This window comes from Tursiops truncatus, chromosome 1, assembly GCF_011762595.2.
Source record: "Tursiops truncatus isolate mTurTru1 chromosome 1, mTurTru1.mat.Y, whole genome shotgun sequence".
In the NCBI taxonomy this organism is placed as follows: Eukaryota; Metazoa; Chordata; class Mammalia; order Artiodactyla; family Delphinidae; genus Tursiops; species Tursiops truncatus.
Genome location: NC_047034.1, coordinates 37964471 through 38094670, shown reverse-complemented (window position 1 = coordinate 38094670; position 130200 = coordinate 37964471). Strand labels below are relative to the sequence as shown.

The following is a 130200-nucleotide window of genomic DNA, read 5'->3' as shown; positions in this document are numbered from 1 at the left end:
GTCTTTTCGACTTATTTTTCCTCCCAGTCGCTTCCAGTTCAGAAGACCACTAGCCCCAAGGGGTCAGGTCTAGACCCCAGTCCCGGAATTTTCTCAGCCCGGATTAGAAGCGGGGGAGGGCGGTGGGGAAGGGGCTGGGGGGGGCTGGGCTGCCCTGGAACACAGAGTATCATATTTCTCGCAACCCGCCAATCCTGAACGCATGGGGGCGTGGCCACACCTGGGAGGCGTGGCCGGACGGCAGATGGGTCCGCGGCGTCCCGAGGCGAGGCGCTGACGTGAGCTTGGCTTACCTGGGCGGGGAAGGTGAGGGCCGGTGTGGGACTGGGAGCGGAGCCTGCAGTCCCTACCTGCGCAGAGCCAGGTGTTGCTTGCCCAACCGGCCGAGGAGAGCAGTGGCGACGGGTGATCCTAACTGGGACTTGGTTCGGAGGGACGTTCGCTTCTGGCAGCCGGATTGAAGAAAGGTGGGGGCGCCAACGTCTGGAGCCTCGCTTGAGGGAGGGAGGACACGCCCGCCGGTGAAGAAGCGTCCCCTCCAGAGTTTGTGGGGGTGAGGAAAGCTTGCTTAAGGACATCTGTTTGTTTGGGGATACCCTCTAGGGCTGGGTGCCCATCGCTCTGCTTCAGGTAGCTTTCGGGCGGTCCTAGCCCGGGGGCGCTGGGCCCTTACCGACCCCCTACTTCTGTCGACTCCCTTTCCCTCCCGCCCAACTGGAGTGTGCGGCTCTCGGGCCCCTACCCACCAACCGTCGGGGAGCGCTAAGGCTCCTCCACCACGCTGGTCCTCCCAGCTCACCGCTCCGCAGGCCCCTGGATCCCGAAGAGGGGATTTCCCAGGCCGGCCGGCCGGCCCTTGATCTTGGTGGGTGTTTTGGGAAATCGCGCGTCGGGGCGGCCAGTAACTTTAGCCAAATCTCTCCTGGGATTTGTTTAGCACAGTCAGGCCCCTGCCCTGGGCCTGAGAGACACCCGTGAATTTCCAAGTAGCTAAGCTACTTGCCGGCGAGGGTGGCGCCGGGCGTGGTTGCTCGCGGGGGTGAGGCCCTCTTCGCCTGAAAGGGCTGGAGGCCTGGTATAGACAAGTGGGGAAAGTCTTCCAGGCCAGACTGGAAAGCAGGCCCAGGGTGCCACTGTTTACAGGGAGCCTGCTGTGTGGGAAAGGGGTCGTCCCTACCCCAGCCCTGCTCTCTTGGTGGATGTCACAAGTGGAAGCCAGGGAAGGGAGAGGAAGAAGGCGTCTGAGTAGGGGTTGGTGAAGGCTGGTGTTGACCCAGGAGAGTGGTTTTCGATGTTTGTATAATGCGTGACAGCAGCGCCTATACCCTGTAGCTCCCTCTCTCCAGCCCCCAACTTCAATCAAGCAGGGAGGCAGGGCGTGGGAATTATGGCTAGAGGTCCAGAATTTACCCCTAAACAGGGCTAAACTAAATGGAGGGAAGACTGGGGAACTTGGAAGATGGCATTTCAGGTCTCTCCAGGAGGAAGGGAAAAAGCAGGACCACGCCTGTGGCCTGTCTGCAAGAAATGAGGGTGTGTGTTTTACTCTGAGCCAAACCATTGACGACTGAATCTTGGCTTTGGGGTGGCCATGTTCCTGGAAACTAGTCTGGGCAGGGGCCGCAGAGGTGGCAGTACAGGTGTTTGTAGGGGACCTGTTCCCTGGAATGGGGGTGTGAGAGAGGATGGTTTATGCCTTGGGGAGGTTGATAGTGTCCCTGCTCAGTGCCCAGTATGAGGGGAGTGGATGGGTTAAATCTTTGTTCTTTGGCTAGTTGAATACCTGTTGGAGACACAGGCCTTGAATTTTGCTGTGATGGCAGCTAGAGATACCAGAGCTGAGTTAAACTAGGCTAAGCTTGTTCTGTGGGCATTGGGATTTGGGTGGTGAGAGTGTTCTGAAAGAGAACTCTGGTTTAGGTGTGTTTAAGGGTGGGTGTCATGCAGTCTCCTCCCTAACCACTTCGTTGGCCCTCCATGCTGCTTGGATCTTTGTTGATGTTTTTCATTTACTTTCTTGGTGTATAGAAGAAGGGAGGGACTTAGAAACCTGGGTGCAGTGGCAGGATATGGTACAGCAGACTCTGACTGAGAAGTGTTGGGTCCAGGCCCCAGATAAAACACTTTGCTGTGCCTCAGTTAACCCAGCTGTAAAATGGGGATGATAACAATGGGGATGATAATTTCATTATGAGGATGAAATCAGACACGTTAAATAAAAGCGCATGTAAAAACTGTTAAGCCTATGTAGATAGAGGATTGCTGTTACCGTGGTTTCATTAGTTGAAGGCCATCATCTTTTATATCTCCCAGTGGCCAAGAAATGTCTTAGCTTCCTGTGGTTAAAAAAAAATACTACGTAGTGTTTTGTTTTTAAGTTGTGAATCGAAACACGTCATTGTAGGAAAATGTGAATCGTATATAAAAGTACTTAGGCACGTATAAAATTCACCCACAGTCCTGTCACCAGGTAACCACTAAGAACTTCTTGTTGCATTGATGTATTATTTCTTTCCCTTTTCAACAATTCTCAGTGCTTATGTACACAAGTGCATGTTATGGTACAAGATGGAGACACTACTATACAGTCAATATTGTATGATGCCTTTTCCCCCCTTAAGTACATATTTAAACATTTTCCCAAATCCAGTAAACATTCTTCAGATGCCTCGATGTTAATGGCTACTTGATATTGCAGCCTATGAATGTCTAATTAGATATTTTTCTCTGTGATTTTGGTTGGTTCCAAAGTTTCCCTCTCTGCCTGTTCTTATAGTCTTAGGTGCTGGGTGGCTGGTGGAGGAGATCTCGGTGGACTTTCAGAAGGTGGAGAGGGTTAGCTGTGATGGAGGTGGGGCATAGAGGAGGAGGAAGCTGGGGCAGCGTTGCTCCTGTGTACTGCCATCTTGGGAGAACGCTGAGAACGCAGGGCTCTAGATCTTAGTCATCGACCTCTAAGGGCGGCTGCCTCTCCCTCCCCGTCACTCTGTGCAGTTCCTTGCGTTGGCCTGGTTGCCTTAATTTTTTTTTTGATGTGCTGTGGATCAACTAGGATAAGCCCTTTTCTTCAAAGCCCATGATCTGTCAAGAGGTGGATTTCACGTGTCTGCCGGGCCTCGACACAAGACTGACCAATATTGCAACAGAAATTCTCGAAAGTCCCTCACTAGGTGGACCAGTTTGCTGCCCACTTCCCTGTTCTCTTTGTTCTTCCCTTACCCCATCCCCCTTCCCGCAGGCCAGGACTGAGGAAGAGAAGGCTAGAACTTGCCCTGGGGAGAATATGCATTCCCTCCTCCTTATAAGGTAAATGTTCTCTGTGGTTTGATAGCTTGACTTTGCTGTCCTACAGAGCAATCTACATCAAGGCCAAGAACATGGGGGTGGGGGGGCCCTTGAATACCGGGTACTACCTCACCTGCCCACTGTGAGCTGCTCCCAGGGGGGAAGGTTTCAGTTGCAGAATTTGGTAATTGGGTCAGAAGGCTCAGGTGAGAGCAGGTCCTGCCGTGTTCTTAAAGTGCCAGTGACCGAGCTGGGTTTGAGTTTTCCCGTTTGCTGGGAGCCTGGCTGGGGAGAGAAGTGGCCTTAGGACCCACCCCTTAAGCTAAGTTCCTCGGAGGGGGAAGCCTTCGGCTGACTCAGCTGGTTTGGTTTCTGAACCGCGATCCAGGTGGGAATCTTTCTGGGTGGGAAGGTGACTTATTTATCTTCCTTTTCTCAGGTCAGTGGATGTTTGAGCAATTCCAATGTGGATTTCTTCAGGGAGTCTGATGAGGACATTGTGTTTAGTAACTAATGTCGCTCTTGTCACACAGTAGCTGACGGACAAATATTTGTTGAATGAACGTTCTTTTGCAGGCCTGTCTTTCTCACCTGAAGTAAAAACAAAGAGAAATGAGAACGCCAAAAAATCTAAACACAACACCCCAGGCAAACACTTCTCCGGTAACTGCTTTTTCCTTTAGGCACCCAATCTGGGCAGGCCTTTGTTTCCCGCTGTGAGTGCTGGCTGCCACCGAATGTTATCTGCTACGCTATGCCCTTTATGAGAATCAATTGCAGACTTTACCCAGGCTGGCTCCAGCAACCAATCAGTTCAATTCAGCCTCTGTGGGGAGGTAAACAGACCCAGGCGAGGAGGCTGTCCTAGCAGTACAGAGCTTGTCTTATGACTGGTTTTAGTATTCTATAGGGTTAGGAACTGTGGTATTTGATCATTCTAGGGCATCTTAGCTTTACCAGACTCAGATACAGGGCAGGGTTCTTACACTTTGTCTCCAGTGCTCCCAAGCCTTCTCCTAGACACTGGATTGTCATGGGGATAACCAGCTCAGACCCCCCCCCCCCACCCCGCATTTGGGTGGCCCAGAGAAAGGAAAACTGACTTGAGGCTCTCAGATCCCTGTGGATACACTGCCTGCTCATCTATGTAAGTGAGGACTTTGGAACCAGGGACCATCCCTCGCCTACTTCTCTCTTATCACGATGCTGTCATTTCTTACTAAAATATTCCCATTCACCATAGTTGTCTAAGAAGAGAGCATGCTTCAAGTTCTTGCCTATATACCTGCTGTTTCCATAACTTTTTTCTTCCTTCTCCCGAGATGAGATTGAAAAGAGCAGTTTCTCTTCTCTTCCCTTGGTACTTGCGGAAGGACTGTTTTCCAGCAGGGATGACATCATCTCTTTATTTTTCTGCCTCAGGATTTAAATAGAAGAAATGTGATCTACTTACGTGATAAGTCTGATTTGGCTAGAGCATGAAAAATAAATGGCTTTGGAATAAGAATCAAAAGAACCTTTTAACCTGTTTTCTTTTCTTCCCCACCTGGCACAGTTTATTCCCATATTTAGTTTCTTTGCTGTAATCTAGTGAAACTGTAGCTCTATCATATGGGAACAGTGGCTGGGAACTTTTCCCAGGGGCTGGCCTAATTCTCCTCTCCCCATTTCTTCCCCCTCCCGCCAACCCAGATCATGGCTCTCCACCCCCGCAGAGTTCGGCTGAAGCCCTGGTTGGTGGCCCAAGTGGATAGTGGCCTGTACCCTGGGCTCATCTGGCTACATAGGGACTCCAAACGCTTCCAGATTCCCTGGAAACATGCCACCCGGCATAGCCCCCAACAGGAGGAGGAAAATACCATTTTCAAGGTAAAGGTATTCTTTTACCATCTGACTTGAAGTGTTTTCCAGTTCTCTCAGACCTTTCTGGTTTTTTGTTCTTCTGTTTTCAATTTTGGCTTGAGGAAGTTACTAGACCCAAAATGCTCATGCAACAAAGAGAATGTTTATGATGTGGGGCGGGGGCAAACTTAGCAGGCATAGTAATTTCTCTTGTTGGGGCATGTCTGTTATGGTTGAGGCCATTCATTCTTTCCCATTGGTCAAAGCTACTCAACTCACATCCCAAGGGATCCCAGGTGTGATTGGCTAAACTCCTGTAAGTGCGTGTATGCTGTGGTTGTTCTAGAGCTCCCAAGGGTCAGCCAGCAATCAACCCTTCATTCGCTCAGGGCTCTTGCACTGGCCCGGGAATGGCTGTCCAGATCAGGGCACAGCAACTGAGTGTTAGCAGGCTCCTAACAGCCTGTAGCACGGGTGTCGAGGGCCCTTTGCAAGTTTTTCTTTTGATGTTAAAACATTTTGCCCCATCCATAACCTCCACTTAAAAATGAAAGGCGATTTAATTACAGGTTTTTATTCTACAAATATGTTTTCTTAACCGGAGAGTAGCTCTGATGTGAGAGTTATTTTGCTTCACTGAAAATAAGATTGAATCACATGGCATTTCATAAAATGTAAGTGAAACCAAAGTCTAAGACAGAAGTAGGTGGGAAGCTAGTTGTGGGAAGGGGTATTATGTGGTTTGTAACTCCGCAGCCCATGCCTCTGCTCCAGACCAGCTTCTCTGTGCCGGTCAGTCTTCCATCTCATGAGTAGCTTTAGTTCCTGCACTCCCAAGACACGGAGAAATGAGTTTCCCCATTTCTTCCCTGACTATAAGCTGGAAGTCAGAAGTGAAATCCAGTCCCCACCCTGAGCCCCTCAAGACTGATGCTCCAGGTTCTTGCTGAGACTGGGCCAGGAAAGGTGGGCTCATACCTCAAAGGAGAGCCAACTTAGAGTTGTTTCCCACCCAACTCAATTATATTGGGTGTAGAGATGAGAGGTAGAGAAAAAATTGGCCTGTGAATACTTAGAAAGTAAATGAATGCTTTTAATGTAAAAATTAAATAATGACATGAAAGTGGTAAGGAAAACACCTGTAAATCAGCACCAATTATTGGAGCTGGCATCAGAGGGGGATGGGCCTGCCCTGGCCCCGCTGGCCTCTCGCTGTGGCCTTGGTCTGAAACTGGACTTGCTGTTGAAGTGCCTGGTGGTGGCTGGCCGTTGGGGAGGAGGCTGGTTCCTGAAAGCTCCACTCGTGAGAATGTTCTGTATGCTTAGGGCTTGAGGAAAAATTGGCTGTGGGAAGCTGCTTTGTCTTACTTATATCTGTGTATCTGTTTGCAGAATGCTAAGGGAGGGCCTGGGTGTCAGGAGAAGAGTGAGGGTGCTTTCACAGATCCCAAGCTCTGACAGGCCTTTGGCAGGATATGGGGTGTGGGCAGTTCTGACTAGCATTAAGTGGGTGCCCGCTGCCTACCCTAGGTCCGTTATCTCATTTGCTTCTCGACAACACTGTAAGGGGGGGCGGCACCCTCATGTTATAGATGCAGAAGCTGAGTCTCAGAGGGGCTATGTAACTTGCCCAAGTCACACAGCCAATAAGTGGTGGGGTTAGGGTTTGAACCCAGGCCTATCAGCTCCCCCATTATCAGACGGCCCCTCCTGACCAGGAGCTGGAAGACCTGGCTTCAGATCCTACTACCATCACTTGCATGTGTGGTCTTGAACAAGTCACATAATCTCTTGGGGCTTTAGCTTCCCCTTCAGTAAAATGGGGCTAAAACCAGTCTTGCCTACCTCACAGGATTGTTGTGAGAATTGAGTGAACTCAGTGTATGGGAAGGGACTCATACATTGCCATAAAAATGCAGAGACTTGTGTCCATTTTAGGAAGAGAAATAGGGACCTGCCCAGTGACCAGACTCTCAGAAGCAAGACTCAGAATGGGTTTGAATAAGGGATGTTTATAAAGCACAGCGATTGCCACGTGGTGTGTACCACCCTCTGCTGCCTCAGCCTCAGGTTCTCTGCATCATCTGAGTGGGCCCTGGGGAATGGCTGTGTCGTGAGCAGGATGTTAGTCTGGCTGCTCTCTGTGGAGGGGCAGGGATTCAGGGAGCCACAGAAAGCTTGCAGACCTGGGCCAAAGTCAGCACAGCCCAAGCCAGCTGGATGGGGCCAGAGGGGGAGCGGGCACGGAGGATCCAACAAAGAGAGGGGAAAACGTGAGGAGGCAGCAGCCAGGTACTGCCAGGTGCAACTGGAGATGTGCCTCTCCGACACTAGGGACTGGTGAGGCTGAAATCCCCTACGGGGATTGGATGGAATGGAGCCTGCTGAGTGCCCAAGGGCAGCAGCTTTGTCAGACTGCTTCATTCCATACTGCGCATCAAGTGGAGGAGCCCCCAGGTCTGAGAAGATGATAAGAAGAAATGAGTGAATTGGAGGAGAAGAATTTAGCTCGGCTATTGGGAGAAGCTTCCTCGTGATTGTGAGGCTCTGCAGGGATTGACTGAGGGAGACCAGAGAGCTCAAAGGATGGGGCCAGAAAAATTCCATTTCGGCTTGAGGAAGCGGTCTACGTTCAGGAGCGGAGGCGGGGAGTTGGGACTGGACAAGCGATATGCCCTGTCCACTTGAACAAGCTGCCGTGTACTTCCAGATCTTGAGTCCTCTGCAAAAGACATCCCCCTTTTCTGCACCAGCACATACGTCACAAGCCCTGAAGAAAGTGTAGACATCTGAGATATGTTCACAATGGGGGAGGGCTGATATCCCGTGAACAGACACATAAATGCCTGTTAGACCTGGAAATTGAAAACCAGAGAGGCGGGGCCACACTGGTTTTGGCCCAGGCCACCAGCCACTGGTGTTCCCAGCAAAATGTTCCCAATGTGGGAGTTTGAGGAAGCAGGGAAAGGCAGGTGGTGTGAGTTTATTAGGACTTGACGCCCTCAGCCTCCCACTGAGGCAGGCTGAACCCCCAGAGCGTGCTTCCTGCCCTCCTATGGTCTGCTACTCCTAAAGGTACTTGGTTTCAACAGTTTTTGTGCATCAGATGGAAGACTGAAGGGAGAGGGAACAGCAAGCCTAAATTCTTCATATCATACGGCATCTCCCTTTCTCTTCTTATTATATAAGCAATTCATGTGAAAAATAAGTCAAAACAAAACAAAATTACCTGAAATCTTGCTATCCAAAAGTTACCATTAGTATTTTGGTGTATATTTGTTCCAGATTTCTCTTTATTTTCAACCCTTCATTATGGCCATTGTAGCCTTGACAGATGATGCTGGCACAAGCACTTGAGACGAGGCTCCTCTTTTTAAAATATTGTATTTGCATTTGGCTTAATTTCTCTCAGGCCCTGCCTTGCCTGGTCCCCAGTGTGGTGTTTCCTGCTGCAGTCTCTGTAAATTGGAGTTGGGGTGATGGGGCGGTCAGGCAGGGCTGTGTGTATCTGTGTCTGTATGAGGGAGGGCGGGCACACTTTCCAGTGTTTCTGGGCAACAAGCAGGCACTCACTGCAGTTTCCTATCCCTCAGGCCTGGGCTGTGGAGACAGGGAAGTACCAGGAAGGGGTGGATGACCCCGACCCAGCTAAATGGAAGGCCCAGCTCCGCTGTGCGCTCAACAAGAGCAGGGAATTCAACCTGATGTACGACGGCACCAAGGAGGTGCCCATGAACCCAGTGAAGATATATCAAGTGTGTGACATCCCCCAGCCCCAGGGCTCTATCATTAACCCAGGTGAGACCCCAGCTGCTGGGGAGAAGGTGGACAGTGTGCCGGGTTCCGGGCTGGACCCTTAAAGCGATAGTCGACTTGAAAGTCGCCTCGCTTACAAAGTTGAAGACTGGTAAAGCAAGAAATCCTGTCCCTAGAAAGAACCCAGAGAACAAAAGATATAAACTCAGCAAAGTCTTCCTGCCCACCCAGTGGAACAGTAAAGCATTAGAAAGAAGAGGGGGTATTGAGTTCTGTAAAAAAATAACTTCTCTTGGGACTCAACACTGAGAAGAGAGGCCAGATAGTTTAGAAGAAGGAGGGATTAAAACTTAGAAGGTCTGAGTTATAAACCTCGTTCTTTCCATTTCACTACTTGTGGGACATTGAATCAAGTCATTCAACCTTTTGAGCCTCAGCTTCTTCCACTATAAAATCTGGGTTCTCATCTTTCCTGTGTATTTCAAAGGCTGTTCTAAGAATCAATTGACATGACATTATGAAGGCTATTAAGTTCTCTTTATAAATGATGGGTAAGTGATCATTTAATTTGTATGGTATTTTTCCTAGGAGAATACCACCTGATCCCTATGTTTACTCTATGTTTAGCAAGTTCCGACTAAGAGCCAGATTATTTAGACTTGACCTCCAGTGAATCTAGTGAGGCTCTGCCATGAGGGAAGGGTCTGTCTTCACATTAAGCTTACAAAGGAGAGAAGCTGTGCTCCTTGGGTCCTTAGAAGGGATGCTAATGTGTAGAAAGGGGTTTAGAGTAGGAATTAAAAGATTTCTAGGAGAAGGGAGTAGGGTCTGCAGCTCCTGGATAGGGGAGGGGATGAGAGCTTGCACTGGGGCTCCGTAGGAGGAGCTGGGAGTGGGGTGAACACCCTTGGTTCCCACTCTTTGGCATTGAGGGTGCACACTGAACCCAAGGAGCCTCTGTGCTGGCAGTGCCTAGCTTGAACAGTGGGTCAGCTGCAGGGATGACAGTGCAAGGTGAGCGGCTCACCTGTGACCTTTGTGTGTGTCTGTTTCTCGGGTAGGATCCACTGGATCTGCTCCTTGGGATGAGAAAGATAATGATGTGGATGAAGAAGATGAGGAAGATGAGCTGGACCAGTCACAGCACCACGTTCCCATCCAGGACACCTTCCCCTTCCTGAACATCAATGGTGAGTGGGGTGGGGGGTGGGACAGAGGCATGGAGAAGATGTAAGGGGCTTTGATTTTGCAACCGTTGACACCATATCCACCGTTGCACTGGGAGCAGCGACCAGGCCCTGTGGCCAGGCTGCCAGTCTGTTAGCAAGTAGGAGTCATAGGCAAAGGAACTCCGTAGGCATAGTTATCCCAGTGGGGTGGCTTCTAGGCAGAGAGAGCATCTTCTGAATCTTATGTGATAATTCAGAGAAATTAAAAAATTAAATTCATTCTCAATCCCGCATACAAATACACAAGCTGTTATAAATTTTGCTGATTTCCTTCAGGCCAAGTGCAGAGATCATTTTCGTGAATTGTAGGCAAACTCTTCTGCTATTTCCCTCGGTATAAATTTTCTGTCACTGCCTTAACAGCGTCTGCTAAGGCTGTATCATGGGAAACTTGTGGCTCTACAGCTCTTAATACTAGGCTCTGATAAAATTTATCTACTAGAGACTTTTATCTTTTTTTTGAATTGACTTTTTGAATTCACCTTCCCAGGAAAGATGAGTTTAGAGGTTGCAGGGTCACTGTGAGACAGAGCAGGTACTGCATCTCCCATTGCACATTCTGAGGGTGCTCAAACACAAGGTGAATTGCTCTTCCACAGCATCTTCACTTGAACTTTTCACTGACATGCTCCTAGTCATATGACTTGCATTCAGTTGAGTAGCTTTTCACTACTTTTCTAAGTTCCATCTGGCTGCTAGGGTCAAATGAGATACTTTTGCCACCTAGGAACTTTAGTATATCAAGATGATTCCTGTAGGATTTTGGAGTACCCTGCTCTAGGTGATGCCCCTTCTCTTGAGAATCAGGAAATGACTCGTATCTGTCTACTTGCCCTCCTTCACTTACCCTGTCATTTATAACTTTGCAACCAAGTGATGAGTAAAGACAACGATCATAGAGCTCTCTCAGGTTAATACTGCTACAGCTACATTCCCACTTGGTGCAATTTTAAGATTTGGACATTTGGAAATGTGAGATCCTTTCCCAAATCTTTGGCTGACTCATTCTGCTATTCTCACCCCTTAAAAGGATGCAACCCATTTCCAGAATCCTGATTTCCCCCCCCTTTTTTTTTTTTTTTTTTTTTTTGCGGTACGCGGGCCTCTCACTGTTGTGGCCTCTACCATTGTGGAGCACAGGCTCCGGACGCACAGGCTCAGCGGCCATGGCTCAGGGGCCCAGCCGCTCCGCGGCATGTGGGATCTTCCCGGACCGGGGCACGAACCCGTGTCCCCTGCATCGGCAGGCGGACTCTGAACCACTGTGCCACCAGGGGATCCCCTCATGTCTTTTTTCGGTACGCGGGCTTCTCACTGCTGTGGCCTCTCCCGCTGAGGAGCACAGCCTCCGGATGCGCAGGCTCAGCGGCCATGGCTCACGGGCCCAGCCGCTCCGCGGCATGTGGACCGGGGCACGAACCCGTGTCCCCCGCATCGGCAGGAGGACTCTCAACCACTGTGCCACCGGGGAAGCCCCCCCTCATGTTTTTTTAAAGCTAATGTTGTGTGGCCTTATGTTATGGGCCACCTTGGATCCTTTATGGAAACATGTGAACATATATTAAAAATAAAAAAGTAAAATACATAGATATAACCAGACTCGTACACAAAGGGTCAAAGAAACCTTAACCTCTGTGATTTCAGAGCTGTTGGGCAGAGGAAGAAGAATTGTTGAAGAATAGATGCTTAAAAGGTGAGGCTAGGAGGAAAAATCTGTAAACTTTGGAGTGAGCCAACTTTGACAATAGCAGGGATATAGGATGTGTTTTTCATTCTCTCTTTTAAAAGCTTTAACTGGATACTTTTGAATAAATAATACTCTTACATGGTTTAAAATTCATAATGGTACAAAAAGGAAATCAGCTGAAAGGTTTTCCTTCTAACTTGTCTGAACGAACAGCTCCTTCCCTGGAGGAGACAGATCTTTCCAGGTTCTTGAGTATCCTTCCAGATGTTTCATGCATGTAAAAACGTATGTGTTTGTTTTTAAAGGAATTTCTATACATTAACACTTATTCGAAGCTAATCAATCAATTTAGTTGAGTTCATTTTATGGAAGACAACCAGTTTCTGTTTAATCGCTGGGTTCAAATTTTGTAACAGGGAGTCTCTCATTCATGCCTGCTCTAATTTAACCCCAGAGAGTACCCACTTGTCTGTTAATCATCAGCAAATGCATGTTTTCAGAATTATGAGTTTATGAGAGAACTAATAAGATTAGGAAGCAGAAGCAGGGGAACCTTATTTCTTTTGGTGTTTGTTGGGGGAATTACTGATGGGCTGCCACACTGAGTCGTGGTCCAGTGTTGGACCTTTTAGATTTGAGAGCTTCGGACCCAGGTGATATGCACGTGTGGTGCTCCTGCCTGCTCACCCACATCCTTCTTTTCTAGGTTCTCCCATAGCACCAGCCAGTGTGGGCAACTGCAGTGTGGGCAACTGCAGCCCCGAAGCAGTGTGGCCCAAAACGGAACCTCTGGAGATGGAAGTACCCCAGGCACCTATACAGCCTTTCTATAGCTCTCCAGAGCTGTGGATCAGCTCTCTCCCAAGTAAGTGAGCCTTGATATTCTAGGTGGATCTTCAGCTCCTATTACAGTCCATTTCCTGCCCCACCTTCTGCCTCCATTTCTTTGCCATGTATAGAATAGTCCCCCAGGCAGCCTCTGTGTCTGGTTCCTGGCTGGCTGATGAGTCACCAGCCCATACCTACTTGCCCATGGGGGTTCTCTGATTGGTGCTGTGCAGCTCTAGGTTACTCACCTATTAGGTGGGTGGAAGGCCTGGGTTTATCAGTTTGCCCAGGGGATTTGAGGACAAGGTCAGTTGTGGGTTGGGGAAGTTAATGACTGGATTTGATCAAGGAGGCTCTTGGGTTTTGAGGGACTTTAGGACCCAGAGAAAATCTCTTTCTGAATGGGGTACAAATTGATCTCAGTGAAGAATCATTGTCATTGCACCTCCCTTTCACACTACATATGGTAGGGGAGGTGCCAGGGGAGTACTAGCATTTTGTCCAAGAGGCTGATAGCTTTGATAAGACCTATAGGGTTCAATGGACACTTGCTGAGTGAAAATTTACTTTGTTGTGCACTGTGTCCTTCTGTGATATATTATTAGAACATATCAACAGTGTGTGCTCATCTGTGTAATTTTCAGAAATATGCCTTGGTATTTCTTATTGTTCCTCTGGTTTCTTTAAACAGTGAGTCAAAAATGATACACAAACCAGATGCTGCCTTAGTTTTCAGCTCCTTCCAATGCCTTTTGATGTAAAGACTCAGTCAGTACAAAATGGGGAGACCAGGACCCAGAACTTTGGTTGGAGAAATTCTAGCTGTTAGGGTGTGGTGACTGAACAGTGATAGTATAGATGGAATTTGAGCTATTTGCTTCAAGGCAGCCTCTTGAGTGAATATTCCAGGGATATGTTGATGTCTCCCTTTGTTGCAGGAAGGATAACTATGGCAATGGCCTTCCTGAATGCTGGTTGAAAGGTGGCTTGATCTTGATGGACTTGCATGAGTCCTAGGGATGGATGGGCAGAGCAGCAGAGCAGGACTCTCACTGTCCCCCCTCACCTTGCAGTGACTGACCTGGACATCAAATTTCAGTACCGTGGGAAGGAGTATGCACAGACCATGACGGTGAGCAACCCCCAGGGCTGCAGGCTCTTCTATGGAGACTTGGGTCCCATGCCTGACCAGGAGGAGCTCTTTGGTCCCGTCAGCCTGGAGCAGGTCAAGTTCCCAGGTCCGGAGCACATCACCAATGAGAAGCAGAAGCTGTTCACCAGCAAACTGCTAGACGTCATGGACAGAGGACTGATCCTGGAGGTCAGCGGTCATGCCATCTATGCTATCAGGCTGTGCCAGTGCAAGGTGTACTGGTCTGGGCCATGTGCCCCATCGCTTGTTGCCCCCAACCTGATCGAGAGACAAAAGAAGGTCAAACTGTTTTGTCTGGAAACGTTCCTTAGTGGTGAGTCTTTTTTCAGACCATTGATGGTGGGAACTGCTCCCTGCAAGTATGTCTTCCTCCTTCCTGCCCCCCTTTCCTATCTCTGCAAAGATCTTAACCAAACAGTTTCTTCTGGAGGAAGTCACAGTAGAAGGGGACCTTGATTCTGAAAAAGAAAAGTGACGGGCAACAAAGAAGCGTGTTCCACTCCAAAGCTGTGCATTTGAAGCCAGTTTTAGGTGGTTATGGCTCCTTTATTGGCAGAAGAAGACAGCCTTGTTATTGCTCCCCACATTCTACCAGCTTATCCTTAACTTTGGAAGGTGACCCTGTTCATCATAATCAGCAAAACATATACTCTTCTCATTTGGGACACATTTGCATGGCAAATTTAAGCAGACATATTTAGGGAGAGCACTGAGATGTGAATTTTCCAATGTGATTTGAACCCTAAGTCTGGTTTAAGCGGTGTCCAATAGAACTCTCTGAAATGATGAAAATGTTCTATATTTATGTTGTTCAATATGGTAGCCACTACCCACATGTGGCTATTGAGTATGTAGATGTAACTAATGTGACTAAGGAACTATTTAATTTTTTTTTTTTTTTTTTTTTAGGAACTATTTAATTTTAATGAATTTAAATTCAATACCCACATGTTGTGGCCAGTGGCTACTATTCTGGACAGTATAAAAGAAAGTGTTTACTGAGTAGGTGTGGAATGACCCAGTACCCCAAACTCCATGCTCTTCCATGTTCTGCAGATCTCATTGCCCACCAGAAAGGACAGATAGAGAAACAGCCACCATTTGAGATCTACTTATGCTTTGGGGAAGAATGGCCAGATGGGAAACCTCAGGAAAGGAAACTCATCTTGGTTCAGGTGAGGAGATAATAATGTGTCAACAACTCTTTGCCTTTTTATCAATGCTTTAGCCCCTAGGTCTGGGCTTGAGCCCTGAGTGAGGATCCATCAGACTCTGTGGGTTTTAATCCCGTCAGATGTAGCAACTTGAGCTTTGTACGTTGTACAAAGTAGGACCAGGCTGGAGAATACAGTGTCCTAAAAGCGAGTGACTGATTCAGGGGAGACCTTATTCTCTTACTGACGTTAGAGTCTTGCTGAAACCTAACAGGCTATGACTCTTTCTAGCTCTTTTAGTAAAACCTTTTGAGGTACTTTTAAGAACGTGTTCTCATTCTGGAAAATGGCAGCAAGACCACTTGGGTCTGGCTGTGGATTTGTGCATCAAGACAGTCAGCAGATGAAATTCGGGTAAAAGTCTTGCTAAATAGGCAGTTATTTATTTAGGCATGTGATGTGATGCTACTTCTAGGTTCTTTACCTTCATTTGAACCACATTCTAAAGTGAACCTTGGCAGGATGGTCCAGAGAGATGAAGGCATAGTCTGTATCTAGACATTAAAGTGGTGGGTTCCCCACAGCCTCACTGGTCCTTCCGTCAATCTTGGGCCCCTCCTGCTGTTTAAAAATACCCTTTCCTCAGTGGATAGCTGTGTGCTCTGTGTCCTGAACAGGTCATTCCAGTGGTGGCTCGGATGATCTATGAGATGTTTTCTGGTGATTTCACACGATCCTTTGACAGTGGCAGTGTCCGCCTGCAGATCTCAACTCCAGACATCAAGGATAACATTGTTGCTCAGCTGAAGCAGCTGTACCGCATCCTGCAAACCCAGGAAAGCTGGCAGCCCATGCAGCCCACCCCCAGCATGCAACTGTCCCCTGCCCTGCCAGCCCAGTAATCATGAACGCCATCTTCCTTCTCTTTTTTACAATATTGTACATATGGATATTTTTTATTAGATTTAACCAGCTTTTAAACCTTTCTTCTTTCTAACAATATTAGTACTCTCTGACTCTCCAAATATGCCTAGCTTTTAAAGTTGATTTAATTTATGGAAAAATCACCCTTCATACTTTCCCTTTCTTTTTTAAACCTTCCCATGGTAGTGTAATGTAGTAGAAGGAGATTTGGCCTGGGAGTTTGGACACCAGGGTTCTAGCTGCAGCTTTGCTTCCAGTGGTGTGACCTTGAACCAAGTCATTTAGCCTCTGGGCTTCAGATTCATTACTGTAAAATGAAGGAGTTGGAATGATGCCTGAAATAATGCCAGCTTTAAAACTCTGACTCAGTGACTTCCTTCTACTTGTACAAGGCAAAACTGCCTGGAACAGAACATTTCTGCCTTGTTCTTGCACCACATTTTTTTTTTTTTTTTTTTGCTTTCATTAAAGTTCCCTCAAGCACTGATTTGTCCAGGATTGATCTCCGTTTGACCTGTTCTGCTAGTATAGTAAGCTGGCTCCCTGATGGGGGAAGAGGGAGGGAGGGGCGCCGGCTGGTTGCTTGGGAACCAAGCTAGATATCTAAATAGAAATAGGTGCCAAAGTCTGAAAGTCACCCAGCCTGTGGAGTAAAAACTCACACACTGAGCTTCTAAGGGGAAGGTGTTGATGTAGAGGCTTAGGGATTCTGTAGAAGAATTGGCTGTCAGGTTTTCAACTTATCACCACTGAAATACGGGCATACCTCGGAGATATTGCAGGGCTAGTCCCAAACCACTGCAATAAAGTGAATATTGCAATAAAGCAAGTCACAAATTTTTTGGTTTCCCAGTGCATATAAAAGTTATGTTTACATTATACTGTAGTCTTTTAAGTGTGCAATAGCATTATGTCTAAAAGTACAAATGTGCATACCTTAATTAAAAATACTTGGGGACTTCCCTGGTGGTGCAGTGGTTAAGAATCTGCCTGCCAATGCAAGGGACATGGGTTCGAGCCCTGGTCTGGGAAGATCCCACATGCCACGGAGCAACTAAGCCTGTGCGCCACAACTACTGAGACTGCGCCCTAGAGCCCGCGAGCCACAACTACTGAAGCCTGCACGCCTAGAGCCCGTGTTCCACAACAAGAGAAGCCACCGCAATGAGAAGCCTGTGCACTGTAATGAAGAGTAGCCCCCGCTCGCTGCAACTAGAGAAAGCCCGCGCACAGCAACAAAGACCAAACGCAGCCAAAAATAAATAAATAAATAAATAATTAAAAATAAATAAAGATACTTGATTGCTAAAAAATGGTAACCATCATCTGAGCCTTCAGCAAGTCATAATCTTTTTGCAATAGTTACATCAAAGATCACTGATCACAGATCACTATAACAAACATAACAATAAAAAAGTTTAAGTATTGTGAGAACTACCAAAACATCACACACAGACATGAAGTGAAAAAATGCTATTGGAAAAATGGCGCCAATAGGCTTGCTTGACGCAGGGTTGCCACAGATCTTCAGTTTGTAAAAAACACAGTATTTGCAAAGTGCCATAAAGCAAAACGATAAAATGAGGTATGTCTGTACCACTGTGTGTGTGTGGTAGACAACAGTATGTAACTCAGTGATAACCTTTGGAGAGGATAGAGCTCTCTTGTTCTTTTTTCCCTTCTTTGAGGAAGACCTGAGAGTGAGCTGGGCATCCAGGACCAGCTCCTGTGACCACAGAGGAGACAGGGACAGTTCCTCCTTGTATGGAGATGTTTACAGTCTTCCTGTCATTTGGAGTTTTTGTGGATGGGAAAAATGGGGTGTTGAATGTGTCAAGGTCAAGGTGAAGAAGGGCTGGGCAGTGCTTTTCTGGAAATGGCTCACCTAGCACAAACCTGCTTGCCTCCCTTCCTGGTGGAGGTAGCTGGGTGTGAACATTTAAGGTGAAGAGTGTAGATTAAGGTGTAGAACATTGCAGCTATGGCTACAATTAAGGTGTAGAACATTGCAGCTGTGGCTGCCACAGACTGGTCTGATCTATTAACTTTTGCTCTGTCCCTGACCCTTTGACTCTGTTTTGTTTTTGTTTTGTGTTTTAGGATGAAATTATACATAATTTAAACTCCAGGACCTAAATGGAAAACAAGATGCTTATCTCTGGTTGCAGGTTCCAACCCTCCTGAATACTGATACCTATGTGTGCCATGCCATATTAAGAAAGTCCATGTCTGGTCTGCTACCCTTAAAGCAGGCCACCTCCTACTTGCTACTGTAGTTGAGCTAGCTGTAAAGTTGGGCTAGCTTTATTTCAAAAACCCCTCAATCACAAGTGGCAATGGACTTATTTATTTTGAAAGCTTAAGCTGTGGTTTTAGGGTCTCTAAGGGACCTAGTAGTATCTGCTGTTACTAAAGCATGATCAAGAGAAATCTGGGTGCTCAGGTGCTCAGCTGTGAGCAGAAGTTGGGCTTCTAGAGACCAGGAAATGTGCAAGGTATAGGAACTTGATATTTTGGGGGCATTCTGTTGAGTGGGTGAAGTGAGGGATTTGGTCTTGATGTCTGGCTCCCTCTGTCTCTTATCTGCAAAGCTCAAAGTTAAAAAGAACCCACAGAAAATACATTGGGAGGGCAACTGCTGGATCTGGGCTGGGCCCTTCCCCTTCTTCTGTGAGATGCTAACAGCCAGGCTGTACACCTGGGTGGGGGCCCAGAAAATGTGAGCTGGCAAAGGGTGTAGAGAACAGTGTTCTTAAGTGCCAAGAAGGATTGAACTTTTAGTATGTGACTGTAATGAAAAGCTGATGAATATGGTAGAGGAATGGATGAGTGGTTTTACGTAGTCTTAACCCAGTAGTGTAGTTTCTTCCTTGTTCTTTATCCTTTTCAGAACACTGGGAGAGTGCATGCAGGGCTCTCCACTGATCTCCCTCAGTGCTCCTTCTGTGGTCCTGATGCCAGGTGTCCTTTCTTGGAGACTCAGCCTGCTATCTTCTTTGGTGGCTACACCGCTCATTCCCTTGGTGTTTTCTACTTCCTTGCCTTCAGCTTGCTTAAGACTGGGAAGGGAGTTAGGTGGTGTCCCCAGCTTTTCATTTTCTCACGTCCACCCCGCTAAACTAGATTAGCTGTAGGTGTAAATTGGGAGGGCAAATGTTGGATCTGGACTGGTCCCTTGCTCACATAATTAGGTCCCTGGCTATATGTTCCCATAGCACCCTATAGTTCCTCTTTCAGAGTAATCAATTCCCTTGTAATTACTCAGTTTGTGTCCTGCATGACTACAGACTTGCTGGAGGTAGGGACTGTTTGTCTTGGACTTTGCTGTCAGCCCTTAGCACAATGTCTGGTACATAGCATGTTCTCAAATATTTATTGTTAGAATAAATGCATTAACTCAATACGTCCTTCATTTCAGAAACTGATTGCTAACTACCATGGGAAAATAAAGTAAATATGGGGATGGAAAAAATTCTAAAATTAGTTTCTGCTCTGCTTCTGGCTCCACGTTAGTGTGGGAGCCCCTACAAGCTGGACCTCCTTCCAGGCTGGCCCCACCTTTACTCTACAGTGGTCTCTTCACAGTCTGAAGATGCCACCAAGGTACACCCAGGAGTGAAACTTCCAGTGTAGGTGACTGCAGTTCCCTTAGCCTCTGCCCTGCCCACGTATCAATAAATTTGGGCTACTTCTTCAGATACGAATTTTCTCAAGAAATTCTTTCCCTTCGTGGTATGGGTCATATCACTGGTAGTTAACCTTTCAGTGAAATAACTTTTTCTTCCTAATGACCTGAAAAGCTTCTGCACCTCTGCCTCTCATTTCTCATGTGAAGTCAGCAAACTGAATTCCTCAATTTGAGCTCCAAGAAGGTGGGGTTTTTGTCTGTTTTCTACGCTGTAATACTTCCAGCGCCCAGAAGCATACCTAGCACACATTTGTTCGGAGTGAATACTCATGCACTTCACACCCTGCTTAGAGATGACAAACTTTGGCCAGGACACCTGTCCACCCACTTCTCGGAATTCAGCCTCTCAGGATTTAGGTAGGTCAAAGTAAAAAACAAAAAACTTTCCAGCACCCACAGGTGAGGATATTATGCAAAACACGTTGCTTGTCTTGAGATAAGTTTCGTTTGGAGGGGAAAGTACATTTCTCCAGAGACGAATCAAAGCGTGCTTTTGCGTCGAGTGCCCTGCTTCCGCCTTCCAGGTCAAACGGGACACCGGACTTAACACAGAAGGAGGGCAAGCGGCGGAGCCGAGGGCGGGCGGCGGCGGGATACTAGCTTCACCCGCCTCTTTCCATTCCTACGCAGACGGGTGGGGCCCACATCTGCGTAAGAATGGGAAGGGGCCGGAAGGGGCCGGGCCGCAGGCGCCCAGACTTCCGGCACTCAGCCGGGCTGCCCTGCGGGTAGTTCTAACGCGAGGCGCGCGAGTGGACTGGGTGACGTCAAGGAGGGCGGGGGACGTGTTGGGCATGCGCAATAGATCGACTTCGCCCACCCTGGCCCCGCCGGCAGTAAAGGACCTGACCACGCGGGTGGGATTTCCAGTTTTGTGGCAGAGGGCGGGCGCCTAGCGGCTTTCTTGGCAGCGGGCAGGAAACTGGCAGGAGTTCCTGAGCCTGAACGTGCAGCGGAAGTAGAAGAACGTATGTATGTGTGAGAGAGACCTCTGCCTCATTTAACAAATTACGATACTATGCTCAGGAAACGGTGTAGGGGTTGAGGTGAGCCCATCGTCCGAGGGTCCGTGGATGTCCACTAGTAGGGGAAGGCGGGACCAGCAGAAGTTAAAGTACAACCCTCTTGCAATTCTACCCGATTTCATTTATTTACTTTTCTGTCTCAGGGTGAGATGGTTGGTAGTCCACATTCTAGTGTATATTAGTTTAATCAGATTGCTATTCTTACAACTATTGGCGGGAAGCGAAGGGGGAGTTGGCAGTGAAGAGAGTGCATTTGGAACCTAGAACTCCATCTCAGAGGGCAGTTTTAGGTGAAATGCTCAGAATTTTGCCAAAAACTCCCCTGCTTCCTTTCTGCCCCAAACTCCTTAACGTTTGAATCAGAGAAAATAAATTACAACAGGTAAAATTCAGCCAGAGAAAATATAAATCTAGGCGTAGGCTAGAAAGACACATGAATTTGGGACTAATGGAGGCCAAGTCAACCAAAAAATCAGATAGCATTGTTGACCCCATCTTGTCTGGGCTGGGTTAGCATTCCAAAGCAGAGGGAGGGGAAAATGGCCTCTGGAAGATGCTGTAAGACTTAAGGGAAAGTTGTTGGCAGGTTTCCTGGTATGTCACTAGCTGGTGTTAATAATCCACTGCTACTGCTTTGATTTTAGGCCCTTCTTCAAGTGTCTGGAGCTCAGAGATGCAGCCCAGGGGAGGGAAATGTGACTAGTTGAGGAGGCCATGCTTACTGTTGCTGCCAGGTCCCATGTCAGCACCAAGTCCTCAGCTGCTGGTGGCAGCTGCTCAGCAGACCCTGGGCATGGGAAAGAGACGAGGCCCACCCCGAGCTGTCTGCCTTCATCTAGCCGGAGAGGTGCTGGCTGTGGCCAGGGGACTGAAGCCAGCTCTGCTCTATGATTGCAACTGTGCAGGGGCAGTGGAGCTCCAGAGCTATCTGGAGGAGCTGCAGGGCCTGGGCTTCCCGGCCCAGGGACTTCACATCCTTGAGATTGGAGAAAACAGCCTGATTGTCCTTCCGGAGCAGGTGTGTCGGCACTTGGAGCAGGTGCTGCTTGGTACCATAGTCTTTGTGGATGTTTCCAGCTCTCAACTTCACCCTTCCATCTGCTCCCTGGACCAGCTTCAGGACTTAAAGGCCCTCGTGGCTGAGATCATCACACATTTGCAGGGGCCACGGAGGAACCAATCCCTGGCAGTCTCCTGCAGCAGGCTCCGTTCCTCAGACTGGAATCTCTGTACTGTGTTTGGGATCCTCCTGGGCTATCCTGTCCCCTATACTTTTCACATGAACCAGGGAGGTGACAACTGCTTAGCCCAGACTCCACTACGGGTGTTCACCGCCCGGATCTCATGGCTACGTGGTCAACCACCAGTCTTGCTCTATTCCTTTAGTGTCCCAGAGAGCTTGTTCCCATCCTTGAGGAACATTCTAAACACTTGGGAGAAGGACCTTAGAACTCGATGTAGGACTCAGAATGACTTCGCTGACCTCAGCATCTCCTCTGAGATAGTCACACTGCCGGCTGTGGCCCTCTGACTTTAACTCTTTTCCTGTGTAGAAGGAGCTCGGTAAATGATCAGCTCTAGGTCAGAGATGGCACATAGGAATCATCTCAAGTGCCAATTCCAAGCATCTCGGGGACCTAGGGAAGAATGCTGTAATAAATTTGCCGTTTTTATGCTGAACTGGACTAGGGAGAGTAGACCAGGATGCTTCAGGAATAAACAGAGTTCTTTGGAACAGAGGCCATCAGGTGAAGTTTGTTTATTTTTACAGCAGGTTAAAAAAATGAGAGTCAGAAATCTCAGTTGAGTTGGAAAAACCCACACATTAAAGTACCCAGACCTGAGTTTTTTTTTTTTTTTTTTTTTTCGGTGTGCGGGCCTCTCACTGTTGTGGCCTCTCCCGTTGCGGAGCACAGGCTCCGGACGCGCAGGCTCAGCAGCCATGGCTCACGGGCCCAGCCACTCCGCGGCATGTGGGATCTTCCCGGAGCGGGACACGAACCCGTGTCCCCTGCATCAGCAGGCGGACTCTCAACCACTGCGCCACCAGGGAAGCCCCAGACCTGAGTTTTTTACTGAATTTCTTGCTTCTGATTTTCACCCAAGGCAGCTGTCACCAGTTATTCAGAGCTTCAGGCTGTCCTTATTGGCCAGGAACACTGCCACTGCTATAGCAATCAGTGCCATCAGCATCAGAAGCCATCGGCCACATTGCCTTTGTGAGGAGGGAGGGGGAGAGAAGAGAAAGAGGCCATGGGTTGGTCAGAGAAGATGCAGGCAAAAATAATCTTCCTTCTTCCCATTCTAGCCCAGTGGAAAATCTTGGGTTGGTGGAGGAGAAAAAGCTTTTTATATCTCTGTCTCTCTCACTTTGCCACCTCCCTCGGGATAAAACCACTTTCCAGTGGTCACTGGCCCAGCGAACCACAGCCAGCGGGGGCCAGGTACTTCAATACTGATATGAATAATCAAAAGTGGAAAATAACTCAGCGAAATTGTATTCTGTTTATATTCCTTTTCTCGTCACTCTGTCCTTGCCACAATACTCATAATAGACTAAAAGAACACCGTTTCATACTTCAGCTAGTAGTAAGTTTTTCCCTTCAGGCTCAGGCTTTCCATGAAAATTGGGCTTGGAGGCATGAGCCAGTGTTTCTTTACATGGTTGCTATACTCTCAGTACAGTATAAACCAAGCTGAACGGGGCCGGCTGGTCAGATGTTGGCAGGGGCTGAACAATTTTATGGGCAAGATTTGGCTAAAGGAGGAATCGTCCCACGATCACCTAGGGCTGTATGGGAGGATAGACCCTCTTACTCTGGGAGGCAGCTGCTGGCTCTGGTTCAGCTCTTCTTGACAATGCTGCAGCTTACGCAGGCAGGAGAGATACTCATCACTGAGGTTGTCTAATTCTGAATGCAGTTCTTTGCACTGTGTGGGGGCAGGGGGGGGCGTTGCGGGAGAACACCACCAAGGTCATCAAGACAGTTCTGTCAGGGACAGAGCCCAGGTAGGGGAGAGGGCCCTGTGTAAGTTGCCCTGTCATTCATTTGGAATTTTTACCTCCATCCTCCCTTCCCAGCTTTTCTCAGAGCTTTCAGTTTGCCTTCTGACTGTCTCACCTAGTTTGTTTGTAATGTATTTATTTAAATGATTGATTATAATGCATATTATTATATATTACACATGTGTGACAGTTGTATGTGCCAGTGCTTTGTAAATGGAGACACACAAAAATGAAGTTCCTATAGCACACACAACCTGGAAGAGATCTTAGTGCAAGTCTCTTTGCTGGGAACTAGTTGCATGTGAACACTTCAGGAGCTACGTATTTCTGTGAGTATGGAAGATAGGAAGAGATAGGAAGAGTTTTGTTATTTAAAAGACACTGTATAAAGTTTTAAGATGCTCAATGTAGGACAAAGTTTGAGGAGTTAATGTGTTTGTTAAATGTGTTTGAATTTAGGTTGACTTTCTGAAAAGTAACTCTTTAGTAAAACCTTGAATAAGGGTTGGTATAAACAAGAGAAAAGATTGACAAGTTAACCCGAAAGCAAAGATGTTTTATTCAGGCCTAAATGAATACCTGCAGGCACCCAATCACAACTTAAGCTCAGAAATGCCTGTTGTCTGGCTGCCTCCCAGCAGTTTCCCTGTCACTGTAGGATGAGCCCCTTACTATCGGAGGTCACCATCTCACCTCCTTTTCCTTGGCCAGGAGCTGCAAAGTTTTCTTTTGGAGCTGGTCTCTGAAATCCCAGTCCTTCTCCTTCCCTGGACCACTTCGTTATGGGAGGGCTTTGGACTCCACCCAGGCAAAGCCTGATCTAAAAAATCAGCCAGATTCGCAGTGAAAGTGAGGCCCATACCTCTGAGGAATGGTCCCTACACACTGAGAGAAGCCCTAAGCGGGAGGGAATAAGGAAGGGCCTGTCCCTGGCCAGACCGTGTGGATTGCAATTCTCTGATTTTTAAAGAACATCCATTGGGATCCTGCCCAGACTGGACAGAGAGTGGGAATTTGAGCCCCTTGAGGGCAAGGTTGGCATTTTACTTTTGTCTGTATCTCTAGTCCTGTCTAAAGCCAGATACTTTTAGAAAATACTCATTACTTTAGTTTCTTCGGTTGCATGGCACATCTTTTAGACTGGGAGGTTTGCTGGATGCTTCAGTGTAACTCCATTTTCCTTCTGTCCTTGTTTCAAAATGAGGAGATGAGAATGGCAGTCATATAAGTCATCTTCCTGTAGTTAAAGATGGTTTTTCAGCCACCTGGCAGTCTGCATCGTGGTGAAGAGAGCCCTGGCCTGGGAGTCAGAAATTCTGGATTGTGGTCATAGCTGTGTCCTTAATTTGTATGACCACAGACCTTCATTTACCTTCATTTTCTTATCCATCCTATGTGGGCATAATAATTCCTTCTTTATATTCTACCCAGTGATTGTGATGACAAAACAGAGGGCCATGTGCAGTGGATAAATGAGGAGCTTTTGCCCCTCCAGATGTATGATGAATTCTTCTCAGGAAGCTAAGGCAGCAGACTTGAGGACTGAGAGTGAGGTGACTGTTCCATGTGACGTGGTTTCTACGTGGGGAGCTGGATGTGGTTTGGAAAGTTAAGGGTAAAAATTAACATAAAATCCTGAGCTCAAAATCAATTTATTGAAATATTCAATGCAGACATATGTTTTCAGAGGGAGTAGGAATCCTTTTCACAGTTTATATACCTCTCAGGATAGGAGGCTAACTAAACTATTCTCAGAGCCAGTGATGAGTCCTTAAAATGGCCCTCTAGCTCCCTGACCTAATAGACTCCCAGAACTGGGTGGGACTCCAAGAGGTCATGTAGTCCATCCCTCTGTCTCTAGGCGGACAGGGAAAGGGCAATATCTTAGAATTTGTGGAAATAAATTTGCTGACCTTTCTTGGTTAAGAGTTTCTCCTGTTCTTGAAGCTGTAAGGATTGATTCTGAAGCAGACCTGTTGGAAAACACAAGGAACTTTTCTGTGCCAGCATATTTACTGCGAAGAGTATCTTTTCAGAACTTTGCTTAGAACCTTAATGATTGTGTTCCCATCTGTGGTTGGTTGAATTGTGTCTCCCCCACCTGCCCCCCACAAATTCATATGTCAAAGCCCTAACCCCCAGTACTTCAGAAATGTGACCCTATTTGGAGATAGGTTCTTTGCAGAGGTAATCAAGTTAAAATAGGACATTAGAATGGGCCCTAACCTAATATGACTGACGTCCTTATAAGAAGGGGAAATTTGGACACAGACGTGGATGGATGGAAGACGTGTGAAGAGATGGACAAGACAGCCATCTCCAAAACAAGGAAAGCGGTCTAGAACAGATCCTTCCCCCAGAGCCCTCAGAAGAACCAACCCTGCCTGACACCTTGATTTTGGACTTCCAGCCTCTAGCACTATGAGAATGTAAATGTCTGTTCTTTAAGTCACCCAGTTTGTGGTGCTGTGTTTTGAACACACCATCCTTATGTCTTTTCCTACTATGTACATTTAAGTCTCTGCTTAAATGTTACCCTAGAAGAAAGACTTCCCCAGATGACCCTGTGTAAAATAGCAACTATTTTCTCTTTAACCTGCTTTATTTTTTTCTCTGTAGCCGTTATTAATACCTGACACATATTTGTTCACAGAAACTCCATAGTCCACTGTAGTGTTTCCTTAGAATGTAAGCTTTGTTAGGGAAGAAACTGTGCCAGCTCTGTTCATTACTGTATCCCCAGTGAGTATCTAGGGTGTCTGGCACTTGGTAGGGGCTCAATAAATATGTATTGAATAAATAAAGGCATGATTTTGAAGTGACTTGCCCATTCAGCTCCCGCTGTGTAGGAGCCCGGCTTCTGCTGGTGTTCTTTTCCCCTTAGCCCTGTGGCTGCCTTGCTGTTTTCATATTCATTGCTGTTTGCATGAAACTTCTCTGTCAGAGTGTCAGAGGTTAAGGTGTGAGCTATTAATTGAATCAGGTTCTCCAGCTTTTCAGAAATTGCCTGCTTTTCTTCTGAGACGTCCCTTTTCTTCTTTGGCCTCAACATGTAATTTTGAAGTGGACTGAGGCATATGTGGTGTGAGCTTATTTTCTGAACCATTCCTAGTGACAGGTCTATGTGACATATGTACATAATAAATTAGAATATATAAAATAAGAAATACCTTAGAAAACTCAACACGTTTTGAAATCTGCAGTTCTGGGGGAAATGCAGGTGGTTGTCAGAGAACATGGCGGAGAAAAGTAGAAACAAAAAAACCCAGAGGCTAATGTGGAACTTGTGAAGAGCTGTAAATGACCTCACTGCAGAAGAAGAGGGTCTGAAAATGCAGAGGTAGAGGATATGCCAAGGACCAGGCTCCCCATCCCTCCTTTGGGTGCCTATCGTGGGGCAGGAGCCCCAAGAATACCAAAAAGCCACCTGTGCTACTTTCAGAATCTGGAAAAGGGACTTACTCTGCAACTGCTGTACTTTGGTCACCAGGGCAAGTTTCTCCTCCTCTGACCTCTTTAGTTGATCTGAAAATGAAATAATGCAAACCAAAATAGACGAACCTAAGACTTAATGAGCTCACCCCTGAGGCTGGAAATTAGTAACAGATGCTGTCTTGCCCATGGCATCTGACAAGTGTCCAGTGGAAGTTGCTCTTTCTTCTGCTTGTCCCAGTTTGGAAGAGGTGAACCAGAACCCGACTACCTGGGATTTCATCTGCATCAACAGTGGGCTGAATTAAGGGTTATATGTGCACATAATTTGGTCCTCTCTCAGCTGACAGAGGCTGTGACTGGGAAACCTTCACTATGCCTTGTGTTTCAACTGATCTTTCCCTTTAAATTAGGAATGCGCCCTTGACACGTGACTGCTGTGTTCTGGCTTAGAGGAATGGGCTGGATACTTTCAGTCTTGGATGATTAAAACAGCCTTGACTTTTTCTCAAAGTCAAATGAAATCGCCAAGTCAACCAAAAGAACAAGTGAAAGACTGAAGCCTTTCCACCCAGCTTCCTTTCTCTGGGCTCCTTCAGCCAGAGGCCTCCAAGGAGAAGGGTACCTTGTAGGTGCTGGGTATCCGAGCTGCACAGGTCTCTGTCCCGCTGCAGGCGTTCAGTCTTGGTCTGCAGCTCCTGGCGCTCGTTCTCCAGAAGCCTTAGGGCCTGGTTCATCTGTAAGTCTCTACTGTCTGCTCCCTGGAAGGAGGAGGAGGGGTGGACACAAGCAGGTCAGTGCTAGGGTGGAGGTGGGGGGCAGATCCCAAGGAAGAGGAAAACTGTAGAAAACTGTGGAATTTTAGAGCTGGAAGGAGGCTTAGGGAAATGGAAAAATAGGAAAAGTTTTTAAATTCTTTGCTTTGCTCTATTCCTGACGCTTACAGCAAACAGTGCATTAGATTTTTGATGTTCACAAGGGATACATTTGGGTAAATGCCCAAATTAAGGAATACTGAATCATCACTTTTCTAGATGTCTTCACTTTGTCTTTACTTCTCATTCTCACGTCCGGGGTGGCGGGGCGAGGCGGGGTGGGCGGGGAGGAGGCGGGTAGGATCATTTTTCACAACGGATTAAGGTTAAAAAGAAAAGGGCCTTCAGGAGGGTTGCCTTGTAGGTGATTCGAGGAAGAGAACAGTGGGTGAGATGTGGCTGCGGTGCAGCGCCCAGCGAGGTTCCCTCCTGTGATACGACGACTCACTTGCTGTTTCTTATCAAATGGGCTTTTTTAAAAAATAAAAAAAAAAAAAAGAATTTTAATGTCCTTTGAGAAATTCTTTGCTTTTTAAAATAAAAAATTAAAGAACAATATAAGAATAATTTGTACATAAGAATATAAAAAGTGAGAAGCAAAAAAAGCGAGAAGCAAATTCTAAGGTTTCTGTTTTTTAGTAGATTTGAAAGGAAATCTATAGATAAATCTTTTTTGCGGTACGCGGGCCTCTCCTGTCGCGGAGCACAGGCTCGGGACGCGCAGGCTCAGCGGCCATGGCTCATGGGCCTAGCCGCTCCGCGGCATGTGGGATCTTCCCAGACCGGGGCACGAACCTGTGTCCCCTGCATCGGCAGGCGGACTCTCAACCACTGCGCCACCAGGGAAGCTCAACCTTAAATGTTTTTAACCTCCATTCCTCTGTCTGATCGGTTCTTCCTTTTTCTACATTTGGAACATTAATTCTTCAAAAACAAATATGATGTCTATGAGTACAAACTGCTCGAGGTAATAAGGGAATTACAAATGTCTTTTTAATGACTTTGAACTAGAGTTGCACTCTTCTTCATTGCTAATAGGATATTGTATATAAAACTCAAACACATTGATATCTGGACCACCATCCCCCCAACAAATTCTTTACAATCACTCAAAATGTTCCCCTTTCTCCCTGCTCACCTTAGAGCCACACATTAAGGTTTAGGTTGTTAAAAAACATAACAAATCAAACAAAAACAACTTTCACACTTAATTGATCTTATTTCTAGAACTGGCACACACTAGGATTCTCAGATCCCAGCTTCAGTAAAAGTATAAAGAGACACTTTTGAGGTGGGTCCTCAACATTCCAAACCAAGTAAGTAAAATCTGCGAAAAACAATAGCTAATATCTATTGAGAGCTTATATGTGCGAGGCATTGTGCTAAGTGCTTTGCATGGATTTCCTCACCTAATCCTCACAACAATCCTATGGTAGAGGTACCATTATTATCCTCATTTTACCGATGTGGAAACTGAGGCTTAGGAGGTTAGCTAACTTCTGCAAGGTAAACACGGATTGGAAATGATGGAACCCTTGAGAATGCCAAGGGTCTACTGTAATGGCTTAAAAACACATTGGCAAGATGTGTTAGTTGATACTCAAACTGTAAGTAAACTGGTGACGTTTATTCTGCCCCAATAGTGGGCATTTCTGAACTGGATGCCCTGCTGGGATGGGGTGCAGAGAGTGGGTTGGGGCATGACAGTAGGCTGATGACTATTCCAGCCCAGCCCTTTGCATTCGGATGATGTCATTTCAATGAACACTTAGGTCATTTGCATGAGCAGTGCAGACATCCTTGCTAAACTCAAAATTAGCTTTGGGTCCCCCTGCCCAGCGGCAGCTTCTCTCATCACTGCTGTCAACACCTCCCTCCCCTAAACCCTGCCTTCCCTCCCCACCTCCCTACTCCCAGGGCCTGGTACCTGCAGTTTGGACTGAAGCACGTGGAGCTGGCTCTCCAGCTCCCTGTGCTGGGTCCCCAGGGTCCTCCAGTCCTCCTTCAGAGCCTCGTACTGGCTCTTCCACTCTTCACACTTCTGCTCGGCCAGAGCCAGGGACCGCTGAGGGAGATCAGAGGAGAGGGTGGTGCCTTGGGGGTTCCAGGAGGTCGTGCAGCTGGCTCCCTTGCCACCCAGACTGCCCCAGGGTTCCCAGCCCCAAGGATTACGGAGCGTCCCCACACCTGTGTGCTCTGCAGCTGCTGTTCTGCACTCATTTTCTCCTCCAGCACTTTCTGCAGTGACTCCTTGGCCTTCTGCTCATAGCTGTTTTTCTGGTCTTCCATCTCTAATAGCACCTTATTCATTCCCCAAGGAGTGTATTTCTGTAAATTTGAGGCAATTCAACAAATACACATTGAGCTGCTGTGTGCTAAAGCCTGAGCAGGGATACAGAAATGAAAAGAAATTGGTCCTTGCCCACAGGGCAGAGATGTCAGTAATCTGGTGGACCTTCTTCCAGGCTGGAGGCAGGCAGGGAGAGTCCCTCAGGTGATGTTGAGAGGTGAGTGGGGATAAAAAACTGCCCTGGGCATGCTGGGCATTCTCCCTTAGGCCTTCCACAGGCACTTGAAATCCAACATTTCCAAAGGGAAATCATCTTTCTAAACCTGCTCCTATCTCAGTGACCAGCATCACCACCCACCAAGTCTCCCAGACCCTAAACCAGGGAATCACCCTTGATTTCTCTCTCACCTTCTTCAAGGAATCAGTTCAACATCAAGCTTTGTCAAGTCAATGTCTTTAACAGCTCGTACCTGTATCCTCTATCCCTACTGCCACCTCCTTAGTTCAGACCCCAGTAATACTATTATATGGATTATATCGAGACTATATATTATCTTCATGCCTTGCCTCCCTTCAAACCCTTTTCAGTCCTGCAGCTAGAGGGTTCTTTCTAAAACTTAAATCTGATCACGTCACAACCTGCTTAAATCTCTCAGTGGTTCTCAGTGTTCTAAGAATCAGGTCCAAACTCCTTGGCATGGTTTCTACTTACAAGCCCAGACTTTCATCTCATGCTGCCTCCACGCAAGCTGAACTGCTTGTAGGTCCCCTAAGCACTGTGCTTTTCAGCCTCTGCCTTTGCCCATAAAGCTTCTTCTACTTAGAGTATCGTGACCCACACTTCTCACCTGGTTAACTTCTACCCATGTTCAAGATTCAGCCCTAGAATCATAAATTCTGATAAACTTGGCCAACCATACCTACCCCCCGACTCTTTATGGATTAGGTAGTTTTACTGGTGTTCACATAGTATCTATATTTCTAATCTATTGACTCATCTGTCTCCTTTAAGGGACTGTAAGCTCCTTTGAGGCAGGGAGCATTTTTAAAAAAATAAAATTATTTTTGTAGGCTTGGGGATCTGAACAATATTCAGTAAAGTCAAGTTTTAAAAATTAATACATTTGTATTTTTAGAATTTCTCCTGGCTTCAAGATCAAAAAGAAAAAGACACGAGCAGCTTTGCAAATTCACTGGGGGTCTTGCCCTTCCAGTGCTTTTCATTTTTATGCCCTGTGATTTTTGGGAAAGCAGGAGTCTTTTACTATCAATTCTGGGTTACCCAACTGGGTAAGAGATAGTCTAGATAATGCAAATTTAGAGTTCAATATCAAATCATTTCCATTTAGCTTTGGAGTCATCTGAAAGTTTGGATTTAAATGTTGAGTGGGTCTTATGTTCTTGGAATTGTCATTAGAAACCAGATACAGGAGTTACTGGTTGAGATCATACATGGTTATGTCCAGATTATTGGACTTAACCATGCTGGTCACTGACCAGCTTTATCCCCCATTGAAAACGAGTAGATTGGCATTCTGGATTATATGTCAGTCTCTTATGAGCTTGGTTGGCATTACTGAAAAAATAAAAGTTGTGGATCCGCAAACCCATAGACTATATAGACTATGTTCCCCTGCAAAATTCTAACTACATGGCCACCTTATCTTCCTAACATCAAGTGGGAGCAGTCTGGCCGGTTCATCTCGTTCTCTTGACTTATCTCCCCGCCTGTCAGAAATCTATCACTTCTCGAGTGTGAAAACTGACTTTTTTCTATCTCATATAATCCAAGATCAGGCCAATCAAGAGATTACCGGAGCTGGATAACAATGCCACAGAAAGCCAGGAGTCACAGTCTTTTACTTTCTCCCAGGGATTGCTGCTAGATAAAAGTTGCCCATGGCATGAAAATCATTTTGCGAGACTTCATTGTAATATCCAACTCATCTGTTCAAATATTCGGGCCTGTGAAGTTCTATCCAGGTGAGCTGAATCTTTACCAAGGGCCTCTCCCTACGTTTCCAGGTATTCTCAAGGTTCCCCTGGAGCTGGCAAAGCGCTTAGTGCTGGGCTTCCTTTCCTAGGGTACAAAGTGAAGGACACCAGGAGAAAGGGAGAGGGGGATGGAGATAGTGTTTTGGTGAATTGGAGACCAAAGTGAAAATGGTAAAGGCCAGAACCGGGTGAGTAGGGATGGGTGCATTAACCTCTAGCAGGTGATGTTTCTAGAGAGTAAGCTTGACGTTCAAGCATTCTCTCCCTTAATTCTAGATTCCTGGGCTAGAAGTGTCCTCCGGAATGCTTACCTGGGTACAGGTGTACAGCTGGTTTTCCAAAGATCTCAGTTTGCCCTTCAATTTGTCTTCATTAAGCTGGCCCTGGAGCAAAGGGGATGAGTTAGCCAGAACACAGCTTGGGCCAGAATACAGCATGCAAAGAGTTTTGTTCCGCATTTCCAGCCTACTGCCTAGAATAAACAGTGTTTGTGGAATTGAGCTCTTTCAGGAGGTAGAGAGAGGGAGAGATGACAGATGTTTGGAAAGAAAAGGATCTTTTCCTCTTTCTCTGTAATAGGAGAAGGAAGAATCAGACTGGTCCCCAAAGTCTTCTGTGTACCTTGAGGTTTTGTATCAAATGGCTCAGGGTATCGTAGCAGGGGCCCATTTGAAGGAAAGCTTCTAAGCTCTCCTTTTCTTCTTTCATTACCTCTCTCCCCTGTCTGTCCAGGCACTTATATACTCCGCACCTCCTCCCAGTCTAGTACATGGCCCTTTACCTCTAAAGGCCAATAGGACTAAAGGGGTCTCCCCTCCCAGGGGGAACATACATCCCTCCCTTACCCCCTGTTATGGGCTGAATTATGTCCCCCTAACCTCCCCACAACGTTCATACGTTGACCTCCTAATCCCCAGTACCTCAGAAGGTGACCGTATTTGGAGATAAGTTCTTTAAAGAGATAATTGAGGTCCTTAGGGTGGGCCCTAATCCAATATGACTGGTGTGCTCATAAGAAGAGGAGATTTGAACATCAGGATATGCAGAGGGAAGACCATATGAGGACACAGGGAGGAGAAAGCCATCTGCAAGCCAAGGAGAGAGGCCTCAGAAGAAACCAACCGTGTCAACACCTTGTTCTCACACTTCTAGCCTTCAGAACTGTGAGAAAATACATTTTTATTGGTGAAGCCACCCAGTCTGTGGTACTTTGTTATAGCAGCCCTAGCAAACGAATACAGTCCCCTCCCTGCCCTACACACACACACACACACACACACACACACACACACACACACACACAAACACACGACTCAAGATGAGAAATTCTTTAAGAAAGCAGGAAAGGGAGGAGGGATATTAGAGCAGGGTGTGTATGCATGCGTGGTAGTGACGGTGGTGGTGAGAGGACCTCCCAGAGAGCCACACGCTATTTATTCACGATCTGGGTCTGTCTAGTGGCATTTTGGACATTCCAAGAGGGACGTAAATCTCAAGGGCGGGGGTGGCGAAAGGCAGGCAGGAAGGCCCGTTATCTGTTTCTCAGTTTTGCAGTATTTCTGCTGAGCAGCCGACAGCTTCCTTGCTGCCTTATTCTTTCCTCCACGTGTAGACATCTTCCTTTTTCCCAGGTAGGGGTTTTGTCCCTCCAGTCCTGAGTCTGATTTAAGGTCGTGTGTGTGAGGGGGTGAGGGTGGGGAGGTACCATGGATGAGAGCCAGTTTCCCAGAGAAAAGGCCATGAGTCTCTTTAGCAGTAACCGGTTCTCATATCCTTTCGCTGGCTTTTCCAACCAGGCCCCGTGGGACGCTTGTGAGGTCTAGAAATTACATTTCTCCTCAGGCCTGAGACGCCACCGTCCCTCTCCGTCGGGAGACGGCTTGGACAAGGCTTGGACGTTTCCAACCCTTACAACGTTTCTGGTCTGTAATGGCCAGAGGGCAGAGGAGCCTCTGTTTTTTTTGTTTTTATTTTTTTCGGTACGCGGGCCTCTCACTGTTGTGGCCTCTCCCGTTGCGGAGCACAGGCTCCGGACGCGCAGGCTCAGCGGCCATGGCTCACGGGCCCAGCCGCTCCGCGGCACGAACCTGTGTCCCCTGCACCGGCAGGCGGACTCTCGACCACTGCGCCACCAGGGAAGCCCGAGCCTCTGTTCTGAGGTCTGTCCCCCTCACTGAGTTTCAGGGCACCTGGGAGAGGCAGGAAGTGGTATCTCACAGCTTCTGTTTTGATCTTGTTTGGCCGATTCTTCTAACCCTGGGAGCCGGGGTGCACCTCCACCCTTTTTCCTTCCTGTATTCCTCAGCGGGGCCTTGCAAAAGCAAAAGGCTTTGCCAAAAATAATTTTTCAAAGTGCCTCCTGCTATTAACGTTTTTCATAATGTCTGGTGTGAGAGCCGAGAGTCAGGATTTGGCATCTACAATAACCACAGGGCTTTGGGACAGATAGAACAGATGGAAAAGACTTCCACTGTTCTGGGCTCCGGAGTAACTGGGAAAAGTTACTCCCCTGCATGGCCTGTTCATTCTTAATCCACAGGTCCTGAAATCAACTCCCTCCACCTGTATCGCAGCTCCGGGTTCAGAGAGTCTGACTGTGTATTTTCCTTTGCCTAAACTCTTACTTTGCAGGATGCAATGAAACCCACTAAGTTTGACAGTTTATCTTGTGGTAGTTTCAGAAGAAAACAAACAAGCCCAAGGCAATGTTCTTACAGTTCCCTCAGTCTCCTACCCTTTCTGGGTAGCTCCCTTCTCCTTCCTTAGTATGGTTTCTATCCAGTATTTTTGCCTCTTCCAACTGTTTTTGTGTTTTAGCCACTCCCCAGATTACTTTTCCATTCATGTTGTAATAGAAGACAATTCAGTTAGCCCCTTCAGTGGAGACGAAGGGCCACCCAAGTCTGGGGCTTGAAAACATCTCTGATCCACAGCTCCGCCTGCCCAGACTCCCTAAGGCAGGCAGGGAAGTTACGGCCAAGTTGTTGCAAATGGGGCATGTGGTTTCCTGGTCTGAGCCCCAGCTCTCCCCACATGAAGCCCAGTGGTACAGTATGAGGAAAGGAGCACTTTTTACAGGCCAATTGTGGAACTTTTTTGGCAGTAGCATCCCAGGAACCCAGGGTTCAGAGAGCATAGTACCCCCGCTTGTAAAAGGGAGCAAGGTGGAGGCCATACACACCCGGTCTGAGGGCTTCAGCTCCTGCCTCTGCTTGGCTTTCCCCTGCCTCTGATCTGCTCTCCAGAAACACCACCGCCTCACTGCAGAAGCACCAGCCCACTTATCTCTCTGCTCTACTAGAGGTTGCTTAGGGCCTGCAGCCAATCCCCCACTGCGCTGTCATCTTAAGATCTCATTTCCACTTTGCAGAACTTAAAACCCACGTGTGCCCTGCTCTGGGTTTGTATTGCCCCATACTGAGGGCTTGCTTTCTCTACTGCCCGAACTGTTTCTGCTCTGAAGCTTGCAGCCAGTCAGGAGTCTCTGCTGTGCCCCAGGGCCTGTCACATGCAAAAGGCCCAAAGTCAGCTTGAAGGTGGAGGCAACAGAGGGAGCTGATCTCTGGTGTTCTAATAGAGTTTGTGGTGAGCTTCTCTGCATGTGCAGTTGGAGATTCAAATTATGGAGGCCAAATGGAAAAAAAATAAAGGCCTCAACTTGGCTGAATATCGGAGTCCCTGTTCTGGCCACATTCTTCCACTTACTTTTCCCAAGTACGGCAGTCTGGGACTGTCTTTTCATTGAAGTTGAGCTTTCCAAGGAAGGGGTAGGGGGTTGAATTGTCTTGTTTTGGGGGAAGCAAGAGCTGTTAACTGAAAAAACCTGAGACTATTTTTCTTAAAAACAGGAAGCTGAGGGGTTTGTGGGGAGGAAGAAGACAAAAAGGGTGAATATTAGGGGGTGGGGGGAGAAGGGAGGGAGAAAACCACAGCTGGAGGAACTCCTGCCCCCCGCAGGAGCACGGAGCTAAACCACCCTCAGAGTCTACCTTGGAAATGTCTCTTAATAAATCCTCCCCATTCCCACCACTCTGGCTGTAATTCAAGTTCTGATTGTGTCTTACCTGCAGTATTGCAAGAACTTTCACCACCCCTACACCCACTGGTAGCCAGGGTCCTCATTGTTGTCAGAGAACCTTTTATAAGGTTTATAAAACACAGATCTGATCAATCGCTTTCAACTCAGTTCTACAGCTATCTTTTTCATTTCATTTAATTAATTAATTTATTTCTTGGCCATGCCGCACAGCACGTGGGATCTTTCTTCCCCGACTAGGGATCGAACCCGCACCCCCGGCATTGGAAGCGTGGAGTCTTAACCGCTGGACTGCCAAGGAAGTCCCACCACAGCTATCTTAGTACACGTGCTGCCAAGCGAGTGCAACTCCACGGCTACTGGACAAGCTCCTTCTCAGGATGGGCTGGACACTGCTAAGCGTAGGGCTTTAAACCTGAGGAAAATGTGGTCCCACTGCTCCCCTGCTTATTGCCTGCGGCAGTGTTTCTCAAACTGGGGTGGCATGCATTCTCATGAGATATATATATATATATATATATATATATACTTTTCCTTTAAGAGGGAATCTATAACTATTAAGTTTGAGATACCCTATTCAACAGAAAAAGTTTAAGCGCCATAATTCTAGAGACCTATCGGAGGCCCTTTCGGTCTTATCTTTGGAGCTACTCTGACACAGTCCCTTCATTTCCATCACACTCTGCTATACCCTACGCTTTGTTACACCTAGGCCTGTAATCATTCTGATTCCTTTACCGTAAGCACCCTTTTCCTTTTTCCTTCTTCTTACCCTTCATCATTCCTGCTTCTGTACTGGTAAACTCCTATTCAATCCTTCCAGACCCCGCTAAAGTGGTCCGTTTCCTTTGGAGTCTACCCTATACCACCTCAGGCAGAAGAATTGCTCCCTTCTCTTTTCTCTGTGTCGCTTTGTAGAAAGTGCTGTTACAGCTTTAGCACACTGCAGTAGAGTTATTTATGACCTGTCTGTCTCTTCCTGGCTGCTACTGGAACTCCTAAAGACAAAGGACCCTACCTCTGTCCCTGTAGCACCCAAGCCAGCACATAGTTGGAACTTATCAGATGTCTGTTGAATAAACGAATGAGACAATCTCAGTTTAGTTCAGCACCGGAAACCACCTGGCAGGCGCAGCTGTCTGTCTCAGGCTCCTACTCAGCTATGAAAACAACTTCCTTAACCAGCAGGAGCCCTGAACATAAACACCTAAATCCGGATACAGTGACCGACGCGAAGAGGGAGGGCTGAGCCTAGGAGTCTCTTCGACATCACTGCAAACTTCTTAGTTTTGTCCCACGTCCTCCCATCCCATCTCTCTGTCTAAGCACAGCCATCTACGTGGTAAGGTCAGATGTTCACGGAGGCTGGGAGGTTGTGTGTTCTCTCTGTGCACCCGGGGCTTTCTGCTCCAGTCGCATCAAACTGCTTATGCTCTCTGAACATTAAAGTCTAGGGGTTTCGATGTGGGGTCCAAGGACCCCTGGGAATCCAGGATCTGCAAGGTCTTCCCTTTTCCAACTACATATCTGTGTGAGGCTGGATTTTCCTCATATGCTTCAACCAAAACAATGTATTGACAACAGACTGAATGCAGACGCAAATACGAGAATCTAGCTGTCTTCCGTTCAGACGTTAAAAAGATTTGCCAGCTCGGTGCTTTGCGACCACCTAGAGGGGTGGGATAAGGAGGGAGGGAGGAGGACGCAAGAGGGAGGGGATATGGGGATATATATATGCATATAGCTGATTCACTTTGTTATACAGCAGAAAATAACACAACACTGTAATTATACTCCAATAAAGATGTTTAAAAAACCCAAAAAACAAAACCAAACAAAAATTTGAAAAAGCATAGAACAATGCCACTCCTCTCACTATTTTTTTAAAAAAATATATACTTATTTTTCACAAAAATATATAATTTAGGTTCACATGTAATCTATTTACTATTGTTATTTTAAAATTACTACATATTTTAAGATTCCTTTTTTCATTTCAAAGTGGTAAATATAAAAAGTTCTTTGGATTTTAATAATTTTTTTTAAAGAGTATAAAGGGGTCCTGAGATTAAAAAGCTGGAGACCCATTGCATTAGCCTATATCATGCCTCTGGTTCTTTGCCTATGCTGTATCCCCTGCCCAGAATATAGTTCTTGTTTCCACATTTGCCTGGAAAATACTAATATAACTATAAATATTTCCCTGGTTCTCCCCTTCTGTGGAGTCGTTCATTCCTCCTTGTATTCTACTATATCCTCAAAACATTTATTTCTCACATCTCTGCATTGTTTAGGCTTCTGTCTCCCTGACCCGCAGCCTCTCTAAAAGCAGGAACCCTGTCTAATTAATCTCATTTCCACTGCTCAGTGTAGAGAACATGACTTATGAATATTTGTTGAATGAATGGACTAAAATCAGGAGGTCTGAATTTTAGTTCCAATTCTGCCTCTAACTAGAAGTGTGAATGTGGACTAGTCACCTGACCTCTCTGACACTCAGTTTCCTCATTGGCAAAATGAGAAAATTAGCTAATCTCCAAGGTCCCTTCCCGCTTTGACATTCACGTCTGGGCTGACTAGTAGGTGTAGGATGACTTGGAATTAATATTGGTGTGAATCCCATATGAAAATAGTTGCATTTATCACAGTCAGTAATATTAACTGAATTGGGACCGTCCTTTCTTTCTTCCAACAAATTAAAAACTGGAAACTCTTGCCTCTCTTGGTTCTGGGTCTTCCCTGGGGGTGTCCTCAGCTGACCACCCTGGACTGAGCCAAGCTCAATACTGTGACATGTTTGACCTTTAGGTCTTAGCACCATCCCCCACCTTCAGCCTCTTCAGTAGCAAAAAAGCCCCTTCTCTTGCTGGGATGGTATGGAAAGAAGAATGAGATAGGCACACATAGAAATCCATGAGCTTTGTTCAAGCAAAGGTTTCCCTTACCTTCCAAGAGCTGTCAGAGGCCCGAATCAGGGCAGACAGTAGGTCTTGGAGAATCACCATTTTCTGTTTTAGAACCAGCTCCCTCTGTAGGGCCTCCTGAGGGGCAAAATGCAAGAGGGTAAGATTAAGTTGGAGGAGAAGGGAGCAGATGGATGGAGGAGCTGCAGGGAGAATTCACATGTTACTTACTTTGAGGTACTCAGAAAGCTGGATGATTTCCTAGAGAGAAAGAAAAAGGTATTTAAGAAGATTGTAGGTTCCCTGAAATCCTAGAACATGGAACCCGAGCCAGGATTGGCTTGTGCTGAGTAAACTTTCTTCCTTGACTCAGGGTCCCTCCAGGCCCCCATGTCTATGCTCATCTAGGAAGAGGGTACCCCTCCATCCCAGCTGAGTTTACCATGGAATTCCAGAATGTCAGAGCTTGGAGGAGATTAGATGCCACCTGATTCAACACCTTCACCATGAGGATTTTCTTACCTTATCTAGAACTGCAACTCCATAACTGGAAGAGAAGAAAAAAACAAAAAAATAAAAAACAAAAATGACAATGGATCAAAGAAATAAGAGTGTCAGGAGGCAGTTGTATTGATTCCTTCTCTGATCTCTTCTGAAGAGCCAATGGGGAAGGGGGGGGAAGGCCTTCCTTTTTCTTAATTAAGGTGGACGTGGAAGTTCCTTGTGCTCCTCTCCACATTCTGGGGGAGGGTTCAGGTAAAAGCTTAGGAGAGAGGAATGGATGGGCTGTGAAGGAGTTGAGGTCAGGAACATGAAAGGTACTCACTTGGTTTGCTGACTGGCATCATGCTTAATTGTTGGCTGTGTTTCTTCTGCCTTTGTCTGAGTGCCTGAGGGATAGGGATAAGGTGATTCAGAACCCATGGGAGAGGCAGTGAGGGAAGTGGGGAGGGATAGGGACCCTCCACTGCCAGCGAGTGGAAATGCCTCGGCCCAGTGAGTGAGGAAGGCCCTGCTCTTACCATGGTGGTGTTTGAGTGGCTTCTTGATGGGAGGGTCCTGTGGTGGAAGGCCCCCAGCCTGGGAGGGGAGGTGGTCAGCCGGATCCCTCCAGGAGCCTGAGGGAGGCTGGTGTTGGGTTGCAAAGACCTCGGAGCTGGTCCCTGACACCTGGAAAGCAAATGCGGGATGCTGAGAGCATCTTAGAACAGGATTCTCCAGCTGACTGCAGAAAGATGAGCCAGTGATCAAGTTTCAGGTCCAGAAAACCAAAGGAACCCATTCAAGCCTTCAAAGCTACAAGGTTATCCCTGCTCCTGCCCTTTCTTGTCCTGGCTGGTGGGATCGGTCCTCCTCAGTTCAGGCAAATGGGGAGCTGGGCTTGTCTCCAATTACTCTCTCTAGAGTCCCTGATCCCGGAAAGAGAACCGGTCTGAGGTGGGAGTGAGGGGATCTGGGATCAGATCCTGCCTTTTCTTGGTCTCAGTCTCCTGGCTGTATAATGAGGAGCTTGGAGTAGATGGTGTCCAAGGTGCCTTCCTATTCTAGAGGTGGTTTCCTTCCTCTTAGTAACAGCTGGACTATTGTTGAGGTTTTGTGTGAAGAGAAGGTAAATTAGGCAGCTGTAGGGAGGAACGTAGCAGCAGTTGTCACAATTTTGCTTGCTATTTTTATATTTTCTTCTTACAAACTAAAAAAATTTATGTTTGTAACATAACACTAAAAGGCTAAGAAATGCATGTGGCAGCTAATCCTGCAGACTAACTCTATCTCAAGAAACCTTAAATAACTGATAGGCTCAGGAAGAGTTCTTTAGGTAACTGTGTTTTCTGTTCTATTTCTCCTTAAAATTATTTTTTCAAACGAAAGCACGTAGAAACCTTCTTGCCTTAGAAAGTACACAGTTGGTTTTATTTTACAGCTGGGCTCGAGGATCATTTTTCTGAACAGCACCTCCTGTTGTGGATAACACATGCACTGGTTAAGAAGGCCCAACAGAGCACCTACTCTGGGGACAGTACAATACCAGTTACTTCCAGGGAATCCGGAGGACCCATCCCTGCTGTCCACATGCTCACAATGTGGATAGGAAGACACAGATGGTTTGCTGGCTGAGCTCATTTCAACGTACCCTGGCTTTTGCCAGCACTGCTCCTTCCCAGGGCGGACTAATGGGCCCTCTAAAAGTTATACAATCTTAGAGGATTTATAACCTCATAAAAACCACAGAGAGCAGAGGTGGCCTGGAGAAGCTAGGGAAGCTAGGGCTTCCTGGGCCAGATGCGGCCTTAGGTGAACGATATTGGAATTGGGATGGCCCAAGAGAAAGAGAGAAGTTGGGTGATGCAGCAGCCTTACAGAAGAATAGAGATGAGAAATGTGTGTGTGTGTGTGTGTGTGTGTGTGTGTGTGTGTGTGTGTGTGTTTGTGATTTGAGGGAGACATTAAGAAGATTGGTCTGTGTCCCTGGCCTACAGTAAGCATTCATTGAATGTTGAATGACGGATGAATGAATGCTGTAGGAGATATGTCTAGATAGACTGAATTTGAACTAATACTAGGAATTAGCTATGGAATTGTTTTTAAATTATTCTTTTCTCTCCTAAAAGGCAAGTGCAAAGTAAAAAAATAGCTAAACAAGAAACACCCCCAAAACACAACAACAAAGATATCTGTTGAGTAAGTGGCTAAGGGAGACTTTATGATGACTGAGGAAGGACGGACTTCATTTAAATCACTTCTTAGTGACCTTGAGCCCACCCACCTGTCTTGGTGCTGCACCCCATCCCCTCCAGAGCACTGTGTCCCTCAACATGGCCCACCTGCTGTCTGGGGGAAGAAATCCTTTTGGCCCAAGACAAGGGCTCCTTGAGGTCGGTCGCCTGGCCTTGCCTCCTGGAGGGACCTGGCTCCCCGGCCTGCGGGCTCTGTGCCTCGCCTTTCTCTTCCACCTTCAGGTTCCTCCGTCTGAAAAACTGCTGTTGTCGTGCCCTCTGGAGATGTTCCCTCTGCTGGGTCCTCAGCACCTTCCCCACCTGGCGGCAAGTGGTCACATTGGGGCGGCAGCGGCGGCTCTCACGGGTCTCTTGCCAGCGCTCGTACTTGGTCTTGTAGCTCTCAGCCCACCGGGCCAAGCCAGAGGCAGGCCTAGGGTCTGGGCTGATCATGATGGCCTCCCGAGCACCTGTTGTGCTTGGCTTCCAGTTCCTGGAATAGCTGCCCGGATCTGCCAAGTGCCAACAGGGAGGCGAAGAGGAGGGGTCAGGAGATGGGCCGAAAAATGGCCATCTTCCTGGACGAGGGGGCAGAAATAGCACAGCGTCCCATATGCGTGGGTTGACAACTGAAGAGGGGATGATGTCACACGGGAACTCAGGACATCTGGATTCAGCCTCTAGACTAATTTCTGCTCTTCTCTGGCCTGCGTCTCCCCTTCTGCAAAGTGGCGAGATTCCTCTGCTGCCACTTCTTCCTTGACCAAACGTCTCACCCTGCCTCCAAGTTAGGGGAACGTGAGAAATAATTGATAAAAATCACTAAAAGCGTCTAGCCTTCTGGAGGGCAGATGGGGCTGTGTTCCTCTTCCAGGGACTTCTAAAGAACCAGTTAAATTGGCTCCCTGATCCCCAATCTAAAAGGAAAGCCAGAATCTTCACTGCTCTCTTGGCCCAGTTGTTACTCACATAGGTGAGCAACTTTTCTCAAGGCCTGGAGGGATAGCCAAACCCCTCGACGTGCTACCAGTCCTATGACCAGCACTCACTGTCCTCTGTTTAGCCTTTAGCAGCTATCTTGCCAGCCTGGTCCAGGGCATGGTTCGGGAGGGACACCCCACGCTATTGCCTACAGTCATGGAGCCCTGACCTCGGTCCCTTGGCACTCCACTCCTGGCCCAGGACTGGGCTCTGACTCTGAGGTACAGGACAACCCAGATCCGTACTGGCTGATTACTTGCCACTTGCCCATCACGGGCCAAAACTCATTTCATACTGAGCTTTCAGCTCGGTATCTCTTCAAGTGGCAGGTTCCATTTTTTTAGCATCACCTCCCTGTTAGGGCTAAGTATGGTGCCGAGTCTGCTTTCCTCAGCCCAGACACAGATTGTGCCATTGAAACCAGCAACGATGTGGATTATACGTAAATAAGGCTATTGCCAAGAAAAAGGAAACCAAAGCGAACGAACAAAAACAGTAACGAAAAGTCCCCAGGGAACCAGGCTTGGAGTAGAGACCACACTTGCTGCCCCTCTACATGGCCTCACCTGCTACTCACATAACCCCACCCTCACCCCTTCTGCCTTCTCCGTGCCCTTCTCTCTTTCCTACTCTCCCTCACCTACCTTCTGCAAATTTGTTCATTCTCCCAGAACCCTCTGGTAGCTTGGCTGAGTTGGGGCTGGACATGGCTAAGCTGGATTCTGAGCACTGGAAATTCTGGTCCCTGGGGTCAGCCCAGAGACTGAAGAAGGGAGGGGGACTTCCCCTTACAGTTGCCGCCTCTCTCTGTCCCACAGCCTCACTACCCACTGCCCTGGGAATCTAGTTCCCGGGGAGGTCAGTGAAGGGATTTCTCAGCTTCACCAACCAGGAGGCATTTGCTGGCACTGGCCCTTCGGGTTTATTTATAGTCAAACAGACTCGACAGGTAGCAGCCTCTCCGCTCTTTCATTGGAGTTCCTTGCTCCTCCTGGATCAGTCTGGAATTCTCTGCAGGATTCTTGCTCTCTCTTTCTCTCTCTGGTCATACGACTCCTTCCGGGGGCTCATGGGTGGGGTCGTATCACACCCTGAGAGGGGGTCTTACACAGTCAGACCCTGTTCGCTCTCCAATGCCTGACTCTCCAGGCTTGGAGGGGCATCTCCTGGCCTTGGGCAGTGCTGACCCCAAGCAGAACTGTTAGGTTGTCAATGCTTGTCCGCTCGTCTCATCCCTGGGTGCCTCTCCCCTTTCTTTAGGCTTTTCTCCTCACTCCTACTCTGTAGGGTCCCCTCACTTCTCACCTGCCACTTTCTTTGTTTAAAAACTTAGGAAAGGATCTGAGAGGCCCATTCATATTAAATTATGAAGGACTGGGTGTGCAGGTAAACTCCACTTTCAGAATCTTTACTTGTGGTGTCCTAAGCCATAGGCCCTAGTGATTCTGCCGTAAATGGGGGAGGCGGGGTGTCCCGACCCTGGACTCAGACTGTGTGGACTCCTGTCCTGGCCCTGTCATCTACTACCCACGTGCTTTTGAACAAGCTATTAACTGTCTCTATGTCTCTGTCTCCTCATTTATAAAGTGGGAACCTACCTCCTAAGGTTATGAGGATTAAAGAGAAAATGCACGTCAAGCATCTGGGACATAGCACACAATAAATGTTAGCTTTTTATAATAATATGATTATTATCACTCCTGTCCTACTGATCTTGGATATTGAAGACTCAGTGCGATAAGACAAACGCCCCGAGCTAACCTAGCACTCCAGGACCAAGAATGCCTCATCCTCCAACTCCCTTGGCCCCTTTCTCTTTGAAGGGGCACTGTCTACCCCACGGAGGCGATGCTGGTCCCTAGTTGAAATCATATTTACTGTTGCTCTGTTCCTCTGACTTCTGGGTGTAGGCTACAGGGAGAAAGGACTACTCTGTGGTCTGGATACAACCGCCATTTCAGTTAGGCCTGGCAGAAAGGCAAAGAAGAGAGGACTGCCTCTTTCCCACCTTTAAAATGTGGGGCGCTAGGTCCCCTCCCTGTTTGGTTCCAGGTAATCCCTCAGGCTTCGTAGACGAGGCAGATCCCTTGATTGTGGAGAATCCTCCTGCCTCCTGCTGTGAAGAAGAGAGGGCTGTCTGGGAGAGATAAGTGTGTGGGCTCTGTCTACACTAGTTCACTGAAACGCATGGCTGCCCTGCTCTGTTTCCGGGGTGGGGGGGCGCAGACGTTAGCCCTTGCTACCCAAGCTGGGAGTTGCAGTGGGAAAGTCTCCTCAGAGATGTGAGCGTTCTCAGGCCCCCAGGCTCTCACACTGGGTAGGATTTGGTGTGGCACACCTGGGTAGAATCATACCCAGCTCTCCGGGAGGTCTTGGCTATTCTGATTTGCTTAAACACAAGAAGTCATGTGGACGGCTGACTGACAGAGATGGGCTGTAGAAGAAAATGGAACGGGTCCCCGTGTGCTTCAAAGAAAGGTCACTGGGCCACTGCCCAGGCCGCACTTGGTGGCATGACAGGGCCCAGCTGGAGCTCTGGGAAAGGGTGGTATTGGCTGGGGGAGACTGTCCTCACTGCTCCAGGGGGAGATCAGGGCGCTGCCCTCACCTGACAGTGCTTTGTTGCTGCCTTTCCCAGTCTTTGCTCCTAATTCCCTGCTGTGTGTGTGATAAATGGCCTCCCGCATGAATGAACGGTCTGGCCTTCCTAGCCAAGAGCTCTCAGAGTGAGGTAGGAGAGAAGGGCCTGCACGCAAGCTGCTGGGCAGGCAGCTTGGTGCTATGGGGTCCCTGCTGTGAAGGGAGCTGTAAAATGTACCTCCCGTCACTGGGGAGCCTGAACCCTTAGTCATCTGACTCGCTGCTAATCTGACCTTATGGAAGCAGCAGAGAGGGATGGAAGCTGTGCCTCTGGAGACCAACGCGGGACACTTTCCTGTTTACCCAACCCCCAACACTCAAACTACAACATCCACTCCAGTGTCTCCCCCTTCAGACCAGGGAAGCTGGCAGACAGAGCCTCTTTTGCCCTCCCCAGAATCGGAGGTCCCCAACCTGGACACAAAAGCCTCCTCCTAAGTTACCTTGGGTCCCAGGCTCCAACCCAAGCAGCTCAGGAAAGCATCCCAGCTCCTGGGCAGATCTCGGCTCTGGTCTCTGATGGGGCAAGCTCTCGATCCATGGCTCTGGGCCCCCTTAGCATTTCCCTTCTTGGTACTGTCTTTCTTTTTGCACAGCAGCCTTGCTGAAACAGGAAACCACAATACTTGCTCACCCCAGTTCCTCTCTCTTCCTCTCTGGTGCGATCTGAGGGGCGCCTGAACCCTTGAGGCCTTCAGGGCTGGGCTCAGGAGCTCCTCCCACCAGCGGGCATCCCAGCCACCCTTTCTCTTGCTCTTCGATTGGTCTGAGCTCTCGGTCAGTTTCAAGTCAAAATTCCCTTTCTAGCTTAGACAAGGATGGGTCTCTGGGTCAGATTCAAACCTTGCAGTTTCTATGAAGGGGAAGAAAAGGCCTTTTTGACCTAGAAGAGAGGTTCCAATGTAGGTTTTCATGTGTATCAGGTAGTTCCCTGTGTAAGGATTTTCTCTTTTCTTACTTTACTTCTTCCCAATCCTGGTGTTGTAAAGGCTTTCTGCTCTTCTAAAGTACTGGTATTTTTTTTCAGAATTCTGGAATGAGGTCAGCTCTGAACTTCCTCTTTCTGAAGCAATGGGACGGGACACAGGGGGTAGGGGAAGGTGAAAAGATGGTGGTTGGGTGGCTGGGAAATCAGGGATCAACAGCAGGCAGAATCTTATGAAAATATTTCCTAGTCCACTGAACTAGGACATTTGGGGAAAAACTAAAAGGAACTTATCTGTGTGCATTAAAAAGAAACTATTACAAATGCGATAGGAAATTTCCAAGAAGTTCAGTATAAGACGGTGGGGAGGGAACCGGATTGGGACAAGTCGACTGAGTAGCTTTGTAACCTTTGTGCAATTCATCTTGTCTGAATGGCCCATTCAGTGTCTGAATGGAGGATTTATGTGTCTCCCATGAAGTCTAAGACTTCACATGTGAGGCACGTAATGAGACTTTTAAATAGCTGTGATAAGATAACAATTATTAAGAGGTTGGGAGTATGTCACAATCTTCTCGGTTGCCTGCTACTGCCTCCATTCTCTGAGGAGAGAGAGAACAGGAGAAGGCAGGGGAAAATGAAGAGGATGAATTCTCAAGCACTGGGACTGAAGGGAAATGACATTCCCTCAGGATGAGAGACAATAGCCCAAGGTCCTGTGCCTGAAGCTTGGCACATGGAGATGGGAATGAGGACAGAGGGGCTGGGGAGCCCAAGATGGCAGAGCAAGAGAATGTTATGGGCATAGAATTATGAGAGGGTTCTGGGAGTTTAGGGCGCTAGAGCATAAGAGAGGACAGGTGACGGTAATAGGAGTTCCTGTGGGCCAGCTATTTGGGTTCCATTGAAAGTCAGAAAGAAATGTGTATGAAGATTGAAATCCCTTTTAGGGCTATGCATTCAATGGGATACCACCTGTACTTTAACTGGGGTTTGGAGAGGTTACAAGTGTGAGTTCAAGGTCACACAGGTTTGCCTGGCATCAGAGCCTGAGCTCTTAACACTATGTTCTGAGAATAATACAATTAATAAGGTTGTCATACCTATCTAATTATACGGACAGAAAGAAAGATAGACACACACACACACACACAGAACTCTGAAAACAGAGAATGTACCTTATTTTCAAATGCCCATGAAGCATCAAAAAACTCACTGTATTGATCATAAAGCAAACTTCATTTAAAAAAAGCAAACATTAGTGTAATGCATTGAAAATAGACAGGATTTGACTTTTAGTCTGCTGCTGCCGTCAATCTGTTGTGTGAGCTTGGCTTATTATTTTATTTCTATCCCAATTTCTTCATTCATAAATGGGGAGGACCCCTTCTGGAGCTAATATTTTCTGATTCTTTGCTTTCTGTTTAAAAATGTGTTACCCTCAAAAGAATGATGTTGGACCCTTATCACATAAATAAAAATGAACTCAAAACGGATCAAAGACCTAACTGTAACGGCTAAAACTATAAAACTCTTAGAAGAAAACTTAAGGCAAAATCTTCAGGACATTGGATTTGGCAATGATTTCTTGAATGGGACACCAAAAGCACAGTTTGGGATGATGAAAAAGTTCTGGAAATGGATAATGGTGGATGGTTGCATAACAATGTGAATTACGTAAGTAGTTCCACTAAACTGTACAGTTAAAAATGGTTAAAATTCTAAACTTTATGTTGTATATTTCACCACAATAAAAATTATTATATTTCATGCATACAAAAGAATATAGAAAAAAAGACAACGTTAAAACAAGTTTATCTCTTACAGCAGGATTTTCTAACCATAGTACAGTAAAATTAGAAATAAATAGCAAAAGTTGGAAGAAATAAACATTTCAACCTCTTGGAAAAAGAATCCTCCTGGTTTACTCTTGAAATCTAGAGGAGACCAAATCTGTAACTAAGAATGACTTGAAAACAATGCTAATGAGAATATTAAGAACAAAATCTATGAGATGTGGCCAAGGCATAGTCTTAAATATTTTTGTATTCGTAGTCTTAAATATTTTCATTACTTAGATAAGGGGGATTAAAAACAAATTAGCCATTTATTTATTTTCAAATAAATTTCTAAAAAAAGAAAGGAGGTAAGAATAAAAGGGAGATAAAAGGGGAAAGCAATAGAATAAATTGGAATTTAGAGTAGAATTCATTTATTTATTCATAAATAAATTCAGGAACTGGTCCTCGTGTGTGTTTGTGGAGAGAGGTATAAATACCAATAGAAAGAAAAAAGCAATAAAATAAACTACTAGCAAGCCAAATCAATTTAAAAAAGCAAAAGCACATCTGTAAAAATGTATTAACGATACATGGAAAGTAAACATAATTCAATGGAAACTAAAGTAAATTTAGAGTTATTTGTGTAACTATGCTAGTGTTTTGAAAATCTGGATAAGATGGATTTAAGAAACTCTGCTTTACCAAATTAGACTCCAGTAGAGGTAGATGGTCTAATCATCTGCCTGCCTCTGCCTGAGGGTTCCCTTCCTCTAGTGTGGGTTCGTAAAGAGAAGGATTTAGATCAGGCCCCGGTTGAACTGACCACCTGGCATTTACTGGCCAGCATTCTGTGCTTCTCCTCACTATTTCCAGGTCCCTTTGTTGATGGTCATATTCTGAACTTTGGGATATGGTCTCCTTGATAGATGCTGAGCCCTCTATGAGCTCCCATGAACGGGTAAACATAGGATAAGAAACGCTATGCTTTAGAACCCTGTTGCTTTACCCTTCACAACATCACACAAGGAGGTATAGGATTATCAGATTTTATGGTAGGGTTGGGGTAATGACCGGGAATCTCAATCATGAAAGAAAAAATTTTAAACTGTATGCTAATATGACTTTTCCTATACTCCAAGAAATAACACTATGAAGTTAACCCCTAGTTAACCCATGGAGGGCCCCCTATGGGTGCTACTAGTTCTAATCTTGTTCTGCCTTTCCACTCTACTGGATGACTCCTTATTCATTTTTTGGGAAATGGCAACCTTGCTCAAAAGAAGTTGTCCGTCCAATATTTTCTCAGCAATGCCTTCCTGAAGTCTAAGTTATCCACTTTAGAATAAGTTCACAGACATTCAACAGAATAGTACCTGGTGGCCTTGGCAACCCACATTCTGCAGAAGGTACCAGGGGTGTGTGGTGAGGGGAGCTTGGAACTCCAAGTCCTGCAGAGCAGCTCAGGGTGGGCATACTTAAGTCTGTTCCCATTCAAGTTTTCCCCAGTGCAGACTTGCGGACTTTCCTCTTTAGTCTTCCAAGTGTCTAGCTGGTAACTGTTTAATCAGATGTCCATACAAACATCCCTAGGACAAATATTCATTCTCAGAGGTGATACAGTCTAAACTCATCAGGAGAAGATGAATATCTTCTTAACTTGTCCATTTGCAAGTCTGCTTCTCTAACAGTGGAGTTACAACTTCACATTCATGGCAGGACAGAATTCTCAGTCCTCTTCTCTTTTGTTGCTTTGTGTCATCATTGTTGAAAGAGGACCTTTTACTGTACTAACACCTCCAGGTTACGCTGTGAGAGATGATCAACATTGGAATGAGATTCATCTATTGTATAGATGCTAAGAATCTGAAAGGCTTAACCCCAACGCACAACTAACTGTGGATCCATTCTTGTGGGTCTCAGCACTGAGCAAGGAACAAGTTACTTTTCATTCGAGGCTCCTGAGAAGGACCATCTCACTGGCTTTGACCTGGAAGGGCCCAGACAGGATGCAACTTTAAGCCTGGGGGTGGGGTGGAAGGTGTGTGCGTGTGTGCGTGTGTGTGTGTTAGAATGGACAGATAGAAAAGTGAAGAAGAAGGTAGGCCAGAAAAGGAGGGCCTCCCAGACACCAATCTGTTTGGACTAAAAGGAAAAACTGGGTGTTAGTCTTCAGAGCAACTTAGTTTCTCCCTTTAGACTTTGTTTCGGATTGTGTCCCCTTGGGCCTGTCAGAATACAAAATAAGGCTTATCTCCGAATCAGATATCATCGTGAGTTAACCCCTAGGTATGCCATACCCCTTTCTGAACTTTAAAAACTACTGCTTTTTCGGGTTCAATTGAAGCACTGCCCTCCTCTCCCCAGGGTGAGTTGTCCGATAACAGGACTCTGAGAACTTCTAGTTTATCACTAAAAAGCCACCTTATTTATTAAAAACAATATACTTACACAAATTACTCAGCTACCAAAAGCCATTTAAGAAAAAATTAAAAATATGAAGCTTCTATTCTTTAAAACATGCTTTCACTTACTTTACTTCACTTGCATATTGTTTTTTCAGGGTAGCCTGGGTCGTCGGAACCAGTACCTTTGTCTTAAGCCAAGAATTCTAAGAGCCTCAACAATAGTAACTGTGCTCACTAACAATGTAATTCCAGAGACGTTTGCTCTCCGGTAAAATTAGGTTATTTGATAGTGTTATCCTCTTTCTGAAACTGACAATTCTCCTTCCTAGTTTAAATTGCCATTTTTTGGCCACAGCTTCAGTTAAACAATACCAATTATTTCACAGATGGCCTCACATTCCCAAACTGTAATATCCTCCAGAGCCTTTTCAATACATCTTACCTCTACATTTATACCCTTACCTTTCAGATCTGTTTTAGACTCAGCGCGATCTATTATCCATAACAGAGAATATTTGAATTGATGCAGTAAAATGAACCCAGACTGACCTCACCAGAGGGCTGACATGTTAGACGGCTGTCAGCCTGCTCTGCAGAGAGCATTCCAGGGCTCTGAAGACTAATAATGAAAGCAGCTTGGTGGAGAAATGGGTCAGAAAGCCTTCAGATTTTCTTTCATTTTCTTTTTTTCAGTTCTAAAAAGGGGTAATCTGATACCCTTAAAAGAATTTTTAAAATAGAAAAAGAAAGACTTCATCTTACCACCCAAACACAAATTAGTTTCATATTTTTTACATTCCCTTCTAGTTTTTGCCTGTATGCACACATCTTTTTTTTTAACAATATAGATTTTGTGTTGTGAATCTACAATTGTTTTCTTTCCACTTGATACTGTATTATAAATAGTTTTCATGTTTTTACCTTTTTTCATATTTTTACTTTTTAGTGTTGTCACAATCTTTTATAATGTGAGTGTGCCACGATCTGTTTAATAATTTCCTTATTATTGAATGACAGCCATGGCTCCCTAGCATTGCTCAGGATAATGATTAACCACTGGTTAATACCATTTAATAGACATAAAAATAACTATGAGTTATAATATTATAATTTTCTGTGATTGCAATGATAAATTCAGAGCTGGGATAACTTTCAACTCTGGAACAAGATTACTTTATGTATCATATCTGATACGTCCTTTTGCTCACTCTGAAGGGTTTTGCCCTGAGTGGCAGCCCAGGGCAATAGAGCAGCAAGGGTGCTCCGAAGTAGGACTGCCTGTGTTGGAAGCCTGGCTTCACCTTTACTGCCTGTTTCAGTTTAGTAAATTATTTAACCTCTTTATTTCTCAGTTTCTTCCTCTGTAAAATGCCTATAATGATAATCCCTACCCTATGGGATTATTTAAAAGATTACATGAGGGCTTCCCTGGTGGTGCGGTGGTTGAGAGTCCGCCTGCCGATGCAGGGGACACGGGTTCGTGCCCCAGTCCGGGAAGATCCCACATGTGGGGGAGCGGCTGGGCTCGTGAGCCATGGCCGCTGAGCCTGCGCGTCCGGAGCCTGTGCTCCGCAACGGGAGAGGCCACAGCAGTGAGAGGCCCGCGTACCACAAAATAAATAAATAAATAAATAAAGATTACATGAGCTAACACTTATGTAGTACTCAGTACATGTTAGCTCTCACTATTATTTTAGCCCTTGTGACCTATCAGTGGTGGAGGTAATGGATCCTCACTTGGATCTGCAGTTGTATGAATATGAAGGAGTGGTTTCAGTGAGTTTTTGTCTGGTATAATTTCACAAGTATATCTATAGGATAAAAATGTTTAAAGTTATCACTTCAAAAGACCAATAAACACGTGGAAACTCTCCATCCATGAGATGATGGCAAAAGTTAAAATATGTAATTTTTTGACAATCTAAATATCTTTATTATTATTCTATTTTTTGTGTTTAATAAAATATGTAACTTTTAAAACTCACTGAACAGACCAGGTTCTTTTAAGAGTACGTGTTACACTACTCTGTGGAAGAAAAATATTTGACGTGCCTCACAGAGCTCCCCCCACATAAGTGTCTGGTAGGTCACTTAACTTCTATTTTTTATTGGACCAAATCAAATGTGTTCTGACATAAATAATGGGAATCAGAATAGCAACTACCTCATTTTGAGCATTCAATGAGTTAATATTCATACAGTAGAATAATGTCTGAACATAGTGAGTATATGGAAATGTTGGCTAATAAATGAAGTTAAACAATCATCCCAGTGTGTCGATACTCTTTAGCTTTTGCATTATGTGACTGATAATTTGATTTATACGGAGGAGGTTAATTTTATTTATATGGAGATTTTGGTCATTTCTAATTTTTAGATTTTACTACGGTGCTGCCAGTGAGCACCTGCGTGCACACAGTTACGCGTCTTCTTCTTTTAAAATATATCCTTGAGGATGAAGATCTCAGCAGTGGGTTTGCTGGAGCGGTTTCAGGAAGACGTGGTTTCCTTCTGATGAGAAAGTTTTGCAGGAAGTGGGCCGGAAGGAGTAGAGCTAAGGTATAGGGCACTGCTGGAGATGGCAAAGTCAGGAGAGCTGCAGAGAGGGGAGGGCCCTCCTACCAGCATGATAGCTCAGTGCTGCTGGGTGTTGGCAAGGAGGCAAAACCAGGGTGGTGTGGTGAAAAGAGTAATGGTCTGGAATCTGGAGAAATGACTTTTACATCCATCTACGCCTCTCTCCTGAAATGCAAAGTTGTTTTGTCCCTGTGGGTCTCAGTTTCCCCTAAAGCCTTTCCCAGTATTAGGGTCTAAGAGTCCTCTATTTCTGATATATTAATTAAATACTTTATACATGCCAAGATCTGTGTTTGGTACTAGGGATGCAACAGTGAGTAAAATACAGCAAGTCCCTGGATGTAGTCATGTAAGACAATTTAAAAGGTAAATTTAGAGTTGGTAAACTCAAGTGATAGGCAAATACAGAAATTTATAGAGGCATGGGAGAGGGGTGGGAGAGCACCCATCCCAGCCTTGAGGGTTGGGCCCTGGCAGAAGGGGGCAAGTTTTCCTAGAGGGGGTAGTGGTTGAGCTGAGTCTTAAAGGATGAGCAGGATTTAAGCAGACTACGGGGAGAGTGAAGAGTGTCTGGGCAGAAGCGGTGGCCTGGGTAGAGGTACAGCGGGAATAGCAGGGCGCCTTCAGAGGGCCAGCGGTTCTGTGTCCTCAGGGAATCCAGAGCATGGCAGGTGACCTGAGGTGTGTCTGGGGAGGTGGCCGGGGTCCTTGCACATCACTGTAAAGAGTTTAGGTTTTCTATGTACCATTTTACCCAAGGATGGCTTTGGGTATATGCTAGCCTCCACTCGCAGCCAAGACTCTGTCTTGATTTCCCTATACCTTGACATTTCTTTCCCCTGGAGGCTCAGATCACCTTGTTTTTGAGGTTGACCACTAGCTGTCGCTATTGAACAGATCTGGCTGCCCACAGCTAAAGGCCAATGGTGGTGTCCTAGGCTGCGAGCTCCCGGCGGCCCTACCAGATGCTTGAGTGTGCCCCGCCTCCTCTGGGTCTGTTCATCCGTCCTGAGAGGTGACTCCCCGTAGACACGCAGTGAGGAGGTGGTGGTAGCCCTTGAGCAGAACCTGGGCAAGCTGGGGGAAGGAATTGTGGTGAAGTGCGGTCCACCACACCACCGCAGTCAGCCACTGGGTGGCGCTGCCACCACTGACCGCAGAAAGGGAGGCCTGTGAAAAGGGTAAGTCTCTGGATAGGACTGCTTTGCTGCTTTCGGATGCGAACCTTTGCGTCCACTCTGTTACCTGGAGTTCGGGGGCCACAGGACTGGTCAAGGACAGTGTGAGGGAGGTCTGGAAGCACACCGACCCAACAGTCCCAGGTCAGCCGACACTGCCATTTTTCGGGTCCTTCAGGCCTCACCCCTGGCCGGTGTGTGTTTTTTGACTTGTCCCCAGTTTCCACCCTTTTGTTCCAGGTCATGCAATGAGCCAATACACCCTTCCCTTTGGCTTCTCTTTCCTTATTTTCCTTCCCAGCAACTCCCATCTCCAAAGCCTCCCCATTCAACGGGTGTTCATCTGGGACTTTTCTTTTTTAGGAATCCATTTCCCCCTCTCCTTTTTCCTGTGGCATTGCTGTTCGCTGTGTCTGTGTCCTCACCCTGTGTGTTCGGGATCTGTGCAGACTTAATTCTGCTTCTCCTGGCTTTTCTGCCTCTGGGCGTTGTAGTTCTAAATACTATTTTACCTTTTTAAAAATTCTCTCTTTTCTTGTCTGCCTTTCGTTTTCACATTTGCCCTGTCTTCGTCCCTGTCTCCCATTCCCCCACCTTTAAAAACCAGAGAATGTAGACATATTCTAAGTCTAACTAGAAAACTTGTGAGTCTAACAACTAGAGAAGTTAAAGTCTAACAACTAGCGGGGGAGGATATAGCAAGTAAGGGGTATCCTGACTTTTCTTGGCATCCTTCATGAACTGGCGACCCTCTGGGATGGGCTGGTGATCTAGGGGCGCTGCGAGGCTGACACTGAGGCAGACTTGCTGGAGACATTGTGAGACAGCATGGGTACTTATGTGTTTTTCTTTTCCCTCAATGCTCCAAGTTAGTTTGGTTCTCATACCTCCCTTGAGAAATTAAGGGATGCTTCTGGGACTTCATTAGCATATGTGTCCCCGTGCTCTGGGACGGGCACTAATGAAAAAGAATGTGGGTTCTTGGCAAATTCCCTGGACAGCAGGCAATGCCAGAAGGGGTAAGGGTTCTACCCAACATGTAGCATCCTCAGAGGGGAACAGGAGTACACTCTGAGCCAAGGGAAGGTTAGGCCTGTAACTAAGGTCCCAAAGGACTGGTTAGTAGCATAACATATGCTGACTGCTTCCTCTCACACAACTTTAGAGGCTTAGTCTCCAAAGGGGATGTGTTGCAGGGACTACTGGGGTGTAGGGAGAAAAATATTAGAATTTCTCTTTATTTTTTTATCTTGTCTTTTTAAGATTTCTATTTTTGCATATGTTTTGTGCTAGTAAACATTACGTGGATATATTATATAAATAGTAGCTATATATCTATCAGAAATACATGTGCCTAATCATTTTTTAATGATGAAGTTTTCGATCCAAAGTTTCAGAGATCCCTGCTCTGGAGAATCTTTGGAGCTTGCCATGAACTCTAGCGGAGGCCTGTGTTGCTGGCCCAGAGCAGCACAGCTGAGGAGAAAGGTCCAGCCTGTGTGGACAGACTTGGCGGCGAGGTGGGACTTAGCTGTCCTTGAGAGGGAGCTCTCCAGAAACAGCAGCTGGATGACTGTCCCCCATGCCCACAGCCTCCGAGATCAACCTCAGGGTCCCCTGCTACCTGATATCTTAGGGCCTTTTATTATATTCTTTGCTGAGGAGAGGTTTCATAGTTTCTCAAAGGGAAATTTGAAGAGGTGGGAGGCCTAGGATATTCTGCAGCATGGGGGCAGCTGTGACTGATTAGGACTTTGTAGATGGTCAGGTGGGAGGGGATCCTGTCACCATGGTTAGGAGCCTGGCATCTTAGGGACTGTGTTCTTCTGCTCTGACTGTATCTCAGACTTGTTTCCGAGGTGATTTACATTTGTGACAAATACTTGTGGTTGCCTAACGGAACCCCATTTTTGTTTGGGGTGGAAATGTGCTCAGCTGAAAATTCCATTTCTCAACCTGTCTTGAAGGGAGAGGTGGTCCCAAGATGTGACCCTAGCCCAGGGGATGTAAGCTGAAGTCCTCGCTGGGGCTTTCCTGTTGGCGGCTTATTAGGGCTCAGAATCAGCCGGTGCACACATTTGACCCTTCACATTCCTCTTCTTTTTTTGGCATGATGCTGAAGGTGGGGCAGCTGTCTTGTGACCCCACCGTGACAAGGAGGAAGATGGATAATTGGAAATATAGAAGGAGCCTGGCTGCCGGAGGTGCTGGTCTGCTCTTCCCAGACTTTTTGTTATGGAAGGAAAAGAAATCTCTATTTGATTCAGCCATTGCAGGGGTTTTTCTGTTGCTCCCAGGGGAATGCAGTGCTAGCGAACACGAAGGTGGACTCAGGGCTCGCAGACACCTGGGTTAAGGCCATGGCTTCATGCAAGATGCTGACGTCCTTAGAGTTGAAGAGCGTGAGCGTCCCCTGTCTCAGGGAGCCCTTGTTCCCTCTTCTTCTCTAGCAAGGATGGAAACAAGCTGTCCTGTTACTTGCAAGTCCTTGGAAGAGGAGAGAGGCATTGAGCTGGCCCTTTAAGAATAACTAATTCTGTTAAGAATGTGGAAAGTGAAAGTCAGGGCGAGTGCTGGAGCCGGCTGTGCAGGTTTGAGCGAACTGATGGTGCTTAGCTCTGCTAATACAGATTCAGTGGTGGCAGCTGGTGGCTTCAGGTTGGCCATGGTGAGAGTACTTGTATCATGGAAGTAGGCAAATATTACACATCAGGGCTTTTCTCTTTTTTTTCCTTTTCGGGAGAGCCACTTGTTAAGCATTTACCAACACACCCTTGGAAAGACCACAAGTTTAGTTTACTAACTACCTTAATATCGTTTCATAGCTTCTCTGCTTTCCCCATGCTGTCTAATAAGTTATAAGTGAGCAGAATCAAGAAGCAGCTGATTTCTACTGAACTCAGGCTGGAGTCTTTTATGTATTTATTTTTAAAGATCCTTGAATTTTATTTACTTATTTATTTATTTGGCTGTGTCGGGTCTCAGTTGTGGCATGCAGGGTCTTTTGTTGTGCACGGCTCTAGGCGTGGGCTTAGTGGCCCCGAGGCATGTGGGATCTTAGTTCCCCAACGAGGGATCCAACCCACATCCTCTGCATTGGAAAGCCGATTCTGAACCACTGGATCACCAGGGAAGTCCCAGGCTGAAGTCTTATTATGTCTTTGGGCCTAAGGTGAGCCCTAAAAGTTCAGCCTGAAGGCAAAACTAATTTTAATCTGACTTTGGCTGTAAATTTGTCATCCGGTCAAGCCCCTGTCTCGGCATTCGTCTCCTTTCCACGTCATCAGCCTCCTGCCCCCATCCTGTCGACAATCTACTGGGCCTCAGCTCTTGCAAACCCAGCTTCTTGCCCCAGTTGTGCCACCCACAGAAGCCCCCGATTCTGGGTCCGGAACAGCAGTTTCTCACTTGCATCCACACATCTTTTGATCTTCCTTAGGAGCACACCACGTGCTCTTTTTACGATGTGACATGACACTCCTCTATCAAGAGGTGGGGTCTGTATGTCCTGTCCTTGAAATGGGGTGGATCTTCATAAAACTGCTTCACTAATAGCATATGGTTGGTCGTAATGGGCAATACAGCTTCTGCCTGGCTCTGTCTCTCAGGACACATGCCTTTGGAGCCCGGAGCCACCATGTAAGAAGTCTGGCAGCCCTGAAGCTGCTGTTCTGAGAGACCACGCGGAGAGGCCACAGAAAGCTAGAGAGGCCCAAGGAACCCTCAGCTGTTCCAGGCTCCAGCTAGCCAAGTCTTTCCAGTTCAGGCACAGGCTGCATGTGCGACGGGGCCTGCAGATGATTTAATGCCTGGCCTTTGAGCCAGCCCAGCTGTGCTGAGTGGAGCAGAAGTGAGCTGTCCCTCTCTGAGCCCTGCCCAGACTGCAGACTCATGAGTGAAGGAAATGTTTCTCTGAGGTACTGGAGATGAAGCCTTCACCATATATTTAGTGGGGACACACTTCAACCCACAACACTGCCATTGCAAGAAACACAGGTCTGCTCTTCAGAGGGAAACCGGTCCTAATTCTGTCAGGTCTGAGAAGAGTGTTTCATGCAAGTTAGCCTCCCCATTCCATACACTCACACTGACACTCACCCTCACACACACGTGTGCACAAGCCTCCCATTATGTGTGTGTATATATATATAATATAAATATTATATATATAATTTTAACATAAATGGGATTATGTTATACACATATGTAAACAACTTGCCTTATACACTTAACAGTATGTCCTGAAGGTCCTTCCATGTGAGTACGTTTCAATCTACCTCATCCCTTGTTATCATGATATAGTGATTTCATAGTATTGATAGGCTGTGGGTAGATAGTAAAGTTGTTTTCAATGTTTTGGTTAGGGTTAGCCCTAACCACAAATGTAATGTTTGGTGACATTAAAATTTTCCTAACAGTTAGGACAGTAATTCCTTATGGTAAGAGAATATTTTTGTTAAAAAAGTATTGCTGAGTGACCTCCAGGTGGAGTCATAATCCACTTTGCATGATAAATGAGGGAGCAGAAGGAGAGTCAGGGCTGAGCACACTGGGGTCTGAGTCAGGGAAGACGTGGAGCTGGGAGGACGCACTTTGAAAGAGACCTGGCCCAGGGGGCCCTTTTGAGTTAAATGATGCCCAGCCATGGATGTAAAACCAGTCTTCCTTCCCCTCTCTGAAATATTAGGAAAAGGTGACATTGCTCACTAATACGTTCAGTGAGAGTGGAATTGGTTTTAGAATCCACAAAGGAATGCTGAATTTTTGTGTCACTGTGGGTGAAAACAGACATCCTTGCACATCTGTTTTTGAGCTCATTATGAAGTGAGCTAGGCAGGCCAGATTCTCTTACATGGAACTCATCCAATGACAAAAACCTTTAGGCTGCTGGTATCACTGAAATTGGACCTTGCCTCTGGAGACAGTGGGCAGATATCTAGGGGTAGGGAGCCAGGTAAGGAGCTGGGTTAGGGACCGTGAGAGGGCATCTTGGGAAGGGCTCCCTGAAAAGATCGCTACAACCACCTGTGGGTGAGAGAAAGCGCTGAGTTTATTGCTCACTCAGGTAAGGGGAAGTACTACCTTGGATGGAGACTTAGCAGCCTTTCAGAATGGGGAGGGCAAAGTCAGGGTATTTATGAAGTGTTGGAGTCTAGTTTAAGGTGGGCTTTCAGTGTGGTGGCTTGATTAGGATTGGGGAAGGATCGTGATGCAAACATTTCAGATTGGTGACGACAGGGTTTTGACATCAGGTTCCAAAGAGCCTTGAAGAGAATAGCCATTTGATGCTGTCTATTGAAAAGCTGAGCATTTTTAAATGCGTTTGCAACATTTATCTTCCTGGACAGAAATTGCTTGGAAGAGTAAGGTCATGCTGCTGAAGACAAGGGAATTGTAATGTCGAGGTTAGTGAAGACAGCAAATGATGAGGGTGTCAATGGTATCGGTTCTCAGACCTAATTTCTGAGATCATCGCCTTCGGATTCTGGGGAAAACCTCATGTAGTAAGATGTTTAACCTGTACCCAAGCAAATGCTAAGTCGCTTTTAATATTGTCCCCACCCTTCAGTTAAGGAATTATTGCACTCTATGTCATCAACAAAGTCTGTGAAGAGGGAGCCTCATTTCTACAGGAGACTGAAGAGTGTTAATCTGACTGGTCAGAAACCAAGACATCTACTAGACCTCATTTTACATGTGTATGTGTGTGTGTGTGTGTGTATTATGCTATATAGTCAGAAACCAGACTTCACGTTTCTGGTCCATTTTCTCACACACAGGTTCAGTCAGGTCTCTCCTGCTCCCTTTGCCCTGGACATAACCTGGGAAGGTCCATGTTATGGACTGAGAAAGGTCCAGCCATATTCACACTCCCAGATCCAACTCCTTGTATATGCAGCTGGCAGCTCAATGGACTCCAATCTGTTCTGCTGACCAGCCATTTCAATTAAGAAGTGAGAAAAGGAAATTTACCCTACACTTCCAGACCCACGTCTTGTGTCCCAGCATTACTTCCCGTGGAAACTCTCCATTTGGGAGTGTTGGGTTTGTGCTGGATATGCACCATCTATCCCTCCTCTCCATCCTTTTCCACCCCGCTCTGTGTATGGGTATGCTGACCTGTATGGTTTATATCAATCTACACTTTGCCCCTTTGTTCACCTAATAGAAAATACCAGGCAGAAATCAGAGGGAGGGAAGTGAATGAGGCTGGTATATTTATTTCCCCAGATCCCTCCCCTGTGGTCCTTGATGGGCTGATGGTATCCTTTAACTGAATGTCATAGCTCCTGTCATGTGGCGCTCTGCAAACACTTCTTTCTATCTGGGCTTTTATAACAGTTCTCACCTCTTTTCCCAATGGTGGGCCTAGGGTTGGAAATAGCTGCAACTAACCCTGAGATGCTACATTACCTCTGTGATTTCCCTATAACCTTGCCCACACTTTTGTAAAAAATCTCCTTTTCATTAGCCTCTACTAAAATTAGCCAGTTTGCCACTCTTACCTGTTGGGGGACCTGGCCAATATAGGGCTTTGTTGAGTTGTTAATGTTTTGTTTCCTCTTTGGTTGTAGTCACGTGATGCCTGGCAAGTGTTTGATAGATATTTGTTGAATGAATGAATGACTAAATGTGTGAGTTGAATGAATGAATGACTAAATGTGTGAGTGACAGGATTTGAACTCCAACCCCTCCTCTACAAACGTCTAATATACTACTGAGCGTTCACATGTAGAGTACAGTTGCTTGATGCACTCTGAGTACAAGTGCAGGTGCTGTGGCTCCAGTTTCCAGGAACCTCCACTTCTTTGGATTTGCCCTGGTTGTTCATACCCAGATGTCCTCCTTCCCAGAGGAGCAGTATGAAATAATATAAAGAGTATCTGAAATATACAAAATGGTAAAGACACGATCTTCACTAAATGAAGAGTAGGATGATTTCTTCGACTCAAAAAGAGATAAAAGGTTCATATCACAAAATAAGAAATGTACACTGAAAAGTTTCACATGTATAGGTTATGGTTTTAATGGAGCCGTACTGAATGAACTGAAGTTACAGCCATGAGGTATGAATTTATAAAGTTTATGTGACCTTTATTATAACTGATATTGACTAAGCATTATAACATTATTACATATGAGATAAATTTGATATAACTATCTTGTAATTATATCTATTGTTACTATCAGGTTCACAATTGCTGGTTCATGACATTCGTACACTTTCTACTGCATAAGTGTTAGAGGAGCTTCTTTAAATTTTGAGATGTGATATGTGACTTGCAACCCCCTGGGAACACTCATATCTCTCTGGGGAGATACCTTCAGGATGGAGCTCATGTAAATATCAGGCAGAATTGTTCCAAGCCCCCTTATCATGCCTAGCCCTAAGGAAGTACCTAGTTGTTTATAAATATTTCCATATTATAATTTCGTAAGGAGAGAAATTCCATGATCTTCCTCCCTGGATTTCCCAGCAGGAAAGGAGTCAAGACCGAACTGTCATAATATACTTCCTTTTGGCGCAGAGCTCCCCCTTTGATAATCTCCAGGGCACATTCTTCCTTTGGAGATGCTTCTGCATTGTATATCCCAGCAGTTCCTGTCATGGCTGTTTCTGTAGAACGACAAGAGAAGAGTGGGGTTATCTAAGACTAGCAGAGTCTACACGATAGAAGGCCTGCAGACACCAACAGCTTAGCTTTTAGGGGCTGTTGGCCAGTGCTTGCTCGGCAAGGTCCATGGGCCCTGGCAGGAATACGTGGAGAAGACTGGGTATGTTTAGGGCCTATTGGGCAAAGAGAGGCTTAGTGTTCATATGGGCCTCGTCTAACTGGATGAAGATTTGTGGAGGCAGCTGGAGGTTACTTGTTGGGAGATTTGAATCATACTCCTCTCGGGTGTTTTGGCTGGAGTGAGGGAGTAATATGGGGGAGCAGAATGAGGATAGAGGTCATATGATGGGAAGTGTCAGTGGGCAAAACCAGAGTGAGGTATGATAACGACTACTGATTTGTAAAAGGAAATGACGGGAGAGAATCCAGACCTTTGCTCCCTTGTCAACACCAATCACTTTCACTTAGAAGGAAACTCTTGTTACCTGCTCTCTTCCTCCAGGTATTCGTGTCCTTCTTGCCCAGCTTCTGTCTCTCTCTCCATCCTTGTTTCATTGTGTTTCCTTGTCTCTCTCTCGTTCTGTAACTACTACTCAATTTACTCAATTACTCTTAAATAAAGTTTTCTTTTAAAAAAATTTTAATTTTTATTTATTTATTTGGCTACGCAGCATGTGGGATCTTAGTTCCCCAGCCAGGGACAGAAACCATGCCCCCTGCAGTGGAAGTGCGGAGTCTTAACCACTGGACCACAGGGAAGTCCCTTAAATAAAGTTTTCTTATCATACTTGCCACATGTTTTAGATAAACTTGCATTTGGACTTAAAGAAAAGTTGTAAAAATTGTGCAAAGTTTTTCCTTATATCCTTCAATCACAACATAACCATTGTACAATTATCAACAATAGATATGATAGAATTGGAACAACCTTACTAATTAAACTGCAGGCTTTATTTTTTCACTAATATCCTTTATATATTCCAGGATCTTATCCAGGATTTCACTTAGTAGTAATTTCTTCTTATTTTCCCTCTTATCTCTGACAGTTCCTCAGTCTTTCCTTGTCTCTCATGGCCTTGATGCTGTTGAAGAGTACTGTTCAACTGATTTGTGTAATGCCCCTCAATTTGGGTTTGTCCACTGTTCTTATAATTAGAATGAAGTTATGAATTTTGGGTAAGAATACCCCCAAAATGATACTGTGTCCTTCTCAGTGCATCATATCAAAGGGTTCATGATATCTATGTCTTATTACTGGTGTATTATTAAGGAAAACAAACTCACATTTGATAAGTCTCACATAGGAAAGTAATGGCCATTGAGTTTTCATGAGGACATAAGGTGTTTAGAATAGGGTCATATGATGAGTGTGGTGTCACTCAGCTCACTTGGTGGTCAGAATGGAAAGAAGGGTCAAAGAGCAGTCAGAGGCTCCACTAATGACAGTGGAGCCCCTTCATTAAAGGGAGAATAGCGCTGTCACTGGTTTTCAGTGCATGACACATGACGATATCAGGGAGTTCAGCACCCTCTTTACCCACAATGGTAAGAAAGGCAATCCATCTACAGGCCATTTATTCCAATCTCTTGACCTTACCTGTGTCTATGAGGCCAAGGATACAGAGGGTGATCGACACATTGACATTGGTCACTGCATATTCCACCCTGATAGAGGAGAAGAACCCATCCAGAGCAAACTTGCTTGCAGAATAGGCAGCAATAAGTGGATTAGCTGTTTTCCCTAAATGATATAGAGATGGGTTAACACGGGGACCTATTTCAACTCTGACAGAGCTGATCTGTGTTTTATCAGTAGCAGGCTTTGTAACCCCTGTGAAGTCCTTTTACCCTTTGACTCTTAGTTTTTCTCTACTCCCCAAAGAGATTATTATGCTGTGTTGAATTTCTGAAAGAGAAAAAACATTAAGGTACCAGAGAAACTCCCCTTGATGAGACTGGGATGCAGTGTGGAGTGGGCTGCAGGAAAGCCTTCATTGAAGAGGGATTAGTTAGATTTTTAGTAAAGATAGTAAATATGTGGATTATGAAAGACCCATGTAATTCCACAGCTGCTAACTTTTCCACCTCTGACCCAAGAGCGCTGGAAGGGTTTGGCAAGGGCTGTCTACACAGAAACCTATCACTGATCTACTTTCTATGCAAGGGGAATGAAAACTCCTGTCTTTGTTTTCTACTCCATATCACTTTTCTTACTTTCATCAGCCTGGTTAATTCTCACTCAGTTTTTTGGAGGATATGTGGACATATGCCTGATAGCATAACCTATTCGTTATACCCTTTCCAAGATGAGAGAGTAGTGGTGTCCTGAGACCTTAGACTCTTTGCTCAGCATTATTATAACAGCTACTTTAAAATCCTTGTCTGCTAATTCTAAAATCTGGGTCATTTGAGGACTGATACCCATTGATTGCCTTTCCCTCCTGAGTATGGGTCACATATTCCTATTCTTGTATGTGCAGTAATTTTTCATTGTATCCTTGATATTGTAAGAGTCTCTGGATTCTATCATATTCCTCCAAAGAGTATTCATTTTTATTTTTTAGTTTTTGGTAGGCAGTTAACTTGGCTGAAACTCTGTGTCTCTTGCAGTAAGTACCAGATGAAATCTCTGTTTAATATTTGAATCTTAACTGGGCTTCTTGGTATCTACACTGCCCTGTGAGTATTTCAGGGGACAAATAGAGATTAGAGAAGGGTTTACAGACAGAATTTGGTGCTCTTGCACTGTGGCTCTTTCCTTTCTGGGCTGTCTCCCTTCACTTTCCAGCTGCTACAGAAACCCCAAACTCTTCCTTCTGCTTTTACAAGGTAGTAAGATGGCAGATTTCAATCCTAAAAATGACACTGATTGGGGTCTGCCCTTGAGCACGAGCTACAAAATTGGGAAACTCATCTAGTGTCATTTCCCTCTTTCAAGTGCCAACAACTCTCCAGTTTCTTCTTTTGATTCTTCTCTTCAGTGCTTTCAATGGTTGTTTTCTGTATTTTGTCTAAGTTTGTTATCTGGAGAAGGTTGGTCTATTAGGTATTACCCTGCCATTATTGGAATTGGAACCTCTGTGAGTTTTTAAAATATAATGATGTTTCCAATTCCAATTCCATTCTTCCAATGAAGGAAGAATGATTTATTCAGTAAAGATGCTGGGAAAGTTGGTTAACTAATTGGAACAAATTGTTAGCTCTTTGTTTTATGTCATATATCAGAAAATGATACATGGAAAATTATGGCAGGTGGTATTGTCTACCCAATATCCATTTCCCTTTCTTTAATAAAAGAATCTAATTTTGTTCAGGATAGCAATGTATTCAGATAAAAATATTTACTTCTTCAAGATTCCCTTGCTCTTTTGGGTAGTCATGTGATCTAAATCTGGCCAATGAGAAATCTAGTAGTTGGGGTCTCCAGGAAAGATATTGATTACCTGATAAACTAGACGGATTCAGGTGACATGCAGCTTTTACATTTTGCCCTTTCTCTTTTTTTCTAAGTAGACTACAGATGTGATGCCTAAAATTGCAGTAGTCATTTATGAACTTGAGGAAAAGCTGTATATTAATTATATAATTAAGGATTATAGAACAAAAATGCAGAATGAGCTTAGATTCTTGAAGATATAGTAAGTCCATCAAACCAGCCCTGAACTTATTACCTGAGAAAAGGAAATCCTATTTAGTGTTAAGCCATTTTAAGTGGAGTTTTTGTTACATGTGGAGCAGAATGAATCTCCTGACTGATGAAAACATTCAATCATAGAAAGATAATATAGGCAAACACTTACCAGATTCTCGTTTATGAAAAATCATTCTAACATAAAAGTAAAAAAACATGTAAAGGCAAAGAATATTTTATTAAACACAATGTAAAATTTCTATATGCCAAAACGGTAACTATACTAATTTCACTATAAAGATAAAGGGTAAATGATAAACTAGAAAATAATTTTCAACATATTAGTCAGACAAAAGCTTAATATCATCAATCTTTAGTATATAAAGAACTCTTAAAAATTCAAAAAATACAAACAAATCTCTGTAGGGAAACACTCCATCCTCAATCCTCAATCATGAGTTTTGGCTTGAGATAACTCTACAGTCAAGTTCCAGGAATGGGTGTGTAACACAGGATGGCCAATCAGAGTTTCTGATACCACTGGGTTACTGACTAGTCTAAGGCTGGACCAAAGACCCAAGCAGGGCATCAAGATACATTGTTGTTGCTTAACAAGAAATCAGTTCCCTTTTCTTCCTCTGTATCAGAACCCCAACTGAATTCATGTTTCCACCTGTTGCAGAGACTGCAGTATTCTCTCCAAATATCTTCTGCCCCTCTTCCTTAGCAGTAGAATCCCGGATTTGTAGCTGGGCTCCGTTATCTGGAATAAAGTCCACACTTCTCAGCTTCTTTCAGCCAGATGGTGCCAAATGACTAAGTACCATCCAATAAGTTGTACACAAAAGTGTGTCACGTGATTTCTGGGATATGTCCTTAAAGGAAGAAATCAGTCTCTCCCTTCTCAATCCTTCCTCCTTCTTGGTTCCTGAAGGTTGACCCCAGAACTCTCATGGACCTTGAAGTAGAAGCCATATGTTGAGAATGGCAGAGCATTTAGAGAAAAGGAAGGAACCTGGGTGACCATGGAGCTGCCATCCTAGCCCTATACTGCTTACCTCCAGACTTGATTTGCCTTTTAACTTATTACATCCACTGTTACTTTAGGTTTTCTGTGTCAGAGAGCTGCACCTAATCCGTGTTGGGAGTCTCCCTCACTTTTATGTAGCCCATGTGCCAAAGGAAAGCTGATACCATCTCTAACTCTAGGGGTGGCTTGTATGATTTATTTAATACCATCCTCCTTGCCCATGATTGTTACTGGAATGGGCATGGGGCCCAGTTTGGACCAATGAGACTTGAGCGGAATCTTGTTGGAGTGTCTGGGAAAGTGCTTCTCCTTGTGGGAGAGTTTCTTAAAGTAGAAATCCTGTTTCTCTTCTGCTGGACATTTCCGTGTATGGATATGAGGGCTGAAATTGCTACATCTATCTCACTGTCAGCCTGAGGATGAAGCCACACATGGAGGAGAGCAGAGCCAAGAGAGTCACGGGGACCCTGAGCTTGAGCCAAGTCAGTTGCCTGCCCTGCATCTGGACTTCCACTTATGTCAATAATTTTCCTGTTGTTTAAGTCAAAAATAGATCCAAATTGTTTATAAGAATAGCACAATTGTCAAAACTATGAGTTCTCGAGTTAGATGACCTGGGTGTGAAATCCCAAGTATGCCATTTCTTAGCTGTAATATGTGGATAATAATATTACTAAGCTGAAGTAATCCATGTAGTAGACTTAGGACAAACTGACACTTAGTAAATGCTATTATTAGTAGTATTAGTATTTCAAATTGGTGAGAAAAGCATGAGCTGTTCCAAAAATCACGTTGGAACAAATAGCTAGCTATTTGGAGAAAAAAATGCCATTCTAATAAATAAATTCAAATTATATTAGAGAATATATGTGGAAAATAAGATAATAAAGTATGTGTGAATATATAACCTCAAGGTAAAAGATATTCTTTTTGTGGTATGCGGGCCTCTCAGTGCTGTGGCCTCTCCCGTTGCGGAGCACAGGCTCCGGACGCGCAGGCTCAACGGCCATGGCTCGCAGGCCCAGTCGCTTCGCGGCACGTGGGATCCCCCGGACTGGATCCGGGGCACGAACCCGCGTCCCCTGCATCGGCCTCTCTCAACCACTGCGCCACCAGGGAAGCCCCCGTTTTGTATTCTTGATTACGACCTAGGTAACGATCAAAATAATAAAAAGGATTCTAAGTTGTTTTGCAGGAGAAAAGGGACAGATTTTTTTTTTTATTGTTGTTGTTCCTGAGAGGAAGGTGAGAAAAGAGAGAAAGGGAAAGAGGAAGAAAGGAGAGGGGTACGGAAGGAGCCATGGCAGAAGAGTTTTTGAAAAATTCATCAGATAGCTGTATGGTTTCAAAAAATGTTTTAAATGGTGAAGAGAAATACTGAATTGACATAGAGATGGCCAACAGGCACATGAAAAAATGCTCAACATTGCTAATCATTAGAGAAATGCAAATCAAAACTACAATGAGGCACCACCTCACACTGGTCAGAATGGCCATCATTAAAAAGTCTACAAATAATAAATGCTGGAGAGGGTGTGGAGGAAAGGGAACCCTCCTACCCTATTGGTGGAAATGTAAATTGGTACAGCCACTATGGAGAACAGTATGGAGGTTCCATAAAAACTAAAAATAGAGCTACCATGTGATCCTGCAATCCCACTCCTGGGCATATATCCAGAAAAAACTCTAATTTGAAAAGATACACACATGCCAATGTTCATTGCAGCACTATTTACAATAGCCAAGACATGGAATCACCTTAAATGTCCATCGAGAGATGAATGGATAAAGATGTGGTACGTGTGTGTGTGTGTGTGTGTATATAAAATGAAATATATATACATATAATGAAATGTTACTCAGCTATAAAAAGAATGAAATAATGTGATTTGCAACAATACGCATGGACCTTGAGATTATCATACTAAGTGAAGTAAGTCAGACAAAGATAAATATCATATGATATTGCCTATATGTGGAATCTAAAAAAAAAAATTCAGATGAACTAATTTACAAAGCAGAAATAGACACACAGACATAGAAAACTTATGGTTACCAAAGGGGAAATGTGGGGAGGGATAAATTAGGAGTTTGGGATTAACATATACACACTACTATATATAAAACAGATAACCAACAAGGACCTACTATAATACAGGGAACAATACTCGCTATTTTGTAATAACTTATAATGGAAAAGAATCCGAAAAAGAATAGGTATATTATGTATAATTGAATCACTTTGCTGTACACCTGAAACTAACACACACACACACACACACACACACACACACACACACACACACAAAATACTGAACTATTAGACAAGGGTCAAGATTGAACAGACTACTGAAAGTTTTTCATCTTTATTATGAAAATTATGCATGAGGTACACTTTAACCTACCTACCTATGGGCACTGTCAGTTTTTCAGCTGAAGGCTGCAGCTGTCATTGACATTCATTATAACCATATTTCATTTCTTAAATTTTGTGACCTGCCACTGATCTGCAAACCTTTAAACCAGTAGTTCTCATATTTAATTCCCGTAAGCACCATGTGTCAAGAACATGCAGTTTTGAGCCCACCTCTTCCTCAGAGTCTTCTAGTTGGTGTTTTGGGGTAGAGGCTGTGCTGAAGGGTTCAGTAGGAAAGAGGGTCACAAACCATATCTAGGGTAGTTTTAAAGGTGGATATGGGAGCAGGAAAGGTATGGCGACATAAGCTTATTGAACTTGATCTAGGAACTTACAGGAGAAATGGAGGGGGAAGGTCTTTGGAAGGGGCTGAAGTGTCTCACAATGATAAGTGGATGAGCCGTCAGTAAATTATGAGTTGTTGGATCTCTTTAAAGCTCATACTAGTATGATCAGGGAAAACATCTGTCCCAAATCTAAAGTGGATATTCAGGTGAAGAAACATATTGGACTAACCAGGAAACTTCACCTGCAGGAGGTAAGTTCTGAGCTCTGCTTTGATGAAAGAAAGTGCAGGAAGGGCCAGGTTGGTGGGGGAATGGTTTGTACAAAGACTAGGGGTGGGAATGAGTTAGTTACAATGAAAAGCCAAAGGAACAAGAAAAATAGCAACAAATTTTATTATATTTTCTCCTCTGTAGAAGTAAAGGCTTGTAAGCACTTATCCAAAGCCCTTAGGGCCTGATGTGTTATGGAATTATTTTTGGAATTTAGTAGATGGTGTGAGGCTTACACAGTGTATTCCATAACACTCCCAGTAGGGCCTGGGGAGGCATCCTGTAAGCAAACACATTATTATTTCTGCACTAAGATATTTGAAAGTTCACACAGAGATAAAGGCTTTAAGTAGCCTCACTTTAGTTCAAGTTAAATTAATTACAGTAAGTCCCTTACATACAAACGAGTTCTGTTCCGAGAGCGCGTTCCTAAGTCCACTTTGTTCGTAAGTCCAGCAAAATTAGCCTATGTACCCAACTAACACAATCGGCTATATAGTACTGTACTGTAATAGGTTTATAATACTTTTCACACAAATAATACATAAAAAACAAACAAACACAAAAAAACAACGAAAACATTTTTAATCTTATAGTACAGTACCTTGAAAGGTACAGTAGTACAATACAACAGCTGGCATACAAGGGCTGGCATCGAGTGAACAGGCAAGAAGAGTTACTGACTGGAGGAGGGAGAGGAGGTGGGAGGTGGTAGAGCTGAAGGATCGTCAGCGATAGGAGACGGGCGGCGAGCTGCCATTTCACTCACGCCTGACATTGATGGCACAGGTTCTGGCTCCTTGGTGGATTCAGTTCTATCTACCTTCTTGAAAAAACGATCCAGTGATGTCTGGGTAGTAGCTCTTTTTTTTTCTCGTCATAGATGACACGGTGGCACTGGATTGCATTCTGAATGGCTGCTGCAACCTTCATGTACCGTTCTACATTCGGGTCCTGTGCCTCAAAAACTAACAGTGCCTCCTCAGATAAAGAAAATCCCCTTGCCATTTCCTGCGTCGTGAATCTCTTTGGTTCTTCAGTTACTTCTCCCTCTTGTCTCTCTTTGTCCTTTTTCTGGACCTTCAATACCATCAGGTCCTCATTAGTAAGCTCCTCATGTGGCACATAAACAGTACTGTACAGTAAAGTACACAAAAGCACAACCACTTGTAGAGGATGCACGTACGTAACAATGTACACCAGACACGTGAACTAACTTACATGCCTGGACATTCGAATGCATGTTCGCATCTTTGAAAGTTTGCAACTTGAAGGTTCGTATGTAGGGGATTTACTTGCATATAGAATTAATTTAAAAATCCTTGGTTTTCAGAGTGTTTTTTTTTTCTTTTACCCCACACAGCTTTTTGGATTTTTGGAAATTGCAGATAAAGGATTGTAAACCAGTCTAGGCTCGCTAAAGGAAAGCTGAAACATATCAAAAAATAGAAAAAAGAGGAAAGAGGAAAAAACCTCCTAGGTTCTCACGATTCCAAACAATCTTGGTGCATTTCGTTAAAGTCTTGTTTTCTCTTCACAGCACTATTAATCATCTCCCCACATAATGCTAATTAGCTTGTGTGAGGAAACCTTTGCATTCTGCTCTAGGTGAGATACATTTTGAAGTTTCAGAGAGCTGAAAAGGGCAAAAGCCCTCTAAAAACACAAACTTTTATTTTTCAGAAAGGATCTTTGAGCTAAGGGGCCCTGGTCAAAATGGAATAAATAATATGTAACCGGATGTTAAAATACGACTTTTCCTGCTCTAATTTCAGCTGAGGTTCAAAGACTGAGAACATAGTAAATGGCGAAAGCCTCCGTATTCTGAAGGGAGGTTCCAGACTACCTGTGCACCTTATGTAGGATGTGGCAACACAAACAAACCCCCCCCCAAAACCCTAAACATAAAATCTAGTTTGCAACACGTAAACCCTTAACCATCCCAAGGGAATAAAAAGGACTGAAGGTGAAGAGGTTGGAAAGGACAGGCGTTAGGGAGAGGAAAAGAACAGTGTCTCAATGAGCTTCCAAGAAGAAGGAGTTAATCCTTGTGAGAGGAGCTTCAAGGGCACCTCGTGGAGAACTTGTCCCCAGGAATTTGAGGGCCACTAAGGGCTGGGGTTTGACCCAACCTGAGAGGCGCTGGTTACGGGCAAGGCCACTGCAGAGCTAGTGCAAATTGTGTCGTACGTAAGGGAACTCTCCCTGTGGGGGGCCTGAATTCCAGCCCACACTCTGCTTGCCAACCTGCGGGTCTTGTCCCAGGGCTCATCCTTTCTCCCCTAGAGTCATTTCCAGTCCTGCCCAAAAGGACAGCCCTATGTGATAAGTGTATTCGCCTGTACTCCCACTGTATTCTCAGAGTCTGAGGGAAATAACGTAAGCAAGTGCTGCCCAGCTCAAAGGAAGAACTCTCAATATCCCAGCAAGGACCTCCAGAGAACCCATGAAAGCACCCAGTGGAAGAGTCAGGTGTGGTCATCCTCCCAGTCCAGAGAACATGAGCTTTCAACATGCACTGTGTCCAGAGGAGACTGATGCTGTAATAGCTGGGTACCAGCCAAGGAAGATCTTTCCTACCCTGAACTTTTCTTCCCTGCATCCTCCCTTTCCTTTTATAGAAGAGGCTAGAGGGAGCCTGATGAGTAGGGAGATGCGGAACAGGAGGAAAAGTTGAACACATGTCTCTTTCCTATCCCAGGTCTCCTATGACAACAGGTTCAAGCTTGATGAGGGGAGAAGCTTTACTTAAATTACAAATGAATGGACATTTTAATTACTGAAGTGAGACCTTTCCTGAGACTGGAAGCAGCTGGAGGATCTTTTATTATCCTAGAGTGTTGCCATCTGCCCTCAATCACAGCCAGGTTCAGAGAAGAACTCACCCATAGAACAGGTCTGAAGGAAAGAATAAATTTGTTTTCTGATTGCACCTTACGAGATCCACCGTTCAACCATTGCTCATAAAAAATATGCCAGAATATGAACCTAATTAAATCAAATGAATAACTGAATGAATGAATAAATAAAACAAACAAATAAATAAACTGTTCTAATATGCATGACTCAGTCATGAAAGTGAAGGGATTAGAAGCCTGAGTGCTTTTGGTCAGGATTAAGTTTTGGTTTACGTCGGGAGAATGGAGCCTGCAGTGAGTTTTATCTTCCGGGAAGTTTTAGACCACAAAGAACCAAAGCTATGGTGACCGTATTTCCTGAAGCAAAATATGGGACATGGAATCTGACAAATAAGAGTGCAGACTTGGTGATAAATGGGACAGACTGCAATTAGCTCTGTCCCAGAAACGCAGGGACTTAGCCACTGTAGAAACAGCAAGAGCCAGAGAGCTGGCAGATCAGCTGCGCGCTGGAGCTTGTTAGCTGAGCAGAAGAGGTCGAAAGCAGGCCTCGGTGCTTTTGTTCATCCACTCCACACCCTCCATCCCCAACTGCTTTGCTGAGATTTTGAAATGATTTCCATTTCAAAGGCAGATTTTAAACTACTTTAATTGAGAACTCGGAAGAAAGTGCACAGGATTGAAAAGCTTCATTCCTGCATGCCCTTAGACTTTCAGAGTGACCCCAGGAAAATGTGCCACATCCTCTGTTGAGCAAGCCCCAGCTTGAGGTTCATCATGCCTCAAAGCCTGGGTCCTGCCCATTTTTTCTAGCTCTTCCTAGAATATTTTTTCTCAGCTAGGACCCTCATGGTCTAAACTCTTTAGTTGTTTGGGTTGAGTTGGGTGCTAAAGATAAATCCATCTCTTTACTCCAAGCTTTGGTAACCTGAGGTGTCGTCATAGGTATTGAGACAACCCACCGTTATCCAATAATAATTGAAATAATGGGAATGGATGGGATTGTCCAGGGAGAGTATGTCGGGTGAAAAGAGACACAAGGGCTTACAATGGAAAGAATCCTGAGGAAATCAACAAGACAGAACTGAGACAGGCAGTCAGAGCAGCTAGAGGAAACCCAGGGAAGGATTTTGGCTGAAGACAAGAGAGTGTATGGTGTAGAATCAGCACAAAATCCTGCAGAGATGAGATAAAACCTATAAAATTTCACAAGGCAACTTTGGCAAGAGCATATCTGTGCAGGTACAGGACCTGGGAAATGTAGCTCCTCCTTAGATCCTTAGCACATCTCCCAAGGCAAGAATAAAAGAATAGATTTTAAGAACCCCCATAGTTGAAAGGTGGACCCAAACCAGTTCCACCAGCATCACCACCTCTCCCACATGCAGCCTAAATAGTTGTACTTGGAGAGAGGAGAGTTGTCAGTGTCCTATGTGTTCATCCACCAGAGGTCAGTTCATCCACTAAGGGTCAGGTTCATCCACCAAGGGTCAGGGGAGGCATTTGCATTGCCTTCATCTTAATCAGCATGAGAGGGACATCAAGAGGATTTTTTGGAGACCTTTACAAGTATCCTGGATACTTGGGGATTGGTATTTGACACACACCTGGAAGTCTAAAGGCAAGAGGCAGGGCTGGAACTGCTCTAGCTTGAGAGTGGATCTGAGTGCATTGTGGGATCAAATATATCCACACACAGCAGGCTTCCCAGAGACCTGGGAAGGGTGAAGGGGGACTGGCTTGGTGTCACCTACTCAGGGATGGTGGGTGGACTGGGTCAAGAAGGCTGGATTTATTGAAGCCCTGGAGCTGAGGAGGACACTTAAAGGAGTGAGCTAGAGGGACCACTGTTCAGGCCAAGGGGGTCTCCTGCAGGGGATCTCTGAGGAACCCACAATAAAGCCCCACAGAATCCACCCTCACTTCCCCCAAGTCAATAGAGCCCTAAGGTGGGGATTTTTTTTTCTTTTGAAATAATTTCAGATCTATGGAGGAGTTGCAAGAATAGTACAAATGACCCACCCCTCTTCCTGAACTATTTGAGAGTAATTGCTATAATTTAGGTAGTTGCTGACCTGATACCCCATCACTCCTGGATATGTTAGCATGCATTTCCTACATGTAGGGACATTCTCCTACATAACCATCCAAACGAAGAAAGTAATTTATTAGTTTCTTAGAACTGCTGTAATACATTACAATAAGCTGGATGACTTAAGACAACAGAAATGTATTTTCTCACGGTTCTGAAGACCAGAAGTCTGAAATCAAGGTGTTGGCAAGGCTGCACTCTTTCCAAAGGCTCTAGGGGAGGGAGAATCTTCCTTTGCCTCTTCCAGCTTCTAATGGCTGTCAGCATTCCTTACAGCTGCAAACTCTGCCTCTATCTTCACGTGGACCTCTCCTTGTTTCCTTCTGTCCTTGTCTTCTCTTCTGTCTCTTACAAGGACACTTGTCATTGGTTTTAGGGTCCACCCAGATAATCTTGGATGATATATTGCAAGATCCTTAACTTAATCACACCTGAAAAGGCCTTTTTTCCCCAAATAAGGTCATCTACACAAGTTCAGGGAGTTTGGATGTAGACATATCTTCTGAAGGCCACCATTCAACCTACTCCATCAACATTGATGTATCCATTTCATCTACTCCAAAGATCCCATTCAAGTTTGTCACATGTCCCAATGATATTCTTTATAGCAAAGAATTCAATCAAGGATCACATGTTGCGTATAGTTGTCATGACTCTTTAGCTTCCTTCAAGCTGGAACATTCTCTAGTCTTTCCTTGACTTTCATGAGTTTGACACTGTCAAAGAGTATGCCAGTCATTTTGTACTGGAGTTGGTTTATCCTGGATCATGAGAGCTGGTTGTGCAATTTTCATGAGTTTTGCAAGCAAGTTGATCTTGATATGGCTATCAAGAGATTATTTACACCATGGAAATGCTACCAAGCAGAGTTCTTAATGTTCCCCTTCTGAAGAGCTAGTTGGTAAACATTTACCAGCTCACTGCAGATGAATGTCCCTCAGTTTGGATTTCTCTGTTTCCTATGATCTGATTCAGGCATATATTTTTGGCAGAATCATACAAATAATTATCTTCTTTTCACACTGTATCCCATAAAATTATACACGATTTCGATTTATTCCATTACTGGCGATGTTAAGTAACTTTGATCATTTGATTCAGGTGGTGTCTGTCCGGTCTCTCCACTGTAAAATTACTCTTTTTTTCTTCTGTAATCAATAAGTATTTTGTAGGATGATATTTTTTTTGTTTTTTAAAAAAATATTTTAACCATTTTTAATTCTACAGTTCAGTGGCATTAAGTACATTCACATTGTTGGGCAACTATCACCACTTTTTATCTTCAGAACTCTTTTCGTCTTGCAAAATGGAAACTCTGTACCTATTAAACAATAACTCCCCACTCCCCCGTCCTCTGAGTCTCTGGCAACCACCATTTTACTTTCTCTCTATGGCCTTGACTACTCTCGGTACTCATAAGTTTAATCATGCAGTATTTGTCTTTTTGTGACTGAGTTACTTCACTTAGAGTAATGTTCTCAGGGTTTATCCATGTTGTAGCATATATCAAAATTTCCTTTCTTTTTAAGACTGAATTGTATATATGTACCACAATTCAAGTTGCTTATCTATTATCTGTTGATGGACAATTGGGTTGCTTCCATGTTTTAGCTATTGTGAATAATGCTGCCATGAATGTGAGGGTACAAATATCTCTTTAAGACTCTGCTTTCCAAACATATTGATTCACTGTGTTGTACACCTGAAACTAATATAACATTGTAAAGCAACTATACTTCAACTTAAAAAAGGAAGGAAAAAAAGAAGAAAAGACTCTGCTTTCAATTCTTTTGAGTATATACCCAGGAGTGGAATTTCTGGATCATATGGCAATTCTATTTTTAATTTTTGGAGGAACCTCCATCTATTTTCCACAGCAGCTGCAACATTCTACATTCCCACCAACAACAGTGCACAAGAGTTCCAATTTCTTCACATCCTTGTCAACAGTTGTTATTTTTTGTTTGTTTTTGATATAGGCCATCCTAACAGTTGTGAGGTGATATCTTCTTGTGGTTTCAATTTGCATTTCTCTGATAATTAGTGATGTTGAGCATTTTTCATATACCTGTTGTCCATTTGTATGTCTTCTCTGGAGAAGTGCCTATTCAAGTCCTTTGCCCATTTTTCAATCAGGTTGTTGGGTAGGGTGGTACTTTGAGACTATGTAAATACTATGTTTCTTATTAAACTTTTACCCACTAGGTTTAGCATCGATTTATGCTTCCTGGATAAATTATTACTATGATAGTTGCCAAATGGTGATTTTACTAATTTCATTATTCCATCTATATTTATCACTTGGCTTTTTATTGTATGGGAAAACCTTCTTCTCTCCCCATTTATTTATTCATGTATTTATTTATATGATTTTGAATTCTTATTGTATGTAAAGGTTTATAATCTGTTATTATCTTTACTATTTATTTGAATGTCCAAGTGGTCCCAGATTTGGCTAGTGGGAGCCCATGAGAAGTTTCTGTGTTCTAGTAATGTGTCCCTATTTTTCTTTGAGCAGTTCTTTACTTACAGACACAACGAGATTTTCGGGTTCATCTTTCTGGCCATTGTCCTGGAATCAACCTTTTCTCCAGAAAGTCTTGGTTTCTTTTAGTGGAGAATGATATTTAGAAACTAAGATCTGGGTGCTAAGTGTGCTCCCAGGGCCTCTCAGATGACAGAGGTAGGGAATATATGCACTCATATATAGACACATATATCTATATTTCCATATCTATCCATGTATATTAAAAACTATTGATTCATACCAACACCTCCAATTCCAATTCAACATCACTGGATTCATTCTAATTTTCTTATTTTCATATTTATAACTCCAAAAGTGAGAGCCTAGCTTCTGTTATCCTCAATAGATACTACTTATTTGATTAGTGATCCTGTATGTGTGTATTCTTCAGTGGCTTCTGTGCCCTCTACGTGGATGTCCTCTCCAGTGTATCTGGGCTCTGACACCCCCATGCCAGGCTACACAGATGCCCTCTTCACTCCACATTGGCCTGCTCCATTGCAGCCCCCTTGCACATATCCTCTTTGCCTTTCTTAGTTCTGACACCCCGTGCCAGATTATCCAAAGGCTATGCAAGCAACTCAGACATGTCTACCATTGCCTACCTTGCTTCTAGCCTCACTCTGCCTTCTCTCAGCATGGCTTTGCTGATTAGACCTGAGTCAATGTCTGTACCTCTCTAGGCTGGTCTTCATAAATAATTTGGGGGGTTGACTTATAAAATTCAGCTGAGCCAGTTAGACACCCCTTCTTTGGGGGGAAGTTTAGAGTTGGAAAATCGAGAGACCAAGAATGTTGGCAATGGGGTTGAAGTCAAGAGTGCACTGAGAACTGTCATGCTGAGAAAGGACTGTAACAGCCAGATTGAACTCTGTCTCAAATGAAGCAGAGCTTAATAGGGAGAGAAGGAAGAGGAGCAGATGTGCTGAGGGAAGCTGGTATGACCTGACCATGCTACCTCTGGGATATCCCAGCTGCAGTTCCCCCAAGGCCAGTTGTCTCCCTAGGGATGGACTGAGACAGATGTGTGCCCAGTGTGGGCCAGTAATTTGGCAGCCCTTCAAATAATACTCTTTAAATATTGTTCACATTTAATTATTTAGTGAGTACAGGGAAAGACTAATTTTCTAATGCTATAAGTAAAGGATTTATTATATACACTTATTACATGGAAGTTCCTGAACCAGACAACTTCATGGAAAAACGTTAAATAATTTAAAACCCATGTAATCAACTCAACTCTGCCATACGTTAATCGGAATCTGACTTCAGGCACATGTCCATTGCCTATTTTCAGCATTGGTAGCTTTGCTTGTAGGTGCATAGACACATTGAAAAAAATCCTACAACAAATGTTTTTGTGCATACATCTATGACTGGATTGATGATTATTCCTTGACAGATCCTTAACATTATATTTGCTGGGTGAAGTTGGAACCGAGCAGAACCCTGCAGACTCCACACTACCCCAAGTACAAGAGCCCCTCTATGTCCCCTGCCTCTTGTTTGTAGGAAACCTGAAGTCTCCCAGGCCTCCTACAGTCACAAAAGAGCGGGCTCGAGAAGTCAAAGATTAGGACAATAGAGTCACAGACTCAGTGTCTCATGCACACTCCTGAGCTGTTTTTCAGATACTATAACTGCCGCCAGAGGACATGACATAAGCTGCTCCATCTTGATCAGTACTAAGTATATGACTAATGCAATTCCAAGAACTGGCCTCAAGAGAATGGGATTAACATTATTGCTCATAATGATCTATATCTTTGTGGTCATCAAAATAATTATAGCTTGCTCTGCCTGTATATGTAAGTGGGCAATTAAACTTGTCAGCAAAGAGATGCTACAGACCCATGCTGATATCTTCAACTCTGAAAATACGGCACCCTATGCGAGCATGAAGAAGTTACGGAAGATGGACCTTTGCTCCTAATCCCATAGAAATGGAATGATGCTGGACAGTGGGGAACTGAAAGCAGCTCTTTTGCCTCTTTCCTGTTTGCCCATTTCTGTTCCCGTCTAACCTTGAAAGAACCTAATTATAAGAATGAGATCACTAGACAATTTAAACTAACTTCTGACTTATGTGTTCCTGAATGCACACCACGCCTTGCCTAAGCTGTTGATTCTTTTCCTAGATGAAAAGAATTAAGAATGGAGAATTAAGTGGTTAAAGAGTGACTAGCTCTCTCCCCCCAATAACCCTCTTAGCAATCCTGCAGGCAGAACACAAGGGCAAGATAACATCTGAAGAGTCAGCCAGCCTGCACGAACGCAATGGAGAATGATGCAGAACCCAACTTCCTGCCTCGATGATTCACTGGGATTCTTCCCCCGCTTTTTCCCTTTAAAAACTGTCATGGCTGAGCAGATTCTTTGGAGTTGGTCTCCGGACATGAGTCCACCTTCTCCTTAGATTGCTGGCTTTTCTGATTAAAGTGACTTTCCTTTCTACTGACACTTGCCTCTTGAATTATTGGCTTTTGAGTGGCGAGCAGCCGAACCTGAGTTCAGTAACAAAATCATGGGAACACTTGAGGCTACATATTGAATATAGAATATTCATATTCTACATATAGAATGCATATGGCTAGATTGCTTTAGGTAAGATGAAAAATGAAGGACTAGACTTTTAAAAATCAATAGTGAAATCAGTTAAAATGAATAAAAGAACTATACCCTTTCCCATCATCTCACACCTATTTTGTGGAGTTAACAAAGTTTGCAACAATTTACAATGTTGTAGGCAAACAAAAGACCAAAACAAACAAGAAAAAACAATACCTCCACCCGCTCCATGGTATTTAATAGTTTGAATTTTGTGTTTTAGTACTTTCAGTCATTTCAATTTATTTGTTTACTTGTGAGATGGAGTACAATCTCTGTCGTCCTGAAGTCAGTCATCCTGAGAGGTGAAATATTTTGCTTTTGGTTACCATACAGAACCTCATCCCTTACTTTTCTTTTTCTTTTTCTTTTTTTTTTTTGCGGTACGCGGGCCTCTCACTGTTGTGGCCTCTCCCATTGCGGAGCACAGGCTCCGGACGCGCAGGCTCAGCGGCCATGGCTCACGGGCCCAGCTGCTCCGCGGCATGTGGGATCTTCCCGGACCGGGGCACAAACCCATGTCCCCTGCATCGGCAGGCGGACTCTCAACCACTGCGCCACCAGGGAAGCCCCCTTACTTTTCTTTAACAAAGTTATTCTAACAAAATTCATACCAAGCTTGTTGTACAATAAGCAGTTCCAAAGTGTATAAAATGAAAGGTAAAAGGCCCTTTCTTTAGACACAGTTGAGCTAATACGATATATACTGTTCTCTAAATTATTTTTCCTTGAATTTATGATTTTTATAGTCAGTATGCATAAAAATTTATGTAGTATTTCACCACCATTTAGAAATCTGTCCCTAGTGGTGGATATGTAGGTTGTTTTTAGTTTTTTTATGACCATGAACAATTCAGTGGCAATCAGTTTGCACTGGAATGTGGGCTCCAAGGTGACAGGGGCTTGCCTTGTCACAGGGCTGGCATCTGGAACTGTGCCTGGCTCAGAGTGGACCCTCCATTCACATCTTTTGAATAAATGAATGAACGTATTTGGGGAACATTTGTGCAAGTTTATCTGTAGAATACATTTCTCAGGTGTAAAGTGGTGTTCTCTCTCTCCAGCCTGTCCTCATTTTTTTTTTAAAGATTTTTAAAAATTTTAGATGGTTTTACTTTTTAATGTTTATTATTATTATTATTATTTTTTTTGGCTGTGCTGTGCAGCATGTGGGATCTTAGTTCCCCAGCCAGGGATCGAACCCACACCCCCTGCAGTGGAAGCGCGGAGTCTTAACCACTGGACCGCCGGGGAAATCCCCTGTCCTCATTTTGAAGTAGCTTAAGTGGATTTCTCCTCATTGAAATCAATGCTTATTTCAAGAGGAATCCTCCTTGGGTCAAGCTCAACCATCTAAAGCTATATAGTCACACCATGTCAAATTCACTTTTCACTTTATTAACTTTAAATTTAGCTGTGTCTCAACAATATACCTTTGTCAAAGTTTGCAACAAGAAGCTGCATATGACATTGATTTGCTATACATATTGTTAGAAAAGTTTTGCTAACATCTCAATGGGCAAGGACATAGAAAAACAACTCACAGAATAGAAAATATAAATAACCTATAAACACATGAAAATTCATTCATTCATTAATTACCTGACTTTTATGAAATATCCACCACGTGCCAGGTGCTGTTGTAGGAAATAAGGAAATAAGTATAACCAAAAATAGAGTACTACTAAGACAAGAGACAGATGGGCCCCCAGGGCAAACGGTTTGAGTTTGTTCCTTGTGGACAAATACTCCGAGACGGGAATAACAGGGCAATTGAGAGAGGAGGCTGGCACCTGCCCAGAGAGAAGATGAGACCACATATTCCTCATTCTCGAAGTCAGAAGACCTCCCTGACTACATACGTGCAGAAAGGCTCCTTGGAGGTCAAAAAGGGAGTGATGCCAACTAATGCTCACTACCCATAGGCCTCTTCGGTAGAATCCATCTTGGCTAAGAGATGTGCGTGCACACATGGGAAATCCTGAGCTATACCAAATACGGACTTTGAACCAGGCAAATCAGAATGATTGGCCAAAGGAAATCTGGAAGGAATGCACCATAAAAGTGATTCAAACTGACACGAGGGCGTGACTCTGTCTCTGAGCCTGCCCGTGTGTCTATCCACACGTACTCTTTTTTCCTCTTAATAAATACTTTACTTGTTTCACTACTTTCTGTCTTTGTGGGAATTCTTTTTCTGCAAAGCTGTAGGGCTAGGGCCTTGTCACTGATCACGGGTCTAGTGGCTAGGAATCAGTGCTCTCACCGCTGAGATCCAACCTCAATCACTGGCCGGGAACCGAAACCCTGCTTCAAGCTGCTGCAGGACGAGGCCACCCGAGATCACTACTGCTCTCAAGGGGACAGAGACCTAACATTCCATTTCATAAGTTAACAAAGAAATTCAAATTATAACCACTAAACACCTTTCTCCTTTACTTACAAAATTGTCAATGGCTGAAAACTTTGTTAACTCTGCAAAGCAGGTGTGAGATGAACACTCATATGTATACTCAGGGTGGGAATGGGACATGATGTTCATGTTCATTTAAACTGGATTTTATTTTTATATATTTAAAAAGTCAGGTCCTTTATTTTTCATTTTATATAAAGCGATTTGGAAATATGTACCAACAACCTTAGAATTGGTTCCATCATTTCACCCAATAAATCTAGTACTAAGAATTTATCAAGGAAATAATCATCAACCAGGCCACAGATGTACATGCAAGACACTTGTTTAGAATTTTTAAAATACATTGAGAGTAACTGAAACCAAGTCCCCCTTAAACTGAGTTAACAATCTTTCTATCCAAAACTTTATTCCCTTTCTTGTCCCACCCTTGTTCCCCTCAAGATTGAGAAGCATCAAAGAAAAGGGGGGACTGAAACCAAGCACGACCCTGAGGGGCATTCCTGGGGCCTTCCGTGCTCCCCATTTCTTGTTTATAGAAAAAAGGTTTTCACCTCCTAGGCCTTCCCCAAGTTCCAAAGTGCAGACTCAAGCCATTAATGATTAGGACAAGAGTCGTAGGACTCCTATTTCCTCCTGAAGGGATATAAGTAACAATCTGATGTATATCTTTGAGTTGTTCTGCAGGAACTAAGCCCCTCACTCCGGTGGAGGATGATGACTACATGCTGACCACAAGCTTGTGGACCCCAGACTGTTGGAACCAGAAGGCTGATGATTGAGATCTCAGAAACATCACCCTGTTACCTCACAATCAACTAATCAGAAGAAGGTCCTCAAGCTGATCCTATGACCCTCTCCCCAACACTGTCTTTAAAAACCCTTGTCTAAAAGCCAGTGAAGAACACGTTCGATCCCTGGTCGGGAAACTAAGATGCTGCATGCTGGCCAAAAAAAAAAAAAAAAAAAAAGCCAACAAAGAGTTTGAGTCTTTTGAGCATGCACTGCCTATTCTCCTTGCATGGGTGACTTGCAGTAAATGCTGTACATTCCTTCACCACAACCTGGTGTCAGTAGATTGGCTTTGCTGTGAGACAGGTGAGCAGACCTGAGTTTGGTTCAGTAACATAACCTAAATATCTGGCAGTAGGAAAATAATTGTTCTGCACCTATATGTACCTGGAAGGAAATTCTCCAAAATATTGTCATGAATACGGATGATCTTTATTTTCAGCTTTGTGCTTCTCTTCATTTTTCCAATTTTCATAATGTGTGTGTATGTGTAGCTTTTATAATCACAGAAACATTTAAAAAAAGTTGTTGGGGCCTTGCTAGTTCCATTATTTTGTGCCTTCAACATTTATAATCTTTTATGAGAGGTTTATTTCAGAAATTATTGGCTTCCTGCAGGGCTTCCTTCTTTTGAATATAATCTTGTGTATATACTGATACTATTTTTTTTCTTTTTTTTCCTTTTTGTTAAGAAACTCAAGAGCCAAATTAGAAACTTAAGCACAGCTTCTATGTTGAGTTTAATTTTGGTGTTTTTATATTCTTCTTTTCTTAAGACCTAGTTTTTTATTTGGGTGTTTCCAAATAGAGTGTATTTGTTGTAAGCCTTTTGAAACTCCTTGGTGAGTGAACGTAAAGGCATGGATGATGGTAGAACCCTGCTATTTTTGTCAAGAACAGTACTTGAACAAAAATAATGGTCCAGCAGGGTTAAGGAGCCATGACTACTTAAGCTCTTCCCACCCACCCCTTTCAAGGGAGTAAATGGAGTAATGGTCACATGGATAGCATTACAGTGTTCTCAGCCTGCACTAAATTGTCACTGTCATCAGCAGGGAGTCTTCTCTTCCCCTTTAAAATCTCCAGTCACCCCTCCTGGGGGGACAGATACAACACTGAACTCCAATGTCGAGTGCATCAAGTTGTTTCAATCCTCCAGATTCTGCCTGAGCCCAGTCTCTTGAATTTAGGTAACAACGACTCCTGAAATTTTTATGTCCAGGCTGTTGATTCTTACTCTGAACTCCTTTTTTTTTTTAATGCTTTAACATTTTTTATTAGATTTGTTTCTGATTGCATACTTAGTACAGACAACTTGGAAAATATTTTTAAGAAAGAAAAATTTGTATAATTCCATCACACAATATACATTTAACTCCAGTTGCCTTCCAGTTTTTCTATATACATAAATATTTTGTTTATAAAAGTATGCACACTGTTTTGTAGCATGATTTTTCTATTACAAATATTTTCCCATAGCAATGAGTGTTTTTATACAGCAATACATATAATAACATCCATTAATGAATGTACCAGAACATAGTAATCTCAATCCAAATCTATACGCACACCGGCCTCACCTCCCTGTGTTTCTCCCCACGCCCCTCCACGCAGTCCAAATCTGCAGCACTCCCCCATCACGTAAATACCTGTATCCACATGCATGCACTCCCACTTACCTTGGAAATTGCGGTCCCTGAACATTATTTCTGAGGTAATCAGGTTTAAGGGTAAAGATTCATCTTTCTTAGGAAAATTAGGACAATTGGGTGAGGGATAAACTACCCCATTCTACTATATTTCTTAGTCTCCTTTGCATCCTAGACCTTGGTTGCCACCCTCTCCCCCCCATTCAAGTTATATCCATACACTAAGCATTGATCTATCTCTTAGGAAAAAGTGTGTGCCAGAGGTGAAGGTGGGGCATGAGATTAACACCTGTACATTCTTGTCTTTATGCAGAGCAGCAGTTTGCATATTCCAAATCCTGTTAGTTGGTCTGTGTAGTTGAGAAATCTGTTTCTTTTTTCCTCTTTGTAATGTAGAATTCTTGAAATAGGTTTGGACTGCACAGCCAACCCTCAACCGACAAAGTTTAAGGTCCAACAAGTGACTTCATGTCTTGGTTTGAGTTTTCCCACAAAAGCATTGTCTTACAAGGTATTTGCCTCTGGCTAGTCAGCTTATAATGAGCCTGAAATACTACACATTTGTCTAAAAAATAGTATGAAACAGTGCTGGGAATGAGTAAACCAGGAAAGGAATAAATTTGAATAAGACTTAAACTTAAACTTTATATATATATATATAAAGTTGATCTTTTTAAAAGAAGATTTACTTGGAGAAAAATGAATAGGTAACTGGAGACATTTAATGGAGCTTCCAAAGAGAGATCTGAGCATTCAGAGGTTATTGGCAAGGCTCTTTTACTCCTTTTGATGTGTTTTTCACTTTGAATATTTAAAGAAACCCAGTGTTTTATTATGTCTAGTTTCACTTCAAAATAGGCGTTGGATTTTTCTTGATACAGACGAATCACCATCCTTACACTTGTACCGGCCCAGTGTGGTTGGCATTTGTACTATAATTGCTGTTGCTAGTATTTGTATCACCAGTGAAGCCAGAAAAGAGAAATAGAGAGGAAGTAGGGTTTCCAAAGGTAACTTAGGAAAATGTAGTAGGTAAGAGGAAACGTTTAAAGGAAGCTGGTGAGGACTGAAAAAGTCTTCATAGAAGGTGAGGTTAAATGGATCCTTAGAGGAAAAAAGGTGGGGCTGTTGGTGGGGGTGACAGGTTTGTCCATGATCCCCCTGAGGGGGAGTAAAGAAGGGGCAGAGAAGCAGTATTAGATGCTGGGTCCAGCTGTCATGTGTGTAACTACCATAGTTATGGGGTTCACAGAACCAGGGAATTCAAAAATGGAATGACTTTTCCTTTTCTAAAATTGAACCTAAGACAACCTTTTTGACTCAGGGCAAATAAACTTTTTCCAGATGTTTTCAAATGTTCTGTGCCCAATCCAGTGATTTTTCTCAGGCAAATTGGAGTGTTAATCTCTCTGTCTCAGTTTGTTTCACAAATACCATCTAGGTATTTTCTTCCCATTCTTTCTCCTGCCCCACTGTCTCCTGCATCAGTGGAAGGGGTTTTGCTTTCGTGATGGACCTGAATGTGAGAGAGATTGGGTCTGGGGTGTGTGTGTATGGTGTGAGGTACACATGTGGGGTGGCCTAGAGGGAATACTGCCTCTGGTCTTATATGCATGGGTGATATGGGGGAGACTGTTAATTGTCAACATCAGTGTCTTTTATAGAAATAGAACCCCTGATTTTCAGCTGGACACAAGTTCACCTTGAATAAAGTCCACAACTGCAATCAGCTGTAGCAGAAGTATATGACATTCAAGTTGTATTCTTCTTTCTCCATTTTCTCTAGCTAGAATTCTGACATGATAATGAGCCACCTTGGACATACAGGTGAGGATAACACCCAGGGATGGTGGTTTTGTGATAGAAGGTTCCTAGACGATTCCATGGGGCAGAACTCCCATTGCAGCTCTAAACTGCTTACCCCAGGCTGTTTCATGAGAGAAAAATTAATTTCTATTTGTTCAAGCCATTGTAAATTTAGGTTTTTGTGATAGTAGCTCAAAATATATCCAAACTAGCATGTGGAGGAAGGAGGGGAGACTAATCGATGCCACATATACATAGAAAGTTGAGCAGTAGCTGCCAGAAACAGTGTTGAGTGGTGGATGGATGTGGACTGTAAGGAAATTCCCAGAGGCAGCCATACTGTCTTTGATGATGCTAAAGAAATAGCTGAGGCTTTAAAGAACGTATTAAAAGTATGGGATTTCCATGTAACACAATACCTAGAAATGCACTGGGGATACAAACAATTGCTGATTACTGCAATTCAATAAACCACTTAAGGCAGTCCCTGGAAAGAATTATTAAAAAGCCAACCCAACACTCTTTGGCTGACCTTAGGACCAATCTGCGGTTTAGCGTCCCATGTTTGTGGAATTCAGATTTTACGGAGGAAGGATTAAGGAACATATTTGCTGACTGTCTGAAAGAACATAGTTTATGTAAATCAACTATGCTTCGATTTTAAAAAAGAATATAGCCTAGAGCAGAGAAATTCTTCAGTTAGGGCGAGAAAGCAAAGTGTTTGTACTTTGCCAATTCACAGACATGCTTCAAAGCGAACAGGCTGAACTTTTGGCTATACAAACAATAGACATGAAGGTTAGTAGTCCAGCTAGATTTCTACCTCCCAGAGTCCATAGAAATTACGAGGTGACATTTGGTAGGTGGAGAAGATGTGTGGAAGCAGAGGTTATCAGAATTTCATCACACCCTTGGACTTCTACAGTAACTCTGTTCCTTCTGAGGACATTTAGGCTGTAGTGTTGTAAGGCTAAAGTGGATATATTACTTATTCAACTGAGATCATTAAAGCCACCTACACCATGACTGATGCGAGGGTTTGGGCCAATGCCCTAGGATGGTTTGGGGATGTGCCCAGCACCCTCTCACTCAGTATGCATCCAGGAGCTCTCCCTTCCTTTCAGCCCAAAGAGAGGCTGTGTCTGGGGAGGGGCAGGGGAGTCTGTGTTGTCCAGGAAGCACAGGGTTGCATATCAATCACCCTGTTTGGCGGGTAGAACAGACACACTGCCCTTTTATCTGATCACTGATCACTATGCAGGCCTTTTCCGTCCTGGAAGTAGAACTCTTTACAACATAGATGGTGTTCTGAGTCACAGTAATAACTAATGTTTGTGAAGTACTTAAGAAATTACAAAGTCTAGGTTATTTGTTTTTACATTGCTAGGAATCACATGTAGATGGCTAATTTTGATCCTGGTGTTTGCATCTTCCATGCACATCCTTCTAACGGACTGATCGACAAATACGTGTGGAACTTCTCTACTGGACCCATAATGAAATGGGCCTAGGAATCCTCCAAGCTGGAAACTCTCTGTCTTTTCACTGGTGATAACTTCGAATGCTGTCACCCTCCGAAGCATAGGGCACTCCTCTTGATCACGCAGAGTTCTCTTTATATTTCTCTGTACACACTCTCTCCCTACCCTCTTGGTGGATTAAAATGGACTTTTGATGTAGCAAGTTCGGATTTTGGAGAACACCCCAATACAGGCAGGTCTGTTATAATACGGTGCATTTGTTTTTGTTGTTCATTTCATTTGGTCTTGGCTCAACCCACTTATCAGACAACTGTATGTTGTTCAAACACTTCACCTCTCAGTTCTACCTTTGTATCAACTAACTTTACCAACCTAGAGCTCTTGGTCATGGAAGAAGCAAAATCTTGTTTATCTATGATGACCAGGTCTCGCCCTGAAACTCAGGACAGGCTGTCCCTCCAGCAGCCTCTCGATGACCCTTTGGACTCCCATTTGTTGATCACAAACTACCAGGCGAGTTCAGGGAAGCACTCCGAACTGCTGCTCTTCCTCTGTTACTTCCAGGAATCTTGTAGTCTATCCACCCTGAACAAGCCCTCATTTTCATGGTCTCACTTGTTCCTAACACTGTGTCTTTTACTCAGCGTGCACGCATCTCGGTGAGTTTCCATACCCAAGGCTCTTATTCGTACATCTGCCTGTCCACGCATTTGGGCAAGCTGTTTAATATCACTGTGAGCATTTCAGCTTCCAGTTTCTATTGTGTTACTTCTCGGAATGGAAACTGATAACATGCATGTTCACTGCAGAGCCCCCAACACCATCCCCGGCACTTCTGCCACTCCTGCCTTCCACACTGGCCCCTGCCCCACTCACCGGCTATCGAGGAGACAACCACAATGCTCCCGTTGCTCTGCTTCAGCATGGGCATGGCGGCCCCGCTCAGGACCACATAACTCAGGAAGTTGACCTCCATGCTTTTGCGCACGTGGTCAATGTCATCGATAAATACAGTCATAGGATTGTTGGTGTTGGTGATGTGGTTGAGAATGAGCATGTCTAGTCCCCCTGTAAGAGACGGCTGTGTTGAGAGAAACCATCTGAGGTTGATACCTTCTCCCCCTCCTCCCCGTCTCCAAAGCTCCCTGGTGATCCCTAGGGCAAAGTCCAGAAGAGGAGAGAGGAGAAGCTGTCTCACCCATGAGTTTTCCAGCTTTGGCCACAAATTGCTCTGCGAAGGTCATGTTCTCCATGGTGCCAGCAACGTAGTGCGCGGAGGATGCGCCGAGCTCCAGGCAGTGGGATACCACCTGCAGAGGCACAGCGGCCATGGCGTCAATCTCGGCTGCAGACTTTTGGGGGGCAGTCTCTGACATAATGGGCGTTTAAATGAGAGGTTGCTCACAGCCCTGTTTTGGTAGGGGTGTGTGTGTGTGTGTGTGTGTGTGTGTGTGTGTGTGTGTGTGTGTGTTGCTAAATGCAACTGACACAATATTAGTCCCCTCTTTGAAATACTGTCTGGAATAAGATAGGGTATAAATGGATAAATCACTGTGCTGGAGTTTAAGTCTGTGCTCATGAGTTTCTGTAAACAGATGTTTCTGAACACATTATTGGTAGGGATGCTAGTTCCTGTGTGGGTAGCCCTAAGTTTGTGAATATTTGTGTATCCTTGGGTTTCTGAGTCTGAGTATATAAGAGAGCATGTGTCTGCATGGGTACCAGAGTATGAATTCCTGAGTACGTCCTGGAATGTTGGTATCTGAGCACATATATGTATGTCTGTGACTCCATGTGTCAATGTGTGTGAATAGGCATGCCTATCTCATAGATAGAGATAAAGCCCAAGAACTTTGTGTCTAGATGTGTATGCATGAGAATGAATATTTAAATGCATATTTTTATATTCGTTTGGGTGTTTGAACCCTCTGTGTGTGTGTGTGTGAGTATGCATCTATGTCTGAGTGTGCCAGTTCTGTGTGTTGGCATGTATATGTGAGCATACATAGGAATACATCTGGGCACGTGAGGGTACCTATGGCTGTGGGCACAGGACCCTCACCTTCTTTAGAGCTTCTTCTGACCTCGCTGTCACTACCACATGGGCTCCCATTCTCGCCAGATGATAGGCCATCTCTCTTCCAATCCCCTTGCTGGCCCCTGTGACAATCACTCTTTTTCCTCGAAGCATCTCTGGGAAACCCCAAAAGAAAATAAGGACCATAGCTGTCAGCAACATACCTCCTCCCACTTTAGAGGTGGACAGCCTTATCTCAGTGTCTAAAGGTTATGAGCCCAGATCAACTCATCTCAAATTGCATAAATCAATGAAGGAACAGATCAACTCTTCCGTAAACATTCTCTGAAATGGGAGTTTGCTTTGGTTGCTCAAAACCAAGCCTTCCTGCTATCCTTTTCTGAAAACCCCTATGGAAAGAGAACAGCTAAAACACTGGAGTTCCAGACATTTCTGGATTCATCCAGTTGCTCAATTGAAATAAAATTCAAAGAGTCATCAAAACACATGTGCTCAGAGAGATTCCAGATATTTTCTCTCACTTCTGTTTAGTCATCAACTCCAGAATTCTTTCTTGTTTGCCACTTATCCATCTCTCCACAGAGCCCAATTATCTGGCTAAGTTGTGAATTTTGGAATAGCCCTATTTTTTTGGTAAGAGATCTGAAATTGCTTTTGATCAAAGGTGCCAAATAAAACAGGGACTATTTGGTAATCTTCTAACGCGATGATTACCCCTCCCTACACCCCTATTACCCAGACTGTGGCTGGAAGACATAGAAACACAGTCTCACCTCAGGGTCCCCTCTTGTCCAGCAACTTTGGGGATCAAGAACTCCTTTTTATCCTCAGAAACACTCTAGCCATCCCTGGGTTTTTAAATCTATTCCTCCAAAATTAGACACATTGGTACTTACCTGGTCTGAACTCCTCCTTCGCAGAATAGTAGTAGTAGGCCAAGAAGATCCCCAGAATGGGGAGGAGATATTTCTTCATAAAAGCCATCAGACAGGGACCTGGCCTGAGGAGCCCTGGAGGACACACAGAGAGAACCTACAGAGCTTTCTACAACCTCCTAGGCAGGCAGCGGCCTCTGAATTGTGACATCAGGGATGGGGGAGGCTGGTTTAGTCTCAGGCAGTCCTAGCCAATTTCCCTGTCAGAGCAGCGATTGGCTTTGGGTGGGATCCCATTCGTCCCTGGCAGCCTGTGTGGTGGATTTCATAATGGACAATGTTTACTCCATTTCATTGAGCAAGAAGAGACTTCCAGATGGCCAGGCTCATGATTGTACAGGACCGGATTCCAGAGCATCCCTACCCTGAGCCCGTCTTCCTCTTAATGCCGTTTACTCCAGGAATCAACGGCCTTTCAAAAGTGGTATATCAAAGGCAGAGAGAAAGTGTGCACAGGGCTTCTGGGGAAGTGTGAGTAATAGCAAAGAGAGCCAAAGTCAAGCAAGTCTCATTCTCAGCCCCACCTCCTAGTCGGAAGCAATTAAAAATAACAGCACAAAACAGAAAAATAAGCTTAGTTAAAAAAAAAAAAAGTGCACATTTTGGAGGAAAAAAAAAAAGCAAAGAATCCCTATAAATCCCACACTTAAGTTCAATGAACAATATTACAACATCAAAGGGGAATGCAAGCCAGCCAGAACCCAGATGGCGGGAAACCCATGACCGGGTCAAGACTCTCAGGCAAGTGCAATGGAATGTACACTTATTAATTTAGCAGCAAATACAGAAGAAATAATGAGTGCCAAGAAAAAAAGGCATTAAGCTGTTAAAGTAGGTCTTATAAATGCGACAGAGGACCAAGAACGTGAACAGGATGGTAGGAAGAGGGGACCTGACGTAGAAGAAAAAAGAATGAGCATCGTTGAAGCAAAGCTAGCCTGAAAAGCCCACATCCAGCTAAAAATTGATCTAGTAACAGTAAAAGGACCAGGGGGGAGAAACCCCTACTAATTTAGAATTTATCACAGAAATATAGAAATAACCACCTTGGTATGTCTGTAGCAAGAATTCATTAAGGCTCAATCTTCAAAGAAAGAATTTAAGATATAGTATTGTTAAGTTTTTCAACTTAAAAACAACTAACCAAACCATACACATTACCCTATCACAGAGCAAATCCAGAATTCTGCAAGTTACCAGCGTAGCCAAGAAAATCATTTAAATATGGCAATAAGAATAGGTACCTGTGCTTTGGAGGAGGAATGTGGGTTGAGGGCGGGGGTTGGAGGATTCACACAAGATTAAGAGAAATTGAATTATGACACCAAGCACAGTATCTGGAAACACTCACTGAATTTTCACTTCAGAGCAAGGGAAAATAAGTTAAGACCCAGAGGAGATGAAATAATTTGTCAACAAAGGCCCACAGCTGTGAAGCTCACATCCAGAAAACAATGCAGATTTGAGAACAGTTGAGGGCTACATAGAGCTCAAGGTTCATGGAGGACAAAATAGAAAACATGTTTTTTAAATACTTTTTTTTTTTTTTTTTTTTTTTGCGGTACGTGGGCCTCTCACTGCTGTGGCCCCTCCCGCTGCGGAGCACAGGCTCCGGACGCGCAGGCTCAGCGGCCGTGGCCCACGGACCCAGCCGCTCTGCGGCACGTGGGATTCTCCCAGACTGGGGCACGAACCTTCGTCCCCTGAATCGGCAGGCGGTCTCTCAACCACTGCGCCACCAGGGAAGCCCAGGAAACATGTTGTTTAAAAATCAAGTGGAAAATTACATTACATAGTGTCAGAACTACAAGACCTATAGGCATAGTTTTATAAAGGACTTTATGCCACCAAGATATGTTACACACTAGACTCCATTTTCATCTCTACAGGAAAAGGAATTTAAGTTTTATTTTCTTAATACTATACTATTAATAGCAAAAATAAAGGAAACAATGAAAAATGACTTTCAAATCTGATGATGCTAAAATGATAGAAAGATGAACAGATTAGGGAAGTTTATTGCCTGACACACACAAAAAAAGAATTTTAAAGTGCACTACAGAAAATATAAATTTAAAGAAAGCAAAAATAGCAACGAGCAGGAGGAACTGTAGGTGACAACATAAAACAAACAAGTCAACTATTGCTTATTGTTGGCTGAATTAAAAAATGAAGTCCAGGGCTTCCTTGGTGGCGCAGTGGTTGAGAGCCCGCCTGCCGATGCAGGGGACGCGGGTTCGTGCCCCTGTCCAGGAAGATCCCACATGCCGTGGAGCGGCTGGGCCTGTGAGCCATGGCCACTGAGCCTGCGCGTCCGGAGCCTGTGCTCCGCAACGGGAGAGGCCGCAGCAGTGAGAGGCCGCGTACCGCAAAAAAAAAAAAAAAAAAAATGAAGTCCAATGTTGTGCTGCCCCCAAAGACACATTTAAATGCAGACACATAAAAAACGCTGCAAAGAGATTAATAATTAGATGGCCAAAGAGCTATCACGTTGGAAAATAGGGATACAGAGAGAGCATCCAAGAAAATAATTTTCATGGACTTTGATGAAATAATTATTTTTATATCTTTTTTTTTTGTGGTTGCGTGGCATGCGGGATCTTAGTTCCCCGACTAGGGATCGAACCCGAATCGGTGCCCCCTGCAGTGGAAGTGCGGAGTCTTAAACCCTGGACCACCAGGGAAGTCCCTGATGACATAATTTTTAATCAATAAAATGCATCAGTGAGAATGAGGACACTGCGTAATGGTTGATGACATTCAATCTTAGAGGCTCTCAGAAGTTTTGGTCTCAGGATCCCTTTAACAATGTTAAAAATCATTGAGGATCTCAAGGAATTTTTGCGTATGTGGTTTTACCTATTGACATGGATGTATTAGAAATTGACTGAGAATTTCTTTTAGCTCAAGAATACATGAGCATCCACGTATTAAGCTTTGTGTTATTACACATCCTGTAGGCTGGGGAAACTCATGAGAGAAGGAGAAGGAAAAAGGACAAATAATGTTTTAGTATGATTATGAAAGCAGTTTTGACTTTTCAAACTCCCAAGAGGGTCTCAGGGACCCGGGGAACCACACTTGGACCACATTATGTAATACACATGGATCCACTGTATGTCTAGAGTTACATGCCTGGCTCTCTCATTAGCTTGTCAACTCGGACATGGACTATGTCTTTTTCATCTTTACCTCTCTCCATCTCCTTCTAGCTTTGCTCCAAAATAGGCATTCAGTGAACTTTTGCTGTTTTAGTGTTTCCGAGGCACTGCAGCGATGAGAAAATGGCTGTCTTTCCGGAGCCTGATTTAATCCAGGGAAGTCACTGAGATTTAGCATTCTGGCCAGAGCTGATCAACCCCCGCCCCCCTAATCCTCTTCTGGCGGTGCTCAACAAATTGAAAAAAAAAAAAAAAAAAAGAAAGAAAAAAAGACAAAGGAAATATGAACACTTCACCTAGCGTTTGTTTGGACAAATTTTCACCAATCAAGTAAAGTTTCTTTCACTGCCATAGCAACGAACTGAGCTGTTCATTCCTTCACGCTGCTCCTCCTTTGTAAGGCATTGACCACCTACATTTTAGAGCAGGGTTTCAGTGAAATGCCCTCAACATGACCTGGTCATTTTCAAAAACCCACGTAGCATGGGTCACTCTCAGCTGGAGGTACATGGCTGAGCCCAGCCAGGAATTCTCTCCGACTTGATCAGCCCCACCTAAATAAATGGGGTCAAGAAAAGCGAGATGGTGAGAAGATGTGCAGTGCTGTTGAATGGGAAAGGGCCTCGGAGGGATGGGCCAGATCTGGGAGGACTCACAGGAAGTGGCAAACACGTGAGGGGGGGAGGCCACAGGGGAATTCCTGTGCATTTGGCATAAAATGTAGATCATGCAAGGAGCACCTGTCATTTCTGAAGCAGCAGCATCTGGAGGGCTTTCTGGGGGCTGTTTGGTAGTTTTGTTAAGAAAGTGGTCTCTTCCTTGTGAAAACTAATCCTGCCAGTGGAACAGTGGGCAGACCTTGGAGTAAAAGGTGGGTGAACCCTCTCTGTTCCGAGGTTCTGCCTTCTCTGGGAAAGTAGCACCAACAGGTTGAGACAGGAGAGGATCTTAGCATAATGTTAGAACGCATAAAATTCTCCCCTTTCCTCCATCCTCCCACCCTGTTCCCCACCCCAATCCAGTTCCTCTGGTCCGATGGTTTTAAGGACTCCTCAGTCTGTGCCATGGCTGCCAAAATCTGTTTCTAGCCATGGAAACAGCTGTAAAATGAAATTCATTAAATTCATTTTATGGCAAGACAAGAAAAATTTAAACAAAAAATCTTCGCTGCCCTTTGGCCTCCTTTCTCCTCCCACTGTGCATTGTATGTCTGTATTATGCATGGCCCAAACCTTCCCCATCGACAGAAATACCTGCTCAACCGTAAGAGCGATGTTCTCCTAGCACCAATAAGACAATTCCTTAAAGATAACAGTCCTTCATGGTGCTTAGATGTGGATTACGTAAATTGTCAATAATCCGTCATTATACGTCAATAGTACAGCCCTCTGTCTCAGAAAACTTATATAACTGTGGCTTGACTTCTAACGGGCAGAACAATTCTCAGAACTTTCTGAGATGATTTTCCTGGGTTGTAACCCTCAAATCTGACTCAAATAAAAATTTCCTTTTCTTTCTTAGATCCACTGATTCATTTTTTGTCGACACAACTATCATTTTACGTCATTTTGTCTAATAACATTGATTCCCTTCCTCCCCTACCCCGTCCCCTTCTTCTCCCTCCCCTGTATACCTAACAAGAGGGGAAGTTCTATTTGTCAACCCTTTTGTAGGACCCTACTCCTAATGCACAGATTTACTCATTTTTTCCAACTAATGGAAGCTCAGATGCAGGAAAATGATGGGATAACCTGCCCTGTGTCTGCCATCCTGTCCCTACCAGTCACATGTAGTCCATGGCAGGGGGACTGATGAGGCAGACTACCTGGAATGTGTTTGCCTGGGAGAGCCGAGAGCCTCCTGGGAAAGAGCAAGTACCCTAATGAGGCCCAGAGTTTGGCCTGATCCCTGCCCCCTCAGTGTGGGTAGGGCAGAGACAATTCTAAATATGTACTTGCATGCAGTTTTTCAAGACTTTCCTCTGGTCTATGGCACGTGAACTTACCCTGGAGCTCCGAGTAGCCATGCACAGTAACTGTAAAGTTACTCCCCAGAAAGTTTGGTGAAACAGGGGCAGCACCAGGGCTCCATGGGAGAGGCCCACACAGCGGGGAGGAGAGGACTGACTCCGGCAAAGCTACCGCATGGCTTCGGCCACCCGGTGCTTTTTCTTGGTTGTTCAGCCCAGCTTTCAGGAAGCACATCAGGTTGGCATAGCAGCCTCCGCCAGGTGGGATTCTTAGGGTGCCAGTGACTACAGCATTAGAGGGAGGCCACTTCCCTTAGGGGCGAAGTAGGGTTGCCACATTCAGCAAATAGAAAGACAGGACACCCAGTTAAATTTGAATTGCAGATAAACCACAAATGCTTTTTGAGGATTTATATAATCTCAACTATTGCACGGGATTATACGAATACTAAAACATTATTCATTGTTTACCTGCAATTCAGATTTAACTGGGTGCCCTGAGTTTTCTCTGGCAATCCTGGAATTGGCACAGAACTTTGGGAACGCTGGGAGAAACTGTACCTTAGGTGTGGACAAAGCATCCTTGACCATGGCTAGTGATAGCAGAGGTGAGAACACCTTGTGTACCTTCCCCACAGTGGAATCCAGCTGCCCGGCCACAGGCAGCTCCCAAAGGGCTATAAGTAGCAAAGGAGGAAAAGGGTACATGCCGCATGTTGGCTGAGTGACTTCATTTATTTAGGTTGTACGACCGATCAGATCCTATGACCTACGAAAGAACAAAAGCCTTCCAAGTCCTAGAAGGCACTAGACATGGCAATAAATGAAACGTGTAAAGTATTGTCAGTGCTGTGATGGAAGTCTACGGTGGGGAGTAAAGAAGGAAATGGCTCTCTCAAAGTGGGGGATGGGCAAGTAGGGCAGGCTTCAGAGGAGAGGTCAACCCTGATCCGTATTGAAGCAGGAGCAGGAATACTCCAGGCAAGTGAGGAAGGGTAGGAGGGAGCATTGCTAGGGTTCCAGAGTGTGTGGGAGAGAGAGGAGGGTTGGTCCGTAGCACATTCCATGCAGAGGAAGCTGTGTGAGAAAATAGAAGGAGGTGAGGAAGAGAATGGAGTGTTTGGGAAACTGCAAACAATTCCACGTGGCAGGATCACTGAATTTCAAGGGGTGGGGTTACGTGGGGCGAAATCAGCCGGGAGAAGTAAGCAGAACCGCATCCTTGAGGGCCATACACATTTACTGCTGGAATCTGTTGTTCTGGCGTTTACGGCCAGACGTGAAGCCTCGGCACCCTACTCCCTTCCCAGCACTCTGCCTGTTCACTGGCCTTTTGCAGCCCTCACAGCCTTATGCTGAAAATTCAGGATCCCCTGCCCACCTCGGGCTCATCAATCCAGCCCCCCTCCCTCCATCAACACTTCGCTCTCCCAGGGCCACGCTGGGCCTGGCCTCGTCCTCTGGCTTACAGCTCTGGAGCTCTGCTGAGCGATGTTCCTGGGCTCCCCAACCCACACGCAGGTAGATTTTCCTACCACGTCTTCCGCTTTTTGGTTCTGTTTACTTATCTGATGTCTCAGGAGCCCTTTCTGCTCTTGCCTCTCTCCCCTGCTCCCAAGCATCTTCTTCCCTTGGATTCTGTCCATATATAGCCTCTGGGCTTTCTTCTTACTCCTCAGACTACTTCCCCTTGGTGTTCTTTAGATTCTGTCCTCACTCTTTCCTCCTTTCTATCTTTGGGCGATTTCTCTCATTCTCATGGTTCCAATTGCTATCTTTCAGTTGATGAGTATTAAAAAATCTCTATTTCCTGTGCCGCATTATATCCTAAATTTCAGGCAGCATAACCACCTGTTTACTCCACCTCTCCCTCTTAATGCCTTCTAAACACCTCAAACTCAACATGCTGAAACTGCCCTGATTACTTTTTTAACAGCTTTTGTGAAGTACCGTTTTTCTTGTTGGTTTTTTTATTTTTTTATTTTTTTTGCGGTACGCGGGCCTCTCACTGCTGTGGCCTCTCCCGTTGCGGAGCACAGGCTCCAGACGCGCAGGCCCAGCGGCCATAGCTCACGGGCCCAGCCGCTCCGCGGCACGTGGGATCTTCCCGGACCAGGGCACGAACCCGTGTCCCCCGCATCGGCAGGCGGACTCTCAACCACTGCGCCACCAGGGAAGCCCAGTACTGTTTTTATACCAGAAAAGTATCTCGTGGTAAGTGTACAGTTCAATGGTTTTTAATAAATTTGCGACGTTGGGAAACCATCACCACCATCCAATTTTACATTTCCGTCACCCCCCAGAGGTTCATCTTTACCCATTGACAAGTCCCCATCCCCAGGCTTGGGCAACCAATAATCTAAGTTTCTGTCTCTCATTTTAGTGGAATCACATAACATGTGATCTTCTGAGCCTGATTTCTTTGACTTATCCTGTTTTTGAGGTTCATCCACATTGTAGCATGTATCAGTACTTTGTTCCTTTTTATGGCCAAATCCTAGTCCGCTGTACGGATATACTACGTTTTGTTTATCCATTCACTAATTCACAGACATTTAGAATTTCCCACTCTTTGGCTATTACAAATAGTGCTTGTATGAACATTGGTGTGAAAGTCTTTATGTGGTCTTGCTGGGTTGTGAGGTAAATCTATATTTAACTTTTAAAGAAACTGCTAAACTGTTCTCCAATGACTTTGTGATTTATTTCAATCAAGGGCTTTAGCATCCATCCAGTTAATGCTCCAGAACCTTGGAAGTCCTTCCTTACTCCTGCTTCCCCATCTCCCCACATCCCATTACTTACCAAGCCCAGGCAATTCTACCTCCTGGATATCTCTAGACCCATGTCATTCCATCCTCACCCTCGCTGTGACTATCCTCACTCTTCTCTCTGCCTATCCCACCTTCGCCAATCCATTGATTTATTTTTTAAAAAGTTTGTGAAACATTTGATATGCACAAAACAAGAGGTGAAGACATGAACAATTTAGGGGGCATGATAATAAGGCAAAAGGCTTGCTGGCCTACCAACCACCTTAAGACCTGACTGTTGCCAACACTGTGGAAGTGCCCTGTGGGCTTCAGTGCACCCAGTTCTTCTTCAATGACTCCTTATTGTTCTTAGAATACAGTCCAAACACGTTATTTTAGCTTTAACAAGCTCTTTGTAAGCTTTGAAATACTTTCCCAGGAACCTCTCACCACTCTACCCCCATTCCTTCTTATCCTTCAGGTTCTACCCATTGAAGTCACCCTCCCTGCCCTCCCTTGGACATGTAACGTATCACCAAACACTGGGTATTTCTCTTATCATAGCTCCCATCCCTTTGTCCTCACAGTTGCTCATTTGTCTGTTTTTCCCATTACACACAGGTCTGAGAGGGCAGAGGCTTGATCTGTCTCACCAGTGTATCTCCCGTGCTTAGCACGGTGCTTGCACATGGTGCAAGTGCTAGAAAGCATTTTCTGAGTGCTTAATGGAAACAGACTCTTATGCATTCAAATAAATACGTCTGCTAGGTATTTGAAGGTCAGGAGAAATCTCTAGGCTAGAGATATTGATTTGGGAGAATGAAATCATATAAGTTAAAGTTAAAAGCAGACAGATGACACCCCCAGGGAGAGGGTGAAGGGCGCAGTGGGATATCACAGAAGACGAGAACTGGTGGAGCGGAGCAAAGGAGGAACAGGCAGCGGGAGGACCTGAGGCAACAGGTAACCTGGGGGAGGGGTGGGGATGGACGGAGGGTGGTCTCTACGAGATGCGAGAGGTCACAGCTTCTGAGAGGTCAAGGAGGATGAGAAGCGACCAAAATACATCGGGTCTGGGAATGGGAATCGCTGGAGACCTGTCAGAGTCGTGAAGGCACTAAAGCCAGGATGCTAAGGGTTGAGGAGTGATGTATAGAAGGAAAGGACATGTTTCGTGTGAGTGTGGAGAAGGGGGACATTCGAGGAGCTTGGGAGGCACGCAGATCTGAAGGAGGGTTCTGATTTTTAGGATAGCGGTGAGTTAAGGTTTCATTCAAATGTTTCGGAGCATTTTCTCTGTGCCAGACACTGTGCTGGGCTGAGCAGATTTTCAGCGTATGGGAAAGATCCAACAGCGTCCATAGACGGAATCGCTGGATTTACAGGGTCCGACGATCTGGCACGTGGCTCCAGAAAAGGAGACTCAAGGAAGGAAGGTGAGGGTGGCTGTTGAACTCCTGCGGTCTGCTTCTAAATTCCGTGAGCTTTTTAGCCTAGCGTGTGTCCTTCCTTCGATTTTTGAGAGGCAGATGGCTAAGGCTTCCCCATGTGTCCATCTCTCTTGGAGGAGGGCGAGGAAGCAGGCGGGGAGTTGAACTCCTTAAGGTCTCCTTTTCCTCGGATTTGGCCACAGTAGGTAACTTCTATTCTCATACCTGCCTCATCCCGCGCCGTTCCTGATCTTCGTGCATTCACACCTGTAAGGCAGGAAAGTCTTTCCCAGGGTGGTTGAATTTTTCCTTTTCTGTCTGATGGGAGGTTCACGAAGTTTGAGGGCTTGGAAATCACCCAGGAAAATGGCCTTACAGGAACGGAGGGAGAATTTCTAGGTTTAGGATGCTACGAGTTTTAACAGGTTTCTGCCAGAAGAGGGAGCCCCAGGGCTGAGAGAGAAAGCACAGACTGCTGGGGTTTAAAATCTTGGGGATGGGGTCTTTGTTTCTGGTATTGTTTTCAGCAGTCCACAGGGGTTTATGCGTTAAGATAAAAGAAGATGAAAGAGGGAAGGAGGGAGGAAGACAGACTCGCAATACACCGACATATACACAGAAACAGTTACACACACACAAATCACATAATCCCCCCTCCCTCACTCCTCCCTACACGCACTCACAATTTCTGCTTTAGTCCAGTGATTCCTAAAATTTGCTGTGCAATTGAATAATCTGGGGGAACTAAGGGCAGATCCTTAAGCCCCACCAAGGCCTGTTGAATCAGAACCATCCAGGGTGGGACCCAGCAATCTGTCTTTTTGCACAGCTCCCCAGGTGATTCTGAAGTAACCTTTAGGTAGACAGACTGGGAAACTCTTCTGGGTAATTAGGTAAATACTTTAAATATAGCTTGTTTGAGACTGAATTTAATGGCTCCAGCCATCAACATGTTGAGTGGTAAGTAGAATGTAATCCATGAATGTTGTTATAACTGAGCCATTTCCTCTCTTTCTTCTTTTCTTTCTTTCTTCTTCCCTCCCTCCTTTCTTTTTCTTTCTTTCCTTTCTTTCTTTCTCTCCTTCCTTCCTTCCTTCCTTTTTCTTTCTTCCTTCCTTCCTTCCTTCCTTTCTTTCTTTCTTTCTTTTTTGTATTTATTAATATAATACATGAGAGGCGTTACAAAGTCACATGATATCAAAAAGCTTATGATGATAACAGCAATCCTTGTTTCTCCCTTCCCCATGCCCTAGTCCCATTCAGAGGCAACCACGTTTTAAAATCTTCTTTCTTTCCTCTGGGAATTAACTGCATATTTAAAAACATTTACTGCTATTTCTTGATTTTGCAGTTTTAGGGATTGTGTACTGATTTTCCACTACGGAATATTAGGACTTTTCCTTTTTTTTTTTAACAGCACACACAGATACTCATTCCCTTCCTTCTAGATTCCTAACACTATTAAATTACAATTTTAATTAAATCAATAGTCAGTGTTCATATTATTATGACGGATTTTTTGCAGCTCAGCAATATAATGTACTATGATTGCATTTCTTTTCTTCTATTCCCCACCCCCGACCCGGGAGTCAATAATCACCTCATTTTTGTTTGTTTGCTTACTCAGTTGGCATGTTCTCCAAATCCTCCAGTAAGGGCAATACAACTCAAATAAAGTGGTCAAATTAATCGGATAAGCTCTCTATTTTTTCCCTTGGAGACATCCATTTGGGAGCCCCATTCTTCCTGTTCCAATCTGGACTAGGAGCCTGATAGGCTGGTAGATGGGACCTCCCTTTGCCATCCACCTGGCAACCCTGACTTTTTCTTGGTTTATTTCTTCATGATGGTAGGGAACTTTTTTTGAGACCTTGGATGCAGGAGTGCTATTTTACATTGAACATCTTTACAGGGGCTTTAGTCCATCAGACCCTGGCCACATACAGCCCAGTGTGTCAGCCCTGCCTGCTTGTCCTTACTTTACCCTCTCCCTGATTCATTGTTTGGCTGGGTAAGGATTTCAAGATTGCAGATTATCTTCTCCTGGAATTGGAAGACATTGCTGCATTGCCTTTCGGTTTCTAGCTTCCAGTATTGATACTGAGAAGTTCAATTTCTGTCTGGACTCCTGATCCTTGTTTTTTTGTTTTTTTTTTTTTTGCGGTACGCGGGCCTCTCACTGCTGTGGCCTCTCCCATTGCGGAGCACAGGCTCCGGACGCGCAGGCTCAGCGTCCATGGCTCACGGGCCCAGCCGCTCCGCGGCATGCGGGATCCTCCCAGACCCGGGCACGAACCCGTGTCCCCTGCATCGGCAGGCGGACTCTCAACCACTGCGCCACCAGGGAAGCCCTGGAATTCTTATTAGAAGATGTCAGAGCTCCTGAATGGATCCTGTAAGTTTCTTATTGTTTTTGTCCTATTTTTCATCTCTTAACCTATCTGTCCTACTTTCTGGGAGATTTTGTCAATTTTATCTTCCAGTATTTCTTTTTAATTTTTAAATTTCTAGCTGTATTTTTATTTTAAAAAGCTCCTTTCTGTTCTCCACTATTTTTAGAAACACTGACTTCCTGATCTTCATTGATGTATACACTGCCTTCCTTTATCTCTGGGGGGGATATTGACGTTGCCAGGGCTGTTGTTAATGATTTCTTCTGCTCCCTGGATTACCTACGTTGGGGTCTCCATCGGCAATGTCAGGGGCTTTCATTTTATGCTTGGTGATCTTTGGAGTCAATTCCTTGGCTGTTGGAAGCTTTGTGTGTAAGGGCAGGGCTTGTCAACTATGGGAATGCACTGCAGGATAACCCAGAGGGAAGTCGGCAGTATCATTGAGGGACCCCCAAATATCAGTGTCTGTAATCATTTTTTCTTTAGTTGTATACTTTCTACAAGGAGGAATGCTTCATTCTTCTGCCTGGGGTGGGCTGGAATAAGGAGAATGCAGAGGGCTGTGCGTGTTCTGGGATCCGAGTCAGGATAGGGGCTGAAGAGTCTCATCTTTCAGGATGGCGTCTTCCTCTAATCCTCTGTTTCTAGCTCCCTGCCTAAGCCCACCCTTTGCTGTGCCTGATGTCCCTGAGCCTGGCATCTCTTTGGCCGATTTCTCCAGAAAATAAACTTTCCTTCTTCTTGGAGGGAAAGAAGGGGGATTTGGAGCATCTCTTCCTATTTTTGCTCCCATCTCTCCCTCTGAATTGAGGTTTCTGGTGGCCTGATCCCTGGGACTCTCCTGGGCTCTGTGGCTTCTTGTTGGCCTCCATGGGCTGTTGGGCTTCAGCAGTCTCCAGTTTGCTAAGTCCCTTATCCCTCGTCCATCCACTTTCCATCTTCTGAAAGGGTATTGACATTTCTCATCTGTTGTTGTCTCCATCCTGGTCCTCTGTCCTTGTGATTTGTAGCATGCACATTCTTCTGCTGTCCTGTGATCAGTGCATTTTGTAAGGGAGCAGAAATGAATGTTTGTTCAACTGGCACGTATAACCCTAGAGAGTGCTTTTGAGCAGGCTGTCAGGTTTGAAGGGAGAAGAAGCCTATAGTAGTGCCGTTTTCTATTCCTCCCAAGATACCCAAAATTCAAGAGTGTGGGAGTGAGACTTTTTATTAAATCATTTACGTGGAAGAAAAGGAGGGGAAATCTTTCATTTGCTCATTCATCCATTTCCCCCAAATGTTTATGGAGCACTAATAAATGTCCAAAACTGTGCCTGGTGCCAGGAATGTATTGTAAAAGCTGATCGATATCTGATGCTTTCCTTCAAGGAGATTCTAGTTAACTATAAGGAGGGTAGGGAAGTAAGTCAAAGCTCACAGTAGTGTAATACTAACGTGCATAGGGTGCTAACGGAGTACAGAGTAGGGCAGCCAAGTCATCCCAGGGCAGTGGGAAAGCCTTCAGGGAGGAGGTGACCCTGGGGCTAAGTTTTGAAGAAATAAGTACAAGTTATGGAGATGAAGAAATTGGGGGAAGGCCATACCAAGCAGAGGGAGCTATTTGTGTTTAGGTAAGGAGTCTAGAAATAGCTGGATACCTCAGAGCGACCTCAAGTAGTTTGAAGTGGCTGGAGCAGGGGTCCATGTTGGGGAATGGCCTGAGTAAGAATGCAACAGTCACTGAACTGTAAATATTCACGTTAGTCCATGGCATGATGCTGGGCCTACTAATGAAAGATGCAGAAATAATAATATCTTATTCTCTCTGTGAATTTGAGCAAATTAAAAAAATATTACTTGTAAAAGGAGGATACTATGCGATTATATAAAGAGGTAAGATATGTAAAATGCTGGATCAATGGTAGGAATGTAAAATATTCTGGCTCTTTCATGACAAATCTGTCTTGAATCCTTCTACTCTCCAGTTTCCTAACAGTTACAAAACAGATCTAGAAAAGCTTAACTATTAGGAAAATCTTTTCCCATTTTCCATTTCTGCCAAGTAAGGATTAGTTGAGCATCTTTAACTGAATATTTTATTTTATTTAATCAGGAGTTGCCGTGTTTATGTGTCCTTGGGTATCTGGGGCTCTTTTGTATAAAGTTTCTTGCAAGGCGCCTGGGTGGGACCCAGATAATTGAGTTCCAGTCTCCCTTCCTCCACTGACATATATGTGGCCTTGGGCAAGACCCTGCCCCTGTCTTGGCTTCAATTCCCTCACCTGGCAAACAAGGGGAATTAGATTACCTTTAAGATTTGTTCCAGCTCAGAAATTGGATGCATGGAGCTTTTTAGCTGTACTGAAATCAGCATCAAGAAAGAGCTAGGATTTTTGGATTTTATTTTCATATCATACATAAGAGGGAAAGGCAATTCCTTCCAAATTTTGGCAAGCAAGCAGAAGTGAGATTCTTCCATCTCTCCTTACCTCTCCCGCCTTCCTTTCAGCTTCCGTCTGTGATGCACTCACAGAAAACCCGAAGGAAAATACTGGCACTAAAAGAAAAATAAACACTTCAAGTGTGTCCCTTTGAATTGGTAAGCTCTGTTGGAAAAGTTGCGGGAGCAGGACTCTTCAAAGCCAAGTGTTGTGAAAGCACACCATCATGGTCTACAGGCATTTTCCAAAGTGTGAGTTTAACTATTCTAATTCCCCCAAGTGACTGGATCAGTAAACTGCAACCTTCTGGATGGTACTAGCTATCGATGGCAAGGGAACGTTTGGGCAAATGGGGGTGTAGAGCGTGGCGAATGCTATTTCTTGCTCCTGTTAGGTTTCCTCTAATGGACCTGAAACCAGGGGCTTTGAAATCTGATTAGACCCTTCTAAGGCTCAGAATGTCAGTATCCTAAGCAGCAGTCTGGGCTGGGATTAAGGAATAGATGAACAGCACAGGAAGAATTTTGAATGACAACTACAGGCCTCCCTTGGTCCTTTGAATAAGACTCCTTGAGATAAAACATGCCTTCTTCAAAGCTCTAGATCTCAATATTAAAAATATGAAACTAGCTGATGATTGGATGCAAAAGGCAGATATCTGCACTCTTAGCAGTTCCCAAGATACAGCATAGTGTTTGTGCTCTGTCATTACTTTAAAGCCGCTTTATAAAAATGCTTAAGACCTGCAATCTTTGTATGATTTCAAAAGAACATGCAGACATTTTTGAAACTATTTTTGCAATTTTTGGTTTCAACTTAACTTTCTGTCCCAAAATGATCAGAATGTACTCAGTGCCAGTAACAGACATCTGGTTCCATCTGTGTTTTATCACATCTTCCCTCCTACAGAATGCAAAGCTCCAAATAAAAAAAAAAAAAGAATGCAAAGCTCATCGGGCATTTCTTTTTGTTTCTTGTTTTGACCAGCATTTGACATTGAAATCTCTTTCAGCCCAGCCCTCCGGTTTATTCCAAATAGATGCATTATTTCAATAGCGGTTTTTTGAGGACCTACGATGGACTAGGCCCTGACACAAATGGTGATGCTATTACATATTATTGTGATTTAAAAAAGTCTTACCTTGGGGTTTCAACCAGATTTGACTTCTTTTTATTGATCTCCTTTTTTCTCTTGCTTCTTTTCTCCCTCCTCCTCTGCCTTCCCTTCTGTTTCATCTCTCTCTTCCTCTGCGGTTTCCCACTCTTTGGGGAGGGGCAGGGTTTCCTGCTCAGAAGGTGGTTGGTTTCTGGGAGGAGTCAGAAGATCTGATTCGGGACTGGAACCAGCTGGTTTGCCACCTGATACAAGAAGGTGAAGGAAGGGCCAAGGAAGAAAGCCCTCATGCTAGGACTGAGCTTGCAGCCAGGAGGCACTGGGAGATGAGCCCAGTTCAGGGCTCCCCAAAGAATAGAGGGCCCCTGCCGCGGCCCACGGTGGGAATGCTTGGAAGTGGTCCTGGTTGCCCTGGAGACTTGTCCATTACTATTGCTAGCTCTGAACATGCCAGAGGCACACCAGGCAGAACCCCTGTTCCACCCTTAGCAAGCGCTCACTCTCAGATTCCTGGCTTTGCCTCAAAGGAAATAATTAAAACAAGAACTGGGTTTGGGCAGATTTTCCTTTCCCACCCAGAGAGACCAGCAACCTAATGTACTCTGTGAGGCTGCGTGTCTACGCGTTTCTTAGTTATAAACTGCTTAGGAATCATCGAGATGACTTATAGACCATTACGGTGATCACATCAGCGGGAGTGTGGAGTGGACGGCAGTGGGGAGACGGATCCACATGGGGTAGGGTCTCCACAGGTAGGGACAGTAATGCCAGCCTGATTCACACCAACTAATGATGGAGGGTCACATCCCAATTCAGAGGTTTCCATTCTTTTGGACTAAAGGCACGGATAACAATAGGTCATCAAAAAGTTTACTTTCTTCATCCATTTACTTATTCTATATTCAACAAATATTTAATGAACACCTGCTCCTTGCCAGGTCCTGGGTTAATACTTCAACTGCTGGGTTTACTCCAGAATGCTCTTTGAAAGTTTCCCAAAGTCTGTTTTCATTTTTAACTTATAATTTTGAATTTTTGTCCACTGTATCTTTAAAAGAAAGGCTTCTAGAATTGTCTTTTTTTTTTTTTTTTTTTTGGGGTACGTGGGCCTCTCACTGTTGTGGCCTCTCCCGTTGCGGAGCACAGGCTCCGGACGCGCAGGCTCAGCGGCCATGGCTCACGGGCCCAGCCGCTCCGCGGCATGTGGGATCTTCCCGGACCGGGGCACGAACCCGTGTCCCCTGCATCGGCAGGCGGACTCTCAACCACTGCACCACCAGGGAAGCCCTAGAATTGTCTTTTGTACTGTGTTTTCTGTTTTTTTTTCTTGCCCCCCTTAAAACACTTTTTTTTTCATTTTATACAGCTGAGTTATTTAAAATTTTCCTTGCTAACTCTGTTGCTTTTAAATATTTTTCTCCAGCTGAAGGATTAACAATTCACTGAACTAGTTGGTAAAGATCTAGTCCAGAAGAATAAGTACCAAATAGAATCCTAAATTATGTCAAAATTTTTTACCTGGCTTCCTGAGATTTAGGAAGATGCTTAATTTTAACTCTTAATATGGCTCCAGATCAGGGTTTAAATTTCACTTCTTTAGGGATGCCTTCTGGTTTAGCAGATTTACAATGTAATTGCATCTTTTCTAAAGAAAACTCTGAAAAAAAGGGTGTTTCATATAGAAGGTCGGAGAAAGGTAAGTGGAAGAGAGAGAAATGAAATTAGGGTGGACCTCAGAAGGTACTAGAGTCTTTGCGGGAGACCATGTTGGAATTAGAATTTTGTTTTTTAGACCTCAGCATACCAATCAAAGAAGCTAACTACTGACTCTTTAGATTTCTGGGGTTCCTCTTAAATGTATTAATTTATTTGGGGGTTCCTCAAATGAATTAATTTATTGATTTTGATATGTCAAAAGTTCCCCCATGTTGACGATTGTTATTCTAAACTCAGTTTTTGCACTTTATCGAAGTAAGTGCAAGAACTGGGATTATAGTGCAACAGGAAGCAGGAGTTCTTCCAAGAGGAGTTTGCAGATTAGAAGAACCCAAGATAGACAAGAAAGGCTACTTAGTAAGAATGTGTGCCTGTGAATGGTATCTTGGGTTCCCTTTCTATGCAAAAGTTAGGAAGGGGCCATGTAATCAATGACCTGACAATCTTTGGCCTCAGAATACAGACTAAAAGTGACCTTCTTTTACACCTTGGTGAGATAGATAGAGAGCGGCTCTCAACAAAGTTTTAAGGAGACCCAAAGCCAAGTTTGATCATTTACCTTTTCCTGAATTGGTCACAATCTAATGGAGCTCCAACTGTTGTCCCCTAGGACCAGCTTGGATTGGATTGTTGACTTATTGGGCCATTCCATATGGAACACTTCTTTATCTGTGTATCAGAAATAAGGCTTTTCAGTACAAAACAGAAACACATAAAATAAAACTTTACAATATAGATAAACAAAAGCAAAAGCAAAGTGAGCAGCAGGGGATTAGCAGTTTAATGGCTAATGCAGTTATCAAATGGTATGCCTCCAATAAAAGAGTCTAATGAACTTATACAAGACCTATGTCTAATTACTCAATAGTATACCTCCCAGACAAAATGTCTAATGGCCATATACAAAGGCCTAGCTATAATTATTTACCAGAATGTACATCTGTAAACTAAAATTTCTATTTACTTTACACAAAGACTGAGATCTAATGATTTTATACAAAGACGTACTTGGTTAGAAATTTTAGAAGCCGTGAGAACTCAGTGAAACTCATCAGATTCAGACTATAGTTGAGACTGACTTATCTGGCAGCAGATCTGAAGGACAAATAGAGTCTGAACACAAGGAACCCGGTAAGTATATCTTTTGGTTTTGGGAAAGCAGGAAGTTCAGAGTTTGGTGTACTTTCCTGGTCATAGGTGGGCTGATATCTGTAGAAGCATATTTATTTGTTGATTAGTTGGCACTCTGAAATATATTTATGGGGTTGAGTCACTTCATGGTTAAATGACCCTTAGAAGTGAGGGAATGTTACTGATTGGTTGGCTTGTAAAAGTGTGTTACCTGAGGAGAGTTGTGATTGATTGAGCCAATGGGTTTAAAACTGGTTCTGGTTACCACGATTACACAACAATCAAACTTTTCCTAAGAAAGTGTGAAACTTTTAAATGTTCTCACAGTTGATACCTAGTATCTGTTTTCACTAGAAAGTAGTACAAGTTCACATCTGATCACCTCCATAAAACAACTGGGACAAAAATGTCCATTACTGCGTGATCCAGTATGAGACCCAGACTGAATGTCCTGTAGGAATTCAGAGAAGTGAAAAGATCAGTGAGGACAGAAAAGATTTCTATAGCTTGGATTTGATTGGGTTGGGTAGTTTGTACATGTATAGGTAAGAGGCATACCCTTCGAAACTAAAAATACACAGGCATTTCCTATATATTTAGGCAAATATGTAAAATATATGTAGTTTTACATATAGGCAAACCAAAAAATATAGGCATTACCTTCTAAACCAAAAATTGGAGTACATGATTTGATATACAGTTTGACAAGAGGCAGAATATATGAAATTATCCCTCTCTTGGAGAATCTGAAGTCTATGGCTTCAGAAGGTGTGGCGATTGTGGATGGACGGGCATTCAGGTGGGAAGAGTAATGTGAAAAAAGGTGCGAAAGACCAGAAGGGACTAGGAAGGTCCTGGGTTCATGCGGAACATCAGGTGGGAGGGCTGAGATGCAAGCAGATCATGGAGACACTGGAAAATCTGGACAGGGGTCTTAGGCGCTGACATTTTTGAGGGAGGAGCAGCAGGATGAAAGAAGGTCACAGTCCCCAGTCTGGCAGGGATGTTTTGGGGTGAATGTGCTAGAGAGTGCAGGAGGCGGTTTGAGATGCTGACAGCTGGATCAGAGGGTGGCTGCATAGGTGGAAGAATAATAGACATAATAGGAGAGGCACTTGGGAAGGACAACTGAAGAATAAGATGGGGTGGATTCCTGAGAAGTTTTTTGGTCATTTAAGGTGAGGTTATGTCACCTTAATATAGGGTCGAGTTTCCCATTTTGGAAACTGCGAGATCAGTGGTTCCACTGATATTCTTCTTTTCCTTTAAATACGTGTCTTTTCCCTTGATTAATCTCACCCCATTCCGACGGCTCTCTTGTCTGGAGTGATAAGGATAGATATCAGACAGAGATGGCACTAGATCAGGGCCAGGAACACTGGGTAGGATTTGAGTTGGCAGAAATAAAATGGAAGGGCGTGTGTGAGGGAAGAGGGTGGTGGTGGAGAGCGAGTCTGGTCAGAGGCGATGGCACGAGCCTTGCTATGTTTGGCAAAAATGCATAGCCATGGATGGAGAGAGGGAAATGTCTGTACCCGGTTAGGGCAGGAGACGTATTAAAATCACTAGGGGAGTGGCATCAGGCCTATGCCCCTAACTACTTCTTTAAGAGCCATTGTTTAAAATTCCCTATGCTGAGCCCCATAGAGCCACTGGACTAGCTATTACCACAGAGCAAGTTCTGTCCCTGGAGGAAGATGACTCAGGACTGTGACAACCGGTCTTTTCCCCTCCTAACCTAGAACTTCTTACTGTGATTCAGTTTGTGAGGAGAAGGGCTTGGTAGAGCTAGACATCCAATTAAATGTTCTTGGGAGATTGCCTTCCCTCTTTTCCTACCAGCTAGCTAGTTTCCTCCCTCCCTCCACCCCTCCTTCCCCCTCACTGTCCCCACCCCCGTCCACTAAAATACAGTTAGGAAGAAAGAGGTATCAACCACGAGACCCTCTGGTGCACAGGTCTGAGATGGCAAATAGGCTTTGCGCCCTGGAATTAATCAGTATCGCTCATTCACTTACTCTAGCCCAGAAGTTGATTTATCGTCTGATCTTAAAATGCTGAGTCTGGTGGGACTTAGAAAAGTTTCTCTCTTGCCACTCCTCACAAAAAGCAAAAACAAAGCCTTAACAGACTTATAAGCATGTAACATCAATATGAGTCCAGAGCCCTGAAGCAAGTGTTGCCTGACCTTCAGGAAACTGCTCTCTCCACTGGGCTCACGTTAAGAAGACCCCCTCCGCCAAAATGCCCGCCCTCCCTGCTGCCCACCCCAGAAAACCGTGCCCCTCAGGAATCAGATGCTGAGATATAATTACAAAACGTTTTTTATTTCAAAATGCAAAATGGTGGTCACTGTAATAATAATAACAATAACAACAATAATAATATAAAAAGCATTTCTCCTCCGTTCACCCTAGTGCAAAATGCTGGATGCAGTCAGATAGCTGGAAGGTTTTGGACATGTCATCTTTCTGCAGTGCTGCACAGCAGCAAAACTCAATCCCAAACGCCTTTTGGTGGATCCACGTGGTAGTTCAGTTCTAAAATCAGTAGCTTCTCGTCAGTCCAAACAGCACGAGACGCCCACTCGAGCCCGACCCTCGCGCTCTGCCTCACTCTCCTCTCCCTGTGTGTCTCTCTCCCCCTCCCTCCGCCGGCCCCCAAGGTTCCTACGAGGCGTGCAGCCGGTTGGTCGTGGCCCGGCAGCCCTGGACGGCCTCCAGCTGCTTGCTTTTCTCCAGCAGGGCCCGCGCCCGGAGGGCCTTTCGCTCCCGGGCGGCCTGCAGCTCGGCCACCGCTGCCTCCCGCTCCCGCTCCCGCTCGGCGGCCGTGAAGGGGCTGCACAAGGTCTCCATCAGGCCGAGCACGGCGCCGAAGAGAGCCAGCACGCCGCCCAGCACGTACAGCCTCACTAGACTCCGTCTGGGCTTCTGCGCCATCAGCTCCTTGGCCAGAGGAATCAGCTCCTGGACAGTTTCCATCTCGGCTCCGGGCTCTCGGGGTGGGAGTGATCTGCGGGAGAAGCGGAGCAGAAAAGGGGGCTTTTAAGCCACCGAAAGACGGATGCATCCTCCCGAGCAGCCCTCACTCGGCTCTCTCGGGGTAGGCCTGCAGAGAGGGGAGCCAACCCGGGACTCCGCGCCCCGCCGCGCTCTTCCCCGCCGGACTCACCTAGGGGCGTCGAGCGAGCAGCAGGCAGCGCAAGCCGGGTGGGCGGTCACGGTGTGCGTGGGTCCCGCGGCTCTGCGTTCTCCTCCTCCTCCTCCGCCTCCTTCTCCCCTTCCTCGGTAGCCGCGAGTCTTCCGGATGGAGATTCCGCAACTGACACCTGGTCAGCGCCCCGGGGCCACTTATATGTTTTTCTCCGAGCCCCGCCTCCTGGGCTCTTTGGGCTGGTGCCAGTGCTGCACCGGCCAGAGAGTGGAGGGGGCGGGAAGAGGAGGGTGGAGGAGGAGCGGGGCGAGGACCCTGGGGGAGTCAGCCACGAGTTGTGCACGTCGCGCCGGCTGTGTGAGCCCGGGGTGCGGGGGAGGGCGGGCCTGGATGTACAAGGGTGAGGACCCAGAGCCCAGGGAGGTATCCACGTCCATTTCTGACCTCTTTCTTTCTTTTTCTTTTTTTTTTGGTACGCTGGCCTCTCACTGTTGTGGCCTCTCCCGTTGCGGAGCACAGGCTCCGGACGCGCAGGCTCAGCGGCCATGGCTCACGCGCCCAGCCGCTCTGTGGCATGTGGGATCTTCCCAGACCGGGGCACGAATCCGTGTCCCCTGCATCGGCAGGCGGACTCTCAACCACTGCGCCACCAGGGAAGCCCCTGACCTCTTTCCTAATCGTGTGGGTGGGTGCTTTCCTCGTCCGGGGCAGCCTGGAAGGACCCCTTATAAGGACACCTGGGGTTCTACCAAACTGAAAAATTAGTTTTTATTCAGGAGGTTTGTCGTCTTCCCACACGTATAGGGATCCGAGGTAGAAGGCAAGGGGGAGGGATCCGGGTAATGATCAGAACGGGTCTCCAGGCTCTGCATAATGCACTTTGTGCTTATACTGTTTATTTCTGGTCTGACTGGTTTTATTCATAGGTGCTTGCATCGCTAAGGTCACTTGATAGATAACTATTCATTGAGGGCGCCCTTTATGCACAGATGGGGCGTGTGTGTGTGTGTGTGTGTGTGTGTGTGTGTGTGTGTGATGTCAGTCTCTGTGCCTGTAGGTGTTTGTATCTGTACTTTTGTGTATCAGGCAACTGCCGTTAAATCCAAATTGTCCCCACTCCCACTTGAGAAGTGAAGTTGGGGGCTAGGGAGAGGTGAACATGGAAGGGGGGGCCGTTGGTAAAAGTTTGTCTGCTGGTCTGAACTGCAAATATTTCATTACTTTCCTCAATAATTATATGCCACTTCCCTGGATCTGGGGGGGCAACGCCACCGTACCAGCCCCACTTAGCATAGAAACAGTTTAGGGACAGAAGAGTGAGAGTAGGCAGCTTGGGTAAGAAGCTGAAGAGTAGAGAGTACTCTAGGAAGCATGAGGAGGGTAGGGTTGATTTCAACTAGGATTAAACTTCATCACCTTTGCGGCGGGTGTTCTGGTTTAGCTTTGGTTATCCATACACAAGAGTTAGTTAGCAAGTAGGGGAAAGGAGAGACCTTGGGCTAAAAGCGCTTCAAGCAGAGAAAGGGAGAGGGCAAAGAGAGGAGGGGGAAATTGGACTGGCCAGAAAATTGCAAAAGTCAGTGATGCAATCTTGCAACAGCAAAGTCGGTCAGGCTGAGCCTTGCGGGGAGGGACCAGGAACGGCTGTTGCAGGGCTCACGTATTGGGTCCTTGGAAATTTTAACAGTAATCTTTCTTTGGGGTCTGAGGCAATTTCCTAGACAATTCATTTTAAAAAGGCAACAGTTACGTCTACCCTTCACCTTGGCTATTAGTAGTTCAGTTAGTAGGATTTGTGTGTGCAGATTGGGCAAGAATACCTAAACAACTTATTTGAAATTCTACATTTTAATATGTACACAAGCAGTCAAGGTGACAAAGGGCCAAAGAGGGATGATTCCTGGAGGCTTGTGTCCCCTGCTTATTTATTCTTTTCACCTCGTGAGGCAGGAAAATTCTGTAACAAGGGGGGATGAATATCAGTCTTGGCATTTTCTTTGAACCTGCCTTATAATTTTGGAGAAGCCTCTAATAACCGGCGGAAATGATCTGTGAGCTTACCCAAGATCTGTATGAGTTTCAAATACTACGGCTTCTGAATGAGCGTATGCTGTACACCTTAATACCAGGGCTTTCACGTGATTTCTGCTCTGACGGTGAGTCAGCCCTTTGGAGCTTTGGACCCAAAACTCTGAAATGGACTGTTCAGTGAGCATTTCTAGTATTTCTGTAACTCAAAGACGCAAACTGCACGCCTCCCGACGTCAGCAGACTGTAACGTATATGGGGTTCCCCTTTCTTGTGATTTGCTGCGGTACAGCACGTCACCATCTCAGATGGGTTCTCCTCTGTCCCTCTCTGATAATCCGACTCTGTCCACCGCCCCAGGCCCTACCAGCTTGCTGGCCAGGGCCGGGCGGAGAGGGTGGCCAGTGCCATGGACTGGGGTCACTGGTGGATTTGGTGTTCCTTGTTTAGGTGGTAGCTGGAGCTGAGTGTGAGATGGTGGGAATAGAAGGCTGAGGAATCCAGGGTCACCACATGCCTAGAAATTTCTGACACAGCTCCTCTGTCTGGGTAGGAAAGAGTACCCAGTTCCTAGGGTAGCAGTTTGGCGAGGGCTTGGGAAACTAAGCACGTGATTTGACTGCACTGTTGTCTCTTTAGAGATGTAAAGCCTTGTGTTGCATCATGCGTGTCAGACATAGGGTATAGCGGTCAAGGTCATACCAGTTGTAGGGTGACCAACCGTCCCAGTTTGCCTAGGGCTGAGGGGTTTCTCCAAGATACGGGACTTACAGTGCCGAAACTGGAACTGTTCCGGGCAAACTGGAGCCTGAGTCTATCCCAACGTTAATTCCTGACATTTCTAGGAAAGCAGGATTGGTCAGTTTAAAATTTGTTTATTTTGCTTGCCAAATCCCTTTCTCCCAAACATTAAAACATTCAGAAGTATCAGCAGAAGAAGCAATCACAAAGGGGCAACGTATGGTCCAAGGAGTCAGTTCAGAAGAGGGGTAGAGCTATCCCAACAACCGTGCTTAGGGGTTTGAAGGAACAGGGGACAGACGTCTTTTGGATGGTTGGTTGTGTATGAGCCTCAATTATAGTATTATTATTTTGTTACTAGCTTGCTGCCTATCAAAGTCACTGCCCAATTCCTGAGGTTCCAGGAGGCTAGAGCATGGGGATCATCACAGGAGATATGATAAAACTATTTGTGTATCTTATACTCCAGTTTTTTCAGTCCTTGAGTTACTTTCATTTCATGTAAATTAGTTTTGGAGAGAAGGTTCTTATCTCTGAAATATCAATGGATGATTTTAAAATCTACACGGCTAACCTAATTTATCTTCCTCTGATCTTGTGCATTAGAGTTCTAGTGTCCTGACATTTCTGTGTGGATATCCTGTTTTTAACACAAGCCTGCCGCGCTTGAAACAAGACTCCCCACTTTCTCTGTACTCTTCCAAACTGAGTCACCTTCTCAATACTCTTATTTCTAGCGGTGGCATCTCCATTTTGCCTGTTCTCTGGGTTTGAAATATTGTGACATTTTCTTTTAGAGGTCTTCCCTGACCTGTTTATCACACCATTCCCTGCCCAATGCCCTGCTTTATTTTCCTTCCTAGCACTTCGTACCTGGCTTTACATTGATGTAATTATTGGTTTGCTTTTGTGTTGTCTTCCACACCCACGTGAAGCTAACCTTTATGAGGGCCAGAGTTTTGTTCTATTCTTCACTGTGTCCCCAGGACCCAGTATAATCCTTGGCACATAGCAGGTCCTTAATAGGTAACTATGGGATTAATGAATGTCTTCCCCATTGGACTGGCAGGGGATAGACTATGTTTATTAAGTTTGCATGCAGTCAGACTTTCAGTGGATACTCAAGAAGCATTCAGGGCTTATTTGTTTTTGTTTTTTTTTGACAGTATTTTTTGTTTTTGCCTTTAGTCCTTTCGTCTCTAATCCATCTCAAACACTACCACCAAATAAATCTCCCTAAAATTAAATTTTTATTCTTTTGTTTTTTGTGGTATGCGGGCCTTTCACTGTTGTGGCCTCTCCCATTGCAGAGCACAGGCTCTGGACGCACAGGCTCAGCGGCCATGGCTCACGGCCCCGGCCGCTCCGTGGCATGTGGAATCTTCCCGGACCGGGGTACGAACCCGTGTCCCCTGCATCGGCAGGCAGACTCTCAACCACTGCGCCACCAGGGAAGCCCTAAATTTTTATTCTTAATTGCCTTTTTCAAAGCCCGGATGATTTCTCATTGCCCACGTGACAAACTTTTGGATTCTGCACGTTAAATTTACTTGATCAATATTCTTGGATCCGAGACCTCTATCATCTGATCTTCCCTACTCATCTAACTTCAGATACTATTCTTCTCCAACAAGAATCCTTTGTTCCACAGATGGGTTTCATACAGCCCAAGAAACAATTCCTTCTCATTGCTGCCGCCTCACCTTTGCTCCCCCTCTTCCTCCTACCCGAAAAGCTCTTCTCTTCTACGCTGTCTTCCTCCTTTCAGGTCCTGTGCTCCAAGAAGCCCCCACTGCCTGTGCCAGCACACTCTGCTCTTCCCTTTCTGCGAATTCCAGCTGGCTTTGTGGCTGGGACCGCACAGGTTGACACTGTATTGTTTTATACAGCGCTCTCATTGTGTCCTGTGCGCTTGCCCTGTCTCTGCAGAAGACCAGGTCTTTGTACCTTTCACGGTGCTAACGTATAATAGGGGTCCAGTCAGTACGAATGACATTGACCTAAAAGTCAGAACTGGGATAATGATTACAAAATGGTCAGTTAAGACTCTCTTGGGAGGTTATTTTAGGCACAGTGGCTTGTCCTTGGCTCAGAGCCTTGGGCTTGAAATTGCCCAAGACCTGGCAACTTGGCTCGATCCTCTCCACTCTGGCTCCCTCACCTTTTACTTCCATTCCCAACTTCGTGTCTGACATTGCAGTGACTGGCTTACCCTTTGGAATCCCTCCTACCTGCCCCCGCGACCCCAGCGCCTTGACAAATCAATACCAAGGGATAGACCCTTCACAGACATTTTGCTTTTGTCCCTCACAGCTTCTGGCCAAGCAGAGACACTAGCTGCTGGAGCAGGCAGCATGGGCTGGGAGCAGTGGCACCCTGCTGCCCACATAGCACAAGCCCAGTACCGTCCTTCACAGGTTTGAATCAGTGCAAGGAACTTCCTTCAAGCTCAAGTGCTAGCTGGACTTAAGAGTATGGGGCTCTGGAGTCAAACACACTTGGGTTCCTTCAAGTCCTGGTTCCTCTTGCTGGGGTCTGACCTTGGACGAGTGACTTAACTTCTCTAGCCTCCATTTCCTCATCTGTAAAGTGAGGATGATCCTAACTCCAACTAAGGGGTGTGGTGAATACTGAGCTAGGGCACTATGAAGGGCTTAGTGGTCTGGCACCAATGAAGCAGTTGGTTCAGTTATTATTTGGTTATGCTTCAGTTGTCTTTGCTTTCTGCTCCACGTCAGCAATTCCCGTGGTCCTTTATCCTAGCCCAAGACATTTGCATTCCCTAGGTGGTGTAGGCAGCAATAAGGTCCAGAGCCTTTGTTGAAGCCAGCTGTGTGTCTGATACTATGTCATGTATAGCTATAAAAAAAGCAGAATACAAAGTTCTCCTTGCCCTCAAGTAGCTCACAGTCAAATAGAGGACACAAACATTAAATAAGTTATGACAATATATTGAATACTAGGATAAGCACAATCATAGAACTATATACCAGGTAAACAAATAGAATGAGAAGTGTATTGATTCAGTTTTGGGAGGAGGTGGTCAAAGAAGGCCTAAGAGTGGATGTCTGAGCAGCTTAGCGTATTAAAGGATGAATAGTGTTCACTGATTCTGGGAGGGAAAGGAGGGGTTCAGGGTTGGGGATTCAGGAATGAGAGAGGACTTCACATGAAAAGGGGAGGATGCATGAGAGTACATTGCATGGTCCAAGAGAAGTTAGGCAAGATTGGTGTTAGAGCATAAAGGATGGGTTTGGGGAAATGGCAGGAAATAGTATGCAGGAGGCAGGTGTTTAATCCTAACTATCAATTTGTCTTATATTGAATTGGTTATCCTGTAGGCAATGGGAAACTCTGATGAATTTTAGGCAGCAAAAGAGTTCAACAAGGTTACCATTTTAAGTAGATAACTATGGTAGAGTGAAGAATACATGAGAATGGAGCAAGCTAGAGGCAGCGAGTGGGGTATTGTTAGAATAATTCAGGCAGGAAGCGGTGAGGGAGTGGACCAAGACAGAGGCAGTGGGGACAGAGGGAAAGATCTGAGTGATAAATTATAGGTGAAACTGGCAGACTGTGGAAGAGAGAGGAGTTGGAGGTAACTCCTAGGCTTGGAGAAGAGAAGAGGAAAAACACATTTGGTGAGGAAGAGAATGAGTTCCATTTTGAATGTATTAAGTTTGGGCTGTTTATGGGACATACAGGCAATGATGGTCAGCAGAGAGTTGTATGTAAACCATGAATCTGGAGCTCTGGAGAGAGGGTAGGTCTGGAGTTGAAGATTTGAGAGGTTTCAGTGAGTTGGGGATGGATGAGATCTTGGGAATGGGAGAGATCACCCCATGAAGGGACAGAGAGAAGAGGGAAAGGTTGAAAGTCTGGAGACTGAGGAAACTTTGATGCTTGCATAAGGCTGGTAGTGAAGCAGAGCAATAGGTCTTATTTCCTAAATCAGCTTCCAGAGTAGTTCAGTTCTAGGGGTATGTACCACAAAATCTGATTTTCTCCCTTCATATCCAGAATCTAGATCAGAAGCCCTCTTGTGATAAAGTACTCTTTTCTTTTCTTTCCTTTCTTTCTTTCTTTCTTTCTCTTTCTTTCTTCCTTCCTTCCTTCCTTCCTTCCTTCTTCCTCCCTTCATTTTTTCTTTTTTTTTTTAGTAAAGCCAATACTTTATTCACATTTCCTTAGTTTTTGCCTAATTTCATTTTTCTGTTCCAGGGTCCCATGAGAATATCACAATACATTTAGTCATTATATGTCTTCAGGCTCCTCTAGACCGCGACAGTTCCTCAAACTTTCCTTGTTTCCACTGACCTTGATAGTGTTGAGAGTACTGGGCAGGTATTTTGTAGAATGTCCTTCAATTTGGGTTTGTCTGATGTTTTTCTCATGGCTAGACTGGGGTTATGGGTTTGGGGGAGGAAGATCACAAAGGTAAGATGACATTCCCATCACAGCATATCAAGGGTACATGACATCAATGTGACTTATCACTGCTGACATTGACCTTCAGGCTCAGGTAGTGATTGTCAGGTTTCTCCAGTGTACTCCTTAAAAGGAAGTCACTGTGAATGGCTCACATTTCGGGGGCAGAGAGTTATGTTCCATCTCCTGGAGGGGAGAGTATCTACATTATTTGGGATTCTTCTGTCAGGTTTGTCTATTCTCCCCCATTTAAAAGGACTCTTTTCTAGTGTGGTAGGCAGAATTCTAAGATGGCCCAAAGATTCCTGCCCCTGGTGAACAAGCCCTGTAAAATCCCCAGGACCTGTGAATATGATTGGATAGGCACTCCCATGATTCGGTTATGTTACATGGCACAGCTAATTTTAAGAAAGGGAGATTATCCAGGTGGACCTGATCTATCATGTGAGCCCTTAAAATGAATTGGGCTGTTCTTGAAGAAGAAATTCAAAGTGTAAGAGGGATTCAAAGTGAGGGAGAATCTCCCTTGTTAACTTTGAAGATGGAGGAGGCAATGTGGCAAGAAATGTGGGTGGCCTCCCAGAGTGGCTCCCAGCTAACAACCAGTGAGAAAATGGGTTGTCTGTCCTACAACCATGAGGAACTAAATTATCCTGCAACTACATCAACTTGAAAGAAGACCCTGAGCTCCAGATGAGATTGTAGCCCCCTGGATATTAGCCTTGGGAGACCCTGAGCTGCTGTGCCCAGACTTCTGACTTACAGAAGTGAAAGCCTATAATTGAATATTGTTTTAAGCTACTAAGTTTGTGGTAATTTGCTATGCAATAATAGACAACTAATACAAGCAGTATGCTTGGAGCTCCTGCTGGGATGCCAGGAGAAAACCCAATCAAAACTTGATGAGGATTGGGGAAGACTCCCGGGATGAGGAGAATCTGGCTTTGATTCTGTGGTCCATCCTCATAAGCACTTCTTTGAAGACACCTTGTCCTTCCTTGTCCTTCTATGTTTCTTTCATGTTTACCCAGAAAGACTTAACTGTGGTAGAGTCAGCTGTCTGCTCTATGTCAATCAACACCCAAGAAATTGGAGAAATTTGTCAAACTAGGCTGCCTGCTTATTTTCTATAAATTTAAGATCACAAATCTCAAATGAACAGTTAGCTATAACTTATGTTTTCCCAGTCAGTTATTTTTATTATTCTCTAAAAAGACTTTTCCACACTTTCTCCCCACCTCTTAAACAGGCTGTATCCTCTTCTTCCCTGATACCTCCTGCCCTGGTAAGATAGAAGGAATCAGCCGGGAGCTACTTCATTTTTCAACCACCAAATCTATCTGCATCAGTACCCAGACTCTCTACCTTCTGTCACGTTACCAGGGAGGAAGCATCCTCCGTTCTTTCTATATAGAGGTGCCCCTAAATCTCATCCTGACTCCTCTATTTAAGGTCTTGGGAATGTACACAAAACTTAGGTTGCTTTGGGTTGCAAGTAAGAATCTAATTCAAAATGATTTAACAATAAGACAAGTATATTATTTCACAAGACAGGGTTTCCAGGATTAATTCAGTAGTGTAACATTATTAAAAAGCAAACAAACCTGGTTCTTTCCATCTTTCTAGTCTGATATCTTCAGCATCTTGTGGAGATTGCCACAGTCTGGCTCACATGATGTTTCTAAGATAGCTGCCACTGTTCTAGGCATTGCATTCAATATGATAACATTTGGTGAAAGGGGAGAGACTGTTTTTCTTTTTTTCTTTTATCAGCAAAGAAACCTTTCTTAGAATCTTCCTAGAGACTTCCTTTCATTGGCCAGAAGTGCATTAAATTCCCATCCCTAAGACTACTTATGAAGGAAAGGATAACTTTCATGAACTTGGACCAGTGGTTCTCAAAGATTCTTCCTGGGACCAGAGCAGTAACATTACCTGAGAACTTGTGAGAAAAGCAAATTCTTGAGCCCTACTCCAAGCCTACTGAATCAGAAATTCTGGATGCAGGACGAATTGTGTTTTTAAAAGTGCTGTAGGTCATTCTGACACATGCTAAAGTTTGAGAACCACTGGCTAAGGCTAATCTTTGAACTGGGGAAAGGACAACAGCCCTGAAGACTTGAGAAACACTGGGGATCTTTAAGCAAGGAGGAAGGAGGGTAGGGATTTTGGATAGGAAGTCAACTTCCTGCCAGATCCTTCCTCTTTCCTGAATAATCATTTTCTCCTTTATTATAGTATCCCTCAGCATACAAGCATACTCTAATATCTGTGTCTTAAAAAACCTAGTCCATGACCCCAAATCACTATCCTGCTGCTGCCAGCATTCTTTGCTCCTCTTCATAACTGAAACTGTGTATTAACAGTTGTCTACAATCACTGTATTTATTTCTTCATCAACCATTCATTCTTTTACCCACTCCCATCTGGCTCCCATTAGCACCACCCCAACAAAATCCAATGGGATGCTTATTAAATGAACTGAATTTTAGTATTCAACAGATAGAACCATTTCTTCCTTCTAGAAACACTTTTTTTCTTTTTGCTTCAGGGACACTGCACTCTCTTGTTTTTCATTGTACTGCATTATTTTATTCTTCTAAGCTCTTCTTCATTACACCTTTCTCCTCTATCAATCAGTGGTTCTCAGCCTTGAATGTCCATTAGAATAACTGGGGAGCTTTTAAAGTTTCTGAAGACCAGGCTGCACTCTAGACCAATTAAATCAGAAATCTCTCCAAGCAGGACCCAGGCATTAGTAATATTTAAAGCTCTAAAGGTGATTCCAATGTTCAGCCAAGATTGAGAATCATTGCCCTTAATATTGGGGTACCCTAGAGCCCTACCAACATTATTTTCTTAGATCAGTGGTTCTCAGCTCTGGCTCCACTTTAGAATCATCCTGGGAACTTTAAAAAACTACCGTTGCCTGGGAGTTCCCCAAGATAAATTGATTCTGAATCCCTGGGTTGATTCTAATGTGTAGCCAGAATTGTGAACCACTTCATAGATGATTTCCTATAGTTCCATGGATTGAGACTCAGTACTTTCCTATAGAACTTTCTGCAATGATGGAAATGTTCTGTATCTGCGCTGTCCAAGATGGTAGCCACTAGCTTCTTGTGGCTGTTGAGCACTTGAAATGTGACTAGAGTGTCTAATAAACTGAATGTGTACTTTTATTTAATTAATCTAAATTTAAATTAAATAACCTTATAAGTGTGGCTAATGTCTAGCATATTGGACAGCACAGCACTATATGTTAATGACTCTGAAATTTATTCCTCTCTCCTGAGCTCCAGGATTACATATTAAGCTGTCTAATAGGTATCTCTTCTTGGATATCTAATAGAGTGTCTTTAAGTTAATACATAAAAATGAAATTCCTGATTTTCTTCTTCAAAATTTGTTCCTCTCCTAGTCTTCCCAATCTTGGTAAAATGTTACCACTTCAATTGCTAAAGTCCCAAACATGGAAACCATCCTTTATTCCCTTCTTTTCCTCATCTTTGTCAGCCAATTTTCAGCAAGTCCCATTTGTTCTACTTCCAAATATACAATTTGACTCTGTCTTTTCACCTCCAGCTCCTCCAACCTGGGCCAAGCTGCCATTATCGCTCACATAGAGCAGCCAAAGCTAGAAGTCATTGCATCCTTAATACATGCTTTCTAAGACCGTTGTATGTATTAGCTTGTTAATCCTACAAATAACTCAGGAGAGTAGGAAAACTACTGTCCCCATTTTGCTTAAGTAATGTGCTTTGGATCACACAGCTAGTCAGTGGCAGAAATGGGATTCAAAACTAGATTGTCTGATTCTAGGGTCCATATTCTTCACCATTCACTTTTCTGTCTCTCTGACTGTCTATAAGGCCCCATGTCAGTGGTTTTTCATCCTGGCTGCAAGTTGGAATCATCCAAGGAACTTTAAAAAATACCAGTTTCACAACCCCACCTCAGACCAGCTAATTCTCTTAGAGTCAGGCCTGGGCATCAGAAATTAAAAAAAAAAATCAGGGACTCCTACATAACCAGTGTTTAAAACCACTCCCTGTCTGAGACAGGCCCCTGCCCACATGTCCCACCCATTTCAGCTCCCACCTCAATCATACTGCTCCCTTCTTTCTACCTGTAGAAGAAGCTAAGCTCTTTCCTGCCACAGGACCTTTGCACTTGCTCATTCTTTGCCTGGAACCCCCTTTTCAGGTATCTCCTAGGACTTGAGTAAGCCTTCAGAGGTTCTAATCCCTGAAAATATTGAATGCTGTAAATCATAAAGATCAGAGCAGAAATAAATGAAGTAGAAATGAAGAAAACAATAGCAAAGATCAATAAAATTAAAAGCTGATTCCTAGAGAAGATAAACAAAATTGATAAACCTTTAGCCAGGCTCAACAAGAAAAAAAGGGAGAGGACTCAAATCAGTAAAATTAGAAATTAGAACAGAGAAGTTACAACTGACATCATAGAAATACAAAAGATCATAAGAGACTACTACAAGCAACTATATGCCAATAAAATGGACAACCTGGATGAAATGGACAAATTCTTAGAAAAGTACAACCTTCCAAGACTGAACAAAGAAATAGAAAATATGAACAGACCAATCACAAGTAATGAAATTGAAACTGTGATTAAAAATCTTCCAACAAACAAAAGTCCATGACCAGATGGTTTCATAGGTGAATTCTACCAAACATTTAGAGAAGAGCAAACACCTTCTCAAACTCTTCCAAAAAATTGCAGAGGGTGGAACACTCCCAGACTCATTCTACGAGGTTACCATCACCATGATACCAAAACCAGACAAAGATATCACAAAAAAAGAAAATTACAGGCCAATATCACTGATGAACATAGATGCAAAAATCCTCAACAAAATACTAGCAAACAGAATCTAACAACACATTAAAAGGATCATACACCATGATCAAGTGGGATTTATTCCAGGGATGCAAGGATTCTTCAATATACGCAAACCAATCAATGTGATACACCATACTAATAAAGAATAAAAACCATCTGATCATCTCAGTAGATGCAGAAAAAGCTTTTGACAAAATTCAACACCAATTTATGATAAAAACTCTCCAGAAAGTGGGCATAGAGGGAACTTACCTCAGCATAATAAAGGCCATATATGACAAATCCACAGCACGCATTATTCTCAGTGGTGAAAAACTGAAAGCATTTCCTCTAAGATCAGGAACAAGACAAGGGTGTCCACTCTCGCACTGTTATTCAACATAGTTTTAGAAGTCCTAGCCATGGCAATTAGAGAAGAAAAATAAAAGGAATCCAAATTGGAAAAGAAGAAGTAAAACTGTCACTGTTTGCAGATGACATGACACTATACATAGAGAATCCTAAAGACGCCACCAGAAAACTACTAGAGCTAATAAATGAATTTGGTAAAGTTACAGGATACAAAATTAATACACAGAAATCTCTTGCATTCCTGTATATTAATAAAGAAAGGGCAGAAAGAGAAATTAAGGGAAAAATCCCACTTACCATTGCAACAAAAAGAATAAAATACCTAGGAATAAACCTATCTAAGGAGGCAAAAGACCTGTACTCAGAAAACTATAAAACACTGATGAAAGAAATCAAAGATGACATAAACAGATGGAGAGATATACCATGTTCTTGGATTGGAAGAATCAATATTGTGAAAATGACTGTACTACCCAAAGCAATCTACAGATTCAGTGCAATCCCTATCAAACTACCAATGGCATTTTGCACAGAATTAGAACAAAATTTTTACAATTTGTGTGGAGACACAAAAGACCCCAAATAGCCAAAGCAATCTTGAGAAAGAAAAAAGGAGCTGGAGGAATCAGGCTCCTTGACTTCAGACTATACTACAAAGTGACAGTAATCAAGACAGTATGGTACTGGCACAAAAAACAGAAATATAGATAAATGGAACAGGATAGAAAGTCCAGAGATAAACCCACGTACCTATGGTCACCTAATCTATGACAAAGGAGGCAAAAATATACGATGGAGAAAAGACATCCTCTTCAATAAGTGATGCTGGGAAAACTGGACAGCTACATGTAAAAGAATGAAATTAGAACACTCCCTAATACCATACACAAAAATAAACTCAAAATGGATTAAAGACCTAAATGTAAGACGAGACACTATAAAACTCTCAGAGGAAAACATAGGCAGAACACTCTTTGACATAAACCACAGCAACATCTTTTTTGACCCACCTCCTAGAGTAATGGAAACAAAACCAAAAATAAACAAATGGGACCTAATTAAACTTAAAAGCTTTTGCACAGCAAAGGAGACCATAAGACAAAAAGACAACCCTCAGAATGTGAGAAAATATTTGCAAATGAAGCAACTGACAAAGGATTAAACTCCAAAATATACAAGCAGCTCATACAGCTCAATATCAGAAAAAACAAACAACCCAATCCAAAAATGGGCAGAAAACCTAAATAGACATTTCTCCAAAGAAGATGTACAGATGGCCAACAAACACATAAAAAGATGCTCAATATCACTAACTATTAGAGAAATGCAAATCAAAACTATAATGAGGTACCACCTCACACCGGTCAGAATGGCCATCATCAAAAAATCTACAAACAATAAATGCTGGAGAGGGTGTGGAGAAAAGGGAACCCTCTTGCACTCTAGGTAAGAATGTAAATTGAGCAGCCACTGTGGAGAACAGTATGGAGGTTCCTTAAAAAACTAAAAATAGAACTACCATATGACCCAGCAACCCCATTACTGGGCATATGCCCAGAGAAAACCATAATTCAAAAAAACACGTGCACCCCAATGTTCATAGCAGCATTATTTACAATAGCCAGGACATGGAAGCAACCTAAATGTCCATTGACAGAGGAATGGATAAAGAAGATGTGGTATATATATATATACAATGGAATATTACTCAGCCATAAAAAGGAATGAAATTGGATCATTTTTTGAGATGTGGATGGACCTAGAGAGTGTCATACAGAGTCAAGTAAGTCAGAAAGAAAAAAGCAAATATCATATAATAACGCATATATGTGGAATCTAGAAAAATGGTATAGATGATCTTAGTTGCAAAGCAGAAATAGAGACACAGATGTAGAGAACAAATGTATGGATACCAAAGGGGAAAGGGGTGGGGTGGGAGAATTTGGGAGACTGGGATTGACACATATATATTATTGATACTATGTATAAAATGGACCACTGATGGGATCATGCTGTATAGCACAGGAAACTCACCTAGTGCCCTGTGGTAACCTAAATGGGAGGGAAGTCCAAAAGGGAGGGGATATCTTTATGTATATGGCTGATTCATTTTATTGTGCAATGGAGGCTAACACAACATTGTAAAGCAACCATACTCAATAAAAGTTAATTAAAATAAAAGATTGAATGCTCTAATCTGCCTTAGTAAATCAAAATAAAAACGGTATTAAACTTTAAAATATGTGTAAGGGAGGGTTTCCCTGGTGGCGCAGTGGTTGAGAGTCTGCCTGCCGATGCAGGGGATACGAGTTCGTACCCCGGTCCGGGAGGATCCCACATGCCGCGGAGTGGCTGGGCCTGTGAGCCATGGCTGCTGAGCCTGCATGTCCGGAGTCTGTGCTACGCAACGGGAGAGGCCACAACAGTGAGAGGCCCGCGTACCGCAAAAAATAAATAAATAAAATAAAATAAAATAAAATATGTGTAAGAGAGACATACAGTATTCTAATTCTGCCCAAGGTGTCTATTGCAATGTCTTTAAAAATATATTAGATATAAAATTTTTCAGAAGAAATTTTGTTGCCTCTCCTTTGCTGGTGCCTTAAATACATGTTTAGGCTGCCTTGTAATGTTCAGCCCTAAATCTCTCAGGCTTATCCCAAGGGTCACCTCCTCAGAGAGAATTCTCTTACCCATCCTTTCTGAAGTGGTACGCCCAACATCCTGAGACCCCCATCTATCATGTCATCCTGGTTTTTAAAAATATTTCATAAAAATCATTGAAAGCTGTAATTGTCAGAGTTAGTTTCTAGTTTACTTCTTTATTGTTTGTCTCCTCCATAAAGGCTGTTTTGTTTGCTGCTGTATATTTTTGTCCTAACCTAGCACAATGCCTGGTATAAAATATATGTTCAGTAATTATTTCTGAAATGAAAGAGTGAATGAATGCAGGCTGATGTATGGCAAGTAGCAGTGAGTAGATTAAGTGTAAGGTAGATGGGCCAACTTGGATTGTTACCCTGTATACGGCTATCTTCATGGGGTGAGATGGGAGAAGTGAGTTCACAGAAAGGGAGTTCTCCTGACTGGTTGCTCCCCAGGAGGGAGGACCCTGGTTCCAGCAACCTGGGGAAGGCTTAGAGCTAAGGAGGGAGATGGCAGCAGGAACAGGCTATGATGCTGGATGGATTCTGGAGACAGCGGAAGCTAGTATTTATTGTTAGGTTGTAATTTCCCTGTGTCACCTTCAAACTTTCAGTAAAATTTCTCAAGCTCAGCAGTTATGTCTTTTGTTCTTAGGAGAATGGAGAAAGGATCATACATTTGTGTTTGGGGCCAAAATAGGCTGGAGAGATCGGGGCAGCATGGAGAAATGGTAAAAAGGGAGCTAGGATTGTTTGAAGACAAGCAATTACTGGATGAATTTGCATTATCTGTTAGCATCTCCTTAGAATCCTCAGAATTAGGGTTATTCACATAATAGAGGAAAGAGTGACTTGGATGGCTAAAGAACATGAGGTCACTCTGGTTGCATAATTAATGAATTATCTGGCAATTATGTGTTTAATGTCTGTGTTCCATGAGACAGTAGTCTCCCTCTGGACAGGGATGTATGTGTCTGACTTGTTTACTACTAGGTCAGTGGATGCCTGGCACTGAGTGGGTGCTCAGTAAATATTTATTTTGTGAATGAATGGTTCGGGATGTTTTTGAGTTTCTTGGTCAGAAGTCAGAAGGGTTTGCTGAGATGTGAGGAGAAACTGGAAGAAAAGCCCAGGCTCTGTGGATGATGACCGGGCAGAAGCTGTGGGTGGAGGGGTGTCAATGTGCAGGCTGATTCGCTGGGAGGATTCAGACCTAAGCTCGGGCCTCAAGGACAACTGGAGGGAGAACAGGTCCTGTCAGAGACCCAGGCAGAAAGGCCAGAAAAGCAGCAGACCAGATACACAGAGGGGTGTAAATGAGAGAAGCCCCTCTCAGTGCTCATGCCAGCTCCTGGGACACTGCTGATGCCCAATAAATGGACTTAGACAAGCAGATACACCTAGACCCATTTGGCTGTGGGACAGAGTTCTTAGTGTACCAGACTTGGCCCTCATTGGCCAAGGGTTGGGATGGGCCTGAAACTCCTAGCAGGACACATTTTCATTGGCAGCACAAGGACAGGCAAGGACCGACAGACCTTTTGCTACACATCTCCCGATTATCTGGGAGTGACCAAGAATCCTTGAGTCATGTTTAGGAATGCTTGCTTCCCAAGACTCTCTCTCCATTTGTGCCCTCCTCTCCCCTGGACCCACATTTACACCTTTCCTCACCTCTCAGGCTTCTAAAAGCTGGGGCTTGAACATCTTGAGGACCTGGATCCATGACTGATCCCAGAAGTATTTCAGTTCCAAACACCAGAAGTACAGCCAGTTTGATTCCTGGCCTTTCTGTCCCCAAGTACCAGCCATTGTGGATGCGACTGGGAGCACAGCCTTGGAAGTCTGCTCATCAGTGGATCAACTCCTCATGAATTTTCTCAGGTTCTAATTCTTAAGGGAAAAAAAGGTATTTCTTTTTCTGGATGATTTTCTGTCTATGTTGTCTTGAGAGGGAGTTATAGGTATCAACTCATGGTTGTGCAGTATCAACTCATGGCATCATATACTTTGAACACTTTTTGGTAGATTTCTCCTTGCCCCAAGGATTCATACTAATAAATCAATATGTGTTCATTGAGCACTTAACTGTGTGCAGACAGTGGGTGATGCACTCATTAGCAGATAAAAAGAGTGGCCAAGGGTTGCCCCTGTCCTCAAGGAGTTTGCAATCCAGGTTTGGGAGCAAATCACAAAATAACTAAATGTAAATTTGAGGTAGAAGGGATCTACAAGACAGAACAGAACTGGTTGCTACTTGAATTGTATCGGTAAGGTCTGCTGATGGAGTTTGGGAAGAACTTACAGAAAATAACAGAGAAGCCATCACCTATCCAGTAATCTGATCTGAGTCTTGGATTTAGCATTTGGCCAAGTACACAAGGGTGGAAAGGGCGGTGTAGACAGTCAGAGCCAGATGAATGAAGCCTAAGTGTGGTCAAGGGAATGAAACGGCAGGATCAGAGCACTTGTGCGAAACAGGGCTGTGTGAATTAGGGCCAAAAAGACAGCTTTTTTTTCAGCAGAACTCCAAGAGCCTGGCTGTGGACTCTGGACTTTAACCCAGAGATGACGGAGAGTGTATAGGTCAAAGTACTTGCCAAATCCAACTTTGTAAATGGAGTGCTTAGCCAAAATTTACAAGACGAAACGCAATAGGAAAAAGTGCAAAGGCTTGTGTGTCCTGTGTGTGTGCATTTGTGAGTACACGCATGTCAAGAATAGCACAAATTCAGGACGCCACCGACCTATTTTAATGGCATTTGACTTGAAAAAGATAGAGGTATTAATGTATCTATAAACTCAGTATGAGTCCTTGATGTGATCTGGCTGGCAAAAGCCTCCTGCACATCAGGCTGCAGCAGTAGGAGCAGAGTCATACTCTTTTCTTCCCCCAAGTCCTCGAAGAGGACTACTGTGCTGAGGTGAGCCAATAGCCACACAGGAGCTTCCTGAGCTCTTTCCTGTGAGAGAGTTTTATTCTCATGTGCTATTTCCACCGAGGTTTTTCTTGGGCTTAGGGCCAACTTCACTTTCTCAGATCACTGTGCATCTGCACTCAAAGTTTACTGAGCCACTTGAGATGACACCTTCAAAAGTTGTCAGGGTGAAAAAGTATCGATGTACAACCAGGTGACCAAGTGTTTGTCTGGGACTGAAGAGTGTCCTGGGAAGTGGAACTTTCAGGGCTAAAGCGAGAA

General features: G+C 44.6%; 5 protein-coding genes and 1 long non-coding RNA gene across 17 annotated transcripts; 3 read left to right on the top strand and 3 right to left on the bottom strand.

The window, feature by feature from the left end:
• The first annotated feature begins 286 nt into the window (after positions 1-286).
• IRF6 (interferon regulatory factor 6) lies at positions 287-18145 on the top strand. Of its 5 annotated transcripts, none has more exons than XM_019952276.3 (8): positions 287-467; positions 4978-5154; positions 8721-8925; positions 9945-10073; positions 12506-12664; positions 13701-14093; positions 14837-14955; positions 15612-16345. In XM_019952276.3, exons 2-8 carry the CDS (start codon positions 4981-4983, stop codon positions 15834-15836), a joined length of 1404 nt encoding a protein of 467 aa, XP_019807835.1. In that variant the 5' UTR covers positions 287-467; positions 4978-4980; the 3' UTR covers positions 15837-16345. The 5 variants fall into 5 exon arrangements, with proteins under 5 accessions (XP_019807835.1, XP_019807838.1, XP_019807834.1 ...); XM_019952275.3 differs by having other exon boundaries at positions 288-553; XM_073802858.1 differs by lacking the exons at positions 287-467; positions 15612-16345 and adding exons at positions 567-3948; positions 17959-18145.
• Positions 18146-20204: 2059 nt separating this feature from the next.
• On the top strand, positions 20205-26400 carry LOC109552947 (UPF0739 protein C1orf74 homolog). 4 transcript variants are annotated; one of them, XR_002179881.3, is made up of 2 exons: positions 20205-25131; positions 25830-26400. XR_002179881.3 is itself a non-coding variant. In XM_033852928.2 (2 exons), the coding sequence occupies exon 2, from the start codon at positions 21311-21313 to the stop codon at positions 22100-22102; it is 792 nt and encodes a 263-aa protein (XP_033708819.1). In that variant the 5' UTR covers positions 20205-20518; positions 21216-21310; the 3' UTR covers positions 22103-26400. The 4 variants fall into 4 exon arrangements, 3 of the variants coding, with proteins under 3 accessions (XP_033708819.1, XP_019807839.1, XP_019807840.1); XM_033852928.2 differs by having other exon boundaries at positions 20205-20518; positions 21216-26400; XM_019952280.3 differs by having other exon boundaries at positions 20205-20592; positions 21216-26400.
• TRAF3IP3 (TRAF3 interacting protein 3) lies at positions 22313-45968 on the bottom strand. 4 transcript variants are annotated; one of them, XM_033852915.2, is made up of 15 exons: positions 45828-45968; positions 41872-42275; positions 40072-40219; positions 39876-39939; positions 39572-39596; positions 39281-39310; positions 39092-39187; positions 32422-32493; positions 30013-30153; positions 29753-29890; positions 27636-27771; positions 27041-27103; positions 25492-25551; positions 24272-24398; positions 22313-22786 (listed from the first exon to the last, which is right to left on the bottom strand). In XM_033852915.2, exons 2-15 carry the CDS (start codon positions 42214-42216, stop codon positions 22696-22698), a joined length of 1536 nt encoding a protein of 511 aa, XP_033708806.1. In that variant the 5' UTR covers positions 42217-42275; positions 45828-45968; the 3' UTR covers positions 22313-22695. The 4 variants fall into 4 exon arrangements, with proteins under 4 accessions (XP_033708806.1, XP_033708812.1, XP_033708808.1 ...); XM_033852921.2 differs by lacking the exon at positions 24272-24398; XM_033852917.2 differs by lacking the exons at positions 22313-22786; positions 24272-24398 and adding an exon at positions 25041-25168.
• On the top strand, positions 28097-32019 carry LOC141278370 (uncharacterized). The gene is made up of 3 exons (XR_012330999.1): positions 28097-29141; positions 30254-30332; positions 31989-32019. It is a non-coding gene; the product is annotated as an uncharacterized lncRNA (long non-coding RNA).
• A 15284-nt stretch (positions 45969-61252) lies between the features above and the next one.
• On the bottom strand, positions 61253-106089 carry HSD11B1 (hydroxysteroid 11-beta dehydrogenase 1). 2 transcript variants are annotated; one of them, XM_004325346.4, is made up of 8 exons: positions 105969-106089; positions 104876-104943; positions 90660-90773; positions 89788-89918; positions 88924-89035; positions 88602-88793; positions 63464-63607; positions 61253-61868 (listed from the first exon to the last, which is right to left on the bottom strand). In XM_004325346.4, exons 3-8 carry the CDS (start codon positions 90745-90747, stop codon positions 61651-61653), a joined length of 885 nt encoding a protein of 294 aa, XP_004325394.1. In that variant the 5' UTR covers positions 90748-90773; positions 104876-104943; positions 105969-106089; the 3' UTR covers positions 61253-61650. The 2 variants fall into 2 exon arrangements, with proteins under 2 accessions (XP_004325394.1, XP_019774211.1); XM_019918652.3 differs by lacking the exons at positions 63464-63607; positions 104876-104943; positions 105969-106089 and having other exon boundaries at positions 90660-91337.
• A 5005-nt stretch (positions 106090-111094) lies between these two features.
• Positions 111095-112123, bottom strand: G0S2 (G0/G1 switch 2). Its single transcript, XM_033847688.2, has 2 exons — positions 111960-112123; positions 111095-111800 (listed from the first exon to the last, which is right to left on the bottom strand). The coding sequence occupies exon 2, from the start codon at positions 111767-111769 to the stop codon at positions 111458-111460; it is 312 nt and encodes a 103-aa protein (XP_033703579.1). The 5' UTR covers positions 111770-111800; positions 111960-112123; the 3' UTR covers positions 111095-111457.
• Positions 112124-130200: the final 18077 nt, after the last annotated feature.

What these genes read in the sequence shown, in the direction of transcription:
- IRF6 (XM_019952274.3), top strand. Translation starts at nt 3,898, where the DNA reads ATGAGAACGCCAAAAAATCTAAACACAACACCCCAGGCAAACACTTCT. An exon ending in AGGAAAATACCATTTTCAAG is followed by an intron (nt 5,155 to 8,720) that starts GTAAAGGTATTC and finishes CCTATCCCTCAG; the next exon opens with GCCTGGGCTGTGGAGACAGG. An exon ending in TCTGGAAACGTTCCTTAGTG is followed by an intron (nt 14,094 to 14,836) that starts GTGAGTCTTTTT and finishes CATGTTCTGCAG; the next exon opens with ATCTCATTGCCCACCAGAAA.
- LOC109552947 (XM_033852928.2), top strand. Translation starts at nt 21,311, where the DNA reads ATGTCAGCACCAAGTCCTCAGCTGCTGGTGGCAGCTGCTCAGCAGACC.
- TRAF3IP3 (XM_033852915.2), bottom strand. Translation starts at nt 42,216, where the DNA reads ATGATCAGCCCAGACCCTAGGCCTGCCTCTGGCTTGGCCCGGTGGGCT. An exon ending in AGCTTTCTGAGTACCTCAAA is followed by an intron (nt 39,188 to 39,280) that starts GTAAGTAACATG and finishes TTTGCCCCTCAG; the next exon opens with GAGGCCCTACAGAGGGAGCT. An exon ending in CAAAGTACAGCAGTTGCAGA is followed by an intron (nt 25,552 to 27,040) that starts GTAAGTCCCTTT and finishes GTTTTCCAACAG; the next exon opens with GTCTGCTTCAGAATCAATCC.
- HSD11B1 (XM_004325346.4), bottom strand. Translation starts at nt 90,747, where the DNA reads ATGGCTTTTATGAAGAAATATCTCCTCCCCATTCTGGGGATCTTCTTG. An exon ending in CAGAAGAAGCTCTAAAGAAG is followed by an intron (nt 89,036 to 89,787) that starts GTGAGGGTCCTG and finishes GTGCCTCTGCAG; the next exon opens with GTGGTATCCCACTGCCTGGA. An exon ending in CCTTGGCCTCATAGACACAG is followed by an intron (nt 61,869 to 63,463) that starts GTAAGGTCAAGA and finishes GTCGTTCTACAG; the next exon opens with AAACAGCCATGACAGGAACT.
- G0S2 (XM_033847688.2), bottom strand. Translation starts at nt 111,769, where the DNA reads ATGGAAACTGTCCAGGAGCTGATTCCTCTGGCCAAGGAGCTGATGGCG.